The sequence below is a fragment of the Equus asinus genome, chromosome 24 (assembly GCF_041296235.1).
Source record: "Equus asinus isolate D_3611 breed Donkey chromosome 24, EquAss-T2T_v2, whole genome shotgun sequence".
Lineage (NCBI taxonomy): Eukaryota > Metazoa > Chordata > Mammalia > Perissodactyla > Equidae > Equus > Equus asinus.
The window spans coordinates 62,584,191-62,728,369 of record NC_091813.1 but is presented as its reverse complement, the minus strand read 5'-3'; the positions used below and the strand labels follow the sequence as shown (position 1 = coordinate 62,728,369).

At 40.8% G+C, this 144,179-nt stretch overlaps 1 protein-coding gene across 3 annotated transcripts; it reads right to left on the bottom strand.

Moving 5' to 3' along the window:
- Positions 1 to 39,808: 39,808 nt before the first annotated feature.
- On the bottom strand, positions 39,809 to 115,356 carry TMEM200A (transmembrane protein 200A). Of its 3 annotated transcripts, XM_070496378.1 has the most exons (4): positions 115,018 to 115,356; positions 114,209 to 114,288; positions 113,907 to 114,115; positions 39,809 to 42,805 (listed from the first exon to the last, which is right to left on the bottom strand). In XM_070496378.1, the coding sequence occupies exon 4, from the start codon at positions 42,787 to 42,789 to the stop codon at positions 41,314 to 41,316; it is 1,476 nt and encodes a 491-aa protein (XP_070352479.1). In that variant the 5' UTR covers positions 42,790 to 42,805; positions 113,907 to 114,115; positions 114,209 to 114,288; positions 115,018 to 115,356; the 3' UTR covers positions 39,809 to 41,313. The 3 variants fall into 3 exon arrangements, with proteins under 3 accessions (XP_070352479.1, XP_014703183.3, XP_070352477.1); XM_014847697.3 differs by lacking the exon at positions 113,907 to 114,115 and having other exon boundaries at positions 115,018 to 115,351; XM_070496376.1 differs by lacking the exon at positions 115,018 to 115,356 and having other exon boundaries at positions 114,209 to 114,731.
- Positions 115,357 to 144,179: the final 28,823 nt, after the last annotated feature.

Genomic DNA, 144,179 nt, shown 5'->3' with positions numbered 1-144,179 from the left:
CAGTAGAATGTCTGAAATAAAACACTGTCGAGGATATAGAGCAACTGGAATTCTCATGAATATTTTATGGAATATGAAATGATATCAACACTGCGGAAAATAGTGTAACAGTTTCTTATGAAATTAAACATGTGCTTGCCATATAACCTAGCAATTGCACTTCTAGATATTTACCCAAAAGAAAGAACATCTATGTCTACAAAAAGGCTTGTACGTGAATAGCAGCTTTATATATAATAGGCCCAAACTCTACACAACCCTACTGTCTATCAACAGGGTGAATGGAGAATAAGATTTGGTACATCCATACAATGGAATACTACTCAGCAATAAAAAGAAATAACTACTAGCATATGCAACAACATGAGCGAGTCTCTAAAACAGTATGCTGAATGAAGAAAGCCAGGTACCAAAAGGTATACACTGCATAATCCCATTTGTATGAAAATCTGGAAAAGACAACTGTAATTTATAGTAATGGAAATCAAAGAAGTGGTTACTTAGGGTTGAAAAGATGGGAGGGTGGGGGAGCTTTACTGCAAAAGGGGCATGAGGGTAATTTGAGGGAGTGAAAATATTCTGCATCGTGACTGTAGTGGTGGTGTCGCAACTACATGCATTCGTAAATCTCATGGAAGTGTACACTGAAAATAGGTGCATTTTGCTGAGTATAAATTGTATCTCAACTAACTTGATTTTTAATAGTTCAGTCTTGATAATTGTAGAATGCCTTGTGAGTTGGTGAGCCATGTGGTTCATTGAGATATAGATTAGAAATGCGTCTGCCATCTAGTCATACATGTTTAAAAAGAGTTTATCGTTTATGTGCATATTTGTCTTGCATGTTTTTTTCTGATTGAATATTTGTCCATATTAGTGTTGTATATCTTGGAAATAAAGAGAATATATGTAGTTATGTTTTAGGTCAGCACAGCAAGCAAGGACCTAAAGTTATTTTAGAAGAAGCTTATTTTGACTAGAATTATGATATATCCCTTCTTTCTGGGGTAGGTAAATTTCACAGAGGATTTTACCCAAACCCTGGCTTAATTTAAAGACTCTAATTTCCTAAATCATTTATAATTTTGTCATTTGACAAATATTCAGCAATATTACTTAGAGTTTTTAAAGCTAATGCCCATATTTGTAAGTCTCAGCATATAAAAACCATCTGTTTTCTCTCCTATTCAAATAAATCTGAAAAAGCAAAGTTGCTGTATTATGAAAATAAGACTTTTTGGCCCACTAGATATATCAAAAGGTAGAATGAAATATGTTTGTTTAGATAGTCAATGATATAACTCCTACAGTACCAGTTTTAAGGTGGTATGGGACCTCAAGGTAACAGCTTGAGGAAAATGGTAAATTATTTAAATAACTGCTTTTTAAATTGAAAAATATATATATATATAATCCTCTAATTGTATAATTTACCTACCCCAGGAAGAAGCTGTATACCATTGATCATTGAGAAAGGATAATAATGGGAAATGAATGGATTTGGGGTTAAGGCCAAATAGTAGGTAGCACCCAAGGGCCAGCCTTCAATACAATGGTAACTTGGATGCTATAGCTTGATAGGCATTGTGACGGTTAATTTTATGTGTTAACTTGACTGGGCCATGGGATGCCCAGATATCTGGTTAAACATTATTTTGAGAAGTGTCTATGAGAGAGTTTCCAAAAAGAATAGCATTTGAACGGAAGGACTGAGTAAAGCAGATATGGGTGGGCATCATCAAATTCTTTGAGGGCCTGAAGAGAACAAAAATGCTGAGGAAGGTTGAATTCACTCTCTACCTGACTAGTTGAGCTGGGACATCCATCTTCTCCTGCCCTTGGTGTGGCTGGTTCTCAGACCTTCAGATTCAGACTGGATTCTACACCATGGGCTCTCTGACTCTTAGGCCTTTGAACTAGACCACTGGTGTTCCTGGGTCGCCAGCTTGCAGACAACAGGTTGTGGAACTTCTCAACCTCATGACTGTGTGAGCCAGTTCCTTATAATAAATCTCATTCTATTTATCTGTATATCTCTATTGGTTCTGTTTGTCTGGAGAACCCTGACTAACACAGGCACGCTGGACCCTAAAGTCCACAATAGGCTTAGGGCAAAGAGATTATTTCCAGATCCACCTGCTGACAGGAATAGGACTGGCAGACAGAAGCTAGACAGAGCTGACTGTAGGCTAAGGGGGCTCATCAATACCTGAATAAGACCAAGCAGGAGCTGAGCCCCGAAATCGTGCAATCTCTGCTGTGACACCTAGGACATTCCAATTTAGGAAATAGAGTAGCAATGTCATCTGGAATACTTGCAAGCTTTTGTGGCTGCATGCTGGCAGGCAGCATCATTTTTGGGTCCGCAAATACCAGTCTGTCTAGTCTTTCTTCTTTGTGGATAAAAAGGAAAGAAAAATAACACATTGCATTTACTATGAACCACCTATAAGCCCATTGCTTATATTTCATCTCAACACCACTTATTGTCCACATTTTCATAACAGGAAATCATGAAACTGAAGCTCAGAAAAATAGTCACTGTAAAGCTCACAGATTAAGTCATTATAATTGAGAATTAAATTCAGATCTGTCCTCCCCCCAAATCACTGTTCTTTCCACAACTTTGTGAGGCTAGGATGTCATCTTTCTCAGTACATCAAAAATTGATAAGACCTTTATGGACAGATTCATACTAATCAACTTTGCAGGAGACTAATTGACAAGTATACAATGAGAAATAAAACTGACAAGAAAGACTAGAGAGCTTGAATAAATAGTTTAGTGCATTCTCTTCACTAAATTGAAGAGTTACCTGGGAAGCAAAATTATATTAAAAATATTGCTTGGTCAGTTTAAAACAGAAACAAAGGACTGGAATGATCTTTAAGATAAGGTGCTTTCGTTAAGACAGATGAATGCTGTCTTCCTCAGTTTGTTACAAGTTGGGTTGCCATTGGTGGTGCCCTTGGTCATTGCTTACTCTCCAGTGAGCAGTGCTGAGTGCAGGCTACCAGTGCCATGCTACATGCACGCATCACATGAAAACACTTCTGTTTCAACATCTTTTACATCCATTTATTCAATATATATTGTGCATCTCTAATAACCAGACTGTTCTAGGCACTAAGCATACAATATTAAATAAAAACAGTTAAAACTCTGCTTTTGATGGAGAAAGTGTTAAAAACAATTGTCAAAACCAAGGAAATTAAAACATTGACACAGCTACAGCTTTAGACATGCAAATGAGTTGTTTTTATAAATTGATTTTCTACAATGCTATTCTCCAGGAATCGCTATCCTTCAAAAATCTGAGGATGGTTTGCTATCGTCCCTGTGTGTCTACGTAAGTTAATGAATGGATGAAAAACTAATACTGCTTGCTGTAAAACCAGTAGTTCTTGGGCAGATTTTATCTTATAACATTCTCGAGTGTTCCTGTAGCTCCTCTTAGCTCATAGGCCATGGAATTCTTCAAAGATTTACTAAATCTCTGAAGAAGCCCTGTAAGCAAGCAATCGCAGTGGCATTTATTATACTCACACAACAAATGTCACCCATTTTGAGTGTTGTCTGTTCCTGGGAGACTGCCGGCTTGGTTCTCAACTACCTCTTACTGTAGACCTTTCTGAGACAGTGACTTCACAGTGGTTAATGTCAATGAAAACGTTCCGTAGATTCATACCAGGTGATCTGGGGATTGCGTGTGGCACTGTTACCTTCGCATCACTAAGAGGACTCCATGACCTTGATTCTGCCTTACTTACTTTGTATTCTAGGATTGGGTTACATAAAATACCAGGAGAAATAAGTGGGTGATGGCTGAAAATTGAAACTCTTATGATTATATAAGAATTTTGATCAAAATCCCACTTGTAAAAGAATTTATCCTAAGTATGAAAGCAGCGTTTGCTCTCCAACCCCTGACAAAATAAAATTTAAAAACCAATCTTTAAAATAATAGAAAGTCCTTGCTTCTACAGTGATTAGTAAGATTTTGTACAGTAGATTTAAATGAAACAGCTTCTGCCTTGAAGCAGTTTTCATTCAAAGCCTGAGTGGCATACAATTTATACACATACAATTCGATGCCTTAGTCTTATCTTGGGAGGATGGGCCACATTCTGCCTCTTGCCTTAACTACCCCTGTGAAAGCTCCATTACTGGAGAGGCAGGAAAGCCTAGGAGTTGAGTGTGTAGCATCTACAGTGAGACAGCCAGCGTTAAACAAGCATAACATTCACTAGCTGAGTAATCCTGAGCGAGTTACTTACCCTCTTCATGCCTCAGTTGTCTTATTCGTATAAAACGAGGCGTCGTAGTCCATGCAGGCTGTTAGAATCCCATAGATTGAGTGGCTTAAACAACAAACATTTATTTCTCGCAGTTCTGGAGGTTGAGAAGTCCAGGATCAAGGTGCTGGCAGACTTGGTGTCTGGGGAGAGCCTGCTTCCTGGGTCGTAGACATCCGTCTTCTTGCTGTGTCCTCACAGGGTGGAAGGGGCGAAGGAGCTCTCTTGTGCCTCTTTTGTAAGGGCACTAATCTCACTCCTAACCTGGTCACTTCCCAAAGGTCCCACCTTCAAATACTGTGACAATGGGGATTAGGTTTCAACCTATGGATTTAGGGGTGTGGTGGACACAAACATTCAGTCTGTGGCACAAAGGTAATAATAGTACATATCTCAAGAGTACACGAGGTTGTTGCGAGCGCTAAAGGAGTTACTACCTGTGACATCCTTAGAACAGTGCCTGACAAAGAAGGTATATGCTCAATAAACATCAGCTTGCTACAAGCAGGGCTGACTCAGTAACACACACTTTGTTCTCCCTCCACTTCTGCCTCACTTCCCTTCTCCCTCGCTCTTGCTTCCCTGGGATTGCAGTCCCTAATAAAACCTCAAAAGAGCCAGCATTGCCTGAGGATGCCTTTCTGGAGGTTGGGCAGGATGACTTCTAAGATTGCTTAACGCTAAAGCATCCCATGTGTGGTGCCAAGAGAGTGAACCTGCGGTCAGAGGACCCAGTTCTATGTCCTGGTTTAATAATGATATCCGGATGACCTTGGGCTAGCCATTTAACCTCCTCAAATGTTGCTGTTCTTTTTAGTAAATGAGTATAGAATGTAATGTATTTGATTCTGTGTAAAACGGCTTTCTTCACAAATTGATTGTAAGGGTTGACTGGGATATTTATATGAAAACAGTTCGTGACTGTAGATTGACACAAATCTATATCTGTTGGAGGCAGTCTTATCCTCCCCACCTCACATTTGCATAGCTAGGGACTTCTGTCCCCTGCCTCGAAAGGGTGAGTACTGGGGAGACCTCTTTTGGTCTCATATTCCTCCTCCCCCTAAGAAGCAGAATGACTCAGGTTTTCAGTGGGTAGAGCACGTGGTTCATGTGTGGCGGGCCTTCTTGCTCTCAGGCATCTCCATGGAATCGGATGAGGTACATGCTCCTTCATTCTAGCCCTCCTCTTAACCTCCTGCTGCCCTGTTAAGCACATAAGCACATCTGTTCTTCTGCATGCATATGCCTATTATTGCTCACTTTCCTTGTCCTGACAGTGACAACGTACATGAGGCCACCCTGCTAAACTTGCAGTGGGTTAGAATAAACAAGGTACTTGGTATCTGCCCTACAAGTTTGGCTATCCTCACAGCCAGTCTATAAGACTCAGGGGGAGGAAGCTCCCCCTACTGTAAGCTACATGACCACCACAGTTTACAGAAGCCTTGAAGTCTGGAGGTGATTAGCAACAATGAGGCTGACAGTTTGGGAGTCTATCTCCATTTGGTTGGAATCTAGAAGGAAATAGGGATGTTTCCTCACGGCCCCCTAGATTGCTCAACCTCTAGCAATATCTACAACATGAGAGCAACTCTATCCTCAAACATTCATCACTTTCATCCTTTTACTGACGTTAAATCTTCAAAAGGGAAAAGTGAATTTAGAAAGGTAAGTTTACAATCACTTTCCCTTTGAAAATAAAATAAGAGAGAAAAAAATCTGTTTAGAGGTCTAGATGTAAAAACCTTTAACAAGAAACAGATCCTAACTGCATTGAGCTATATTCAGATGGAAAGCCAGCTGGCCACAGGCCAATTGTGCCTCCACGGTCTGTTCAGAACTGAGCACTCTGTCTGTTCAACAAAATATACCATGAGCAGTAGTCACTGGTTATTTAACATGGGTTTTCACTGCTAGCAACAACAGTTCTAAAAATAAACCAGGATAACTATTATACTTCACTGAATATCTGTAGGACAGAAAAAGTGCTTAAAACACTAGGGCAGAAAAGATTGACACCAACGTACCACTGTTGTCTCAAACTCATCAGAAAGACTGCTGTCTCATTTAGTGGGACCAGTTTCAGTTCACCATGTTAGCTATAAAGGTTACATATTCTCATGGGTTTGTACTACTCCAACTTAGCTAAGAATCCTCTTCTTTGAATAGTTCCATGTTAGCACAAGTCACAAGAAAAATTTTGATTGAGATTTGAAAGGCAGAAGTGAAGCAGCAGCCATGTTGTTTTATGCCAGAAGAGTTGGTGAACCAAACTCTTGCATATCATCACTTATCTGCTGGCTCACCTTGCTGGTGTCCAGCAGGCAGCCCTGGGCATGCAGCTACTTCAGCTCCTGCCAGATCCTCCTTCAGCTTCTCTGACTTCTGCACCAGGTACATGTTTTGCTCCTATAGGACATTCGTGTCACCAAAGTTGGAGACTTAAAGACCAACGGTTTGTGGGGTCCAAGTTTTCTTTTCTGTCCTCCCTTCACATTCATTTTCCCTTCCCAGTGGCCTCAAATTTCAGTACCAGATGTAAAGACAATGTCTTATGTAGACTGTTTAACAACTTCCCACAAGTACGTAAGCTCAAATTCTTTAGTAAATCCTAATGCTGTTTTTCTGACTGAACCTTGACTGACACAGATTTTGGTACTGGAAGTGTTTCCACAGGAACAGAACCTTAAGGGTAGGTTCTCTGAATTAGTTTTGCATTATCTGGAATCGATTCTCTGACAGGATTAGATTTAGAGTCATTAATGACCCTGTTCCCAGGGATGACAGCCAATGAAGTACAGCAATGAGCTCAAGCTCGTAGCATTTACTGGCATGATTATATTCTTTATCACCCTGAAGCAGCTGGCCTGATAGAAGGTAGAATGGCTTTTTGAAGGCTCGGTTATGAATGGTTACTCCAGACCCCAGAATGGCAGGGTTGGGATACAATTCCAGAAAATGGTATATGCTGTAAATCAGCAACCAATAGGTAATACCAGTTCTCCCACAGTGAGGACTCACAGGTCTAGGAATGAAGGGGCGAGAAATGGAGTAGTTCTTCTCGCTAGAGCTCAGGCAGTGAAATTTTCGCTTCCTGTACTCAAGACTTATGACTCTTAGGCGTTTTAGCTTCCAAGTAAGGAATACTTCCACCAGAAGACACAGTAGTGGTTCCACAAAACTGAAAGTGTAGACTGCCACCTACCTTGTTTGGCAACTTACACCAGCAAGTCACCAGGCAGAGAAGGGAGTTACTGTAATGGCTGGCATGATTGATCTTGATTATTAAGGAGAAATTGGGCTGCTTCCACACAATGGGAGTAAGGAGGACGATGTCTGGAATGCAAGAGATCCCATAGGGCACCTCTTTGGTACTGCCAGGTTCTGTGAATGAATCAATGAAAAAACCACATCAACCGGATTCAGGCAGGACTGCCGGTGGCCCAGATCCTTCAGGAATGAAGGCCTGGGTTACCCTACCAGACAAGGAACCATGGCCATCTGAAGTGCTTGCTGAGGGCAAAGGGAACTGAGTAGAGGAAGATGGCAGTTTTAGTCACCAACTGTGACCACATGACCAGTTACAGAAACAAAGAATGTAATAGTTTGAGTATTTATTCTTTATTTTGATATAAAAAATATATATTTCTCTTCCCCTGTCCTATTCTTCTAGTATCTAACATAAGATAGTAGGAGCTAATTTCGTATCTCTGTATTTGAGTTACAGAATATCAAGGGGGAGTGGGACTCAGCTAGAATGAACATCACCTGAAGATGGGTCCATAGACTCAGTCTCTTCTTTGGAGGGTTACCGTGTTTTCGGTTATGTGAGGGGATTGTTGCATTATGTTAAACAGAAGCATGATCTTGTCTATATTTGTAAGGTAAGTGTGGTTTAAGGAGGTGGATATAGATGGCAGATTGACACTGGGTGGAATGTAGAGGATTTATATGTGTCAACTTAGCCAAACTGAAACTACATTTCCCAGAATCCCTTTCCTTGAATAGTACCATATTCCCGTGAGTCACAAGAGACATTTTGTGCAAGATTGGAAGGCAGAAGAGGCAATTATGTTCCTTTAATGCTCAGAAAGTAGGTGCAGAGGCACCAGGCGCTGCTGCAGTTTATACACACTGATGCTTATATGTCGGCTCATCGTAATGCCTGGGACAACGATGGGCATGTATCTGCTCCAGCTCCTTCACTTCTCTGACTCCTAGACCAGGTGTGGGTTTAGCTTTGTAATAGAAGAACATGTCGTCGTCAATTTGGAGGCTTGAGGGTGGCGAATAAACAATATGGCTTTCAGTTTATTGTGAATTCCAGTTTGTGCTTCTGGGTCCCCGTTTGTCTTCTCTCTCCCCATCACTTCACATTTCTTTCTCCTTCCCAACTGCCTGCCCTACAGACTTCAAGCTTTAGCACAGATGCAGTCACAACAGTTTTACTTAGACTGTTTAGTCAACTCTGATAATTGTGTAAGGTCAAATATATTTATATATACAATCACTACATGTGTCTATGACCATATATAACGCATATATAAATAAATATAATTATGGTACACACACACGTATAAATAAAACCACCAGCATCTAGCATAACACTCGACAGGAGATAGGCACCCAAACACACATGTTGAAGTTAGACAGTAAATTGAATAGAACTGAAAAGACAGTCTGTATGAACATACTTAACGTTTTAGAACAGTACAAGTTAGTCTCACAGTTCTGTATCAGAGCCTGCTGGCTTGGCTGATTCCTCTGCTCCAGGTCTCGTGAGGCTGAAGCTCTTCGTTTCCTTCCTGCAGCCAGAAACTTAGAAGTTATCTGAGAGCACTCGCTTTCCTGCTCCCTCACCATCAGCAACCACCTCCTAGCAATTTTACTTTCTAGATACTTCTGGAATGCATAACTTTTTGCTTTTGGGACGTGAAATGTGTGTAGGGAAGCAAACAGGTCTTGGAAGGGTGGGCAGGGAATGAGAGCTTCCATTTTTGACAAAGGGCTTACTTGTCATTTGTGGGAGGAATACAAATTAATGTGTGTATGTGTGTGTGTGAAGATTTTTTTTTAACGTGATTGTGGGGTAACAGGAAAAGAGCAAAGGAGCAGGTTCAGTGTAGCACTTAAAAACTGCACCTACTTGGAAATAACAGACAAAGAGCCAATACTCCTAAAACTGGTTTGTACAAGTCTCATAGAAATTGTTGGCTGACCCTTTGTGATTGATAACGCTTAATCAGTTAGTTGGTTTCAGAGATTTGGGGATGCAGATTTCATATGATTATAATATCAAGTTCTGTTTAGGTGTATTCCCCTTTCTGACATTCTCGGAGAATGTTTACCTACTCACAACTTATGTACATAGGTAATGGATGTTAAAGGAGAGAAAAAGAAGCCGCTCGGTAGAGAAAAGAATGGGGCCATTCCTCTTTTTATACACCACATCCATCTCAGCTTCAGGGCCCTGGTTTTTTCTTTTCTGGCATCCAGGTTACATATAAAGAAAAACAGAAACTTGGCAAGGAGATTTAGAGACAAGCTACACAGCTTGAGCCGCTGGCAGGAGAATCAGAAAATTAAAAAGCAGTTGTACAATCCTGCTGCCATTACCGGTCGGGGATTTCCTCAGAAGCGAAACGTTAATGGCCGTGGTCAAGTTCAACGTTTTCCAAACCTAAGGCTATCAACCTTGATAATTGAGTCTATGAAGTGTGACGTGTTTAATACATTTTTAGGGATTAGAATAGAAAGCGAGAGTAACTTAATTACAAACATAATTGTAATACGAATTAATCGTGTTACAGGACTGGACTTCCCTGCTGTGATAGGCATGGTCAGAAACTTCAATTTTCTTGCTTTGTGCATTTTGATAATGCAAAATCACTTGTGCTATTTCAACAAAGGGATGATCTTGCAAGAATTATTTCCTCTTCACTATGTTTTTTCCAGACAGTTATATATAGTACAACTCTCTGTTACATACGGCATGCACGGTCACGCCCATGTGCCATATGAAGACTTTTATGCCCATGGCATCCCTTTAAACTTGAACTTCACACATGGCCCGTTCTCTTAATCCTCAGAGAAATAAACTAAAAATTTCATAGTATTTTTTCTAATTTGAATCCTTATTTTTTTATTACTCAAAGAAACTTCAATTACTTCTGTTAGAGATAAGCAACAAGGGAGAGGTTTGCTCTAGAGAAAATAAGAAGGGATCTGCTGAATTAAACATAAAATCGTGAGGGGCTTTCACAGCTTGTGAGAACATTCCCTGTCGTTTACCCATTAACCGAAGAGCTGGTGATGTGCAGAGATCAACGTCTGCAGCCATAGGCGGTTTTACTCTTTCCCAGCTCCTCATTATCGCCGCCACCACCCTGGCTCCGGGCCTCGCTCTCTCTCCCCTGGACGTTGTAACAGCTTCCAACTAGTTTCCTCCAAATCAGTCCCCTTCTGAACCTGTGCCTTCAGAAAAACATCCCTGCCGGGTTCCTTTTCCTTAAGTACTGTGCTGACCATGTCACATCTCTGCTCAGAAGCTTTAATGTCTCCCCACTACTTTATCAGATTAAACCCAAGCTCCTCAGTGAGGCTTCACAGCTCTGTCCTATCTTCCTCTTCCAGAATCTTCTCTCACTGTTCCTTTACCTCTCCTCTAAATATCAACCTGACTTTATTTTCTTCCTGTTTGCTGAGCGCCCATCCCCTTCTTGCCACCATAACTCTGCTGTTTCTTCCACATCAATTGCCATCTTTTCCTGACTTATGCCAATTTTTACGTCATTTTTGTCAAAAAAATGCCACCAGCCATTCAAACCCTCTCTCAACTGCAACCTCTTTCATTAAGATTTTTTTCTGACCACTTCCTGCCCTTCTCTCCCCAGATGAGAACTTCTGTCCGTGCATCTTTCTTGGTATTTATCTTCTCCTGCTTTATATTATAGTTATTTCTTCCTTCAGAATAATCTGTCTCAATTTCTTTAATCGACGCTCCCTTTTAGAAAAAAAATCCAGTACTCTCAATTTAATGTTTTTTGCATTTTAAAAGAAAGGAATTATCATGACTAATGAAGAAATCAAAGTAATTATATTATTGATTTTGCCTTTTGAAGCTATTATGGCCCCAACAGAATCTCTCCATCAGTTGATAATTATAAATCAGTATAATCAGTGGATTATGCCGAACATGTATGTAAAAACTTAGCGTAGTACCTATCCCATGGTAAGTGCACAACAATTGTTAGCTATTTCTATGATTACAATTAGCTCTTTGAGAACAGAACTGTCAGATGTTGGTTGCAATATTCACAACTGGCTGGTCCATTAAGTGATATGATTTTTACCTCATGGCAAATTTAAGATCATGCCTTCTCAATAATCACAATCAATAGCAGTAATCTGCTCCATGTTTTTTATGACATGGTTTATGGGCTTGAAGAATAAATGAAACAGTGGCTGGGGGGGGGGGACAATGTAAATTAGTGCTGTGTGGGTGGCAAAGTACTGGTAAGTTGACTCTGGGCATTTCTGGGCATCACTGTGGATTCAGAATTGAATTGTTTTCACATTGAAAAAGATGCTCTGATAGATAGTTCAGCAAATCAGGCAGACAGCCATTTCAGAACTTTAAATTGTTCAACTGTAATCACCAGTGTGTCATCTCAGGGCTTGGATAGGAAATATATCATATGATTCAGATAACTTGTTGAACCCATACAAGACAAAATATCTCAGTTTTTCCAACTCAGTGATCTTAAATGGGGGTTAGGTAACAAAAGGACAAATGAATGATGTCAAACAACACCCACTTTAGTAAAAAATCGTCTATGGTAAGGTATTTACGAGCCTAGAATCACCAAAAATGTGACTTTTCTGAAGTTTTCAGTTATAGTTATTAGGAAAGAAGGCTCAGAAATTGAGCCAACATCAAGAGATAAAGTTGGAGATTAAACTCAATCACCTCTGTGTTAAAAAAGCTATGAGCATTTCCTTGTCAGATGGCTTAGAAGGATACAATCCAAAATCATGGTCACACCAGAGGATGCCATTAAATGCTGATGAAAATACTGTCAAACGTTCCAGAAAACATTACATCATCCCTTAAAATTACTTTTTTTTATTAAGAAAACAAACAAATTGCATTTTACAAGAAACAAGGCAAACCATCCACGAGTATTCCTTAAATTAATGCAGACAATGGCATGGTTATGGAGTTAGAGAAAGAACTAGGAGTTCAAAGCAACACACTAACCTGGTTTTGAATCTTATCAAAAAATTGAGTTCTTTACATCATTTTTTTACTCCCTTATCTTTAAATTGCAAAATAGTATGACAAAAAATTTTCATTAACTTGACTAAGACTTTTCAGCAAACAGCCAAGAAGGCTCCCAGGAATTTTACGATGTGTTGTCTGCATTTCTGCTCTGCCCACACAACTTCTAGCAGTTGCTGACATGCCTTGGTGATGATGGGCTGAGTTTGTAAAAAGAGCCTCCATGCTGTGTGCTGCTAATAGAGGAGACGGTCTGAAGGTCTTGAGTGATCATAGTTAGGAAGACCCAGCCGGGGTGAGACAGCTACCAGCCTAATGAGACAGGGTTGTCCGCAAGGCCCCTGGCCAAAAAGATTGACCCCTAACCAATCGGCAAGCTAAGGGAATCAGATAGAGACCATCAAGATCCATATTCTGCAGCCTTGGGTCTTTCTCGGGCTTATGCATGTGCCCTAGCACCCAGAAGTTGTCTGGAGGTGACTCTAGCCCCATTACCATACTAAAAATCACACCCGGGGTGGAGAGCTGGCTTGCTAATAATACATGCAACTCGTATGGTGGCACGTTGAACAGTAGCACAAGTGCAAGCACAACCCCACCTCTACATAATATGATGAGGCCCTCCTCCCCAGCCTTTGCCTGATGAAAAGTCCCACAATCTGGCTCCCTAAAGAACCAGTCACTTGCTCCTTTCCTTTCTGCACCGGCTCTCTTGTGCTTCTCCTGTGCACAAGCTAACACACTTTTACTTTTCTACTTTCATTTGTTATCTCTCTTGATTTCTATCCTGGGGAATAACAAGAACCCAATGTGCCAGTAATGTGGGGTCTGCGGGATCAAAGAAGGCTTCCCAGGGGAGGGCACCTGTGAGCTGAGATCTCAGCCATGGGTAAGTGCTGGGGGAGAGAAGGGGGTGAGTGAAGAATGTTCCCTCTGAGGAGAGAGGACAGGGAGCAGGGGGGCCTGGAAGGAGCCTGGTTGGGAGGCTGGGGAATGACAAAGACTCTTTCCTTGACCAAATTTAGTCAGGCTCCTCTGAGCCATCTCTTTGACTAGGCCTTGACCTTTCCACCTCCTCCTGGTCCCGTCTTTGGCCTAACTAGCCCAGTTTTAGCAAGAATCCTGCTGAGTCACTTTAGAAAGAATCCCCACCTTTGAAATCTGATCAACGTGGCCTACCTTCAGCAGGAATCCTAAGTTGATTTAGCAAGAACCCCCTGCCCTTGATGTCTCCTCTTAGGAATTTTCCATCACTGACCGCCTCACTCTATTCATTGGCTATAAATTCCCGCTGTCCTTGTATTCCTAGTTGAGCCAGATCTCTTTCCCCTGTCGTGACAGTCTTGACACCTATTGCGAAAGTCCTGAATAAAGACCTCCTTACCGTTTTAACAAGTCCCACATAATTTTATCTTTAAGAGGAGGGGCGAGCAAGGAGTTAGGGGAGAGGAGTTTGAGAAGGTGTTGAAAGAACTTTCTAGGCCCAAGATGGAGCCGCTCCGCCTGAGTGTCCCCTCAGCAGACAGACGGAGATGATTTTCATGTCCCTCTAAGTGCTCCTCTTGACCAGAAGTGCAGAGTACCTAGTCAGCCGGTGCCCCGACGCCAGGCCAGCACTGGGCTCTGTACTTCTTTCCTTGGGTGGTCTCTATTAAAGGAGAATCAGAACGGAAATTCATTGAAGAGTTTTAAGCCACTTAGCGACATGACCAGATTGCATTTTTGAAAGACCATTCTGGCCTTTAACAAAGAACAATAGTACCAGTTTAAAAATTCCTTACGATATGTAAAGGGCTATGAAAGAAAAATGAGCTCATTTATACATATGCAAATCTGCACCACCAGAGGCCACACCACACGGGATTTGAAACCTTGGTCAGCCCATGGATATCAGCCTCCTCAGGTCCACGTTCTGCTGCCTCAGTCCACCTGCAGCTGACGGATCTTAGCAGTGATTGGCTGTGACCACGCCAGCTACAGAGCCCTCCTTGGCACTGGGTATGTGTGGTGGGGGCACTCGCCCGAGCTGAGACTGGGTGGGGCTCCATGGGGACAGTGTTTGCTCCCAGGACTGTTTATACCCTCAGGTTCTATTTTAAGATAGGGCAACAATAAGTTACTATTTTGAGAAAGCACCTTTTTAACTGCAAATCGAGTACCTAGGGTCGAGCAGGAGGACGTTATGTAAGCTGAAACCATTAAGGGCCATTAACACTTTAGGCAAAATAGGTTCCTGAGGTTAAGAGAATAAGAACAGTTGTTGAGGAAAATAGAACAGAAGAAGTTTTGGGTGAAGGAAAGTAAGTTTTGGGTCTGAGATGTTCCATGTTGTGAAACCATGAGCAGGTGGGAGCTGGGAGGAGAGTGCACAGGGATCCAGTGTGAGAGCAGATAGCCCTGACGATGGACTCCAGACAGGAAGGGAAACCAGAGCCCCAGAGAAGCACTGGACAGTGTAACGTGCAGTCTGTCAGCGTATCTGCAGGATGCATGCCCCAGTGACTGACTGTCAGTGACTCTAAGGGGCTTAGAGGAACCTCCGAATTGTCTCACTCCATTCTGGAATATCACTCCATCCTTGTTTGCAGGAAGAAATAAACTCACTTGTATGACTTCCCTTCTGCTTTTCAGAAGAGCACTTTCAATTAAATTTTCTTCTGATGTTTAGAATTTGCCTCAAAAACACAAGTATGGGGGTCAGCCTGATGGTGTAGCAGTTAAGTTTGCTCGCTCTACTTCAGCAGCCTGAGGTTCGCTGGTTTGGATTCTGGGCATGGACCTACACACTGCTCATCAAGCCATGCTGTGGCAGCATCCCACATGCAAATAGAGGAAGACTGCCACAGATGTTAGCTTAAGGCTAATGTTCCTCAAAAAAAACCCAAGTATGCCATCTCATTACTAAACTTGACTCACTGACAACTTTGTTTTTTTCTGATTTTTTAAAAAAGGGGCCTCCTTACAGTACACCCTGTAAGATTTTCCCATCCTCTGTTGAATTGTGGCATGTTGCTTTTCCATTCTCGGTCAGCTAATTAGCAGAGCAGGTAAAATTTCTAGCACGAAAATTAGGAAAGCATCTGGAGGGATGCATTTTGCTTCATGACTGGGCTGCCAGCTCCTTTGAGATCTCAGTTTTTTGGGATTTGGTTATGGTATGTTATCTTGCTTTGTAAGTGTTTGAAAATAGGATTGAAATTTGACAGGTGGGAACATGAATCATGTCTGACAATGCTCTTCCAATGAGCAATGGAGGCATTTTAAGAGATTGAGCTGGATGCACTTACGTATTCTCTGGTATTCTCTGTGTGACTAACTGTGATAATGACGACTAACAAAAGGACTTGTTGTCCTGTAGGTACACTCCGATATTATATCATAACAGCTAAAAAGCACAGTTGCTTCTAATCCTTTATACAAGAACGGCCTGCAATCAAGGCCTCCCAGTGTACTCATCACGCAGACACAGGTATTTTAAAAAGCTGGAAAACTAGGCAAGAGTAACCAACATCACGTGAGTTTTTTTCCCTCCCACCACTTTTCTGTGGGTGGCAATCAGCGGTGGATATTATGTGGCAATTGACCTTTACAGAAATGAATGAGCATTAGACTAGAGCACCGATTGGTAAGAATTTTGCTTTCATTAAGCAGTAGGAATTGTGGCTTTCTATTTGGGTCAGAAAAGCTTGACGCAATTAAAGTTTTAATTGGAAACATGCTAGCCTTAATTACCTGTTTGTCACTCCTGTTTGATGTCAGTGGAAATGGTCCTACTTTTGATTCATAGTCCCTAGTTCCACCCCCAACCGGCCCCCTATGGCCAGTTAAATTGGTTGAGCTAAAACCTAGAATATTCAGTATTGGAAAACCACCTTCATGGTGGGAAGAGACCCTCACAGGCTAAGAACACAGGTAATTATGTTACGGACTTGAGAAAACCAGCTCCTTTTGTTGGAAATGGTTACTTGAAGCATCTGAGAGTTCTTTTATCTTCCCAAAGTATGTTGGTGATAAAGTTGACTTGCATAACACAGGGCCAGTTCCATTCCTGCCATCTAGGCCCCAAAGGCAGCAGGTTCCTTCTCCAACAGGCTCACTGCAGCGCAAACTACCATCCTCCCTCAACCCCCATCCCCACCCTTGCAAGTGCTCAACCGCACAAGGGGCACTAGACAATATACGGGGGTGGGTAGGATGCTCTGGAGGAAGAAGCCTTATGGCCTGTGGTGCACTGAATGCTTAGAGGGAAGAAACCCTCCTTATTCCTGTGTGCTCCTCACCATACACACACACACACACACACACACACACACACACACACGCCCTGCCCCAGGGCTGACTGCATCACTGAGTGCACTGGTGATGTCTAATGCATAGTTACACACTGATATGATGGGCCAGGTAAGGTCTTCCTGGCCCCTAATACCACCTAAACCAATCTGTCAGATGAGGGAAATTCTGTAATAAGAGGGGAAGCGATGGGTGTTAAGGTGATATTTTGAAAAAGCCTTTTCTAACTTCCAAATGACTTGAATGAAATGACACCAGGTCATCAGCATTCATTGCTAATATTTCCTGAGCGTTACTATGTGCCCATGCTAAACACTTCACAGATTTTCAAATCTCTACCCTATCCTTACAGAGTATTTGCTGTTATCCCTACGTAGCAAATGAAGGGACCAGTTACTTTGCCTGGGTGAATTTGTATAAGACCACATGAATAGTAGTAGCCAGATCCTAGCAGTCCATCTGCAGAGCAGGGACTCCTGAACCATTTTGATATCGACGAGCTCGTTTATGAACGAGGGTACACAAGAAGGAGCCCATGCTCCTGAGGAAACAGGACAGAGAACTGTGTCAAGAGGGGAGAAGGAGAGGCCTGAGACACAGGCGGTGAGGGAGGCAGGGCAGGGAGCCTGGGGGCCCTGTGGGGAGAAAGAGTCACGTACAGGTAAAGGAAGGTTTCTGACACGAGTCTGCCTGGTTCCTGCTTTAAAACTATCTAGTTTATGCACAATAGCCAAGACATGGAAACAACCTAAGTGTCCTCTATGGAAGAATGGACCAAGAAATTGTGTTACATATATACAATGGAATATTTTCAGCCATAAAAAGAGGAAAATCCTGCCTTTGGTGACAACATGGGTGGACCTTGGAGGCATTGTGCTAAGTGAAATAAGTCAGACAGAGAAAGACAAATATTGCACGTTCTTACTTATGTGTTGAATCGGAAAAAAGTCAAACTGATAGGAATAGAGAGTAGAATGGCAGTTGCCAGGGGCTGGGGGGGTAGGCGAAATGGGGAGATATTGGTCAATGGGTACAATGTCCTAGCTATGAGACAAATAAGATCTGGGTATCTAAGGCACAGCATAGTGATTATAATTAACAACACTTTGTTATATACCTGAAAGTTGTTAAGAGAGTAGACCTTAAATGTTACCACCACATACACACACATACACACACACACACACACACAAATCATAATTATGTGTGGGGGGTAGAGGTGTTAACTAACCTTGTTATGTAATCATTTTGCAATATATACATGTACCTAATCATCACAATGTACACCTTAAACTTACATGTTATATGTCAATGATATCTCAATAAAGCTGGAAAACAAAGCAAAACTCCAAAAAGCTCTACATTAAATATTTCTCACTCCAAAAAAACCAAAACTGTCCAAGGTTGGCCATGCACATAGATTGTCTTCGCCAGCTTGGCTTGGTCCAGGCAGTTCTTCTGAGGGGAAATAGGTCTGTGTGTTAGTTTCCTACTGCTGATGGAAGAAAATCCCACACATGTTGTGGCCTAAAACAACATGAATGTGTCCCCTTGCAGTTCTGGAGGCCAGAAGTCCTAAAATCAAGATGTTGGCCAAGTTCTGTTTCCTGCAGTCTCTAGAATCCATTTGCTTGCCTTTTCCAGCTTCTTAAGGAGGCCTGCATTCCTTGATTTGAAGCCCCATCCTTCATCTTCAAAGCCAGCAGCATAGCATCTTCTAATCGCTTTCTCTGCTTCCATCATCAGGTGGCCTTTTTCTGACTCTGACCTTCTTGCCTCTCTCTTATAAGGACACTTGTGGTTACATGGGGCTCACCTAGATAATCTCTCTGGGTCAGCCACGTCTCCATCTCAAGATCTTTAACTTAATTACATCTGCAGAGTTCCTTTACCAAGTAAGGTAATGTGTTCACAGGATCTGAGGATTAGGATGTGGACGTCTTTGGGGTGCCATTATTTAGTCTACCATAGTCAGTAAAAATCCAAGGTGCTAGAAATCCAATCTTGTATCTGATGACAAAAATCATGATGATTGGAAATCACTTGTGTTGTTGATTGTGGAAAAATGGGAATGAGTAGTGACATGAGTAGTGACGGATAGAGAAGAATTATTATGATCAAAGTTTTAAAAACTTGTATTTGCTTTTAACCAACAATTTTAAAAGCATACATTCCTCCAACTGTTCTGCTGTGTTTGGTGTGGTCCCCAGGGAAGGGGAGGGACTTACTTTCTCACCTCTCTCCGGAGAAGCCTCTCGTCATCTTTGCTCCCCACTTCTCTGCCTGGCTTTGTGGCTTTACTCCTTGTCCTTCTACAAACCAGCAACATTCTCTCTTTGGTTCTGTTTGTAACTAACTGTTCTTGCTCTCACTAAGTATATATAAAATCTGTTGCTTTTAAACAATAGCATTCAGGTGTAGTGGTCTAAACTTATTTGTCCCCTCTTCCCACTTTAAGCCAAGTTACAGACCGGTTTTAACACTGGTCACAGATTCCACGTGTATAAGTTAGACTGTGTTTGGCTACAAGCAGTAGGACACTCAAAGCTAGTCAGGACTTTGTCCTCCCCAACAAGGATTCTGGAGCATGTTAAGCTGGAGAACAGCTCAGAGATGCCATCAGGGCCCGGATTCCTACTGACTGCTCCTCCTTCCTTAGCATGTGGCCTTGACCTCATGGTGTCAGGAGTGCTACCCTCTCAGCTTTGAGTCCATGTCTCAGGGGGGAGGGAGGTGAGCCAACCACAGAGGAGAACACCGCCCCACCTGCCTCTTCTATAACGTGTTCCCACTTCTCAGTGACTTCTGCCTGACTCTCACTGGCCAGAACTGGGTCATATTGTCAGTCCACATACAGGAAAGCCTGGGGAGGTGAGTATTATAGCTTTCTGGATTCTCATGGTCAAGGAAAAGAAGGAAAGTGGGGTTGTGAATGGCTGTGGGTAGCCAAGCCAAAGTGTCTGCATCAGCGTGCTCCAGAAGCACTGTAGAGGGAACTCTGGATTCTGGAGCTGAAAAAATCTGTATTACCTGAGATGGAGCTAAGCTTACCTTATGCCAATGGCTGCTCTGATGGTGAATCCTGCCTGCATCAGGGATGCCCCCAAAAGTTAATTTTTGATCATGATTGCTATAGTATCTAGAAATTTGTCAGAATTACAATTCTATGAATTGGGAAAAGTAGAGTACATCTATACCGGTACAATATCTTTGACAAAATTTCATCTATACCCTTATGCTATATCTTGGCACTGCAAAAAAGATGGGATTTAAGAAAAGAAAGATACTTGAGAGCTTACCAGGATTTACTCTGTTATTTTAGGGATGAAACAGACCACAGCAGGGTTGACTTGATTTTCCCAGGGTTACGCAGTTAGTGAGCGACACAAAGGGGCTGGTCTCCAGAATACTTTTTCCTGCCATGAGCCACCTGATGCTCAGCCCCCGAAACCTGTATGGACCTGAGGTCTATGTCTTCCCCGGGGTCCTGCCCGGGCAGCTACACAAACAATGGTTTACACAATCTCAGTCTTTCTTTTCTTTCACACCCAGAAAATAATTTCATGCACACACTGCTGTTTCGATCAACACATTTTCTATTTATATTTTTATAGACTCAAATTGATTTTAAGGGGGAAAATTTTTAAGCTGGAAGTGAGGAAATTCACAGTGTTTGTGTGTCTGTCTTAGTGACAGCTAAAATATACTTCATAGACAACATATCCACTTGTTAAAAACATAAGTAGGAACATCTTGAGACGAATGTTTATTTTTAAATATTGAAGATGCTAATATCTTCAGTGAACCATGAAATTAATACACAAAATTTGCTAAGTAATGTTGCCATAGTAACTTTAGATGCAGGATTGACTTTGAGATTCTCATATGCTCGTAATTTTTTCATTCTAATAAACTTCAATATTGATCTTTTTTAAAGAAAGTGAAATTCAGTACCTGTATGATATACTGTCTAGCTTCTTGTTAGATATTAACCAAAATAATCACACCAGTTCTCTATTTTCTAAAATAATTCTCCAAGCAGTGTCAAAGTACTAATTACTGCTTTGACACATCCTTTTCTTTTACTTTTAAGCAAACTGACGTAAAAATCAGTAATTTAAAATATGGCTGTAGTCTTTTTAAATAAAAATTTGAAAGTATTCAAGTCTCTAAGCTGGGTCCTCTTCCCGTGCGTGCCAGCATCACAGTGTGACCTTGATGATGATGATCTTGACTCAGTGTCTCTGGGTTCGGTTCCCTCATCTGTAAATGAGGTTGGTGGACTCGATTACCTCTATGGTGCTCACAGCGAATGCTTCAAAAAGAAGCATTTGCATCATCTTTTTAGTCCTGCACCTTGTTCTCACCGTATCAAGCCGGGAAGCTGAATGTCTAAGTATTATGAGACAATAGATTTATCACAGGAATTAAACCTTTCCCAGGTATGGGGCAGCAGCGAGTGATGGGGAATCAATGGTCTGGTAGGGGAGTCGGAGGGTCTACAGAGTGCTTGACCAGTCAGTTGAGAAGCCAAACACATGCAGCCACAGAAGTGGGTCACAAAGGAGGAGCTAGTAGAGAAGTCTACAGGAGAAGTCTCTGGGTCCACAGCCAGGTGTCTGGAGATAGGCTTGGGGCCCCTGTTGATCAGCAGGGTCAGAAGTCAGTACGTTGAAACTGGGACCTGCTGGCACCTCTGACCGTATGGCCTTCAGAGATGGAGGCTGCTGCTTAATTTGCCTCCCAAATTTTGCACAAAACTCTCTGTTGGCCAGTTCTAACCCAGAACCACTCAAGGATGAGGATTCTCGGAAATGTGGTTCCAGCTTAATTAATTTGATAATAGAACAATTTAATGCAAACACAACCCAGTAACATGGAGAGATCTTTGTTCTGTTCCCTCTACTATTTATTCAGTCCTTCTATATTCTATGCATCTTTGTAAATAGCCTCAAATCCTTGGTGCAGAAGGTTAGGTAACAAAAACTTTTAAAGAAGTATGATTGTGAAAACATCTGAGGAGGTAGGGACCATGTGGACAATCTTAAAGTGAAGCTTTGGTCTAGAATTAACCTGAGGAGTCATACCAGCCCCTCCCTCCTCACAGATGCCCAGGCTGTGGGAGGAAGTGTAGGAGGCTTTGCAGAAATGGGACACAGAGCCAGAAGGGAAGGGGAGGCAGTGGGAGGCAGTGGCAGGTGGAGATACAGGATCGGGAAAGCACAGAGAGACAAGCTCAGGGGAAGGGAATAGGAAGCATTAGAGGAAGAGGAGTTTGGAAGAAGCAGAGGAACCATGAAATTTAGAGAAACAACACTGAATGCACATCTGGCTGATCATAAGAATTACCTTGGGAACTTTTTTCATTACAATGAAATATTTTATATATCCCAAGGAATATAGTTACCATCTATTCAAAAGCTGATGCATAATAATACATCAATACCCACCATCCAACTTAAGAAAAAGAATATTGCCTGCTGTTGAAGCTTCCGGGGTGTGGTCCCAGAGTGCCTCTCTTGTCCTAGGAAGATAACATCTGTCTTGATCTTAGAACCCAGAAATGTGAGGCTGCTTTTCAAAAGAATGCAAAGCAGAGTAAATGGTGTGAGTGATAGGACAATAGATCCTGTTTCATTGAGTAATTTTTCTTCCCCAAGAAGAACGTCATGAAGTTTCTGAGTACTCTAACCATAACCCCGCTTCTCTGCACTGCAGAGGCCAGCTGGGTGGTGCCCAGACACATTGATAAGGTCTGAGTGGGCCGGCAGGGGTCCTTGTTCTTACTTTGACTCCAGCATGTTACACTTTCACTTCTTTTGCATTTTTTCCAGGCACACTAGAGTCTTACGGTTAATACGCCTAAACTAGCAGAGTAACCTCATCTGCAAATAGGGGCTTTCTACAAATTAGAGTCCTTGTAACTGAGATAGTTCTTGTCCCTAGAAATTCAGCATTTAACAGTCGTATTGAAGGCTGTTACTTTGTAAATGATAACTTTTCAGGACCTTTCTGAAAACAGGGGTATTGTTCTGTTGCCTATTCTGAGTCTTCTAGATTGGTCTCTCTGGGTCCTTTTAGCTTTGTAGGTTCTCAGCAGTCAATAAATACAAGGAAATCATAAGGCAGGGCGTTTTAGGTGGGTGAGAGGAAGTAACAGCAGAGAGAAGAAAGCTGGAGGGTGTGACTCCTTGAGGAAGGGATTGTCTTATTCAATTTTGAATCCTTCCCTGTGTCTTACACTTTGTCTGGCACAGAACTGTTTGTTGAATTGTTGAGTTGAGATGAGACTCAGAACATAATTGGTCAGCAACGCTTCCACAGCTTTCTAGTTTAACCATGCTTTTTTATCATCTACTTTGATTTCAACTCCACTGTTTGAGAACTGCAAGCAGAATTGAAATCCACAGAGAACACTCTCCAGCATCAGTGTGTCTGCCAAATGCAGTGGTGACTCAGGAGTGGCCACAGAGCAGCCAATCGTCCTTCAGGCCTGTGAGTATAATTGCCTCCAAAGGGTCAGAGATGAGTCAGCATTTTCCATCCTCCATCTTGGTACCCAGGTTGTCAGAATGCTCTGTACTAAACTCCTGAGACTGAGCTGGCATGGGTTAGGGTAAGTGGTGAGCAGGGACCATGCACAGGCCCGACACATGGAGAAACTGCGAACTAGAGGCAGAATGTTCTAGGTATTGGACCCAGGTCTGACTCGGTCAGTGTGGCTATCGGGCAGGTTTTCTCAACCTCAGTACCATCACCATTTTGAATCAGATGACTCATCGTTGTGGGGGTTGGTCCTGGGCACGTTTAACAGCATCTTCGGTTCTGCCCACTAGATGCCAGCAGGCAGCCCCCAAGTTATGACCGTCAAAAATACCTCCAGAAATTGTCAAATGTTCCCTGGGGGCAGATTTATCCCCATTTAAGAACTACTCTTAGACAGAATGTGTCTACAGCAGTTTTTCTCAAAACCTTATCCTAAACCACCTGTGTCAGAAACACCTGGTGTGCTCATTGAAATACAGAGTCCTAGAGGCCATTCTAGAATATATTTGATGAGCGTCCTAAGGAATTCTTATAGTCATGAAGTTTGCAACCCATGGTCTTCACTGATATTAGAAACAGAGATTCTTTTTGATAATTCAATAATAAATGGTCTATAAGTAAAACTGTTTTAATTAATTACTTTTAAAGGCAAGATTTTCTTTAAGAGAGCATTTCCATGTCCTGAAGGAGGGGGTTTATCGATCATAAGCAACTCTTGCATAGTCCTTTAACATACTATTTTCCAAAACAGGTGTTGCCATCTGCCTGGCACTGCCATTCCTTACTGCCGTAATCAATGGCCCTTCTACTCGAGTTGGCCAGCACAGCATTCAAGGCCCCCCACTCATCGTTCATGTTGGTTTGGGCAAAGAAAGCCCTTGTTATTATGTAAACATACTACCTGGTAGAGGAAATCCTTTACAACTTAGTACCACTTGGTTTTAAGCATAATCTTAGCATAGTGCGTGGAGGACGGTAAACAGACATTTTAATTTAGATGAAGGATGAGCTGTTTCCTGAGTTTTGAATATAAAGTAAGTTTTTTTTTTTTTTAAAGATTTTATTTTTTTCCTTTTTCTCCCCAAAGCCCCCTGGTACATAGTTGTATATTCTTCGTTGTGGGTCCTTCTAGTTGTGACATGTGGGACGCTGCCTCAGCGTGGTTTGATGAGCAGTGCCATGTCCGTGCCCAGGATTCGAACCAGCGAAACACTGGGCCACCTGCAGCGGAGCGCGCGAACTTAACCACTCGGCCACGGGGCCAGCCCCTAAAGTAAGTTGTTTTTGTTTTTTAACTAGACAACTTCCAAAGATGCTTCTGTGGAGACAACTTCAGTCTTAACATTCTTTGATTCATGAGGCGCTGGGAGCTATGTGCCTGGCTAATTTGGGGAAGGGGCTCAGATGTTATCAGAGTCCTAGGTGAGGGGCTTACAGGGAATGTGGTACACAGACACTGGAGCTCTGGGCACTGGAGGATTGAAGCTGCCCAATAAGATGTGGAAGAATGGAAAGAAGAACAAAAAGATTCTAAAACTTAACAGAGCATGCCTTAAAATTTTGCTTAAGGCTGACTGCGCCAAGAACAACAGTGAATGTTTGTAATGCACTTTCTACACATTTAGTGGGCTTTATCTCATTGAATCTTCTCAGGAGCCCTAGGAGGAAGGCACTCTGTATTCTCCATCGCAGAAGGGAACACTCGTGTTTAGAGCAGAACCACGACTGAGCTCAGGTCTTGCTTCTCTAATGGGTGTTCTTTCCATTACCTGATGGACTGCCTAGATTCCAAAGAACCCACTGGGAAACACCCTCCAGCGGACAAACGTTCACAGGCTTCTGGGGGTCAGGCAGTTAATCTGGTCTATGAGCATGGCTTTTGATCTGGTTCATGACTTCGTCTTCTCTTGTATCAGCATCCTATCTGCCTGCCACGGTGGGCTGAGGGTTGGAGGGGCAGAGCCAGCCCAAGGGTGAGGTAGGGACTGGGAGGAATGTGGGAGGAGTCAGCTGGACCATCTCCCAGGGGTCTGGCTCCCTAGGGCCTGCAGAACGGGATGGTTCTCCAGGCTGGTGCAAATGGAGCCTGGAGCCTTTTCAACAGTCCGGAGCCCTTCTGCTGCACACACCCTTTTGTGCCTTCTTTTCCTCTCTGAGACACTGTCTTTCATCTGAAGTCCTTCACTTAAAAATGAAAGGGAGCCAAGGAGGATGCCTTCCAAGGGCAGCAAGGAGGCCAGGACGGTTTTTCCGGCTGTGCATCCCTGCAGGGAAGCCAGAGGCTCTAGGGCTAGGCAGGGACCCCAGAGGAGACTGTCAGTCACTGTAGGGGAGAGGGAAGGTCAGGACTGACATAACAGGAAGGCCCTTCAGTGCTGAGTGTCTGCAGGGAAGAGGCCGCAAGCTTGCTTTATTTAAAGCAGGAGAGAGAGAGAGGGAGAGAGGACATGTGGGATTCTGATTGGACCATATAATCTTCATGTCCCTTCAAGTGTATTCACATCAGAATTTGTTGGTACCCGTTCAGCTCTGTGCTTCTGCAATTTTGTCATCTTGGCTGTCTTGACTTTCTTGTGTTTCCTCCCTTCTCATCTGGTTTGGAAAACATAGTGACTGTGCAGGCAGGACCCATGGCTGTGACAATGTGACTTACAGTTGCCAGCACACTCTATTACCTCGTATCTCACTTGTGGCCCCCCCAAATTCAAGTTCCCCAATCACGTAGGAAATGTCCATCAGAACATAAAATCGAGCTATCGTTTGGCTTCAAACCGTACTATTCCCCTGCACGCGGCTTCTGGCCTGGCCCCAGACAGAGCTACTGGAGAAGGGGCCACCCTGACCCACGGCACCTCTTTCTCTCTCTTTCTGTGCAAGGTCAGCCTGTAAGCCAGCTGCAGATCCAACATGCTCGATGGCGGGCTTTTCTCATACTTCTGGTTAGTATGCGTGTGTTCATCCTTGGAGGATCTGGCTCTAAGTGAGCCCCTCACACCTGCTTTCCCATGCAGGGGGCGCGGCCATGAGGGGGCCATTGGGGCCTGCGCTCTGTAAGCACTCCACTCCAGCCACTGTTCGGTGTCTCTGTGCACTGTGTTTGGGACAGAGAAGTACCCATTACACAACAAGAAGAATGCTCAAAGCTGAAGGAAATACAGGAAGCAGAACTCCTCTTTGTTCCACTGAGGGAGTCATTTTCCACACACACACACACAAAAGAGAAAAGTGAAAGAGTGATGTCAGGAAACCCACATTTCCACTCACCCAGTAGAGAGCACCCGCCACCAGGAGCCCAGACTCTATAGCTTGCTTTCATACAATAATTTGGTTTTAAAGAATCACATCCATCTTGCCTATTTGAAAGTCTTCCCTTGGGGAGTGTCCCCTCTCTGGAAAGCCGCCTTAGAGATAAAGGGCTCCCTTTATGGGAACTGAGCTGATTACCTTCATGTCTAATTCAAATGATTCCTTTTATCACAATGACAGTGGACTTTAAAATGAGTCTGAGACTCTGGGGATTTTCCTCAACAGGAGATAAAAACATGACAGAGAAGCAGACCTAGTTACTGTGTCCCAATGCAGGCAGTGTTTTTTGTCCCCCTTCCTCCCTGTATGCTGGAAGCATTGAAAGAATAAATAGAACGAGTTAATAATTGTTGAGTTTCGAATTTTGCAGGAAGTAGCAGGACTCGAGATGGTATTCACTTTGTGTGGTCATATTTTAATGCCTGGAGATATCTACTGTCTCTGAATTAAGGAATATGGTAGAAAAAGCTCAAAAGTTTGGATATGTGCAACCTAAGAGATTGCTCTTTGTTTTAAACTGTGCGCTTTGGCTGGAAATAAGGTTTTTCCTTCCATCTTCTTGCGTGTATCCTCTGAGCCTGTGGTGTGTAAAGACCCCTCTATACTCAGCTTTCCTAAACCTTGTCTGCTCTGCAACCACCCAAGTATGAATGCTTCTGAATTTCGTGGGGGCAGCTCTCGATAGAGGGCAGGGTAGGAGTCCCAGTGGGACCCTCCAAAATGGCCAGTCTGGCATTGGTGACTTCATTCTCTATCCTCACCCTTCCTCCTCTCTGCCCCCACCACAGCTTTCCCTGCCTCCTGTCCCAGAGATGATGAGAACAGGTTTCTAGTGGGGCAATGTGCCATTCTGTGGTACCATTCCAATCCTTGGAAAGGGAAAAAGATGGGGCCAATTTTGTGTGCAGGCAGCATGGAAGATGCCTACAGGGAATGATTTTTTTAAATGCCTAGGAGAGTTATCATTTTAAAGTTTATGAGTTATGAGTCTAATAGGTGAATCAGATATTTTAGAAGACAGACAGGATGAAAAGAACTTGAAGAAACATGACAAGGATACCAACACTGTTGATTCAAGGGACCAAAAACCCAGGCCATGTTTCAGAAAAGACATTCTTCCACCTTTGAATCCAACTAGGTGTAAGACAGCCTGCTTGCTTCCATTATTCTGGAGGCTCTTTCTAGGAAAATCTTGATAACTGGTACAATATTTATTACTTCTGGGGAAGACAGGAAAGCTCAGAGTCTTTTCCTCATTTAAAATTCCCTCTTGAATTTTATTAATTTTAATGATATTTGGAAACTTCAATGTCAGTTGGGTTTGATTGATATCTCTGTTTTGAAAAATATATAAAGTTATACTCAATATTTATTTTCTTTATCCTGGAGGAAGTTATGCTTAGACCTTGTCCGTCTATTTCCATAGAAATACGATAGTGATACATTATGTATGTTTAAAATTCTTATGAAAATTTGATGCAAATGCCAGGAGCTTCTTTAGTCAGCAAAAACCCTTTGGACCTTAAAGCCTGGTAACCCAGAACCAAAGGATGAGTTGGCTTAGAATGCCTTTGTAATTCAGTTGTCTGAATACAGATTAGGAATAATATGTCGATGTGCTGAACTCATTTTCTAACATTAGCAATGAGAAATTTATGACTGAGTCTCAGTGTTTCAGGATTACTCTCCCCTCCCAATCATCGGAGACCAGCCAGTGCTGCAGCGCAGAAATAAATATTACTGTTGCCATGGAAACTGGGATCACCTTGGAGATGATTAATACGAGCAGGGCTAATGGTGGAGCTGCAATCACATCATTTCTGGCCAAATTAATAAACAAAGAGCAACAAATGCTTTTCTAAAAGCATTTGAGCCAAAATCCTCCTTTCCAGACCATTTAAGAATTATCATCCAGTTCTGTTCTCTGTAAGGAAGTCTCCTTTCCATTTTCATTCACTGAAAAACTTTTTGCTAGCTCAGTTGCAGGGGGCATTGAATGACTCTTTCAGGGGGCAAAAAGGAAGGTTTGATGATGAACTCCACCTCGTAAAGGAAAACTTAAAGAGCATGGTTTTTTTTTCTATTATTTTCTCCTTTTGCCGTGGATCCTCATCTTTTGAGAATCTAGTGTCTCTAGATTATCATAATCTTTGAAGTTTTAAATGTTTGTAGTTTCTACAGAGATTGCTTGCTTGAGAGAGCTTTGCCAAACCATCAAATACAGGGTGCTATTATGAAGAAAGTCTTTTATTGGGCAGGAAGAGATGATTACTGTTTAAACAAAAGACTTACTGGAAAATGGAGACAATTAAAAAAAATCTTTGTTACCTGGCATGGTTGGTTGGAGATTAAGTTGTCCTGGTTTTAAAAGATGATAAAATCATTATCAACAAAGAGTTCCAGTCACATATTTCTCTCAGAAATTTTAGTATCAGAGGGAGAAATGATAATAGAAATAGTTATGCACTTCAGGTAAAGAGGGTTACATTATGAAAATAGTTTAAAAAATCAGTCATGTCAGGGGCTGTCCTGGTGGCATAGCGGTTAAGTTTGCGAGCTCCACTTCAGCAGCCCAGGGTTCACGAGTTCAGATCCCAGGCGCAGACCTATGCCCCTCTCATCAAGCCATGCTGTGGTGGTGTCCCACATACAAAATAGTGGAAGAGTGACATGGATATTAGTTCACCGTCAATCTTCCTCACCAAAAACAAAAAAAATCAATCATGTCAAAAATGATTGCTTTGATGCCTGTAATTTACTTTATAATACTCCTCCTGGACACAGAGATGTTACTAGAGATGTATCAATAATGACGAATAACAGAAAATCCCAGAAATCTCAGTGGTTTAATTCAATAAAGATTATTTCCCATTTCCAACACAATCCAATTTTAACATCCCACTTAACAATCTTAAAATCATAAAAGAGACCATGGGTCTCATATGCCTCCTATGGGGATCCAATGAGAAGTCCACAATACCATCTATAAAATGCTCTGGCCAAAAAACCTCACTGATCAGACAACCCATACATAGGACATATGGGCCAGAGAAACTTCTGAAATAACACCAGAGGGAAGCAATCAGTTGAATCCAAAATGTGGATTTGGTTTCTTCAACAAAGAATTTGCAAGGAAAAAAAAAGGAAGAGGAACCTAAAGATTAAGAGAGAAATATTAACTGATTATAATGTGTGGACCTTGTTTGTATTCTGATATGAAGAAACCAACAGAAAAAAAATTATGAAACAATTGGGGGAAATTTGAATACCAAGTGAGTATTTGATAATATTAAGGAATTAGTGTTAACTTTTTTGGTGTGGTGATGGTGTTGTGATTAAATTAAGATGAAAGGAGACTCCTCTAGGGATAAATGCTGGAACATTTACAGATGAAATGCTATATCTGGGACCTGCTCCAAAATAACTCACTGGGTAATGGTAGTGGGGTGAGACCTCGACCTTTTTCTTTTTTTAACCTCTCATCAACAGCAGAGACTTTGCTCATTAGTAAAATGATATTAGAAATGAGTTTCCATTATGAAAACGAGTAGCTTGCTAAAAACAAAAATGGATGTGAGAGATAGGCTTCCACTTGTGAAATCTGTGGAATTTAAGACAAGAAGATTGGCTAAAATGTTTTGGAGTTATCCCTGCAGTTGTAGGAACAGGTTTAAAAGTCCTGGGATCCCTTTTATTTCCTTCTTCATCTTTTACCATTAAAGATGATGCCTGAGGATTTATTCCTAAATTGTTCAATATCCAGATATTGGTTCAGAGGATTCTAGTTGCATCTGCCCATTTTTGAATAACTGAATCCTGACTCTAGATCAGTGATTCTTTTTTTTTCTTAGTGTTATTATTTATGTACCATCTATTTTTAAATTTAATTTTAGTTTTTAATTTTAATTTTTGCTTTTATAGCAGTAACATTGGATTATAACATTATATAACTTTCACATGTACATCATAATATATTTTGAATTCTGTTTAGATTACATCATGTTCACCACACAAAGACTAATTATAACCCATCACCACAGCTGTATGCCTAATCACCCCTTCCCCCGCCTCCCCCCTTCCCCTCTGGTAACCATCAAACCAATCTCTTTTGCTATGTGTTTGTTTGTCATTGTTTTTTCTTCTACTTATGAGTGAGATCATGTGGTATTTGACTTTCTCCCTCTGAGTTATTTCACTTAGCATAATACCCTCAAGATCCATCCATGTTGTCACAAGTGGCCAGATTTCGTCTTTTCTTATGGCTGAGTGGTATTCCATTGTGTATATATGCCACATCTTCTTTATCCATTCATCCCTTGATGGGCACCTAGGTTGCTTCCAAGTCTTGGCTATTGTGAATATGTTGTGATGGACATAAGGGTGTATGTGTCTTTATGCATTTGTGTTTTCAAGTTCTTTGGATAAATACCCAGCAATGAAATACTGGATCATGTGGTAGATCTATTTGCAACTTTCTGAGGATACTCCATACTGCTTTCCATAGTGGCTGCACCAGTTTACACTCCCACCAGCAGTGTACAAGTGTTCCCTTCTCCCCACATCCTCTCCAACACGTGTTGTTTCCTGTCTTGTTAATTATAGCCATTCTGACCAGAGTGAGGTGATATCTCATTGTAGTTTTGATTTGCATTTCCCTCATAGTTAATGATGTTGGGCATCTTTTCATGCACCTGTTGGCCATCTGTATATCTTCTTTGGCGAAATCTCTGTTCAGATAGATCAGTGATTCTGAAAGTGTGTTTCTGGGACCCCCAGGGACCTCAAGACTTGGAAGAGGTCTGTGAGGTGGAAATTATTTTCCTAATAATAAGGTTATGTTTGCTTTTTTGCTCTCATTCTCAGGAGTGTACCATGGAGTTTTCCAGAGGCTATACGATGCATGAAAACATCATTGCTCTGACAACTAGTGGGAGGTGTGTTTATATATTAGAAAGTTCTCAGTTTTATTTTCCAATACAATAAATGCCCTTAGACATAAAACACATAATCAAAATTTCTTTGGAGCCTTCAACAAGTTTTAAGAGTATAAAGGGTTCCTGAGCCAAAAAGAGTTTGGGAACCTCTACTTTAGATTGTTATCGTGTCTGCCTTGAATGAAACTGTTATGAAAGATACTGATGGGGTTCAGAACACGCTATCCCAAAATACGGCCCCTTGGCGTACTGACCAGTTTAAGCTGAAGGAGTTTGAGAAAATGGCAGATGCACCTCCCCCTACTTGCTCTTCTTCCCTGAAAGGAGGAAATAAATCTCCCAGGCGAAGGGTGCCCCCCTGTACCAGGAGGAAGGGAGACATCCTCCTCACCGGAGGAGAGAATTTAGGGCTGAGAAGGCTGTGTAAACACAACTTGTTAATTCACCATTTGGTACCCCAAGCCCAAACTCCTTTGTCTTGTGAATTCCTCACAAATTTATTATTTCCTTGTCTGAAAGGTATAAAGCCTTCCTGCTCTGGTCACTTCTTCGATCTTCATTCTCTTGAATGAAGGCACCCACGTACATGGAAGAATTTAATAAAATTTGTATGTGTGCTTTTCCCTGTTAATCTAGCTTTGTTAGTTTAATTTTCAGACCCAGTCAGGAACTCTAAGAGGGTTGAGGAAAACTTCTCCCTCCCCTAGAGGGGAAGAGGAGCATATAAATTCTTGGTGAATTAGAACCTTATCAGGTTTACAGAACAGTTTTTCTCCTACTTGCTAATAAATGTCTCTATCGTCACAGAACTTGGTAGGAGACTTGCCTTCATTATAACCTGGCAGCAAGGGGAGAGACTAGCTACACAGATCCGTGACTATTGGTGAGTTATATAAACGACCAAAAAGAACTTAATGGTTATTTGTGCCCATGAAAACCACAAAGTATGTACTCAGGAGACTTGGAATAAAGGGTTAGGAAGTTGGAGGAGGAATAAGGCTAAGGGACGAGAAGGTAGTGGAATCCAAATTCAGGCAGAGAAGAGAGGAGGAGGAGTTGGGGGAGGGGCTGGTATGCAGGGAATGTAGCATTTCTAGGTCCTAGAAAAAACCAGGTGATATGGGACTTAGGCTCCTCCATTCCCAGCAGTTCCTGAAAATAGTTCTCTGGCAGTTAAGCCAGGCCTGGTTTTCCCTTCTTGAGAAGAGAATTTCCAGGAGAAGAACAGAGCCTGCGGAAGTATTATTTCCCCTGCCCCACCCAAGACTGGGACCATTTACTGGACAACAGTGGTGTTCGACTCCACAGCTAGAGAGAAAAGGCTTAAAATAAGTTGTAATCAATTAATCAATTAACAACCATGAATGATCATTTTAGAGCTTTTCCTCTTGGGAGCTCAGAGGATGGAGGAAGTTACTTCCAAAGAACGTGTGCATAGAGAGGAAGAGGAGAGTATGAAGGCTGACCTGCAAACAGACACATGTTAAAATTTCCCTAGGGCATCCTCTGGGCAGGTCAAGGGCATCTCCTCACCCGGGTGCTTTTTCAAGTGTTGCTGGGAATATGCGTCACTCTGCTTCTCAAGGTTTAGAAGACTTAGTTTTACCCTAAGGGATTTCTTCCTTTCGTTTTTTTTATAATGATTTTAGTTTTCAGAAGATCTGTCACTGAGAAAGCAAGAAACTTAGAATATACTCAAATCCATTCCGTTATAGGTGACATGACTAAACAATTTTTGAGTTTCTGGATCATGTCAGATATAGTCTTTTCAAAACTGTTTGCCTTTGGTCTTCCCAGCCTTATCCAGCCTCTTCATTCTGAGTCCATGGTTTCCACCTCCTCATCCTTCATGCTGTCAGCAGGAGTTCTGTTCATCCACAAGGCTAGAGCGGACCATAGAGGCAGGACGGTGACCCAGGCCAGAGTGAATGGTTCGTGTCCAGAGCAAGGTGTGAGCTAAAGGCCATGGCCTTTGTCCACTGGCTATGTCCACGCAGTGAAGGAGGATTTGGTTACCCGAGTTTTGTAAGCTCTTTGAAGGACGGGCAATGTCTTAATTGGCTTTGTTTCTGCAGTGCCTAGCACAATGCCTGGTACACAATGGGCTCTCAAGAAGTGATTGTGACAGTGGCTGTCTGAGGGTGGGATCATGGGGGACATTTCACTTTCTCAGTTATACAGTTCCATTTTGTTGGGACAGGTTTGTTTTTTATAGCGACCACACATTATTTCCATAACCGGTAATATCATGCAAATAACTTTAAATGTATGAATAATAGTTGAAGAAAGCCCTGAAAGCAAAGGGGAAGAAGTAGCTTGGGGTGTCAGATCAAAAGGAAAAACCTAGGTGTGGTTGAGAACCTAAATAGACAGGGAACAGCTAATGACAGGAGAGCAAGAGAGGAAGATGTGAAAGACACAGCTCCGGTAAGAATCAGCCTCTGTGGTCCAAAGGAGGCAGGACACAGATGTAGTTTCAAGCTATGCTTTGGGGAGCTGGGGGAGGGAGAAAGCATGAGAAAGGAGTAAACCATAAATACTATCTCAGCCTCTGAAATGAGGAAGGTACGCCACTTGGTCCAGGGCAGGGGCTGCTGTCTGGAGGAATAGCATTTCAGGCAAAAAGGCATACAGTGGAGAAAGCCTTAAAGCAGGTAAAAGCCTGTTGTGTTCCATGCACAGGAAGAAAAGCGAGTGGGTGCAGCTGAGTGAGGGGGAGTAGTTGATAAGGTCAGAGGAGTAATGAGAGAGACTATGCAGGGTTCTGTCTGAATGATCCATAGATTAAATACTAAATATTTAAATATTTGAGAGAAGGCTATAGTTTGAAGACTAGATGTTTTGGTGTAATTTTATAAACTTACAATATTTTGTATCAAAATTTCTTAGTGTATGTCACTGCCAGAACTCTAGAGTAAGAAAAGAATGGCTTGTATTAAATTTACTTTGTAAGCTGATGAACACATTGTTAGTCAATATAAAGCACAATGTAGTGTTCACATGCCAAAGAGAATATATTTCACTTAGATTTCTTCACAAGAGAATTTTGTCCTGTCTGTTAAATGGTAATGAACATACTACACTATTAGGGATAATTAGAGCCTATATTGAATATAATCCAGGTTCTCTATGTCCTTCATACTTTTTGCTCATATATATTTTATTCGACTCTCTTAAGGCCCTGAGTCAGTAATAGACTATAAAAACAAGCTCATAAAATGCAAGAGACTTTGAAAGGTATCTCTTTAACTCTTCAACTAACGGGCTGGAAAGTTAATTTGACTTCTCAGGTTATTAACATTGTAAATGACAACACAGGGTAATGCATTTGGAATTTGGAAATGCTTTGGGGAAAAATATATACCTACTGAAGACAGAAAATATCTGAATGCAGAAAGAAAGTAATTTCATTTTGTAAATAATAATTTCTGAACAGCTTTGAGCTATTGATGACTCATTAGTTGACAACTTCAAATTAATGATTAATCCACTAACCCTTAGGGTGAATGACTCAAATGAGCTGGATTAATACACATTGTCAACGTCTACTAAAACATATTTTAAAATCAACTAAGAATATTTTCTCACCGTTTCAGTGATTAAAAATTATGAGCTTGGTTTTATTCCAAATAAAGTGTAAACGGAATGTCTTTTGCTGTGCATGGGTTTTCAATAAGCAGGAAACACATATTGCATTTTCTCCTCCCTCTGTCCCCAAAATCCCACACTGCTTCCTTCCCTCCTCCTTGGCTTGCCATCTTCCTTCTAGTTCATGTGGTTTATTGAATATGGATGCAAATTACTCATTTTAGTTCCATAGATCTTGTTCAAAGATAATACAATGGCTCAGAAGGGCGAAATGGCATAATTTTCATGTCAGAGTTACATAGTTAATATATTAAAAAACAGGAAATCAGTGTTAAAATAAATACTAAAAACTCCCATTCCAAATTCTGTAACTTTGATAGGGTTAGTCCCTCGTATATCACCTCCCACCCCCACTCACCCCACACACCCTTCTAAGATATTACGAACATTTCAAACTATATTTTCTGCCTGAGATTTTAGATACTATTCTCTCTACGAGTCCTAAAAAACCCCAAATCTATTCATCAGATTTTGAATATATGTTTTTAAAAGCCTGGTTTGATTTTAATTGATGTGGATACTGGCAATCAAGAGTCCTGGATTCCAGTCCTGATTTGGACACTAACTTCTGTGTTCCACTGGGCGTCAGCTCTAATGTCCTTATTGCTTCTAAATTCCAGATTTTTGTGTTTCTATTAGCAAGTATTCTATATTTTGTACCACAAGTATTGTGGCCTTGTCTAGATTATAAACAATTGCACTGCAAACAAAATCTTAATCTAATTTGTAGAGTGCACATGCTCCTGGAGACACAGTCTGTGCTATTGGATGATGAGAAAGAACTAGAGAATTATTAGAAACCTCAAACTATTACTTGGTGAATTAATAGGAAAGGAGACAAAACTAAAATGAATTTTTTCAATCATTTCTGTAATACAATAGCTACTGAACTAACCAGTAGTAAAGGGAATCAATAAGAAAACACACTAAGTTTGGGATTATAGCAAAAACCAACTTGATGTTGTGAGAATGACGAGATCCTATGCGTAGGTTTCCTGTATCCTCTTTATTCCTTATTTTCTCTTTTTGTACACTGTCAGCAGCAGAAGAAATATAAATGTAAGTAAGTTTACCAAAGACGGTTTCAAGAATCGGAATTGACCTGCCGACATGTAAAGGTTATGTGACCTAATTCTGTGCCTTTAATGAGCCCGGTTCTTGGGCAGGCCTGATGGATCTTTTTTTGCAGATTTACTTTACTTCAAATTTTTATTTTACATGATGTGTTTCTGTAAGTATTAAAAAGGGTTAAATTTGCACTGCTAAAACAAGTAACTAATTTTGAAACAATATTGTGCTAAAAAAAGTTTTCCTTTTTACCAGTATTACCACTTTTTCTTCTAAAATTATACAGACAGAAACACTAATTTGAGCCTGAAAGCTTTTACAATTGGTGGCTGCTGTTAGCCAACTATGGGATTTTATAGCTTGTGTTAAGTATCAAAATCATTATTTCCTGCTTCAAAGAAGCTCTGCCTCTTTTGTTTAGGTTATTATACTTACATTAAGATTATCAACGCTAAAGTGAATCTAAAACTGATCAGACGTTCTGCTTTAGGCCACCTGCCATCACCTGGTCTGGATACCTTCCACCTTGCTTATAAATCTGCCAACTCCTGGCTCACTGTTCTGAAGAAGCTTCTCTGGTTTGCGGGAAAGTATTAGTTCCCTATGGCTACTGTAACAAATTACACAAACTTAGTGGATTAAATTTATTTATGTCTATTTATCACATGTTTGTTCTCTTACAGTTTTGGAAGCCAGGATTCCAAAATCAGTTTCAGTTGGCTAAAGTCAAGGTGTCCGTAGGGCTTGTTCCTGTGGAGGCTCTGAGGGGAAAATCCACTTGTTGGCTTTTTCCAGCTTCTAGAGCTTTGTTCTTTGCATTTCTTGGCTCTTGGCTCCTCCCTCCATCTTCAAAGCCGGGATCTTAGCATCTTCCATTCTCTCTGTGCTTTGCTCACATCATCTTCTCCTCTGTAGTCAATCCTCCTCTGCCTCCTTCTTTTAAGGACTCTTGTGGTTACATTGATCCCACCTGAATAATCCAAGATACTGTCCCCCATTTCAAGATCCTTAACTTAGAGTTGCAAGTCTATTTTGCCATATAAGGTAATATCCGCAGGTTCCAGGGAGTGGGACATGGGCATTTTTAGGGGGCCTTTATTCACCCTACCACAGGGGATATATTTGGGGGTGGGATGGAGAGGAGGTGAAGGTTGGAAAGCTCTTAGGTGACCCTTTAGGTAGTAACAGCACATATATGTTGAATGCTCACTCTGTGTGCACCCCAGCATCATCCCCGACCCTCTATGAGCATCAGCTCATTTACTCTACAGCAGCTGGGGAACGGGGCTGACCCTTGATTGGTACGCATTGGTGGGCTTGCCTCACCAGTTCTCAGCACCTCTGATGAGTCATTGCCCATGCCCACGGCCACTTGACAAGAAAGTGGCAGAGCCAGGATTTGCACCCAGTACTCTGGCTCCAACATCCATGAGTCTAACCACTCTGCTCCACCACAGGTCCTGCCTCTCATTTGAGAAGCAAACTGGAGGAATGAGATAGTGAGAGGCAGTGCATCTTCATCCCAGAGCACCAAGAACCCTGGACCTTTAGAGTTAGAAACGACCTTATAGTTTATGTTCTCACTCATCTCAGTTCACAGCTGAGGAATCTAAGGCCTGAAATTAAGAAATTAATTGAAGTTGAATTAACTGAAATTGACAGTTTAAGTGATTTACACAAGGCTATGGAGCTGGGGTGGCAAAGCCATGGGGGATGTTGCGGTCTTCCCACCTGCTCAGCTAAGAAAACTCTCTCTCAGCTTTCCCACCTCTCAAGGGTACAGCCCATGGCATGGGCTGAATTGTGCCCCTTGTATTCACATGTTTAAATTCTAAGCCCCTGTACCTCAGGATGTAACCATATTTGGGGATAGGGCCTTTAAAAAGGTGATTAAGGTGAAACAGACTGACAGGGTGGGGCTCTAATCCAGTATGATGGTGTCCTTATAAGAAGAGATGAGCAGACACAGAGCAAAGGCCATGTGAAGACACAGCAAGAAGGTGACCTTCTGCAAGCCGAGGAGACAGGCCTCAGGAGAGACCAAACACCTTTATCTTGGACCTCTAGCCTCTAGATCTGTGAGAAAAGAAGTTTCTATTGTTTAAGCCACCCAGTGTTAGGTATTTTGTTATGGCAGCCCGAGCAGGCTAATACTCAGATCAGCCACACGCCGTAGAAACTGGACTGGAGGCAGCTAGCCCACGGACCAGATTCCTGGGGTTTCCCAGAGGAAGAAATGGAGTTTCTAAATAATTTTCAATGCCTATAAAAGCCCAAGGGAAGTGTACAGAATACAGTCTAACTAATTTCAGGTTTCTTTGTTTTTGGGTGGAATTATACCAAGTTGATACGCTAACATTAGCTACTTCCCATTCATCTGAAGCTTTAATTAGCAACAAGTGTCTTTGACTAATTTAAAATGAGAAAACTATTTATCATTTGATAAAGTTAATTTGTTTGGTAAATAAAAACCTCAGGCTTTTTGATGGAGAGAAGGTTGACTAGGAATCACTGCTTTGAGCCCCAAATTCCTTTTTTGGGATCCTTCAAGACCCATGCTGTTTAGTCCTCTTCAAGTTGCTACAGCCCTTTCAGGGGTGAACTGAGCAAATTATACAGCTTTAGTCATTTGTCACATCAAAGGTGTTGAGAGCCATCGTTTTCAAATCTGGGAGTATCACTGACATTTGCTAGATGCTATACATCGCGTTATTTTCCAGAGAGTCAATGAAATTTTAAGTGGAAATGATCCCAAGTGTATTAAACAGGGTTCTCCAGAGAAACTGAGCCAACAGGATACATAGAGAGATTTATTATGAGGGATTGGCTCACGTGACTGTGGAAGCCAAGAAGTCCTACGATTTCCCGCCTCTCTGTAAGCTAGAGAGGCCCAGAAAGCTGGTGGTGTAGTTCTGGTACAAACTCAAGGCCCCGTCTGAGTCTGAAGGCCTGAGGACCGGGAGCACTGACGTCCAAAGGCAGGAGAAGATGGATGTCCCAGCTGAAGCAGAGAGAGGGAATTAGCCCTTTCTCTGCCTTTTTGTTCTATTCAGGCCTTCAACGGATTGGACAATGTCCACCTGCCTTAGTGAGGACAATTTTGTTTACTTCATCTACAGATTCAAGCTAATCTCTTCTGGAGACACCCTAACAGACACACCTAGAAATGTGGGCATCCCTTAGCCCCATCAAGTTGACACATAAAATTAACCATCACATCAAGATGACAAAATATGAAAAGAGCCTAATTCAACAGGTGGATGGACCTAGCTCTTTAACCAAATAGAAGCAAAATAAAAAAGCCACAGCACCCAGTACCTATACCAGGGTATCAAGAACCTTCAGTAGAATGTACCTCAAAGTTTGAGAAACAGTACTTTAAGCAGAAATGTACATTTTATTTAGAAAATAATGGCAAATGTATGAAGAACACAAACTTCTATTAAGAACAGAAGTTTATTAAATGCTTTATAGTAAAATATTGAGCCCACTGTATTACAATACACAGGCCTGATGTTCTAACAAGTAACACTGTGCCTCAGGCAAGCTCATGACGCCAACACAGGGGGAATCATGGGGAGCTACAAACAGAAATATATCTTCCTTCTCCTCTTCCATAATATCTGCAACACTGATGTTCAGAAACATTTACACATCGGGGAAAACTTGTAAAATTTCCTGAGTATTCCATGAAACAATTCTTAAAATTATGTTACCTTAATGGAAAACATGAAAATTTTCTGATGAAAAATCTATTTTAATATTTATAATTTTCAATAACTGAGAACCACAATCCTAAATATTTATTACACCATAAGAAAGTCTTTGGAGTCCTCATAAGGTTTTCCAGCACAAAGTAAATTTCAAGGCAATTTATCAAGGACTAATTTCTCTTGAACCACCAAGTTAGTGATATGCGAAGATAAAAAGAAATGTCAAGGTTAGCTGATTATTTTCCAAATAACAGGATCTAAAAAATATTGGGGGATAATAAGGATGTGGGAATGAGTAGATAGTGGGTAACAGAGACGACCTGGAAAAGGTACAGAGACTATCAACATTAACTAGCATATAATGTATTTTAATTCATTAGTCAATATTTTCTTCATGGATATAATTACTTTAAGATAGCATTTCTAAAAACTATATTGGTTCATTCATTTTTCAAGTCAGCTGCAAAGAAATTTTGATTCTGAATATCTAAAATTATAGCTATTTACCCCTAAGAATATCTGGCATTCTCAGCCATGGTTCTTGAATACATGGTTTCTTGATAACATATCACTAAAAATAGAACTGATTTTGAAAAAAATACTATCTTCCTAGAATTCCGAGTAGAAGTCATAATTGACTTGATCAATTCATATCAATTAGCTCACACAGAACTAAACTAATTTAACCAATTCATATTATTTAGCTCACACAGAAGCTAGATCTTTTCCATTTTAAACAATTTAACCAATCCTATATAAAAGCAACTATTCAGAAAATCACATCTTGATTTGCACTCACACTCATTTATAAATACACGTTGAATCTTGGGCTGGAATTTGGTACTTCTAGTCCACACTTGGTACCCTACCTTTTGCTAACTGGACACTTCGTTCTATAAATATGAGCATCAATGAAAGAACTTAAAAGAAAAGAAAAGGAACTTTAATTCAGATGGAAGTATTTTGAATTCATATTAATAAAATATCATGAGTGGAAAGAGATCATAAGCTTTCAAATAAGTGGGAAAAATAAAATCATATGTGATAATATAGAATACTGCCATCATAAGTAACCAGAGCATACAACCATCTCCAGAGAATTAAGTAGCCAGGTCTAATACACTACAAACCATTTGATTAAAAAGGCTTACAAGCAATGTTTAATGAGGAAACACTAGTGAAAATAGTTTTAAAATATATAGCCTTGTAAAATGATATGTTTTTTAACATTAAAACCTTGTTTCAGAAGTTCCTCGCTTTAGGTTGTTACTCAAAAATTCATCATGTTCAAAACTCAAATTATTGTGAGATCTTGAAATCATAATAAGCTTCTCCTTATTGGTAAAGTCTTTTTTGATTGTGGCTTGGGGCACGAGCAATCGCTCCATCGGGTCCTCTTTGTTCTCTAGTTTCATGTACCCTTTGCTGTTGCTTCGATCCAACCGAGGCCAACTTGGATGTTTCCGTTGTTCTGCCTGAACAGTCAGGGTGGAGGGACCCCGGTCTAAGTCTAAGGACTTTGAATGCGACGAGAGCAAATGCAAGGATGTGTTGGACCCAAACTGTCTTCTAGCAGCCCCAGGAGATAAGAGCTGTCCAGCCCCAGCTCCAAGGGCCACAGAGGACTTGTACTGACTTGACAATGACTCCCCAACGGAATTATTCCGCGGGAGCATTGTGCTGACGGGCTGGAAGGACTCAGCGGTGTTGGGCAAAGGGACCACGAGGGAATCCATTGACAAATTCCTTGACCTACTTTTGAGGTTCTCAGCATCCTCCGTGATGCTATCTATACTGGGCTCATCAATAACACAGTTATTAAGTTTGATCACAGGCAACGTGAATGCACTGATGGATGATGACACAATCGACTTGGTTTCACATTTCTTAGGGCCGCTGGTCTTATCATCGGTTGTCTTGGAAGGAGGTGGATAGAGGCCAAAGACAGAGACAGAGCTGTCAGAGGACAAAGGTGGCATAAGATGCCCCAGACTTTTGCTTTCATTTAGCACAAGCTCATCCTCCTCGACAGAGCTGTCCATCCGAAAACTGCTCCTAAAACCTGAGAAAGAGGCAATGGTATTTGCTGCCAGTCTTGAGGTACAGGAGCTCCCATTTTGTTTGACTTCTGTTTCTCCCATCAAACCAGTGTAGATGCCATTCATATGCTTTTGCTCCTTGATCCTTAGCGTGTGGATGTCGATGACGGTGGAATAGATATCCCTCATGTGTATGATTTTGGTTTCTTTGTCACGGTTCTCATGAAGAATGGCATTAGCACAAATGAAAATGAAGATGCCAATCCCCATTGTGAAAGGGCCAAGCATTTTCATTTTATCAGAATGTAAATGTTGCTCAAAGAAGCGAACCACCACACCGCCTTGGTTCCGAATGACCTGAGTTTCGTTCGTTGACAGTGTTGTCTCCGCATCAATAAAATGTTCTTTTTGGGGCCAATATCCAAGGACTGCCATTGCAATTCCTACAATGGAGATAAGCACTCCCAAAATGAGGAAAAAACCAGATGGGGAATAAAGCCGGATTTTGCCTCGAACAACCACGACATCAGCCCGAGGCCGACGCCTGACTGGTTTCTTTTCTTGAGCAGCAGGTGATGGGCTGAGGTTAGCATGATGCTGTGATCTGGCAGAGTCTTGCCTCTTCAAGGCAGCCAGGCCGGTTATCACTCCTCCAGTTGCTATCATAGCTTGGTCTTTTATTCTGAAAAGAAGGGAGAAAGGTAATCTAAGTATGTTCTGGGGTATGCTCACCAATTCAGCAATTATTTATATATTTTTGTTATTGTTGTTGCTTCGTATAACGAAATGGGACACAAGAATATCTTTTTAATTGACATAGTTTGGGTAGAAGTTTTGCTTATTGACTAATGTAAAATTCTGGAGATTCCCTTTTTTGGCTGAATTAGTGTTTCCATTATTAATGAGATGCGAGCTCAAGGTGTACTTTACTTAAATAATTTTATCATTTATTATGTAAAATAGTCCCCTGGTCCCAAGACACATTCTCTCTCTCTCTCACACGTGCATGCGTGCACACACATACATACACACACACACACACACACCTCATCCTTCATTATTTGTTTTATTTCAAAGAAATGGAAAAATCCAGAACACTTAATAGGCCCCCCAAAAACCCTAGACTTACAAAGAGAATACAGTCCAGCAATTTATGATTCTAAGACCAGTCTTGTGACAGTCACTAATGAACTCTTAACTACCACATTTAATATCTCCCTCTCAATTCTCATCTTCCTTACTTCTCTGTTTCCATAGATATTACTGGCCTCTCCTTTCTTGAGACTCTCTTCTCCAGTCTTTTATGATACTGAGTCTTCCTGGCTCTTCCCTGATCTTACTGACTATTTCAGTTTTGGCTCATCTTCCCTCACCTAAAAGGAGACCACCTTCCCCCGAGGGTCCTGTCCTTGGCCATCTTCTCTTTACACTCTCTCTTGGCATCCGTATCCACTTCTACACCTTCCACCCTTTCCTTTATGCTAATGAGTCCCAAGCCTATATTTCAAGTCATAGCCTGAGTTTCAATTTCACATTTCAACTCTCCGTCGGGGAACACATGTATATACATTCGTGCACTGCTAGCAAAGCTGAACTCTCCTTCCACCACACACCACACAGAGCTGAATTCTCCTTCCACCGGCACTACTTGACTTGTCTGACTTTTCTGATGGTGTCAGTTCTCAGGCTTGACTCTTCATAGTTATCTTTAACTCCACCCTTTTTTCTTCCTCTCATCTTCCAATCAGGTTCTAAATCCTGGAAATTTTCACCACCATCAATTTCACCACTCTGTTCCAACCCTCCTCTTCCTAGCCTAGTGCAACTCTTATTAACTCTTACTAGACCATTATAATAACCTCCCAACCAGTCTTCAAAACTCCAATTTCTCTTTCTCCACAATCAAGCTTACATACGGAGGGCAGGTTATTATGCCAAAACACAGCTCTGGAGTTGTTTAAAGAGTGGAATAATGGATAAAATAATCCCCACTACCTACCAAAGTTTAATCTGAGATTTCAGACTTAAATTTATCTTTATCTCTACTCTTCCCTTTCATTTACATAAAACCAAAACCAACAATATTCCCTGTGCTCCGTACTATACTGTTTCTGAGACTTTGTTAATAATGTTTCATCTGTCTAGATCCCCCTTCTTCTCCCCCTAATTTCACATATTAACATCTGGCTAGTCATCAAAGCTCATATCCCACTTCCTTTATGAAGGCTTCTCTGGTGGACTCAGCAAATTCCACAGAGTTCTCATTCCTCAGAGCATTTTTAGCAAGTTTTCTACAGCACTCACCATATTATAACATCTTGGTTCTTTCACTTCCTGTGGTCAAACATCAAGTTTAATTCATCTTTTTATTACCATAAACATTCAATATAGTACCTTGTACATAGCCAGTGGTCAAGAAATATTTGCTAAACCACTCAGTAAGGAAGTAATCCTTTTCCTGAGATTAGCTGGATGACCATCATATTACTATACTAACCTTCCTAGTTAAAAATGTGAACAAAGAAAATTAATACCAAGACAAAAAGCAACATTTTGTGAGTTGGTAAAATATTTGTCATTATTTGTTATGAATCGTTCTCAAGCTGCCAAGTCTGGCTGGTGGGAAACGCAGGATATTTTAAGACTCACAAGGTCTCTGGCAAATTTCTGAGAGGGTTTTGTTATGGCATCAAACCTCATCTTGCAAAATCAACCTCTCCTTCTGAATTGCTATTTATGATTTCTGAATTGTGTTTAAAGAACAGGGTTGTGGACGGCATCTACAGTTTTAGCTAGCTGAACAAGCTGGTGAGTAAATCCAGTCTCCAGGGAAATTTTAACTAGGATTAAAATATTTAATGTTGGAAGAACAAACGATATCATAACCCACGGCTCTAGTCTACACAATTTATAAAAGTATACATACTACCACTCAGGACTTCTCCCAAATCTTGGATAGAACAAAGCTTAGTGTCAACCTATGGATTCTAGAACCCAAACCAGTTTCAAATGTTTGAATAAAATGCTTAGATTGGATAGCAGCCATCTAACTCAGTTATTTCCATATGGCAGGATAGGGATTTAGACTGAAATCCTTCTGAATAGAATGAAAACAAGGGCAAAAAGCTTTTATCTGGTTTAAAAGCAACCATGTTGAGTTACCCTTCCATCCAGATTCCTAGTCCTCCCCCACTTGTTAAAACATTTTCTGCTAGCATCCCCATTTTCCATTCCTGATGCTGATAGAAGAAAGGGGGCTGGAAGAGAGGCAATTATTTTGAGAAAGATAGATGAGGACAGGAAGTTGGGAAAGAGCGATGAGTGACTGGGCTCCTATGTGAGCAAGTAAAGCAGGTGAGCCCAGACAGCAAGATAAAGCAAGGTCAGTTTGAGTGTGAAAATGCATAGAAAATGAGAGGAGAAAAGACTCCTGGAGGAGTTTAGAAATAAAGAATAGAATGAGGGGGCAATGGAAGGAGTACACATCTTCTTCAGCCCGACTATGCTGGCCAGGCCCCAAGGGACACCAAGACTCCCAAGGATTAGCAAGCTCAGGTTGGGGGCCAATGTCCTCCTTGAATGTGATTGAGGGCAATTCAATACTAAGACAACCCAACCCGACCTTGAGGGGAAAACAAGGGGGCACAAACTCAGTCCCGGCTTCAAGAGCTTGAAACCTAATGACGGAGCTAATCTATCTAAACAAAAGGGACTGAGAGAACCCATAGAGTGAAAGTCTCAATTATGGACGGCCTTTACAGTAGGCTTCATGCATTCTGATATTTATCACAGGAAAAAAGTCAAGTGAGGGGCCAGCCTGGTGGTGCAGCAGCTGAGTTCATGCACTGTGCTTCAGGGGCCGGGTGTTTGCTGGTTCAGATCCTGGGCGCCGACCTACACACCGCTTGGCAAGCCATGCTGTAGCAGGCGTCCCACATATAAAGTAGAGGAAGATGGGTACAGATGTTAGCTCAGGGCCAAGACTCCTCAATAAAAAGAGGAGGATTGGCGGCAGATATGAGCTCAGGGCTAATCGTCCTAAAAAAAAAAAAAAGTCAAGTGAATAGCATTTCGGAGAAGGTCAAGTGAAAGAAAGGCTGGAGGTCAGAGCTCCAGTGTGCCCTAAGCATACAGCTCAACCCTCAGGCGGAGACCAGGTAAGGCTGGAGAGGAAGAGGGCCAGGTCTCAGAAGGGGACCAGTGTCTTTCTCAAACTTGCATTTTACACTCATTCGCAGTGGACCCAGAGTAAGACACAAATACGTTGTCGTCATCTTAGGAAAATTAACCTCAACTTGTAGCTGAACGCAGTAATGAGAGGCTCATCCTGGGAAATAGCCTGAGATGCTACAGGCAGTTTTGCTTACACCTGATGAGACTATAAAACCTGGAGAGAACATTGTAGTCTGCATCTTCAAACTGCAATGTCAACTTGGTCCAAAGTGTCCAGGATAAGCGAAATCAGCCTCTGTCTATGTTTTCATTTGTGCTGCCAAACTCCATCCCCTCCACCCTCACTTTGGTCACTTTTGGTTTTTTTGGTGGCATGGAGGGCATGGGCGATAGAGACCCTGTTAACTACAGTCTCCTTTTCATAACAAACGACAGCATCTTCCTAAGTTTTAATAATAACAATGATAGCATAAGAGCTAACTCAGACTGCCCACGGTCTGGCACTATTCTAAGAGCTTTAGGTCTAAGAACATATGGATTCTCACAACAATTCTGGAAGCAGAGACAATAATATGAACTCTATTTTTCAGAGGAGAAAACTGATGCTCAGAGAGTTTAGGTAAGTTGCCTAAGGTCACACAGCTCAGCGGCAGCTCCAGAGTCTGTGGTCTTACAGAGTCTGAGATATGGCTAGACCTCCAAATTTGCTCTCACTCGAGGTTTTCTTTCCTTGTCAGTTTTCCTTATTTTGATTCGTGTTTCCATCAGAAAACCAGACCTTCAAGAATGCTGCTTTGCCTTTAAAACTGCAACTATGGACCAACCGACTTCCATTTCTCGAATCACACTGACATCCCAGGAAAAGCCAGGTGTAACAGATGAGGCTGAAGACGTGTCCTTGGGTGAGCATCAGGCCCCTCACACTGTGCAGATCTCCTCCAGCACAGGAAGGTGCTGACTCAGAGCACACCACTCCCCATCTCCACACTTCTCTTTGCTCCCTACCTTCCCTGACAGGGCAGGGCCGGTACTTATTTCTTCAAAGACCCAAGTGAAGAATTTTGCTACACCAAACTTCATTTTGTTAACTTGGGCACAGAGTTTTTGCTTATCAATTTCTCTGGAACCAAACCTTCATCCAAACTTTTAGAACTTGAAGATCAAGTATAGAGCCCAGAGCCCTGTGGTATTTCACTAGACACCTCCTCCTAGGTGGACACTGTTAATTTGTGTAGCTATTCATTCATGTAATTAGTAAAAACTGATATCTGGCTTTGCAGAAGTATAGGGCTCAAAATAACGTTCTTTGGCCTCAAGAATATAATGATCAGCAATCATCTTTCTCATGAGGCCATTCAACTAGTTATAAATAAACCTAACTAGAGGGTTAGTCACACTCAACGTTTCCATATTCTCTAAAAAGATATCATGATTTTGTCAGGGCTGGCCCCACCGGTGGCTCAGTAGTTAAGTGCGCATGTTCTGCTTTGGCGGCCTGGGGTTCACTGGCTTGGATCCTGGGTGCGGACGTGGCACCACTTGGGAAGCCATGCTGTGGGAGGCGTCCCACGTATAAAGTAGAGGAAGATGGGCATGGATCTGAGCTCAGGGCCAGTCTTTCTCAGCAAAAAGAGGAGGATGGGCAGCAGATGTTAGCTCAGGGCTAATCTTCCTCGAAAAAGAAAAAAAAAAGATATGATTTTGTCAAAAGCAAACTAAAAGACAGATATACATAATATTCTTCTCCTGCCAAGCCAAAATAAAAATTAATTTGGATTAACTTTTGGCCACACTTTGATCATCCTATTTTCCATTCCTAATGTTCATAGATCAGCCACAATTATGCCAGCAACAGGTATCAAGATTACCAGCTCAAAATTTGTGCAACATACCTTCACTGTGCAAACCAGGACCCTGTTGGACTATCTCCAGGCCTCTGCCATGCTACCCAGTCATTGCAGATCTCAGAAATCTCCAGCAGGAATTCAGTCTCATTTTCTACCTTTCTCACTCCAGATGTAGACTCTTGCCTCATTCAAACACTCCATTACTGTCAGCTCACCTACCTTGGGTTCATCTTCCCCTCCGGACCATGTTTACTGCCCCTCTTGCAGCAGAAAGCTCTTTCTCCTTGACACGGAAGATTTCTGCCTTGTGTATCATATTAACACTAGATCAGCGCTTCTATCTTCAGGCTTATCCTCCCCTATTCTTGCTTCGATAATAATCTTAAAAGCCTTATTGTTGTTACCTTTTACTGTCTTTACAAGCTTAAACCCATTCTGGAATTTGCTTTTCATGGCACTAGTCCCTACCAGTTTTCAGTCTTTAAACACTCACAGAAGTTTATTCCTGTACACTCAGGTCCTCTTCTGACCAAACTGACCTACTTTTCTGACCACATTCTGAGCCTACCATACATCAGACATGGTTCTAGATGCATTCACACACTTATATCTAAGATGCTGATAGGGAAATAGGCCTGCAGAATTGAGAGACTTTAGAAGTCTTTGAATCCAGACATTCCTTTTCGCCAAGAAAGGACCAGGAATGTCATCTAAGATCCAACAATGAATTGGCAGAAAGAATAGGACTGGAATTCAAGTTTTCAGACTCCCAGTCCAACGTTCACTCTTGATTATATGTTCCTCTTTCTATTTTTTTTCACGTTATCCCAATACCTTGCAGAGGGCCTGGAATGTAATAAATACGTAAGTTCGTCTGTTGACTGTGAACTGACTTGATGGATGCTTGAAAAGACTGAAATGTGCTGGGCATAGGGGCACAGAGTTAATAATACCTGGTCTCTGATTGCGCGGAATACAGAGTTCAGTGGGAAAGCAGTCAAAGTACGCATTTAAAATGAAATGAACTAATTGCTATGATGGAGTGATACTGGAGAATGCTCTTCCTCACTATCTGGAGAAATCAGGGGAGGCATCCCAGAAGCGGCAGCCATTCATAGGGGCTTGGCGCATGAGTAGGAGCTGGCCATGTAGATAGATTCTAATTCATCCTGTCCTTCACTGTCTCACAAGGGTCCTTGTCCTATGGTTTTCTTCATCTTTTCAATAATAGGCTGAAGTATTCCTATTATTTTAAATATATTTGTATTGTCTTAGTTACATGCTTGAATTTTTATTCTTATCTTGAGGTTTAAAAATTCACCAGAATACGAGGTATCTGCCAAAAGGAAGTAAAAATTAATCTATGCCTTCAGGACCAAACAAAAACATTATATAAAAACCCCATGTGGTATGACAAATGTGACAGATGGAAACATTTTCTGTTCAAGCTAGAAAGAGTTTTAGGACTTTCTTCCCAGTAGAGACATTTTAAACTTTTAGAACAGGATTTTTAGTCTATATCTTTGCCAGAGCTGAAACAGAAAATGCATATGGGTGACTAATAGTTCAATCATATTAAACTTTAAAAAATAAGAATAGACTGCAAATCATTTCTCTTTTTTTTTTTTTTTGAGGAAGATTAGCCCTAAGCTAACATCTGCCTCCAATCCTCCTTTTTGCTGAGGAAGACTGGCCCTGGGTTAACACCTGTGCCCATCTTGCTCTATATGTGGAATGCCTGCCACAGCACGGCTTGATAAGTGGTGACTAGATCCTCGCCTGGGATCCGAACCGGTGAACCCTGGGCCACCGAAGCAGAGCACACAGACCTAACTACTGCACCACCGGGCCGGCTCCTAGAAATCATTTCTTAACGTATGGGCAGCATCATGGTTTTGCACATGAACACTGGAATCAGAGACACTTGATAGCCATACAACCTTGGACAAGTTGTTTTAAACTCTTATCTCAGTTCCTCCATCTGTAAGATGGCAAAACCCTTCTTTAATAGACAGTATATAATACACTGGAGGCAGAAGACCTGGGCGAGGGGGCTTGATTCCTACCCACCTCTTAATAGCCACACTTGAACAACCGACTCAACCTCTTGGAGCCTCAGTTTCCTCATCTGTAAAGTGGGGATAGTAACAATACCTGTAAGGCTGTTGTAAAGCAAAGGACACAATGAATGCAAAGCCTAGCTCACTGTCTGGGAACTAAGGTCTACATTAGTAACATTAGTTGTGTCCAAGCATATGGTCATTTTGAGGACAAAATGAAGTAATATATATAAAATGTTTACTATAGTGTTGATAGTAGTAAATTCTCAATAAACAATAGCTATTATTATTAACTCCTCGTTGCTCAGTGATATTAACTCTTTTATTGCTTAGGTAAAGAAACCAAAATATATTTTAATATACTAAGTTAAATAATTAATGATGGCTCACTGTATATGGAGAGGAAAGTAGGACTATAAGTTTGTGCTGGGACCTAGAGTCAAAAACTATCTGAATGGAGTCTGTGTATTTTAGTGGCAGAAGCATTAATAATTCGGTAGAGGCAAAGAGTGGAGTTTATATAAGAGGCAGTTGGGAGATTCCAGAAAGAACAAAGTATGCCTTTTTGTATAATTCAGATTTGGAGACCTGTCTTGTGACAGAAAGTAACAGCAATAATAAAACAAGATCGAAAACCCAAACTGGTTGATCTGATGTTTTTCCTTGTCTTAATGATGCAATGGAATCAAACGATGAGCGGCCTGACCAATTCCGCGCGCACCATTCTGTTTCCATTGAGACACTCGGGTGTGAAACAGTCTGAAAACGAAGAGGAACACGGGGCCTGGGGACGTGGGGACCAGAGAAGATGCCATAAGGGGGACAGAACATGAAAATCTCCAGATGTTAATTTTGTGACAAGAAGTGTAAGCTCTGATTTTATGTACGTTGCGAGGACCTTTGCTGGTCTGCCTTGGAGAGAATGGTTTCATAATATTCAGTATAGTTCTACATTCGCATGAGTGCTGGAACTAAAAGGAAATACTGATTTTTTTTTTAATAATTAGCAGAATGATACCCAAGTCACTAAATATAAAATATCACTTTGTGGTTAAGTATATCCTAAGCATGTAGAAAACGCTGGGAGTAGAGAATGCCCTTGGAAATCTATACCTGTTTTTTGTTACTGATGCTTTCAAAACCTGCCAGCCTGGAAAACTATAAAACATGGGCCCAAACCTATTATGAGCTGTGGGACAATGAAACGGAAGTGCTCATCAAGGACGAAGAGCCACGAAGCCCACAGAACACGGAAGACTTCAGGAGGCCAAATAACGGATCCATAATGAGCTGTTAGAAAAAAACCCTGCTGAGACCCTGTGGGAGACATTTTCTGCAGGAACAGAAGAAATTAGAAACCTATTTCCCCCAAGTAGAAATATGCTTCCTGCCCTGTACCCCAATCTTCAAATCTGGACAAGCTCTTATAATGACTGTCACACTCCCTGTTCACTGCATTTCCTGGCAGGAAGTCAACTTGAAATTGGTATAAAGAAGCTATTGCTAAAGAAGTCACAAATTTATTAAAATGCAGGAAATTAGCTGGGATATTCCTGAATAAAGAGCTGAAGTACTTAAAATCACAAATTGGATTTTTTATACAGGTCCTTCCTCTGCAGAGGAACATAGACGGTAACTTTACTTAGAGGTCTGGTGACCATGTTTTTGGAGACAACATTGGAAAATGAGACTCTAATAAGTATTCGTATCTTTTCCAGTGATTTTAAATGCCTAGAAAATCCTGGACATGCTGTTGGCATTCTTACACGACAAGGGAAAAGCTGGAGCATAGTAGTAAGTTTCAATTCTAGTGGCTCCACTTTATCAAAGGGCTTACATAAGTCTACCAGTTTTGTGAGTAACACAGCTGGGCCAATACTGTTAAAGATGCAAGAGGTCTTGCTTTCTTTTCTACTGCAAATAAGGAACCATCTCTCATCAGAGCAAAAACACTATGTAAATTAGCAAGGAGCTGTGTCATCTTTTAATCCACAGTGACACGCTGTACCTCAAATTTCTTAGGAAGTTTTCCAACCGATGGTAGGTCAAAGCTACATTAGCATTTTTAAAACCCTAGAAAAACATTAGAAAATAGTTCAAACTACACCATTTCCCCTGGAGAATTTTACCTTTCTTTCCCCGTAAGTAAAATCTGAGCAGGATCGCTCTTAAAGCAAGGAAGGGAGGCCTCATGAAGGATGGCAAGACCAAGTCCTCACCACTCACAAAAAGAATGAATCTACTAAGCTTAGAAATACCGAAGTCCTTCAGCATTTAAGGGGCATATTCTACAGGTCCTCTGGACAAACTCCACGAATGGTAAACGTATTGGAACAAAATAAGGGAGGCGGTGGGAATGCATGTGACTTTCTACGTTTGTCTTCTTCTCTGTCTTCTCCTACTTGTACGTGCAGTGGCAGCGACAACAATTGAGGAAAATAGAGATTTTTAGACTTCCAATTAAAAAAAAAAAGGTATTTGTTAGTTAGCTTATCTTTCTCTCATCTATCTCTAACTATTTGGAAACTATTTGTGCTCCTGGTAAAAACCCAACAGTACAAACCTTCCCCTCCCTGGTTTCCTTGTTCCGCCTTCCAGAGAGAAGCAAAGTGCTGGATTTCTCATAGCTATTTCTGGAGAGGGAGGATTTTCTCATTTGGTTTTTAGAATGGATTTATACAAGCTCTTTACATATTGAAGAAATCAGCTCTCTGGAAGTGATATGCCTGGCAAACATTTAACTTACATTTTTACTTTTTTTGATTGTATTTCTTATTAAGCAGAAAATTTCAATTGTATGTGGCTAACCTTATCAGTATGTTGATTGATAGTTTCATGTAATCGTCAGACAGACCTTCTACAATATAAGATTATATTTTTAAAATTCCATGTTTTCTTCTGATCATTTTATGATTGAATTCTCTTACATTTCAATTTTTCGATGTATCTAGAATGTCTCTTTGTGTAATTAGAGGTAGAGATCTAACTTGTTGGCAGGTAATCAATCTCTCCTCCTTTGGTTTGAAATGCTACCTTCATTACACATTAATTTCATTTATTTGTACTATCTACCAAATCTCATATGCATTTGAGTCAATATTAAGACTTACCATTCTCTTGCATTAATCTATTAATTTGCCAGAACAGAACTGATTTAATTACTGTTAGTATTATAATATACATTTGAATATCTGATAAAACCAGCCTATTCTCATTATTCTTTGTTAAAAGTCTCTTGTCTATTCTTAAACATTTTTTGTTGCCTATGAACTTTAGAATTTGATTTTTTAAAATTCTGGTTGGTATTTTTATTGGAATTATGCTAAATCTCTACATAAACATATGGAGAACTGGCATTGTTGTACCACTGTAACATTTTATCTAAAAAGTTTTCTTTTTTGTCACATTTTAAACATAGATCTTTCTCATTTCTTGTTACTTTTTGTTTCCTGGGTATTTTCTACTGGATTTTTATCATATATCAGTATGTTTTCTTTCCCGATCATTTCTATCTTCAAGTGGTTGCTGTTTGGATGGAGAAAGGCTGCTGATCTTTGTGCACTAAGTTTGTACTAAGCTACTTACCTGAACTCACTGTTCAAAAAAAAAAAGTTTTTCAGTTCTTTCTCTTAGGTGTTCTAGAAATACAATTATGTCATCCACATAGAATATTTTTGCCTCCTTTCCCGATTTGAAAGCTACAATTGCTATTTTCTAACTGTATCGCCTGCTCCCTGGAGAGCGAAGGTAAAGTCAACAAGGATGACAAGTTAACAACGTGGACATCCCTGCCTTGCTGCTGAATTTGATGGGTGCGCTTGCTGTTTTACCATTGAAGAAGTACTTGTCAATGCCTGCTTTATCGAGAGTTTTTACCTAGAATTTCAAGAGACAAAACGAATTGATTGAGAGCTGCTGCTGGAGAGGAAGACAGAGGAACGTCGACAGGAAGGGCAAAGGGCAGAGAAGAAGGAAGAGGGAGAGGTGGAGGAAGACAAGGAGAAATGTGTGCTGGGGGAGAAAACTATGGATGAATGCAAACGCTAACTATCTGAAACCAAGAATAACTCCCACATATTTTCTTCAAGGCCCTTATACTTCTTTCCATCTCTTCTTTTACAAAGCATTTCTCTAAAGACAGGAATCGTCCTCCTGGGACGGCTGGGATTAATTACTGAATCATCTACCATATCCTGACTCTAACTATATTAGCTGAAAGGGAAAAATTGAGGTGTCAGGAATATGAAAAAAGATTGGAAAGAATGCTTAGCAGTAAAAATGATTTCAAGGGAGGCCTAACCTAACAACAACAGAAGATCAAACAAGGTTTCCTTGAACACCATTCACGCACATTTCCACTTTCTACAAGGGTGGGGTATTTTGGGATCATGCCTGAGATATTTTTAGCTTCAAATATCTGTTCTATTTTATAATGGTTGGCTTCACCGGTAATTTCCTGTGAGAGATAGCATCCAAGAGAAAAATGGACAAAAGGCGTTAATACTCAATTCATAGAAGAAAAACTACAAATGTCCAGTTAACAAATGAAAAGAGCAATTCAACAGTAAGCAAAGAAATGCAAACTAAAGCAATTTCAAAAGTAAAGATATAACTTCACTTACTAGTTGACAAAAATGAAAAAAAGGGGGGTTGACTATGACTATTATTGATGAGGTGTAAGAAAATAGACTCCAATGGACTGTCAATGAGATGACAAATTGGTACTTTTTTGAGGTTAATTTGGGATGACTTTCAAAAGTTTAAATGGCATCCCCTTTGCCGCTCCCACGTTTCACTTCTAGGAACATATCCTCTAGAAAGAGTTGCAGAAGTCTTCATAAATGTATGCACGCAGCACTAGAGTAATGGGCACAGCCTGGAAACAACTTAGCTGTTCGTCAGCAGAAGACGAGCTAAGTCAATCGTGCTGCATCTATATAATAGAATATTATAGAGATATTAAAAACCATTAATATATACCAATCAGGAAAATTTTTCACGTTGTATTTTTCAGATTTTAGAACAGAAATAAAGAGTGAGATCCTGTTTATAACAAACATACAGAACACATGTTTGGATGTGCACTGAAGTGAGGTGGAAGGCAACATTACTGCGAACGGTGCTTATGCCGAAAAAGTAGGATTGTGGGCAACACCTAACAGAACGCTGCCGTATATAGAACCAAATTATTCACCTTTCTGCAAGGAACATGCACTGCTTTTATTTCATTTCCACTTTGGAACTCTAATTAACACAGAGCAAAGACAAAAGGATGCTGAAAGCTTGGAAAATAAAGTAAAAAGCAAAGCAGCCTGATAGACATTTCGGTAGTTTGGTGGGCTTGCTAATTTAAAACAGGCGTGGTGTAGCCTTTGGGGTAAAAACGCAGAACCAGAGAAAATAGAAAATGGCTAAAATCACTAACCAGACTAAATCAGAAATTGAGGGATGAAAGATTTACTTATGACATAAACAATCTCGAGGCACAGGAAACAGTTCTACCCACCTGGGCAACCCCTGCATTCATTGGGTGCAAGGTAATGCAAAGGATGAATTAAAAACTGGCATCTGGCTTTAAGAACTTCATAATTCAGCATATGCCTGAGGCTAATGCTGTGTATCATAAAGTAAATCTGTTATCAGGATTGACTAGCTTCATCTGTGCCTGGGGCATCCTGACTTACTCACACAGCAACCTCCTGGTCTTCAGAGGGAGCTTGGCTTTTTTCTTTCCCCAGAGCTCAGTCCTCACTGATGATCTTCTGTTACTCTAACCTTATGACTTTGATTCACTTACGGAAAGGGGCTTCTTTCTGAGAATATTCCACAGCTGCAGAGTTATTACTCTCATCAAGCACGCAGCCACAGAGGCTGGACAGAGGCCTGCGGCTTCATTATAAGAGGGCAACTGAGATGGGCTCCAGAAAAGGTTCTTCCACGTAACCAGATTTACAGGCATCTCCTCATAAAGATGACGGAGCAAGACTGAATTTTATTTAATGTTCGTGCGCTGAAATTAAATCTCTGTTCTGCCCCCTCCATTTACGCTGTTTCACCCTTGTGTGCAGCAGAGCCCTGTGTCTACAGAGACCCAAGAGTCACCCAGTGGGTGAGGGTGTGTCTTGGCAGGGCCTTATGGTAGGAGGGGGTGGGGTGGTGGGAAGGAGACTGTCCCCTCCACTCAGGGGTTACCCCAAGCGTGCCTTTTCCCCGCTTAATTGGAACCTAAAGAAGGTATATATACATTGATCTTTGCTTCAAGGCATTAACATCCCTGGGCTTATTTAAGATGAGTTTATGTCAAGGTTGAGCTGTCCTATAGATTTACACAACTTCACTCTGAGTTTTAAAAATGCCTTCCATCTTGATTTTCTCCATCAAAATGAAACACTAGTAGGGTTATAATGATGAGTTTTTGATACGTGTATGCTTTTTAAACAAATACTTAGCATTTGTTTACATTTTTGATGCTCAATGATATCAGACACCCAGACAAAGATAACTCATTATAATGCTCTTAAGTATTTTTCAGATTTGCTGTAGTTACCTGCTAACCCTCAGATTTTATTTGTAGCCTTTTGGAGATTAACCAAACGTTTGTTGGCTTATTCACATACTGGCTCATTAATTCCTCATAACAACTCTGGAAAGTAGTTATCAACACCCCCGCTTATATGGAAGAGCTAAGAGTCCGGGAAGATGTGTGATTTGTCTGTAAGTAACTCTTTTACAGGCCTCCTGACCCAAGTTCTGACTGGACAACTTCTGCAGCCGTTACATTGCTTCTGAACTGGCTGTATCTGCAAAATGCAAATGGTGTAGAGAATTGAAGTGATTGTTCACCTTGTCCAGGCTTCCATATCCTTTGCTTTATATCCTATATTTATAGGGTGTCTTGATTATTTTTGTATTACTTTTCGAATGATGAAGAGGACGCTTCTTTCTTCCTAAATCCACATAAGATAATGAAATCAAGTAATCAAATAAATCAATAACCTTCCTAATTCTTCCACAACAATGTCAATAATTGATTCAAATTTCTGGCTCACTTTGGAAAGCAGAGTCTCACTTATCTCTATTTAGCTCTGCTTGGGCTGCTATTAATCCAGATCACGACTTATAATTATTTCAACCTCCTACGCTCCTTTATCTGAGGGATCCAGGCTTGTGATGGTTAACATTTATTTCTGCATCCAACAGATACTGGTTGAACACCAACTAGGTGCCAGAGCTCCATAAGTAACATCGACATCCTCTGTGCTCTTATCAGGCTGAGAGCAAGAAGCAGGGAGAGAAGCAAGTACTAAGAAGCCTTCTAGGCACAATGATGGGAGAATTCATGGGGTTCAGAGAAGGCCAAAAGGGGACAGCGACCTTAGTGGGTGGGGGGAGGCAGAGGGAAGGAGCAGGAGAGGTTTCATAAAGAAGGTGACCCTTAAGCTGTCTTCAAGGACAGAAGGAGGAAAAGCAAAGAGGCAGAGAGGAATTCCCATCAGAGTAAACAGAAGGAAGATGAGCCAGGGTATAGTACAAAGGGACTTGCACGAATTCAGACTGGCTGGGGGTTTAGACGTGAGAAGCCTAACTTTCTATCAGAAATTCCAAAACAGAAGACAGAACTCTGCGGTAGAATCTCGAAGTCTCAGCTTATGGAGACACCAGTCGCCATCAGATCCCCCTCTAGTCCTGCCTGCTCGCCTGACGGTCTCCAGATGGTAGCTCCTTCCCATAAAATAGCTGAGGACTATACTGCTTAAAAGGTCATTTTAGGATTCGTTCAGATTTAAATGGATAAAGTCGACTAAACCAAGGTCTACAGCCATACTGAGATCAAAGTAAATATTAGTTAAATGGTGACTTTTTAATAATGATGAATTCCAGAAAGAAAGAAAAAAGCATTATTCTAAATGTTTCCCAAGACCACTGCCAAGAAGTTAAAATTATTTGTCTGGAGACTTTGGGGGGAAAGTATGAAAATTGAGAAGGAAGAATGAAAAATTAGAAAAGAGAAGGAAACTACTGTTTATTGAGCTTTGATTATTTTTTAGGAGCTTAATATATATTATTGTATTAAGTTTTCAGAAAAAGTTTGTGAGGCAGGAAATACTGTACTAGTTCATTGAGGCTCAAAGAGGGTAAGTAATTTGCTCAACACCACACAGCCAGGAAGTAGAAGAACAAGGTTTCAAATCCAGATCTATTTAGCTTAAAGAATGTGCGGTTTCTTCTTTAATCACACTGCAGATTAACAGACATAGGATTAGGGGAAGGAGGCATAATTGGAAATGTTGAGTGAAAGCAAGGAGACAAGAGGGAGAAAGAGGAGTTCATGATTACGAATTTAGACTGCAGTGAGAAAAAATATGTTAAAGAAAGAAATGATATGCATCTCTGGATGGCATAGGACAGCCTCATGCCCTTGATAACGTGCAACTGTTGGTGATGACAAATGAGTTCAACTTCTAACCTTTATAAGAACCTACTTCTACAAAAATTATCAAAACTGTATGTGAGAAATTATCAAGTTCCTCAAAAAAAAATCACCCAATGCATAGATAAAATAAAGATCAAATATTCCAGAAAGCAAGTAACGATGGCAACACTCAATCTATTTAGTTTCTTATGCATCTTACTACTTTGAGACATATTTTTTGGTATTTTATCTCTTTATGGCTACAGACTTGACCATCTGTCTCCAAAACTTAGAGAAAGATATTAAAAAATGACTCATCGCCTTAAACTGATTGATAATATTTTTAAACTCAATCAGCTTAAAGATTTCATTTTTTCCCTAAAGTATCACATGAGAAGAATAAAATAGGGAAATATCAGCAAAAGGTTTTTTATTTGTTAGCAACGTTTATGTAAGTTTTTCTCTCTTTCCAGAGGGTAATTTCCAATACGTACTTTTTTCCCTTTCAGTTATATTAACACAATGATTTGACAAACTAATTATAGGACTTCCCCAATAGAGGATCACTTATAATCTGGACTTGCATTTCTTCAGCTCATGTGTGTCTTTATTCTCAAAAGTCAAATTACTTTGTTGTTACATCAAGATCAATTTAAGAGCTACAACTATGAATTTATAGCTTGAATCAGTCAACCAAATAATAAAATTCCTTGTACAAAACTGCAGGCACATTAATTTTATCTCCCACCAATACAGCTGAAGCAAGGCTTTTTTAATGCTTTCAAAAAGGCCAACAGGCTAACTAGCTAGATACCAGGAGTGTTACAAAAACACTCACACAAATTTCTTAAATAGTTGGTTAAAGGGCCCAAATGTCTTTGCTGTGGAGAAACCATGCCTTTAACTGTTCTGACCAAATACAGCCCTCATGAGTGTGGGGCAGGCAAATGCCTTGGCTTTCTCTCTCTCTAAGATCTTCCGGGACAAGACAATTCTCATGTGTAGGAATCCATAATCTGTCACAGTCAAAACAACCTTTGGGCAGCCACATAAAAGAGAACACTAGTATTGCGATATCAGAAGGACAAATAATCAGGATCAAAGCAACAGTTCAAAAGCAACATGAAGGACTAGGCAAGTCCAGTACCTGAAAAGTAAGCAGCGCCAGGAAGACCAGGATATAGGGAGAAAGGAGAACTGAAGGTGTTCAGATAGAGCAGTGCTGCTCAAGGATGGTCCTCGGTCCAGCAACTCTGGGACAACCTGTGAGCTTGTTAGAAATGCAAGTTCATGGGCCCACTTCCGTCTGCTGGATCAGAACCCTGGGGCTCGCCAGCAATCTGTTTTCATGAGGCCCCCGTGCCTCCCCTCAGTGATTCATACTGCTGATGGTTGAGAGCCACTGAGATGGAGGAATGTCCTCAACAGACCCAGCCTCTCCTCAGATGAAACAGCCGGGAGGAAACTGCTGACTGTATTTCTCCTAAAACAGGATTCTTTTTCAGGGGTGGAAGGAGGTAGAGAAGGGAATGCTATTGTTAGAGCAACGTGGCTCGAGGCGGCAACATCCAGCAGTGCTGTGGGGTCAAGGAGACTCCTCTTTGTTTCCCCAGTGGCCATGAAGGTTGGAAGAAAAAATGAGTGGGAAGGAAAAAAAAAATAAGCACGGAATTCCAGGGGCCCTTGCACTGTGGAACTGTCCCCTTGTGCTGTCTCTATGCCTAAAACTCCTTTAAACAGGGACAGTGTCTCTTGTTGCACATTCTTTCTGTCCTTCATTCACAGTGAAGACCAGCTACGTTCCAGATGCCACCAGGCACTGGGGACCCAAGGCTAAAGGATGCAGGATGTCCACTTCAGAGGAGCTCACAGGCCAGAATAAATTTAAGACGAAAGTGCCGACTGAAGGAACACATGCGAAGTCCTTCATGGTAAACTGCAACCAATTCACCATCAATCACAATGATGATTCTGTCCTGTTTAGAAAACTGAAGAAATAGGGCATGAGAATGGTCTCCTCCCAAGGGAAAAATGGAGAAAGGACTCTAAAAACCAAGAGGACCTACTTTTTCCCGACTTGCTTTGACTAGGCTCTGACCTGCTTACTCTCAACCTGGAAGAATCCATGAGCCATAAGCGGGGGGATGGTTTTGCAGCTTAACATGGTGCAAAAGAGCATGCACAAACAGGGGTGGACACCCAAAAATAATGAACTTGACTCCATCAAAGGAAATGTGTCATTTCAATCCTGTTTGTTCTTTAGCAGTTCATAAATCGCAAATTTCCCATCTGGATAGAAAAGAATAACTGAAACCATTACACCGACGTCATCCGAGTCCTTCAACAGTTTCGTGATGCTGTGTCTGTGTAGTACACTGAGGCATTTTCATCACGCAAGGCTGTGAAGTTAGGCAGCCCTATTTTTTTTTCCACACAGGCTTTATTTTAGAAGAGTCATTTTCTGAAGGGACACTACATGCAGCAAGCTGAAACAAGCTTCAAGTTATCATTATGAATAAGGTTTGTAACCAATATAAGTCATACCAATCCCTAACATTTACTGAGTTCTTGTAAGGTACCAGGCACTGTGTTTTGTGTTTTACATTCACTAACTTAATCCTCCTGACAATCCCAGTAGGGCCACGTGGTGGTCATTAGGGCTGTTCACCAATATTCCATTCTCCCTCCAGACCCGCAGGCCTGTTGTTGGATTGCATTTTCCCAGCCCCCATGAAGTTAGGCACAGAGAGGTGGCTTGCTGTGGTGAGCAAAATGTGAATGAAAAGACCTGTGTCCCTTCCTGGCAAAAAACCTTTAAGGGCCAGTGTGTGATTGGCCATGATCCCTTCCCCTTGTCATGGTGACCGAAAACATTCCAGATGGTAAAAAGTCAATCATCCCAGCTTCTCATGTAAGGATGATGTGCAAGAGCTACTGTCAGTCCACAGTAGACACGAGTGAGTAAGGAACACATTATTATTTCAAGTCACTGAGATTTAGGGCTTGTTTGTTGCTGCACATAATCTATCCTGACTGATACAGGTAGTACTATTATTTCAATGTTACACATAAAGAAATTGAGAGTCAGAGAGGCTAAAAAACCAACTTACTAAACCACAGGGGGTGGTGTCACTGGGTAAATGTCTTTTTGTTTAATGCCTGATCCTCTGGCTTCAGGAACCAAAGGAAATTCATTAGCTGATTCCTCAAAGATTCCCTCTCACGGCTCCAGTTTATACTTCACCAAACTGATAGGTGTTAATATTCCATGACCAATAGTTGCTCAGAGATCGGCCTCATCTAAAGAGATCAAGCACATTGCCCACTGTGACTCAGTTGGTATGTGACCAAAGGAAGGATCCAAGTATAGATCTTTCTGACACTAAAGCTTATGACTTTATCATGATGCCACATCGCTTTTATGGCTAAATGTATCCTGAAAAGACTAAAAGTTCTAGTCCTTAATTCCTGTAATCTTGAGGTAATAACTTAAGCTATGGCTTCAGGTTACTCTTTGTAGAGCAAGGATACTTACCCTCCCTTCCTCGCAGGTTGCTATGAGCTAGACTGAGATTAAAGGGTTTGCAAACACTACATCAAGCAAATTAGAACTAGTAAACAGTAAAACTTCAGCTCTGGGACACTCTCTGGTTGATGAGTGGCTCTAAAAATTGGAAGTAATAACTTTGTATTCGTCTCTTTTAGAAGAAAACCTTTTTACGTTCATTATTAGAGATGAAAATATTTCTAAAATATAATACTTCATTCCAGGTGCCTCAAACAATATTAAACATAATTTTCTCTTGTTGTTTTGCTTTGTTTTGATTATGAATATTAACTATGACATGGTTTTGTGTGATACTCTGAAAGTCTTACGAAAACCAAGGTCTTTCCTTATGACGTTTAAGAGCAAGAATGGGAAATGACTTTTTTTTTAAATTTTTTTTGCTGGGAATGATTCACCCTGAGCTAACATCTGTTGCCAATCTTCCTCTTTTTTTCCCCTCCCCAAAGCACCAGTACATAGTTGTATATTCTAGTTGTAAGTCCTTCTAGTTCTCGTGTGAGCTACTGACACAGTATGGCTACTGACAGACAAGTGGTGTGGTTCTGAAACTGGGAACAGAACCAAACCAGGAACTGACTGGGCTGCCAAAGGGGAGAGCACAGAACTTTAACCACTAGGCCATCAGGGCTGGCTTGGAAATGGTTTTCTAAAAGCATAATTGTGCCTCAAGGTGAACGTGGTTAGTGAAATTCCACAGAAGTCTGGAAGAGGGAGAGATGACTCTGCTGTTGGCCAACACTGTATTGGGACTAGTGGGTTACTTCAATTGCCTTTCCCTGTCCAGTTCTTGTTTGGGGTTTTGACCTTAGAAGGGAGATGAAAAAGTAAAGAACTTTATTGATACTGTATGCAAATTAAGAGCAAGCAAAGTTGGAGAGAAGACTTTGGGTATACATATGCTTTGGGCTTTATGACATGTATTTATTTTGTTTTTTGATTTTTTGGGTGTCTGCCTAATTTCTGGTTTTGCTGTGTTCTTAATAGGTCTGCAAATTTCCAGTGAGCATGAAGTTACTATGTTGCATCAGCTTTTAAATGCTGGAGAGCTGTTTAGACACACTGTAGCATGAGTACAGGAAAACAAATCTCTTCCAGATTTTACATTCCACATACATTCTCATAAAGAGTCTTTTCCACTTGTTTAGGGCTAACCAATATATTTAAATTTCCTCATCTGAAAGATTCTTTCTATATGCAGCCATACATCCCAAGTCAATTTGAACCTGAGTAGACAAGACTGTTGATGATACTTCAGAACAAATTTTTTAAAAGCCACCCAACTGTGCTCACATTTTTATAATTTCGGGGTTTTTTTTAACTCAAATTGTCAGAATAATTCAACACCAAAAGTAAGTATTTGAGTGATATTCATATCAGACTTTCATTCATTCACTCAATCATTTCATTTATTCATTTTCATTCATCCAACAAATATTTACTGAGCATTCACTAAGTGTCAAGCAGTCTGCTGGGGGCCAAGGATAATGACATGATGAACAACTCAGACTTTACCCTCACCTCCTTAGAGCTAGCTGTTCAGTGAGGAAGACAGACATTGAACAAACAAGTGTGATATGTATCAAAGAAGGGGAAGTGTAGGATGGCATGGAAATGAATATCAAGGCATCGCATCCAAGTCTGAGCAGTTTGATGAAACGACTTTAAACGGAGATAGTGCGGAGCAGGGAGGGGAGAACAGCATGTGCCGAGACTCTGAAATGGGAGAGTAGCCGGTCTCAAAGAAATGAACAAAATGCAATGTGGCTTGGGAAGGGGAGTGAGTGAAAAGGTCAAGGTCACATGTGACTTCATAGATAATGTGAAGAGCTTTGAACTTTATCTTAGGAGACACAAGCAGTGGGTTTTAAGCAGAAATAGAACAGGAGCAGATTTGCATTATTATAAGATTCCTGCAGCCATATGGAAAGGGGCAAAAATAGACGCAGGAAGACCAATTCAGAAGCCCTAGAGCAATCCAGGGGAGAGGTGACGGAAGCTTGACCCAGGCTGGTGGCCATGGGTGAAGACAGTGGACATAGCTGAGAAGGCAGTTTAGAGGGCAGGCTAAAAAGATCTGGCGTTAGCGTAGATGTGGGAGGTAAGAGAGAGGAGCTGTCAAGATGATGCCCAGTTACTGGATTGAGCAATTGGATGGATGATGACACCTCAAAGAGAAATAAGGCACAAACGAAAAGAAGCTGTTTGAAGGAGGAGTTTAGTTTTGAATATGTTATTTGTTCTCATATTTCTAGAGTCTTACTGTTAATTGACTCTACACACATACACAGCAATCCTATAATCAAAAGCTGAAAATTCAATCCACTGATAAAAGAAGCACAAGGCTTACTGACTATGACTCATAATAATGTTGTTTTTCTTAGTGAAATAAACTCTTTGAATCTTCACACTAGAGTCAAATACTAAATGATGAATGTGATTTGGGAACTAATTTCTGTTCTCTTACAGTATTATTTATTTCATAACTTGAAGGAGCATCTCAGTAGCAATTAGTATTCATTGTTAAATTAATTTATATTAATTAACTGTTAGACTTAATTTACTGTTAAGACAGTAACAACCAATAAAAGCCTGCTTCCGAAATAAAAGTCTCAATAAAAATCAATGTAATTATGACATTTAAAATGTGAAAAGGAAAAAAATAGCCAGAGTGTCAATAAAATATTCAGTATATGAAACACTTTGAAACCTTGGAAGAAAAGGGAACTCAAAGTACTACTGTCATCAAATTACTTCTAGTTTAATTTTCAAATGACTTGGTTGAATAAAGATGATGAATTTTCACTAATGATGCTTATAAATACTATAATACTTCCTTACACATACATGGCACAGTAACCTGTTTACACATCAGATTGCAGTTTCCTTTTAGATAAGGACACAAGCTCAGACATCCTCAAGAATTGTCCTGTGGGCAGCGGGAAAGGGGGTCACATGACACTTAGGGCAGATTCATCAGAATTTAGTAAACTGTGAAAGTAGGCCTCAAAGGAGTCCCAATGTCCTTTCAAATGTTAAGTCTCTATCATGTTACGGAGACTCTGGTTCTCTTTTTTCTAACTGCTGACATGTAGTTCTGTTTAAATTATGAGGCGCTGATTTCTTCACCAAGGAATATGCAATTCATTAATAATGAAGTTTGTCATTGGCAAGTCAAGCACACAGAACTGAGGAGAACATACCAGTGATTCACCCCTTCAGGTTCCAATTTTATCTTTTGGTCTGTACAGGGTGCACAGGGAATGGGGGTGGGAGAGGTTCCTTTACTTGCCTCTGCTCACCCTCCCAGCTCGGCACTTTGGCACTTAGCAAGAGAAGAAACTCCGCTCTTTGGGCCAACCTCTCTTCTTCCCACCCTGCATGGGCCCTAACTCTTTGGCTCTCTTCCCCTAGAGTAACACCTTGTCTCCTGCTTTCTCAGAGGCTGAATTTGCAAGTCCTTCCATCCCACTGAATTCTCTCCTGGATGGAGTGGTAAGGATGAGCTTTCAGTTCTCATAGACAGATTACCTACAAAACAATAAAATCTTGTATACTATTCCAAATAATTACCTCTCAGGAGTTAATATGCCAGAAGAGTCCCTGACTCTTCCTTTCATTTGTGTTTCATATCTACATGTTAGTTTGGAAATTCAGTATGTTCCTGGCTCTGGAAAAACAGTGTGTATGAGCAAGGAGAAATAGCCCTCCAACCACACACTTGTATTTGCTGCCTGCCTTGTTTATTATGTGTCTCCTCCATTAGGTCACAGGCTCTAAGGGAGCATTTTGGTTCACAAATTGCTAGCATAACACCTGATGCACAGTATCCTCTCAAATAATGTTCATTGAATGAAGGTGGAGTCTACAGAACTAGACGTGGCCCAGTGATGTTACTTACACAATTCCCTTCCCTGTGCTCATGAGGTTGGAAATTTAAGAGAGGCAACGCAAGCACACATTCTCATACACTGGACTGTGCGCTGTACATGTAAGGAATTATCATAATATTTATAAACACCATTAATAAAAGTTTGCCATCTTTACTAAAATGAGGCATGTGAAAATTAAACTAGTAATAATTTGATAACAATAAGACTTTGATTTCTCTTTTCTTCCAGAGTTTCAAAGTATTTCATAAACTGAACATTTATAGACACTGTGGCTTTTTTTTCCTTTTTACATTTTAAATATCATAATTACACTGATTTTTACTAAGACATTTTTAGAAGCAGCTGGAAATAGGCTCTTTCTTGTTGTTGTTTTCTTAATAGTAAATTAGGTTTAACAATTATTCCATACTAATTGCCACTGAGATTCTCCAAGTACAAATAAATAATACTGTAAGAGAACAGAAATTAGTCCCCAAATCACACTCACCAGTTAGCATTTGACTCCAGTGTGAAGATTGTAAGGTTCTGTTTGGAATAGGGAAGATAATGATATTCTAGGCAGACGATGTTCAAAAGCTCTAAGGCAGCAAAAAGTTTGGTATCTCCCAGGAACAGAAAAGGCCAGAGTGCTGGAGCATAGAAAGTGAGAGGGTGAAAGCACAAGATGAGACTGGAGAGATGGACGGGGGCTGGTCAGGCAGCGGTGCATAAGAAGTGTGGGGTTTGCTGGGTGTGTTTAAGCAGATTAGTGGCATGATCTGATACACAGACATCACTTTGGCAGCTGTGAGGATAATGGATTCCCAGGTGGCAAGAACAGAAGTAGATCAGATAAGAGACATGAGTAGATCTCTTACCTATGTTGGACTACCGTTGAGGCAGGAGGTGCTGAAAAGAACAGAATAGATGCAGAATGCACTGGTCTATTCTACATAAGGGATAAAAAAAAGAATCAAGGATATTTCCAGATTTCTGGCTAGGGGAATGGTTGTGCTATTTACTGGGAAGAAGCAGATTTGCACTGGGGAGGGCAGTATTGGGAATCAGGAGTTCAGGTGTGGACGTGCCGAGTTTGAGACGCCTGTGAGACATCAAAATGGAGATGTCACAAGGGCACTGGCTATAGGAGCATGGGATGCCTACTTGACGTTTGCATTTTGATATCTCACAGACATCTCAAAGACAAAGTTTTTGCACAAATGAGACAAAAGGGTAGTCCAAAGTAGAGAGCTTTTAAGGCAATTCTAGCACCAAGGTTGGGGCTGGAAATATAGAAATTCAGGGTCATCAGTATACATCCCATGTGTAGAATGGAAAGTATCTTAGATTTTTTGTCTGATTTGAAAGACCACAGATCTGATGGAATGTAAGTGAGGAACCGCTGAAGTTTCCATCATGGATTACATTGCACACAAATCCTCTCAAGTCAATTTACTCCTAAAGTAATTAATGCACATGCCTATTTTGAAGAAGATATGCTATAAATATGTGTTCATTTCTCACTAAATGTAGAATCAATTAAACATCAAAGCTTTGCCTTATTAAAATATATATATCTTCACATTAAAAAATAAATATTAAAAAAGTAAATTGACACCAGGAGACTTAAGAAGTCATTTCTCTTCAATTATATGTTCCAGAATCTTGGTTAAAAAATATGACCACAGCTATTTGGAGTTTGACAAATTATCAGGTAACTTAGAAATCAACATTTAAAAATGGCATTGAGGCCCACTCCCCTTCACGAAAAATTCATTCCTAAAGCCACTTGGGGGGGCTGGCAAGGTAGAAATCCACACAGGAGTAGGGGAGCCATGGTGACCGAGAGTGGGGTGTCAGAGGCTGGCTAGCTTGAGGAGGATGTTCACTCAGAGGGGTGGTAGCCCCAACTGGGTGTCAAAATCTGAGTGGAGTAAAGAGGGCATCCCCATAGGGAGGGAGTTGGGGTGCCCAGGCACAGAATTTCAGAGCCCAAGAGGAGCAAGGAACATTTCCACATGGGGCTGTGGTCAAGCACAGGGTGTGAGAGCCTGAGTGAGGTGAGACAGGGCTCCCTGTGGGAGGGGGCAAGGTGGCCTGACATAGGTGTTAATACCTGGGCAGCATGGGGAAGGAGTATATTGCACAGCAGCCTACCACAGGGAATCACAGCATTAAAAGTGCAGAGAGAGTCCCCCTGGGGTGGGGTGGAGGCAGTAGTGATGAGACACTGTTTACCTACTGAGAGGGCCTGTGAGCAGCAGCAATGCCCTGACAGCAATGAGCACACCTCTCATTCAGATCTTGGTTACTAAACACCATTTTCCACTAAAAGGAATCAAGGCTTCTGGGAAAAATGGCTATTTCAGAGCTAGGACAGGAAAAGATGATCTCAGAATAATGTGTGCCCCCCCCCCCCAAAATAAATAAACGAGAAAATGCTCAAGGAATGATGGCAGTATGTCAAAAGGACATAGAAGCCAGCTTGAATGAGCTCCCATTGGCCAAATATGGGATAAGTGAGCATCAAAATAAATAATAATAGTAATAAATTATATTCCATTAAACCATGAGACCATAATAACTAAATTAACAAATGTATAAATTGAAAGTTTAAGAAGGAACAAGGTATTTGCATAAATTCAAAGTACTCCTCAAAAAATACTAATCCTAATATTAATTAAAAGTGGAAAACAATGTGAAACTTTACAGTGCCAGATGCCCTTAATCAAACGATGGAAGTGAACATCATTATCACGAGATAATCATGCAGTGAAATCATGCACTAACTGACACAATGAGAATACAGCCCCATGAAGGGATCCAGAAGACGCCAAGGTAGCAAAAAATTATTTTAAGCTAGAGGCATTTCAGTTCCTGAAATCCCTTATCTGTCTAAAAACAGAGCCTCCCAAAAGAACTCAAAACAATTCAATTGTCATAAATCCCATCCCTGGGAACAACTCCAATCTTCTCCTTAGGAGAGAGAAGTTGGCTCCACATCCAAACAGATACTGCCACAAAACTATCCTTTCTCCTAAAGAACCATTTATTTTTCCAAAAATTCATTTGTTTTTCCATAAGTGCCCCTTTTTCCTACTTCCTTTCTAAGAAGTAATTTGTTCTCCTAGAAGTGTCCCTCTGGTACTCCTTATTCTCTATTAAGATGGTATATAAGGCCTAAATTCTAACAGCCTCTTTGAGTCACATTTCTTTGAGAACTCCTGTGCATATGTAATTAAATCTATTTTTTTTCCTCTTGCTAATTTGTCTTTTGTCAGTTTAATTCACAGGCCTCCAAACACTGAACTAAAGAGGGTAGAGTAAAAGTTATTTTCCTCCCCAACAGCCACTTCTGTGATACTCCTGCCAAACCAGAATCTAACACAGAAGCATCAGACAAACCCACACTGAGAGACATCCTACAATAACTGGCCTTTTAAGATCCTGAAAGTCTAGGGAAGACTAAGGAAACATTCCAGATTGAAGGAGACATGACGATTGAATTGTTTTGTTATAAAAGACATTATTGGGACAACTGGCAAAACTTGAGTGGGGTCTGAGGATTCAATGATAGTAATATACCAATGTTAAGGTTTTGAATTTGGTGGTTATATTGCAGTTATGTAGAGAATGTCTTTATTTGTAAGAAATGTACATTAAAGTACTTGGAGGTGAGGACATCATGGCAACAAGTTATTTTCAAGTGGTCTAGGAAAAAAAGTCCCTGTACTGTACTTGCAAAATGTATGTAAGCATGAGGTTTAAAAAAATAAATAAACACTTTAAAAAATGGCATTGATTTGCCCAAGTGCCCCATCCAGTCATCCCAACACAGTCAATTACTGGTTTGAAACAAATCTCAAGAGTCAATGTGACACAGGGATATCAGCCCCATGCTGAAGTGAGTTATTCCCTTTGTCTCTCCTCTCTAAGTTACAACCAAATGGACATTTATCAACCCAGAGAGGATTCCCTACACAGCACAGTGGGATGCCTGAAAGATCCATGCAACCATACAGCTGAAGGTGGGTGGACTGAATCCTCAGAAAGCAGTGGTATTGGGTGAGCAGACCCCCATCCTCTTTCCCTCCCCAGCAGCAGCAATCCAGATCATAGGTCCTCACACAGCAGCCAGTGCGACTGTAAGAGAAGGTGGGGGCAGTGTGGCCAGCACATGAACACTTTCCAAGCGGTGGCCTGGCCCACAGGAGTGCCTACCATGCCACACTGGTCCTGCTCATGGGAACACTCCTCACCAAGCAGTGGTGGCTCAGCCCCTATGAGGAAGCCCTGCCCACCAAGTGCAGTGGCTTGGATGAGCTGCTGTGAGTGCAGAGCTGGTCCAGGAATGAAAGAAAGCACCCCTCTCCTCCTGCCTAGTGCAGCAGCTTGGCAGATCCCCAGCCAAGCCAGCACAGTGGTCCCTCCTGCAGAGAGCAACCTGTCTGCCAGTGGAGCACAGGGGCCCCACCTGCATGTGTGTGCATGACCTGCCAAGTGGCTGAGGCCAGCCTGAGGAAACGTTGAGCAGCCCTACTGGCAAAACTTCCAGCAGACAAGGGAGGATCAGAAAACACAGCTCTGGCCCCCGACAGTGGTGGTAGTTGGAATCTGTGACCTGATACTACCACAAATGCACCAGCAAAGAATCAATTCATCAAACACCATGAGGAACTACATTAACACTTCAGAGCAGAAGGAAAATGACAAGTCTCCAGAAACCACAGAAATTTATAATCTAAATGACAGAGAATTCAAAATAGTTGTCATAAAGAAACTCAATGAGTTATAAGAAAGTGACAAGAAAGATAGTTCAGTGAGCTCAGGAATAAAATTAATGAGCAGAAGGAATACTTCAACAAAGAAACTGAAATTCTAAAAAATACCCAAAAAACAGAAATTCTGGATATAAAGAGCACAATTAATGAGACAAAAAATAACTGAGAAATCATAAAAAATAGAGCCGATATTATGGAGGACAGAATTACTGATTTAGAGGATAGAAATAAAGAAATGCTTCAGGTAGAGGAGGAGAGAGAACTAAGATTTTTTTAAAAATGAAGAAATTCTTCAAGAAATATTTGACTCAATTAGGCAAAGCAACACAGGATTATACGTATTCCAGAAGGAGAAGAGAGAGAGAAAGGAACAGAGAGCTTGTTCGAAGAAATAATAGCTGAACACCACCAAACTGAAAAGGCAGTCAGAAATACAAGAAAAAAGAAACAATGGAAATATAGAACAGCTGGAAAACAAGAGATAAAATGGCAGTATTAAGCCCTCATATATCAATACTCAGTCAAAATAAAAATGAATTGAATTCTCCAATCAAAAGAAACAGAGTAAAAGGATGAATTAAAAAATAAGACCCAACAATATGCAGCCTCCAGGAAACACATTTCTGCTCTAAAGACAAACATAGGTTCAGAGTGAAGGAATGGAAGGTGATACTCCAAGCAAATGGCAAGCAAAAGAAAGCAGTGTTGCCATACTTATATCAGACAAAGCAGACTTCAAGATAAAAAAGACAATGAGAGATAAAGAGGGGCAGTATACAATGATAAAAGGGACATTCTACCAAGAGGCCATAACACTTATGAATATATATGCACCTGACACAGGAGCACCAAAGTAAAGCAACTCTTAAACCTAAAGGGAGAAATTAACAGCAACACAATAATAATATGGGACTTCAACACTCCACTTACATCAATGTATATTTCATCCAGACAGAAAGTCAACATGGAAACACTGGCCTTAAGTAAAATACTAGACCAGATGGACTTAATAGATACATATAGAACATTCCAACCCCAAACAGCAGAATACACATTATTCTCAAGTGCACATGGAACATTCTCAAAGATAGACCATATGTTGGGAAACAAAGCAAGCCTCAATAAATTTAAGAAGACTGAAACCATATCAAGGATCTTTTCTCACCACAGTGCTAGGAAACTAGAAATTAACTACAAGAAAAAATCTGGGAAAGGCACAAATATGTGGAGATTAAACAACATGCTACTGAACAACCATTAGATCAATGAAGAAATCAAAGGAGAAATCAAAAAATATCTGGAGACAAATGAAAATGAAAACACAATATACCAAGTCTTATGGGATGCAGCAAAAGCAGGACTAGGAGGGAAATTCATAGAAATACAAGCCCACCTTAACAAACAAGAAAAATCTCAAATAACCAATCTTAACCTACACCTAACAGAACTAGAAATAGAAGAACAGACAAAACCCAAAGTCAGCAGAAACAACTGAAATAGAGACTAAAAATAAACAATAGAAAGGATCAATGAAACTAAGAGCTGGTTCTTTGAGAAGATAAACAAAATTGACAAACCCTTAGCTAGACTCACTAAGAAAAACAGAAAGAAGGCTCAAATAAGTAAAATTAGAAGTGAAAGCGGAGAAATTACAAAAGATACCACAGAAATACCAAGGATTATAAGGGAATACTATGAAAAACTATATGCTAACAAATTGGATAACCTAGAAGATATGGACAAATTCTTAGACTCATACAATCTCCCAAAACTGAATCAAGAAGAAATAGAGAATATGAATAGACCAATCACAAGTAAAGAGATTGCAACATAATCAAAAACCTCCCAAAAAGCAAAAGTGTAGGAACAGATGGCTTCTCTGGAGAATTCTACCAACCTTTTGAAGAAGATTTAATTCCTATCCTTCTCAAACTATTCCAAAAAAATTGAAGAAGATGGGACACTTCCTAACTCATTCTATGAGGCTAACATTACCCTGATACCAAAACCAGATAAGGCCAACATGAAGAAGGAAAATTACAGGCCAATATTGCTGATGAACATAGATGCAAAAATCCTCAACAAAATATTGACAAACCAAATACAGCAATACATTAAAAGGATCATACACCATGATCAAATGGGATTTATGCCAGGAATGCAGGGACAGTTCAACATCTGCAAATCAATCAATGTGATACACCACATTAACAAAATGAGGAATAAAAATCATGTGATCCTCTCAATACATGCAGAGAAAGCATTTGACAAGATCCAACATCCATTTATGATAAAAAAAAAACTCTCAATAAAATAGGTATAGAAAGAAAGAACCTCAACATAATAAACACCATCTAGGACAAACCCACAGCCAACATCATATTCAGTGGGGAAAAACTGAAAGATATCCCTCTAAGAATAGGAATAAGATAAGGGTGCCTACTCCCACCACTCCTATTCAACATAGTACTGGAGATTTTGCTGAGAGCAGTTAGGCAAGAAAAAGAAATAAAAGGTATCCAAATTGGAAAGGAAGAAGTAAAACTCTTTCTGTTTGCAGACGACATGATTCCATGTATAGAAAACCCTAAAGAATCCATCAGAAAACTGTTAGAACTAATCAATAACTACAGGAAAGTGGCAGGGTACAACATTAACTTAGAAAAATCAGTTGCATTTCCATGTACTAACAATGGACTAGCAGAAAGAGAAGTCAAGTATACAATCCCATCTACAATTGCAACAAAAAGAATAAAATATCTAGGAATAAACTTAACCAAGGAGGTGAAAGACCTACACACTGAAAACTATAAGAAATTGTTGAAAAAAATCAAAGATGCAAAGAAATGGAAAGATATTCCACACTCATGCAGCGGAAGAATAAACATAATCAAAATGTCCATAATACCTAAAGCTACAGACTCAAAGCAAACCCAAGCAGAATCCCAATGACATTCTTCATGGAAATAGAACAAACAATGCTAAAATTTTTATGGGACAGCAAAAGATCCTGAATAGCCAAAGCAACCCAGAGGCAAAAGAAAAAAGCTGGAAGCATCACAATCCCTGATTTCAAAAGATGCTACAAAGCTGTAGTGATCAAAACAGCATGGCACTGGCACAAAAACAGACACACAGATCAATGGAACAGGCTTGAAAGCCCAGAAATAAGCCCACATGTCTACAGACAGCTAATCTTCAACAAAGGACCCAAGAACACACAATGGAGAAAGGCAAGTCTATTCAATAAATGGTGTCGGGAAAACTGGACAGCCACATGCAAAAGAAATGAAAGTAGACCATTATCTTACACCATACACAAAAATTAACTCAAATGGATTAAAGTCTTGAACACAAGACTTGAAACCACAAAACTCTTAGAAGAAAATATAGGCAGTACATTCTCTAACAATGGTCTTAGCAGCATCTTTTCAAATACCATGTGTACTCAGGCCAGGGAAACAAAGGAAAAAATAAACAAGTGGGACTGTATCAGACTAAAAAGATTTTCAAGGCAAAGAAAACCATGAACAAAATGAAAAGACAATCCACCAACTGGGAGAAGATATTTGCAAATCATGTATCTGACAAGGGGTTAATTTCCAAAATATATCAAGAACTCAACTCAACAACAAAAAACAAACAACCTCATCAAAAAAAGGGCAGAGGATATGAACAAACATTTTTCTAAAGAGGATATACAGGCACGTGAAAAGATGGTCAACATCATTAATTATTAGGGAAACACAAATCAAAACTACATTGAGATATTACCTTACACCTGTCAGAATGGCTATAATTAACAAGACAAGAAATAACAAATGTTGGAGAGGATGTGGAGAAAAGAGAACTCTCATACACTGCTGGTGAGAAGGCAAACTGGTGCAGCCACTGTGGAAAACAGTATGGAGATTTCTCAAAACATTAAAAATAGAAATACCATACAATCCAGCTATCCCACTACTGAGTATTTATCCAAAGAACTTGAAATCAACAATCCAAAGAGATTTATGCACCCCTACGTTCATTGCAGCATTATTCACTATAGCCAAGATGTGGAACCAACCCAAGTGCCCATGAACTGATAAATGGATTAAGATGTGGTACATACATGCAACGGAATACTACTCAGTAACAAAAAAAGACAAAATTGTCCCATTTTCAACAACTTGGAGGGAACTTGAGGATATTATGTTAAGCGAAATAAGCCAGACAGAGAAACACAAACACCGTACGATTTCACTCATACGTGGAAGATTAAAAATCACACGGATAAAGAGATTAGTGGTTACCAGGGGTGAGAGGGTGCAGGGTGGGAGAAAGGGGTAAAGGGACACATATGAATGGTAATGGATAAAAACTAGACTATTGGTGGTGAGCACAAAGCAGTCTATACAGAAACTGATATATAATAATGTACACCTGAAATTGCACAATGTTACAAACCAATAATTATGATCTCAATTAAAATAAAAAAAATTCAATGTAAGATGCCATATTGATTCTCCAAAACTTCCACTTGACGTAGGCAGCCTCCCCATAGCAGCCAAGTCTACAATTCACTGTGATTTCCCTAGAGCTGTGACAACACTGATAAATTATTCTTAATTAAATAAGAAGGTCATGCCCTCCAAATTCAATCTTATCAGAATTGAGACATAAGTTCATTAACATTTCACTTGGGCTTTTGGAGTGATCACTCCTGTCATGTCTGCTGAGTATCATTTAGCTTTGTTTAAACAAGCAAACTCCACACTGAACAGGAGCCACGTCTCATTTGCGTCTGGGTTCTAAATACTGCAAAGTTATGATAGCACACGAAAGCCTTTCACCAAACAGACTTCTCAGCACTGTTAGACAATTTCACAGAAATATGAGATTTTTCCTTACGTGGTTCTTTTCACACTTACGCAATTACTATGTATTCTCTTTAAATGAAAACTTACCAGAAAATGCCCACGATTCAATTAGATCATTTGGACTTAGAAGATTTTTTTTAAAAAAAATGGAAAAGTTAATGTTAAAAGCATTTAACTTTTTACCACTCTACAGATTTTGAATCCATTTGAATTTTTGTCAGCCTTTCAGGTGTGTCTTACTAAAGAGATTCTAATGTGTAAGATGTGAGCAAAGCAGCACAGCTAAAACCATGAGGTTGGTCCTCAGTCCCTCCCTACATCCTGGACCACACAGGGAATTCTTGTTCACAGAGAACTCCCAAGGAGCTCCGATCAGAGGGACATCTGAAAGTCTGCCCAAGAGATTAGATAAGGCTCAGTTCTACAACGTAACTCAAACACATTCATTTTAGTTTCAAAATCTTGATATTCAACCCAGCATTTTTTTTTTTTAAAGATTTTATTTTTTCCTTTTTCTCCCCAAAGCCCCCTGGTACATAGTTGTGTATTCTTCGTTGTGGGTTCTTCTAGTTGTGGCATGTGGGACGCTGCCTCAGTGTGGTCTGATGAGCAGTGCCATGTCCGCGCCCAGGATTTGAACTAACGAAACACTGGGCCGCCTGCAGCGGAGCGCGCGAACTTAACCACTCGGCCACGGGGCCAGCCCCTCAACCCAGCATTTTTATTTTAAATAAATGTAGTGTACAATTTTGCTTTTAGCCATATTTTACAAATTGCAATAAATATGACAGACTTTCTAAAGACTAAAAAATTAACTTCCATACTTTTCTGATGTTTGAAGATTACCACCTACTTCAAGGACATGATTCACTGGTTTTACTTAGTGAATTTTATTAAAAAGAGAGAGAGGAACTGCCTTTCATACATAAGACACAATATTCCGTAGAGAAAAACAGCCTCCGAAATCACACGGTGGTTTGCTATAATTAACCTGGTCCTCCCAAATGCTGGGTCACGGGCTTTTAAGATGCTGAATTATCTGTCTCTTTTATCTAACCACCTGCTAGTCATGAGATATCAAAATACTTTATATTATAAGAATGACAGTCAGGAAAAAAATCCTATCTGTCTGAAGCCTTTCCTGTCCATCAACCCTTCGGACCTGAGCCAATCGTGCCATGATGGGATGTGGGAAATACATTACGAAGTAGAACTAAGCGATACTGGCAGTTCTGCGCCGGTCCTCCAGAAGCCTGTCAGATCCCAGGGAGCTGCAAATGATAAACTTGTGCAGAGCAGCCTGGCATGCCCAGGGGTCCAATCCTTCCTGAGATAACATACTTCAGATGACCTCTGACTTTGTAAAACAGTTTATTTATATAAAGGAAAACATGAAGTTCAAAGGGTAAACCATATAAATAACCACGTACAGATATATACTAAAAGTTAAAAATAGACTGAGGTGTCATGTGTCAGTTTATGTCCTGTGAGAAGCAGATGTGAAGCCAGAATTAGAAATTTGAGAGATTACTAGGGGAAACACCTGTGACAGATAATGGGGGGAGGGTTTGTTCAGGAACAGGCAGAGGAAGCCTCAGACCACCATAAACCCTTGGCCTTCGTGAAAGGAAAGAGAGAAAGAAGTATTGAGCAGGGGGAGCCTTAGACGCATGCGCCTCTGAGGACTCTCAGCTAGCCCAACCTCAAGCAGGGACCGCCCACTAGAAGAGTCCTGCCTCGGGCAGAAGCCGCCTGGCTAGTACCCACGATGCTCAGGCATGGCCTGGAGCAGCCCAGGGAGAGTGTGGTGCTGTGGGATGCTGTGGCAGATCAGAAGATGGGGCACCTGTGACCTGTTGTCCAGTTACTCCTACAGCAGGTTCTCTCCTGAAGGGAGACTGGAGAAGCGCACCTCATCAACGGCTTCAACACAGGAACAGTAAAACTAGCTACCCAGTATGCACATACTCCACAAGGCTTTTCCTGTCACTCTGGTTACCCCATTCACACATAGCAATGTCCAAACCCTTCAGCAGAACACAGATGTTCTTTCATGATCTGGAGCCCAATTTTCTGGGCAGCTCCATTTCTCCCCTCTTCTCCATAAGCACCCTACTGTGTCAAGCCATGCACATTACTCATGCTCCCCACATGCCTCATGCCATTTTTGCTTCCCTGATTTTTCACATGCTTCTTGCTTTCCTCACTGTGTCTGACACCCCAACCCACTCTAAGCCACAACACCTACCAAACCTATTCTGGGCTCTGGGGCCATACAGAGCCTGGAGATAGAAATTATGGAAAGTAGATAAGAAACAGAAGGTCTAGATCAGAGGGTGGAGACAGGAGCAATGCCAGAACTAATCACAGGGTCTGGGAAGAGGTTTGTCTTCAACCTCCTCCAGCCCCAGGTGTAGTTGGAACAAAAACCTAGAATGCTCTCTTTTTGTGTCTCCCTGGTAAATTTCTATTCAACCTTCAAATGCCCCATGGGATCCTGAAGCCTGTGCAATCTACTCTACCTGATCAGTCAGAGTTCATGCCTCCCTCCACGAAGGATTGTGGACAATGGGGCACTTGTACTGTACTGGGAATACAGTTTCCAGATCTGTCTCCTTACTGCTCTGAACTTCTCAACCACGTCAGACCAAACTTGATATGCCCACACTATGTAGTGGACCACAGTAAGTGCCCAACACAAGTTTGATGAATGAACTGTGTTTATCACCAATGTCAGGATACAGAGAGTATGTAAATAATACATCACAGGTGTTATATAAAAATAAAAAGGATAGAGGATAGAAAATTCAGAGATGCTGAGATGCAGTCTCTTAAACTTCCTTCCAAAGAGAATAAATTTCAAAGTTTGTGAGAGTCAACCTCCCTTTTCACATGAAGCTTTACATACCTTTTCTCATTCTTAAATGCCATTTGTAGTCTGATTTGCAGACAATATAAATTATTTGTCTACTTTGGTTTTTTCTCCTCTAGATTGGAGGCAACTTGAAGGCTGTATGTCTTATTCATCTCCAGGTTTCTTGCAACACCGATCAGCGTTTTAAACATGGTGGACATTTATGATATTGACCAAAGCAAGTATCTTCCTGTCCACAGATGTAAATGGACATGGGTGATTTATGCTAAATTATGGAGATAATTATTTGAATAGAGATAATTGAGGCAATAAAGGTTTTGGTTTTGAGTTACCTAGATCGTTATTTTAATTCTCTTTGCTAAACTTTGCAAATGCATACAAAACATATCTCCTAAACGCTGACAATCCTACTCTAGTAAGATCTTTGCCCAAATGAGAAGAAGCTAGCAATCCTGCTGCCAAGATATTTCACAATCTTGATGCTTGAACCCCATTCCAAAGTGAGTTGGATCCCTAAACAAAAGGAAACATTAGGTTCGATTTTTTCCAATTAATTTTGCTTCTATCACTGTTAATAGGAAGGCACTAAAATACATTTACGCATTTTCAGATGCAAGGTCAAGTTTCTCTGCCGTCTCTCTCCCCCTCATCCACACAGGCTTAATACGGCACCATGAGAGTTCCAGAGCACAATTCTAATCCAGGAGCCTCTTACACTATGTAAGAGAGTCCTCACTTTATCTCTATGAAAATAAAAGGAAGGCTACATTCAAATCAGGTACAATGTGCTCAAAACCAAGAAAAACAGATTATAAACTCTTTGAGGCTTACATTTAACATTTAGCAGAGAAAAGAAAGAGCCTGTCATGAGCTTTGTCAAGAAAACCAAAGGGAAAAGTTTAAAAACCACGGAGAGGTCAACCATCAAGAGGTCAAATAAAGGCTGGATGGGAGGCTAAGACACGGAGACGTCGGTACAAACTACTCTCTGAGACTTAGCCTTGAAGGAAAGGAGAAAGGAGAGCAGTAGTTAGAGATGAATCCACAATTAAGGAGAGGGGATTGGTTTTCTCTTTAAGACAGAAGAGTTTTGTTTCTGGCAACAAGGCTGACAAAATGAAACAAAATAAGCTATGTTTGGGCAATAAAAACTAAGCAGTTCAGTTATTTTGTTTGGAATTCAGGACATTATGCCTGGTATAGAGTCTACACCAGTGCACCAGGAAAACAGGAACCAGATAGGAGGAAACTACACGTTAAAAAAGATCAATCTCACAAATGGTGAGTGGAAAAGCTGATTTTTGAAGACTAGGTAGATTATTATTCCATTTATACTAAAAAACACATGAGACTAAACAAAAGATTTTCGAGAGATACATACACATATGATTAACTATAAGGAAAAGCAAGGGAGAAAATAACACAAAATTCAAGATATGTTTGGCGGGAGTGAAGAAGAAGAGATCAGAGCACCCAAGAGCTTCAGCTGTATTTGAAAGAGTCTGGTCTTAAGCTGGGTAGTGTTTGTTATGCTATTATTCTTTAAACTGCACATATATTTTATATTTCTCCTTTATACATGTGGTATGTTGTATATAGTTTTAAAAATCAAATATAAAGACAGAAAAGACTGGGCTATATTATATGTTAATGGACAGGAGCCAAGGTGCAAAGCTAGAAATGGAAGCTCTGAAGAGACAAGGACAACTGATGGCAGCAGATCCTCCAGAGAAGTGATTTAGGGGCTCCTGACGTGGATGAATTAACCTTGGACAAGACAGTCCTCTATTCTCAGAAGTCCAGGAATGATAAAAGGATGAAGATAAGCATATATTAGCTTGAAGTAGATGTAATTGCTGATTTTTCAAGTCAAAACCAGTCAAACATTGGCAATTTCATATGGGTCCATCGAAGAGGTGGAGAGGCAACAGTCCAGTAAGGTGTGAACCATCGCAGGTGGGCCATCTGGACAAGGAAGCAGTGAGGAGACCTGGGAGGGCGGTGTGACCCAGCACAGGGAGAGGACAAGAGGTGCACGAGAGGACCCCTGAGCAGCGCTGAAAGCACCCCGGGGCTGAAACCATGCTGTGTAATGGCACCGACCTGCAAAGTTGCGGCATTCTCCCCAGCAGCATTGATCGATCCTGGTGTCAGAGGTGAGAGACTGTCACATGGAGGTGAATGCACATACTTTCTCATTCTTAGCTAGAATGACTCTTACCATGACACAAAGTCGACTAATGGAAAGTGAACTGTAAGAAGAAATCAGAACAAACTGTGTGGTAGTGGATTTCAGTGAGAAGAGCAATTCTTAAGGGTTTCTGAAATAAGAAGGATTCACTCAAAAACCATAGAATGATCCATGTCTTTCGCTTAAAACTACAAGTTATCAAGATCATACATTTCTTATTCAAAATTCTGTAATTTTAAACATATAATTTGCTTCTTTCAATAATGCTCTGAATATATAAATGAGCACCAATGTAAATTCACAAGAAAAAATGTCCTTGAAGTTAAAAAAAAAAAGAGAATGATTTCTGGACACTATTTATCAAAATAATAACAACAATAAAGAAAAATTCATCATTACAGCATCTAGGATTTACTTGGTATGAAAGTGCTATCTTCTTTGGTCATACATTCTGCCTGAACAACTGGAAAGGAAATCTGTGATCTGCTGTCATCAAATATTAATCGTAGGGGCTCCTCCTGTGGCTTAGTGGTTAAGTTCAGCATGCTCCGCTTCAGTAGCCTGAGTTTGATTCCTTGGCTATACCACTTGGAGGCAGCCATGCTGTGGCAGTGACCCGCATACAAAATAGAGGAAGATCAGCACAGACGTTAGCTCAGGGAAAATCTTCCTCAGCAAAAAAAAAAAAAAAAAAAATCATAAAGCATTCTTGTGGATGTTTTGCTACATTTATCAACAGAGTTCCAATTAGTAGTTAGTGATCACTAAGGCAGTCACATGCTAGACACTTCTCAGAATGGAGGGGACTGTTGGAGTGAGGAATCCAAGACAGAACTTTCCATCCATGTGCTTTTCTCAAGTGTTTCTACCTAGTACAGCTACTCTTAGAGACAGAAGGAGAGAAGCAGGGCTGCCAATGACAGCAATCACGTGAAATTAAGCCACTGCAGATTCAGAGTATGGAGAGTGGTAAATAGGACCAACATGCAAAAATTGTGGTAAAAGCGACATGAGAGAGAGAAAAGAGATAAAGAAAGGCTCTTACGTACAAGTAGATAATTTAAACAGGCAATATTTTTACACTAACTTAAGATGTTATATAAATAAAGTTTCTAATAGAAAACAGGGTATTTTACTTCATCTAACATATGTACTTTTAATAAACTTTGTGTATCAACTTTCTGTAAAATTAAGGAAATTGTAAGCCTAGGACTTATAGAAAGTCCTTGAGTTGGATATGAGTTGTTTTAACTGCACAGACCATCTCTCTCTCTTTTGCTTCTGCAGCATGTTTCACAATAAAATGATCCATTTTGAAAGATCTTGGCCATGTCACAGGCTGAAGAACAGGAGTCAAAGGGAGAGGGGAATATCGAAGATAAAGAAAGTTAGGCATAATTGATAGAGTAGATTCTAGAAGAGGAAGGGAATTATGGAACTCGAGGTGGACAAATGAGCCTTGGCTCCTCCTAGCAGCTGGGGCTGGAGTAGAAAGGAGGGAAGAGGAGGGAAGGATGAAGCTGAGCTGGTATTAGGTTGAATCATATGAAATTGCTAGAATTGCAGGAGAAAAAAGGTCAAACATCAGCAATTTCATATGGCTCTATCTAATAAGCCAAAATCATCACCCACAAATTACATTCTGGTACACAGGAGGTAATCAATACTTGTTACCTGAATAATAAACACAAAAATTAAGTTTCTTTAAAGTTGAATAGATGCACAAGTAACTCTCAAGAGTATATAATAAAAAGTTCCTTCGTAGGGCCTATTCAGTTAATAACAAATCCCTAATAATACGTAAATAAGTAAGCTGACTGTGGGTTTTGTACTTCTTTACTTTAGATCTACTGAGCCTCTTAACCTTTTTTCCACTTATTACTCAATTGATTCTTACTTTCCATGAATAGAGTTGTAGTCTCTCCACGAGATGCATAGGGTCTCAATTTTAATTCCTTGAAAATTGTCTGTTGTATTTCACTTTAAAGTTTCATGATTTTAACTATTTTAAGTGTATAAATATAAGTTTTTTCCCTATTTATTCCAGGAAACATTATTTTTACATAATCCTCCATTTGCTTATTCTATGAATTACTCCAATGTCAAGTTAGAATTTTTTTCTGATAAAAGCAGTTCATAAATTCCTTCTTTTGAGTATTTTAGTCATAGTAATAAACCCAAAAGCTATTACGTTTTTTAAAAAAAAAAAACCTAGGAAACATGACTAACAAAAATGTACAACTGAAATCTCACAAGGCTGTAATCTATCATAACATTAATAAAAAATAAAAAAAAAACTAGGAAGCTATGAATATATAAAATTCAAAACTCTTGTAAAGTAAAGCCACTGTAGTCAAATTTAGAAGAGAAATTGCAAATAGAGAAAAATCACAACATATATGACAGGCAAGAGAATACTATCCCTAAAATATAAGGAGTTGCTAGAAATCAATGTTTTTAAAAAAACAACACCCCAATGGAAAAATAGAATATTATCAGGAAATTTATAAAAAATTTAAAAAGGTTATTAACACACAAAAAAAGATGCTCAACCTTATTAACAAAGAAATACCAAGTAAAGCAATATGTCATTTTTTACCTATCAAATTCGCACAGTTAAAACAACCGAAAAGACCTAGTGATGGCAAAGTGGGAGGAAGTGTGGAGCTGGCAGTATAATTGGTATAACCCTTCGGGATAACAATCTTGTAATAGTTATCTTCTTTTTTTTTGGTATTCAATACACATGTACTGTTTAATGCATAGTTATAAAGTAAACTCTCAGGTAACCACTCAAGTTCAGACAGGGAATGTTATGCCCTCCAAATGTCCTTCCCATTCGTAACCTTGTTCTCTCTTTACATGTAACCACTATCCTGAATATATACACACACACATACATACATATATATTCCTAAACAATCTATCCAATTTGTAAAAATGTGTATACTCTTAGACCTAATGATTCCCTTTCTAAACACTTATTCTTCAACGCTGGGTATGTGGGATAAGAAAACATTTATGTAAGTTTTAAAATACACAGGATAATGCTTTAAATAATCATAGATACAAACATATATGACAAAAGTCTAGAAGTAGGGAGTGAAGGCTGCCCGAGGTACCAGTGCCCTCCAAGGAGGGGGGTGGGGCCTGGGATGTGGGCGAGGGGGTTTCCAACCGTACCTGGAGCATTTTATTTCTTAAAAAGTATTTTTTAAATGGTAAAATGTTGAAGTAAATTAAGTCTGGGTGATGGGTACATAGGTGTCTCCTATTCTCTGTATATTTTTGCATATTTTATGTATTTCACTATTAAACATAAAACAGCAGATTTCAAAATAGATATATGGTGATTCTACTTTTGCTAAATATATTAAGTATATAAATCTGTATGTGTATGTATATATCTAATATGTATATATTTTTAAATATATACTATATTTATATAAGGAATAATATGTATATAATTTAAAAAAAATCAGGAAGGCTATGCCCAAAATGTGGATAGTCAATTTCTTTGGAGAGAGAGCTTATTACTGACTTTTATTTACTTCTCTATACTTTTCTAAATTATCTGATTTGTTTTTTAAAAGAAAGGCCAAGTATCATTTTTATAAAACCAACAGCAACAACACAGAAACCAGCTCCCTCATTTCCTCTTGAGAAATTTGACTGTTTACAACTTTTATCTCACCAATTTAGAATATTCTTTGTTTTAAAAAAAAAAGTCAAAATCCAAAATAAGTCTGAGGAGTTTCTCAAAATTCCAATAAAAATATAAACAAACAAAAATACATAAAAAAATTGGTGTGATTTTCCTTAAACTTCTAAATCTCCTACAATCTGAGCTGCCAATATCTGCAGGGCACTCACTGTGTGTAAGAAACTGCTGGTCCCGTGTCCATAAATGTCAGAAACACGAATGTAATAAACAGAAAGTCTGACAGTACAGAAACTTTTTTAAAGTTTTAGTTGATATTAAGCCAAAAAAAAAAAAAACCAAAACAAAACAAAACATTAAACCACAATGATTTAGCACAAAAGTTCTTAACTAAAGAATGTCTGATACTTTTCTTTGAAAATGATGCCAACATGAAACATTGCTTCTCACTGTTTTCATATTTCCTCCAGGCAGGAAGAGAGAGATGTTAAAGTGCTAAGTCTTAGCCACTAAGGGCACCATCACAAGTTTGCTATCCCTGCCCTTTTTAGAATTGCCGTAAAAAAATGAGTCCTGTCTTAAATGACCACACAACTACAGTGTCTGTATTTTAACTGCCATTACATGTAGCATTTGCTTTAAATTCAACTGGACTTTGATCCAGCTCAAGTTACCTTCCTGGATACACAACGTAACCCAGTCAAGGAAGTGTTCAGTCAGCCTGTTCTATCACCATTGCCAGCAAAACCTTCTCCCTCTGACCAGTGAATTTAAAACCAATGGTTATGAACAGAAATTTAGTTAACTAACCTTTTATTTTAGGAAAAAATCACTTCCTAATAGTGGGTTTAATAGGACCTTTTAAAAAATTACTTAATTGAGCGCTTGAAATCCTCAACCAGAACCTAAAATATTTTCTGAGCTACTTTCATTCAAATGAGTTGTTAATATCATCATTTCCTCTGAAGAAACAATTGGTGAGATCTACTCCTCCTGAGCATGCCTTCACAAATCTGCTATTAATGTTTCAGATAGTTTAATGGAACAGACTGTCCCGGGCAGGCGATGGGAACTGCTTTTCCACAGCCTCCAACATCACAAATTGATTTTGACATGTTTCAGTGGGCTGGCATTTCAGCTAAGGGTTCCAGCCACTAGGGAGACGGGAAACCACTGAAGTGACCCCTTTCCGGGCAACTCAATCTAGCTTCAGGAAGCATAGCCAATCCATCCACTATGGCTATGGAGCTACTCAGAATTTTTTTGGAGGGGAAAAGGGGAGATGTTCTTTTTTTCCCATCCTATATGCAGAAAGAATAATGAAGACAGATACTCAATATGCCTAATACAATTTACTGAGTGCCCACAACTTTCAAAACATTGCAATATAGTGAAAATAATACAGGACGAAGAGAGAAGACCAGAATTCCAGCAGAGGCTCTGGTGCTGGCCAGCTGAGTGGCCTTGGGCAAGTCACTTAAGCCCTCCTGGCCTCAATTTCCTCGGCTTGGAAATGAAGGTAATAGAGCACGTGAGATTTCCAATCCTTAACCGCTCACAACTTTAGGATTCCATGACTCACTGTTCGCTAAGGAGTCTTGAGACTTTTGCAAGAGGGCAAGTAAATCACACTCATTACCCTCGGTTTACCCATGCCTGTAACCTCTATTCCAGAGAGGGAACTTTTAACATCTCCTACATACTGGAAGCTCCAGAATGTAAATTCAGCCTTCACTCCAATGCTTTGTAGGTACCTTTTGACATCTTAACAAATGCATAAAGGATGCCAAAAAATAAATTAGCAAGGGTACTGTCAGCCAGACATGAAGAGAAGAGCATAATCTGTGCCAAAAAATGTCCTCCCACATGCAAAGAAACTGGTAATTGGAAGTCAGAGGAATCCCCCACCTCCCGGAGCAGACTGTGCAGAGGCGGGGCGCCCCTGCCAATACCCAACCGTTCGCCAGAAGCAGAAGCAGCGTGGGGAGAGAAGAAAGCTCTTCCACCCCCACTATTCCGTGTATTTACAGGGATTCATTCCAGTTCTTGGCAGGGACCTGCTGGCAGAAGTAAGTATTCCCTTCTGCAGGAACGGAAGGGAATTTCGACATGACAGCTGTTTAACAGCAAAATCATACCAAGCCTTGATAAGGGTTCTTTCTTGCACACCAGTTCGGCATTTCCCTTGAAGCAGTCTCAGGCTTACAGACTCTAGGCTGGGTTTAGCCGAAGGGTGTTGGCTTCATCGATACAGAGCAGTCAAGAGCCAAATCTTCCAGGTTGGTATAAGGATTTTGAGAAATAGACAAATATTGACTTCAAATCCTAACAACTGACTTACGTTTACAGTTTGTATAATCACTAAATACAACCAGGGATGTGATTCATTGCTAGTTCACCTCAACAAAAAAGCAATGTACAAATAATGGGAAAGGAAACTCATTCGTTACTATAATTGAAGAGCGATATGCAATACTCAATCTGTAAGATCAAGAAAGGAAGAAAGTCCTTTCTCAGAAGGCGAGACAAGATTCCAAAAGATAAAATGTGGTTAGAGATTTTTCTAACGTAATTTATGAGAGCACATATTTGGCCAATGTAGAAACATGTTCCTTGGACCAACCAGAACAACATGGTTTCTTTGAAGAAATCACAGGTTAAAACGGTTAGTGATGTCACTAAATGATGTTTTGGTCATGGCCTTAGTGCTGAGAAAATGACATACCATGTTTCCCTGTTTTACATGACAGGGCTGAAAGATAATATTCCTGAAAAAAGGACTCTTGAGCCTATAGCTTTAAGCTGCAAACTAGTCTAAAAATGCTTAGGTAGAAACGACAAGAACACTGGCACCTTTTGCAGCTGAGGCCATGTGATCCTGAGACAGTCTCTCCCACTGAACGTGATCTTTGATCAGGCTCTTTACATAAAGCTGTTATTGACACTGGAGGCTTGAAATTGATGTAAAACATCTGCCCCCTGCACGTCTGCCTCTGATGTTTGAGCCGGTCATTTCTGGCCTGCAGGCGATGATGTGACTCCATTTGTTGAAAAATTACTTCGTCTCTATTGCCGTAACACTAGGTACAAACCTTTTCAAATAGTTCTCTATTGTAAGAATTGATTTACTTTTTCTTCTGGTGTTTCTCCTTTGTGAGATCAAGTTCCTTGAAGTCAGAGACAAGAAAAGGAGGCAGCATGCTATAACACCAGACCCCTCGGTGTTCCTCCCTCTACTACCCAATACAGATTACCTTACTAAGTTAGGACCTTTAACTTGATCCCAGCTTTAGGATTCTCTTTTACATACTCTATCCATTGATCTCCTGGTTCTATCCAATAGAAATGTCTGCATGGTTTCTTCATTCTGGTTAATTCTATCAGCTTATTCTGATTCAATGTTGTTCTGACAGTTTGTAAGTCTATCCTGCTTGACTCAATCTCATGAATCCTAGCTTTATTCAACTATAAATAGTTATTATTACATGCCTACTACATGTCAAGAAGTGAGCTAGTCACCATAGAAACCAAAATGAATGAAAACCAAATGAATGCAATGTCAAAAATTCACAATTTATTGGGGGACACAATCAAGAAGCATAAGTTATGCATGGTAAGTGCGAGAAGATGCATATGCACAGAGCATCAGTGTAGTAAGAGGAGAAGCACATAGTGGAGCAACAATCTCAGTGAAGGGTGGCCAATTGTTGCTTCTAAGATGAACAGATGATGGAGCTTTGTCTTAAAAATGAAATATAGGTCAACAAAAAGAAGAAAAACAAGAAAGAGGGGAAAGTTGGCACAAAGGCACGGAAGCATGAGGGGGCCTGGCATGTTGGGATATGATTGCTAATGCATGTCGGGATGCTATCCATCGTGAGACTGAAAAGCAGTCTCAGGCAGGTCACAGAGGACCATCTACAACACACCTGAGAGGCTTGCCTTTATTACAAAGGCAATTGGAGACACTAGGAATTTCTCTGCCTGGGGAACAAGACAATGGACTAAGGGACTGAAGCAAGACAGTGGACAGGCTGAAGGTGAAACGAGGCAGAAAGGCTGGTTAAGAGGCTTTGTAATAATCTGGGCAAGAAGGATCAAAGCTGGCGCTGAAGCCACTGCATTTGAAATGGATGAGGATGGGCCACATTGACTTTAAGTGGGAGGCAGGATTAACAAATATAGGGACTTTTTGGATGGGAAGAGGAAAATGCTGCGGGAAGGAGTAAGAGATGGCCCTTGGGAGTCGGCTTAAAGCACGTTTTTAGACAATAACAGCATCTACCACTTAGTAAGCAGACCAGGAGTTGCTTTCTAAGTGATCTACTTGCCTTACCTAATTCAACCCTCACAATAACTCTGGAAAATCAGTATCCATTTGACAGACGAGGAAAACAAGGCAACAAAAGGAGAAATAGTCTACACAAGGTCACTTAGTTATCAAGTGGAAAAGGAAGCTTCTGACTCAGAGCCTACAGCATTCCCTGGGATAAAGAATCCTGCAGGAAGTCTAAAAGGAGCAGGAAGTAAGATGAGTTCAGTTGTATTCGTGCTGGGTTTCTATTTCTGGAGCATGTGAAATACATAAGAGGAGACTACTAGTGGGGCTAGAAAACATGATTCTGGAACTAACAGGGACGTTCTAAGCTAGAAATGCATATTCAGGGCTCTTCAAATATACGAGCTAGTTGGGACCTGGTGTGGAAGGCATTACAGAGGTTGAGAGGGAGAGAGAGGTGCCTTTAATCTCTGCCCAGACCTTGAAGCCTGAAGTCTCCTGTATCCAACCCCAGATCATCCTCTACTTTGAGTGAGCACATTGCATAATTCTGTCAACGACTGGGGCATGGGGGAGAGAGAGATCTGAGAAGGTGGTGACATTAATGTTTTCAGTGAAGAAACCCGAGAGGTTATGGCGAGTCCTTGCACTTTTGGTCCAGAAGAAAACAAAAATCCACTACATATAACAGACCAGCACAATTACTGTAACTGATTAGTTCTTTAAGTATCTTTTCCTTTTCCTCTTTCCATATTTATTACTCATCTACCATGTGCAGGAGCTGTGGCTCAGAGAAAGACACAGCGCTGCCCTCTAGGGGCTGGCAGCCTGGTGGGGAAGGGGCGCAGACAAACCCGTTATGACATCCCAAAACGGGAAATGCCGATGACCGCTGTGGACAGTAGTTCTGAACTGGGGTCAACTTTGGCCCCACTGGAGGAGAGGCAATGTCTGGAGACATTTCTTATTGCTACAACTTGGGGTGGGGCATTACTGGCATCTAGTAAGTAGAGGCTAAAGATATGGCAAAACATCCTACAATACATAGGATGATCCCCGACAACAAAGAATTATCTGGTCCTAATCGTCAATAGTGTGGAGGTTGAGAAGTCCTGCTGTAAGAAGAAGAGGGACAGAGGCCAGGGCAGAGGAGAGCAAACCCTCGAGCCTGCCTCGGAGGATGACGGCAACCTCACCAACACTGGAGCTGACTCCAGAAGAAGGCATTCACCAGGCAATGAGCCATTATCTAATCCTAGTGGACATCTGCTCCTCGATGGGCAGTATGTATTTTCACAGTCCCAATCAATTATTTATTATTTATTAAGCCCCTATTAGATGCAATGCACTCCCCCCATCTATGGGGGAGAAATATTCATGAGAAAGACAGGCTTTGCACATTTAAGTGCATAAAGAACACTAACTCTTGTCAAGCTTTTCCACATGCTCCATCATTTAAAACTCAGAGCAATCCTATGAAGTAGGTAGCACTAGTCTTGCTTTGTAAATGCAGAAATGGCTCACTGAGATGAAATGATGTACTTCAGACCACAGAGAAAGTGGGAGAGCTGCTCTGAACGCAAGTCGCTCTCATGCGCCTCCTGCCCCTGCATGACAGCGCCCTGCATAATGCGTGCCACACGCACACGACATAGTAAAAGACACCAGCCATTTCACCAAAATGTGACACATTCAAATTCGCTCTATAGCTACAGTTAAAAACTGCAGAATGCTTCTTGGTTAAAACCAGACGACTGAGAGGTATAATGAGACCTCATTTCTCCAGGATCCAAACGACTGAGATAGAATATACAAAACTGTATGATTTATAATCGTGTCTATCAGGCTCTGAGATAGTGTAATCAAAAAAGATTAAATTATAGTTAAAAATAGTTTGGGATCTGTTGCACATTTCATTTTTTATACTTTTTTGAAAATTGATAGAGCATTTATAGTAATTCTTCATTAACCAGAACATCCAAGAAACTAGAAAGCTTATTTCTGACAATTCTTGACAAGTGCTTAATGCACCTGGAAGCAGAATAATTTTTACTAGTAACCCTTAAGTGACAGTATGAGCAATTTTTACACGGCTAAACCTTCAGTAAAGCATATTAACAAAGAACTGGGTGGAGCCTCTATAGCTGTATTATAACAATGGAAGCCCACGTAATGAAATGAGCCCATGGAACTTTGAATGTATACCTCTTACTCAGGACAACTGACCTGGAAATTTTACGGACAAATTTTGAAATTTCTGAGAAAATCTGAAATTCAGCAAATCATCAGAATCAACTGATGGTGTTAAAATCTGACTGTGATCTTCTGTATCCAAACTAATGATTTCTCAAAATTCTCAAAAATATCACTACTTTCTCCCCATCATATTCAAAAATTTGGGGTGGACGGTCCTCGGATCCAATATTAACACTACGTATGAGTTTCAAGTTTGTAACACCTTTTTTCGCTCAAATTTTTTTCTTTTAGGGGCTGGCTCGGCGGCACAGTGGTTAAGTGCGCATGTTCCACTTTGGCGGCCCGGGGTTCGCTGGTTCAGATCCCAGGTGCGGACATGGCACCACTTGGTAAGCCATGCTGTGGCAGGCGTCCCACATATAAAGTAGAGGAAGACGGGCACGGATGTTAGCTCAGGGCCAGTCTTCCTCAGCAAAAAGAGGACTGACAGCAGTTAGCTCAGGGCTAATCTTCCTCAAAAAAAATTTTTTTTTCTCCTAATATGATGATAGAGTTGTGAGTTGAAGGAGGTAACATAGTGTCCAAAGAGCAGAGCTCTGGTGACATGCTCCTTACTTGGTCAGCAACCAAGGACAAGTTCCTTCACTTTTCTAGAACATTCTTCCATGGAGAATTGTCACCTCACACAGTGCAGCAAGAATCAAACGAGAATGCAGGAATAAACTACCTAGCAGAGTACACAGAGTGCCCACTAACGAATGTTAGGCATTGCCTTCACAGAAGGAGGAAATTCAAATTCTAAAGTAAGATTTACCTCACACAGCCCTTTATATTTGAAAAGGCCACCTTTCCCAGTGACCACTGTGAGTTGGCTTGGTGAACTACAGTTTCTGGTCCTAGCTTCCTTAATACTTTTCTGCAGGCTCACGCCTTGTTCCTCCCTAATTGTACAAACACTGGAATAGTCACTCTCTTTGTCATTATTCGCAGCATTTGCCTTCATGCCCTTCTAAAAATCTACACTTGGCATTCTGGACAGTGCGCTACGGTGGGACATCCCCTGGGCTGAGAATCAGGAGACTTCCCCCCACCTCAACCCAATCTGATTTCTGCTTCCACTAATATTTTGCTGTCTTACTGAGTATCAATTCTAAATCTTCGTTTCCTTATATGCAAAATCAGAGGATATATTAGGTCTTCCACAGTCTATCCAGATCCAACAATCTATAGTTATAATCTAAAACTACATCTTAAGGTTCTACTTGTTGAGAGGCAAAGAAAATATCATTGACTTATCTGATTATCTAAAGATAAAGAAGCTGAAATGTAGTAGTACATTCTTATTATTTTATTTTATATAAAATACATTTTATCTTATATTTATATTCAATATATCTTTATTAGATGAACGATGAAGAATTTTTTAAAAAAAATAAATTTGCTTTTCTTCTCCATAAGCATAATGATTAGTGTTAAAATAATTGCCCTTTAGTGATGTGCTGAATGCCTTGAATTAAATGGTTTCATAAGCACACAGACCTGCAGTGGTTGATGTAAGTCACATAAACAGCAATAATTATACTTTCTATAAGGATATTCAAATGCTTGCTTTCTTCAGTTCTAGTAATTTTAGTGTTTATAATTGAGTGACACATGTGTTTTATAAGTACTGAAATTATTTTAAAAATCAGGGGCTTGCCAGGTGGCAGAGTGGTTAAGTTTGTGTGCTCTGCTTTGGCAGCCCGGGGTTCGCGGGTTCAGATCCCAGGTGTGGATCTACACATCGCCCATCAAGCCATGCTGTGGCAGCATCCCACAGACAAAATAGAGGAAGATTGGTGCAGACTTAGCTCAGGGCCACTCTTCCTCACACACACACAAATCAAATATATACCTACAAATATAAAAATTAATAGTCATTGTTTTTCTGGTGACAAGATTGAGGAAGCATGATTATCTAATTATGTGACTCACTGAAAGAATCAATCACCTTATCAGAAATAGGAAAAAACAGGGCTATATGGATTTAGATTATGAAATACCATACATGAATGAAAACATACCAGAGCAAGAAAGCACATACAGTATCAAGAGAAACATTTTTTATCTAAGCAATGAGTTGTCACACCGTCAGGATAGGTCCCATTTTCTCTAAGGACAGATATGATACCTCCCTTGATAATTCATCCTGGGGGCTATCAACTTAGTTAGGAAGCATCTACCTAGCTAGTTTCCTAATGCTGTAATTTAAGCACATTTCCCTTCTAATTGGCTTTTCCCTAAAGAGGGAGATATCTGATTCTTACATTTGCAAGCTATTAATATAAGCCTCCTCTTCTCCAGAATAATCCTAGTTCCTTTCACATTTTCCAACTTCTTAATCAAGCCTTATTGCTCACTTAAGCTTCAATTCCTTCACTTCCCTCTTTATTTGTAGAGAACTGAAGTAGACGTGATAATCTCCAAGGGTCTCCACCAAGGATATTGAAGGGTATCTTCCGAGGATAATGAAGTTTCTGAATTTTAACACTTGACTCTCCTCTTTCCGGAGTGGTACCTGCCATTCTCCCTTCCACTCCAGCGCTACTCATTATGAAAACTTCCACCTGGGAAAGGAGAATTATTTTGAGAAACAAAAACTGTAAATTTCCAATTCTCTAAAACATTGAAATACCTACCCCTCAAATATTTTATGCTTTCTTACCTTCACGGTGACAAATGCAATTTAAAAAATTTCCAAAGAGAAAAACTCCCCAAAATTGACAAGGCTCCAAACCACTCTAGTCAGAAACTTTAAACCTAAATATTCCCAAGTCCAGTTGCCAAAGAGCCTCACATGCATCTGTTCCAGGGAAACATTCTCTAGGTATTATGGGAGTTCTTGCAAAGGACTTGAATGTTGTTATGTTATTTTTATTATAAACACAAGAGGGTTGGGAGACAGTTACAGACAGATGACCCCTCACTCTTTCTTTCTGAGCATTTTAGTATCTTGCATCACCGCTTTTATACAAGAAAGATATATGTCACAAAATGATGGAGCTAGAAAAAATCTTATAGGTCAATCTTCTTAGAATTGGTAATTAAAGAAAAGGCCCCATTCTACCCACTCGCTCGAATAGCATTAAAGGATTACCGATGAATGAGCTGTGTTGGGCGACTGCCTCTACAACGGAAAGGCTTCCATTCAGACAGAGGTTCTCCTTGAGGGAGTGCCTGGGAGTCCCGCAGTGTCATCTATAAAAGGACCTGGCTTTCAAATAAATGCTGCTGACGAAGAACAAGGAATACTGCCTATTGAGCGGTTTTAAAATAACAGCATTGTAATGCAAAACGAATTTGTTTTATTAGAAAATGTTTCAAGGTCGTCTCTATTGAGATTACATTTTTACTAGTTTCTTTTTCTTTTTTGGTGAAAAACATATTTCAGTGCTAATCATCTGGAGTAGCTTTTGAAGACTCTTGGTTTCCATTCTGAACTAGAAGGTTGACCTTTGGAAGGGGCAGAGATTGGGGGCAACGTTGTGTCCATGTGGGCGTGTGTTGGGGGGGGTGGGCATTGACACCTAAGATGAGGAGGTTAGAAGGTTTCTCTAAACACTTCCCAGATGCTGTCCACTGCTCTGAAAACACCATCGGTTCCCACGTGCCAGTCTTTACTGCTGACAATAACACGGTTTCCTTTGGAAACTCTAAAAGTAAAGTCTAAAAGGTGCCCTGTTAGGGCAACCCTAGCTTGCTCTAACAGACACAACCTCAGTCCAGAGCAGCTTTCAGCTCTGCCCCAAGCAAACTCAGCTGCTAGCCTTTCAGCAGAGAAGATGTCAGAACACTCCAGTGCTGTGACATGGGTATCGCTTACCCTTCCTCTGAGCGCCAGTTGAAGAGGACAGATCCCTGTGCGAGCTCCTGTTTCACTTTTGTAGAGAACATTTACCTCTCACGGACAGGGCTGGGGTCACCTCAGAGAACAGAAAGCAAGAAGCTCCTCAATTCTTCAGATATTTTTCCCAATGACTATATGTAGTCGTATAAACCCAGATACATACACACAAGGGAAATAATAAAGAATAGAGGAAAATTCTAGAAAATCCATGTTTAAGAACCTTCCCCTCACAAATATATAAACAATTTCCCCTAGAATAGCAATATGATTTCAGACAAAGGGGATTTTCTTCCTCCACTGAAGGATAATTTTCTCAGCTGTCCACTTTGCATTTCAAAGCATGGCCAGAGGGCAAAAGGGTGCCCCTATAAACTCAACTGAAAACTCTTCTTGTAGTTTATTTATAATAATGTGAAATTACATAGCAGTATGAGTTGGTTGATGCTCAGACTCTCAGATAAGCTTTTCAAAATGGAAAATGGCATGAAAGATGCCTGGTTACAAGGTTATAAGCCACATTTTATTCCAAGCAGAACATGATATAATTACAAAATTACAGAACTGCAAAGAAATTAATTTTTTCTTTAGACAATGAGCTTCTAATTAAGGGCATTTTCCTTTGAGGATCTGGGTGAGAGGAAAGAACTGGAGGAATGGGGAACAACCTTGTCAAACAGCCTCCTCCACAAAATGATCTATAAACTTATTTTTACAGTGGGTGTTTTTCCAGGGTAGCGACCTATCTTTATTGTGCATTGAAAGTATTTACTGGAGGAACTTTGATCTGGCAAAATAAGCCAACTGTTCTACCTAATAAGGTTAACAAAAGAAATGGCCTGACAAGTCCCGGACGATAAACTGTTTAGAATCTAAAGGAACTCTGTCAGATCTCTGGAAGAATAAACAGATTATAAAAATGACCATAAAAAGCCATCTTCTGGGTGCCAACCAGTCCCCCAGGCCCTGAGGTCATCCCTCACTGCTGCTCACTCACCTCCAGGGTCCAGGGTCCCAGGAGGGAGCCCCCTCAGACCTTGCAGGTGCTCCATTCGCTAAGGAAATGAAAGTTTTATTATGTGATCTCCGTAACTGATAATGCCCCAAAAGTGCATGCAGGCAGCATAATGTTAGCAAAGCAAATCCCCTTTCTAGAGAAAGACTGCTTTTTCTCACTGCTTTCTTTCATATTTATATCCAACAGATTGTATTCAACATGACTGAATGGTTTCTCTACCACTGGATGGATAAGATGCTGAGACAGAGACAAATCCTTTTGCAGAAAAGATAATAAATAAATGTACTCCAGATGTAAACTTTTGTAATATTAAAAGAAAAGCAAAAATAATCCCAAACTGTCTGACATTCTTAAGCATCTAAAAAGAAGAAGAGAAACAGTTCTGTCAGAAAACTTGAGAGGAGTTATCTGCCCATTGACAAGCGAATTTCAGTAGGGTTTGATCATCACTTCAGATGTGAAGCTTTAGAGAAAATGCCACAATATCCAATGATCTATCTGGGAAACATGCTTTTCTTTCCTGATTCAAGGAAATTGCAAAGGAAATTTGTAAATGTCATGAGAATGAATATTTCCTTTTTTATTAATTAAAAACTTTAATTTAAAAACACAGGTAACCAATATCATGCAGCCTTTAGAAAGATATATTTACCAAAGCTTCAGTAATATGACAAACATTTATAATAAACTAAAAACAAACCACATTCATAAAGGTAAATTTATTTTATATAAAACACTGATAAATACAACTTATAATGTTGAGAAAGTACTTGAGAAACATTTCTTCTTTTTTCGTATTATTTGAATAAATTATTCCTATAGACTTCTTTGGTTCCATTGCCCTGAAAGTTTTAATACCTGTCAGAATTATTCAGAAAGTTTAAAAAAGTGAAAAATAATCCTTTGTACTCATAATTAAGACAGAATTCACCACTTTTTGATATTCATTTTTATCTCCATGCCAACCAAATGTGATTTACTAAAACACTAAACATTAAAAGAAAACTGAAGACATTTCTTGGGGTTTGAGCATGACAGCTCATAATTTATTGATCAGTATTTTCAGAGAGATGCAGAAAACAGTATCTAGATACATGGCAGAGTTATGGGCTATGGGAATCATATTATTTGCCACGGCCAGGCATTCAAGTGTTCAGTTTTCAAGTTTATTAAGAGGGCCTCACGGATGTTTCAAAACATTAAAATGAGGAAGGCCAAGAAAAGGACTGGATTGTCTCTTGTCACTGAATACTCCCCATCTGGCTACATTTTAGAATGCCAGCATGCCCAGGCTTGCTGCCTCATGGGGTTTCATTCTCTTCAGCATGGCATTGCTCACTTCTTAGCAATCACAAAGAAGAAAATTTCTAAGTCTAGGATGGCTCTTCCTCTGAACTAGCTAGTTCCCTTGGCTTGATAAGACCCGCCCCTCCATCAAGGTGACACCCCACCCGACGTCACAGGGATCTAATGACCCCCTCAGAGCAGCTGCCCCAACTCAATTTAATTCAACAATTCAGTCCTCAGAGAGGACTCATAAACACAACACAGCACTAAGTCTGGCCTTAAGGAGCTCATGCAATTCTCCAGGTGAGAGAGTTCGCTCCCCGTCTAGAGTCGCTAGGGAGCCAGAGCAGGTGCCCTGATTAGCCTGGCCACAGACAGTAACTTAACAGTAGCAGAAATTTTCCTGCTCAGGGCAGCCACCTTGCCCCTGCCCCAAGAGGACGGAGGGAGCAGTTTCCTGGGGGCAGGGAGGGGATACTTGTGGGGCTGCAGCCTTTCTTCAGATGCCTGTCCACTGGTCTCCAAAAGGCAAGCGCTCAACTCCACACCAACAAAGCTGAAGTAGGCTCTACTTTTGGTAACATTACTAGGGGTAACACCACTAACGGAAAAAACTAATTCTACTTCCACTTTCCATTCAACTCTTTGTGTTGTCCTGAGGGAGACGTGAGGTCCATTCTTTCTACTTGTACCCTTGAGTCTGGAAGGTAGACAAGTCACTCTCCGTGCATCAGGCTTAATTGCTGGCATGAGCAAAGCACCTCGAAAGCCCTGGAAGATGCAGCCAACTCTCCCAGAAGAGGCAGGAAGACTCCAGAGAAGAGGTGCATTCAAGGTAGATCTGGAAGAATGAAAAGTGCTCCCCCCCAGCAAGGATTTCCCATCCAGCAGGGATAACAGCTGTTTCACACAGAATATGTGCAAAGCAAGGGCATCCTGGTAAGACTGAAGGGAGAGAAGGGACCAGCACTGTGCAGTGTCCCTTCATGTCACACACTGTGCCAGATCCTTTACTCACATGTAAAGGATGTGAGTAACCCCCCAAAACCTTCTCAGGATGTCATGTCCCATGCTACAGGTGAGTGAACTGGGGCTCAGCAAGGGTAAGTAATTTGACCAAGTCACATAGGTCTTAGCTGGGAAAGCTCAAATTCTCCAGTGTTTTTCAAATGATCCCTGGCAATGGGACTCTTTTTTTCAAACAAAATCTCACTTAAATCATAAATAGCCAGACAATCAAAAGTCAACTACATATTTTTAAAAATATCTTTGAAGGAGAGCCACCAGAGCTGGGCGACCAGATGGCAGCGGGTTCTGCAATGAATGGAGAGGGAGCACAGATCAGGATGGGATCCCATTCAGAGAAGCTCTAGGCAGGCAGGTTAAGCAGCCTCTCAAAGCTTAACCTTTAGTTAGCAATTCCCCAAATCCTATTAGATAAACTACAGAACTAAAGGATGAAAACCAAACAAACCTTTCTGGTCCCTATGCTTAAATTTTAAAGTGACGCTCTGACTCTTTACACAAACTGCTTTTTATATGCACACTTCAACAGAAAAAAAAAAAAAAATGGCTGCCTCCCCTCATCCAGGGATAATACGCTATAATACTTGTCGGGTGCAGCACAAGGCAGCTTTGGGACTGTCACTCAACATGCTGCGGCTGCCACAAAAAGAAGAATGACGTTCTAAGGGCACTGTCATTGGAGGAAAGTTTCCCCAGCACTGGAACCCAGGACTGGTAGTTATTTTTCACTCAATTTCTGCACCAGACATAGTTATCCAAGGGGAGGGCAACTTCCACAAATACTTCCAGGAGAGTACTTATTTTACACTTTCCAATCATAACTTAAGAAAGAACTATGGGGCCTGGCCCAGTGGCGTAGTGGTTAAATTTGCGAGCTCCACTTCCGCAGCCCAGGGTTTGCAAGTTTGGATCTCAGGTGTGGACCAACATATCACTCGTCAAGCCATGCTGTGATGGCATCCCACATACAAAACAGAGGAAGATTGCCACAGATGTTAGCTCAGGGACAATCTTCCTCAACAAAAAGATCAAAAAGAAAGTACTATGGACATAATAAGCACCATTAAGTGCTTTGCCAACATCATTTTATAAATAAGGTTACTCTTGAATCTTAAATAATCTTTTAATATGATGAAAAATATAAAAAATAAAAAGACTATATTAGAAGATTAGAGAAAATGTAAAGTAAATGTGGTTAATCACTTCTAATTTGATGATGTTCACACGAGGATGATTTTCGATTTTTGCACATTAGTTTCATGTACTACTGACGGCTCTTCACTGCCTTTCCTTGCAGGAAAATAAGAACAAGGATGTGATGCTCCCTCTGGGCCCACCATCACATACAGAATGGGCTAAGCTAAGCTCCCAAACGGAGACACTAAAGGCAGCCTCCAATAACAGGTATCTCTTCTCTTCCATTTTAATGAGCTAAAATGCATTTGTAATAAGAGCCAGGGTAATCCTCCGAGTCTTCTGCTAGCTGCTCAAGCAATTCTCTTTTAAATTATACACTTTCCTTATCATGTCCTGGAAAAGAAAATAACCTAAACCTCTATTTGTGGCTTTAAAAACATCTATCGCGAAGATAATATATGACCTACTAATGCTTTAAAATAAAGTTAGGAAATACATAAGTCCTGGGGCCATATGTGCAGCTTCGTGACTACAGCTAATGATACTGTACTGTATATTTGAAAATTGCTAAGAGAGGAGATCTTAAAAGTTCTCATCACCCTAAAGAAAATTCGTAACTATGTGTGGTGATGGATGTTAGCCAGACTTATTGTGGTAATCGCTTCACAATATATACATAAATCATTATGTTTTACACTTGAAATTAATATAACGTTACATGTTAATTACATCTCAATTAAATAAAGCATATGCAAATGCTTTAAAAAGTATGAAGATCTATTAAATTAGAAGGCAGCAGAGGAATTGATAGTAGGAACAGATAATAATCAGCATGATAACGAAACTGACCTTCGGATACGTTATTTTATCATTATTGTGGAGGTATGACTCGTGTGTCTATTCTGTTCTAATTCAGTAGCAATAGCTATATGAAATTCAGAAAAAGATTTTCAGTAATTTCTAACCCCATTTCACCCAAAAATTTGAAGGCTACCCTACATCAAATTGCACTGGTAGATGAGGTTGGAGAAAGAAACTGAACCAGAATCTTCAGAAAGGGCTAAAGGAGCACATGAGGGGCATGAGCAAGCAAAGCTTTACTGTTAACCTCATGCCCCTTTATCAATAACGTCCCCCAGCTTCTCTCCTGCCTCCAGGGCTGCTCCTTCTTCATATGCTTCTCTAACTACCCTTCGATGTGCAAATCTCCAAAGCAGGCTCCCAAATCACCTTCTTTGCTCAGTCTCTATTCTCTCCAAGGCTTTATTACCAACTACACACTGATGACTCTCAAATTTGTGTCTCCAGTTCAAATTTCTCATCTGAGCTCCAGATGCATCTGTCCAACTGTCTACCTGCTCTTTGCCCTGGCAGATCTCACAGGCATCTCAAATGTAACGTGTCCAAAGCTGAATTCACGAACTGAACATAGGAAAAGCCTTCCTCATCTGTGCAAACGCTACCACCATCTATCTACCCGCTCATGCTAAAATCTTGGACCACAATTCCCCACATGCTATCAGTTACTGACGTCTGCTGACGCTGCCTTCAAAACCCCTTTACTCTGCCACTTGTCTCCAACCTCACTGCTGCCACCCACTCTCAGGCCCTGTTATCTCTTCCTTCATGCATTCTTGCCTCCTCCAACCCCTTCATCACAAAACTGCCAGAGTGGTGTCTAACTGTAAATCGGATCTTGTCACTCCTCGTTTTTTCAGAGCCTGCTCCTTGGATCACGTGTCCAACCCTTACTATTTCTCTCCGGGCACTGCATGATGGCCTTGCCCAGCCCATAACCTCTCCTTCCACCCTCTCTCACCTGCTCACTGTCATCCAACAATAGTCCTTTCTTTCTGTTCTTCGAAGACACCAAACTCCTTCCTTTCTCAACCCACCTGCATGGGTTTTTCTCTCTGGAATGGACCTTCTCTGGACAAGCTCCTCTGGTCTCTGGTCCCGTCTTATAAGACATTTCCCGGAGATGCATTCACTAACCCTCTGACTCATGACCCTCTCTCCTAGCAACCTGCATGTCTTCGTGGCACTAATCACACATTATTTATGATGTCACTTTTTTGCCCCCACTATGAGAGGATAGGCTCCCTGTCCACCCTGTGCACAGCTTTCCTCAGCATCACACACATCCCCAGTGCAGTGCCTAGAACACAGCAGGTGCTCTGTGACTGTCTGTTGACCAAATGAATGCTGATACTTAAGGAGGTTTCTGGACACGCTCCAAGTCATTGACCTGACAGCCCTGGTCCTTATTAGGTGGCTAATTTCAGCCCCAATTTCACAGCTTTTCTTTCCTTAACACATGGGTTTCACCCCCACTACTCAGGGGCCAAGGTTAGGAGGAGAAATCTCGTATTTGACCTAGTATTTAGTAAGTGGACTTTAGAAAAAGTGAACTACCTCTCCCAACCTCAGGTTTCTCACTGTCGTCTGAAAATGTCTCCTCAGGCTCTTCCACTGTGCATCTGGGAATGCACACTGTTTTTAATCCACAAGAAAATTTTGTTCACACCCAAAGTAAAACATCTCTCATTGACTTTGGAATTCTCTAGGCTAGCCTTGCTTCAAGGTCTTTATCAATGTCACTTTCACTTGATCGCGTGATTTCTGAGAGCCCTGAATTGGAGTTCAGCCCATCTGGTCATGATGCAGACACCCAGGCCTCCACTCACTGCCTATGTCCATCTGAGACTAGCAACGACCTTGAGGGGGGCCCAGCAAAGCCCTGACTGTAGGCTAGGATCCCCTCTGTTACTCAGAATAAAGTCCAAAGTTCCTTGTGGCCCAAGGCCTTTCTGAGCTCCTGCTTTGTTTTAATCACACTGGCCCTTTGCTATTCAAACATTGCAAGCCAGCTCCCACTTCACATGCCCCCTCCTTACAGTCTTTGCACTTCTGTCCCCCTGCCTGGCACTCTCCTTCCTGAGACATCCTAAGGATTCCTTCCCTCATTCATTTGGGTCTCTGCTCAAATGAAACTCTGCTAATCAAAGGGGCTTTCCAAGACTGTGCTATCTACTGCCCATCCCAGTGCTCTCTGTCCCCTAGTTCTGTTTCATTTTTCTTCTTATTATTTGTCACAACAAATTATACGTGTAATGTCTGTCTCTCCAACTGGAATGTAGGAGTCACAACGAGAGGAACTTTGTTTTGTTTCCTGTTATATATACAGTGCCTAAAATAGCCCATAGTAGGTCCCCGGAAAATATTTATTAAAGGAATGAATGAGGGATGTCCTGCTAGACATCAAGAAGGCAGCAAGACTGAGAATCCGCCAGTCTAAAGCTGCAGAAGTATGTGACGGTCAGGGAGGAGTGGCGCCCATGAGGACTTGGAGGAGGAGCTTAGGCGGCTGGATCCCAAGGCAGGAGAGACAAGAGGCAGTCCCCCCATTTCCAGCCCTGCCCCATTCAGGAGGCTGCAGAAGGGAGGGCTGGGTTCATGGGGCGGCAGGCGGGGCTGAGTCCCGGGGGCCTGCCAGTCAGCTGGTCTCCTGCCAAAAGAACAATGAGCCTCTGGCTTTGGGGAGGAGAACAGGGCGTCCGCAAGGTAAGAGCTGCAGAACCAGGAGTCAGGACGTGGGTGGCCTTGTTACCTGGAGATGGACGGCATGTGCTACCTTTTCCACCTTTGTCTTCTTTTTGTAATCTGTCTTTTAAAAATCACTTAACCAAATTCCGAATTCAAGGCTTCTGTGAATTAATCCACAATTTCGCTCACTACCACCCATTTCCCCAAATTTAGACTCAAGGTGACCTATGTACCATCTTATTTCAAAACTCTCACACTCACTCTGACTATGTACAGTCTTATCCCACCGCCCTCTAGACTGTGGGTTCTTGAAGGAGAGCCTCTGACTTCCCAGCACTGACCACAGGGGCTGCCACTCAGCACGCTCTCCAGAAACGTCTTGTGGCTCCATCAGTATATTGTGAACTAGATCTCCCAGAAGACGCTGAGCTAAATATTCCGTAACAAACATCACTAATGGTCAACTTACATTCATCTATACAGGTGATGGCAGAAGAGTTCTGAATAGAGGTTAGTTCAAGGATTGGGAGACTCACAAAATAAATAAGGAATTTCCACAGGTGTAAAGCTAGTGTGATAAGACCAACTGATGCTAATGAAACCTTTATCTAACATGTGGAGTTTCCAGAGATTTCCACCTATGCTGGGGTGGGATGGGGAAGTATGTAAAGAGGATAATTATAGCTGTGTATTATATTTTTATTTTCAATAATTCAATTTTTAACACTCAGAATATAATTTTCAAATACTATTGAGAGTACAGTTAACATTTTATCTAAATTTCTTCAAAGAAATGATTTGGTCTTTCGATAAAAATACTATTTCTTAAATATGATTTTACATCCTAGGGTGATTTCTTTCCCTGACATTATGGAAGACTCAATATAATTAATTCAGCAAACAGTTACTGAATGCCTACAATACACGGGTCACCTATGCTAGGTACAGTTAAAAGATATAAGCTTCACATAACAAAATATAAAAAAATTGAACAATATAAAAAATATTAAAAAATATAAGCGTCACAAAACTTTGCAGTGGACTGACTAAGCTGTTTACATTCTACTGAGAGGACAATATTTATATTAGAATTTAATATTTTTATTTGAAGTTAGATACAGCGTATACGGAATGTCTTCAGCCACATAATGACACCCCGTACCTCTTGGGCATAACTTCCCAGAGAGTTTCTAACGTGAATGCTGCTTCTGCTCCCAACCCCAATGCCCTCATCACAGTGAGGTGCTAATCTGCATTCTTAACCTCAACTCCTATTTTTAATAAATGATCTCAAACATCATGTTCCCAAAGCAAAACCTCCTAACGGCTTCCCAGTGCACTGAGCACAAAGCCACCCAAGTATGCAAGGCTGGTTCCTTATCGTCTTGCAGGTCTTAGTTCAAATGCCTCAAACACAGATGTCTTCCCTGACCATCTGATCTACAAACGCCTGAGCCCTCTATTCCGTCGGCTTCCTTCACTGTCCTCACAGAACTCTCCACCCTTGGAAACTGCCTGTCTCGCCCACCTAGAATGGACCCTTCCCCACAACCTTTGTGTTACCCCCTACTGTGTCCCCAGCTGCCAGCACATAATATTCATTGAATAAATTATTAATGAATGAACTTCCTAGAGAGCTCGAGTTGCCTATTTCATGCATATTATGAGAACTTTTCCATGTCTTATCAGAAAGCAAATAATAAATGTATAGATCATGCTTTCCCGCACGGTTTTCTACACTATCATCACATGACGTGTGCCTCATATTTGACAAAATGTGTCATGAGTATAATTTAATAACAGCTACTCAATGAATCTCACTAAATAATCATTTGGTGAACAAATGAATGAAAATAAGTTTGCTCAAAATTATTGACTGAGATCTGTCAGAGAAAATGGAATTACAATGCAAAATAATATTTTCCTTCAACTTTTAGAAGAAAACCAAAATTATTTTTATTTTAGTTGTCAAATATTTTTGTGGAAGAACAGCAGTTGTGGAAAAGTGGAAACTGGCACTCAAAACCCACCTCAAATGGACTGCTAGAGTAGGTTTACTAGTCCCCTTGCAGTCTCAAGCAATGTTTTTGGACAATAAAAAACCCTACAGGGGTTTAAGTAAGATTCAAGTTCCTCCTTGTGGGGCAAGTCAGAGTTCATCACTATGAAAACTAGATACTAGGATGTTGTTGGCTTTTCTTTGGAAAAGAGAGTAAAATCAAAGGCTCAGAATGCAAGATCTTTGTTTGTTTTGGGGGAATCAGTGACTAACATAGGAGGAATCCTTAAGGAGGAATCTCAAGCGTTTTCCCGTCCTACCTTGAGCACATCCTCTCTCACATGTTACTTACCAGCACAACCTGGTCCTCGGTCACCTGCTGGGACACAGCCACCAACAAGCCAGACACGGCACTGCCTTCACGGGGGTTACAGCCCTTTGAACAGCGGGGGACCATGAACACAACAGCTACAACATCCCATGACTGCTAGGACCTGGCCACTGGGCTACCGAGGTGGAGCTGGGGAGGCTTCCCTCTGCAGAGCGGGGCTCTTGTTCTGCACCACCTCCACTCGCAGCCTCTCAACGCTATGGGCTGAAGAGCGCCCTCACAGGATGTGCAAATCCCTGCCTTCAAGAAACCAGTCACGAGCCAATGTTCTCTCTGTCATGTGCCTCTATCTGCATACTCAGAAATTTTTAAAAATTGTGTGGTTTCTCACAATATGTTAATAGTCTACATCCAAAAAGAGAGTTTTTGGTAACAAAGAAACAAAGTCAGGAGTGAGCATAAACTGTTACCCATTTTGAAATGGTAGAGTTTCTTATCTAACAATAAATATATAAATCCCTGGCTCAGGCATGGCGAGGGGGCATTCAGTTGCACTGTCAATCACCAGTTCACCTATTCTGAACATCAGTTTTACAGTATCAAGAGTCTTAAGACATTCATACCCTTTGACCCAGGAATTACCCTTCCATGGATCTTGCTTAAAGAAGTAATCTGAAATTTGAATAAAGATTTCATCAAAATGCCATTTATAATATCAGATATTTGGAAACAGCCTAAAGGTCCAATTTTAAGGGAACAGTTAATAAATTATGGTGTATCCATACAATCAAAAATACAGACATTAATAAAGCTTCTGAGAAGTTGGAAAATGTTTAGGACACAAGGTTAAGCAAACAGTAGACTGTAATTTTATTAACTATGGAAAAAATTCATTAAAAATAAAGAGGAAGAAAATGCTAAATTGTTATGGGTGCCTTTGGGTCATGGGATTAGAGGCAAGTTTTCTCCCTGATGTTTTTATACTTAATGTATTTTCCAAAGTCTTTATTGGGAGCATGTATTGCTTTTATGATTAGAAATAACAGCATCTCTTCAGAAATGCTAAGTAATTGTATTGTATTAAAATTTCTTGCACACCTGTGTTGATTGAGCTGATCTGATATGTGGTTTGCCAAATGAGCCAAAATTTGTGCCAAAATCAGCTTAGAGAGGGTCCTGAGGTTCTCCGGATTCACCCTGCATTTCAGCCCAAAGATGCTGATTCTCCAAAAGGAAAATATTCCTGAGCAGCTGCCCACCTCTCAGCACCTCTGTGATTAGCTCACTTTTTGCAAGAGTCTGCTCCTTCAGCATGACTTCCATTGAGGAGCCTCCAACGTTCTTTACCTATTCTAATCTCTCTACCAGCTTTATGTCAATGTATTGTAATCACTGGTTTATAGCTGGTTCTCTCATCAGATTATGAAATTCTTGAGATCTTTCTCATCCTGACATCCCCAGAATCTGAGTACCTGGTAAACAGCGGGCACTTAATAAATGCTGTTAAATAAATTATTACAATACAAGAAGAAAGTCACCTTAATAACCCCCAAGAGAAACACTCGCTAACAGGATCCTGTTGTAATGGGAATCCTGGTTGGTACACGGAATCAGGTACATTTGGAATATAATTTCCAGGCTGTGAGAGAGCAGAGCGGCCACTGACACAGGAGCTGAGCTGGCGCTCACAGCTCGACCCCCGTGTTCTCCTGTTGGATGGAAACGATTTCACAGAACATCACCACTAGACAAGGCAACTCTGTGACCTCCTGGCTCAGGACAGAAACAAGACCAGCACATGATCATATCTGAACACAAACAAAACCACGACACTGCCCCACCCCAACATGACCAATATCCCCCCAATGTAGCTAATAAGCGACTGCTGCTTCTTGGCCAGTTACAGTGTTAGCCTCTCTAGTCTTGTCTCCTTCCAGAGAAGATTTATTAAGACACAAAATCACAGGATTATCCCCGCTTCCATCCACAACAGAGCCCTGCTTCTTTAAATCCTCTCCCACATCACTTAATACAACTCCAAATCCCATGATAACTAATTTCTCCCACCCTCCTACCGAGACGCCCTGTTTCCCTATGGTGTGCATCCTCCCTCGCTGTAACCAGTAGCAAACCCAGCCTCTTCAATCACAGGTAATTTCCTGGTGGTCTCTGGCTGGAGGACATTGGTAAATTCTTAATCCTATCTGGAATGCCCTCTTCTTTTTTCTCTATCCATATATATGAAACAGAACTCACTTCCTCCTGGAAGCCTCCTCTGATTGACCTTCTGGGTTTCAGATGGTCCCACTCCTTTTAGTCTCCATAACACTTACGTTCAACTGCTGCTATTAAGTTGGTATTGCATAATTCTAACTAGCACTGTGATCCTGGCTATTCTCTGAAAAATCTTTCCAACTCTGGAATCATATTATTCTACTGTGTTGCTTTAAAAGTTTTATGCATGGTTGTTTTATCTCCCCAAACAGGCTATGAGTTCTCACAAATATGCCTCAAATATATATTTTTATACACCTTCTAATGCACTTCCCTCTTATTATATATACATATACAGAGTCCACTACACATCGCAAAATCTATGTTTAGTCATAAGTCTAAGCAGGTAAGAATTTCACCTTGCATTGTTGGAGAATGATCTGATGTCACTCATATTCCATCAGTAAATAGTTTCATTTAGAATATCTTCAAATCTAGACCTTTATAACTGGAGTGTGTTCCATGTTCCTGCTACATTCAGTACGTGCTACTGCTCACTCACGCTTTCTCTCTCTCTCTGTATGTATCTATTTATCATATTTCAGGGCAAAGTACCTGTATATATAAAGGTAAATTCAGGCCATGGTAGCTGGCAGAGGTCCCTTCTCTTCAACTGAAATCGGTGACTAAAATTAAGCCTTCCAAACATCTGACTTGCTGATGTATCTATCCTGCATAATGATAGAGATCCCGCACTGAGGGGAAAAATCCCACTAGATTATTAAGTTTTCTGCCAAAGCTGGATATAATCCTGCCGGGCAACTCTCTTCAGATGACCTGCTCCCATCTCACATTCTCATGTCTAAAAGTTAACTCCTGGTCTCCCTTCACAATCGTATGGCCCTGCTGACTTCCCCTTTTCTATCGCCTAGACTTGAAATTGACCTTGCCCTGCTAGGACCAGGATGACTCCCCAAAGATCCAGGATGAGGTCGAGATGCAGACAGATCTGGGTTTCCATGACAGCTGCTTCATCCTCCAACCTTGCTCCAGGAGCTCAGGCAAGTAATTTAACCTCTCTAAGCCCCTATTTCCTGGCTCAAAAAAAAAAAAAAAAGCCACAATATTTACCCTCCCAGGACTCTAATGATGATTAGTGAGATTATGTACCTAAGGCATATGGCAAATGCTCTGCAAATGTTAGCTCTTTCTTCTCTAATAATGCCTGACAGCTAAGAGAATCCTGTCTCCCTCTGAGGAGCCGCCAGCTCTGTATTCTCATTGACTTACACCCGGAAGGGCACTTCAAGCTGGGCAGATGGTAGAGTTCCTGTTCTTAGATCCACAATGAAGCTCTAGTTGTTGTATTGATTGCCCATCTGTTCAATTTCCTGAAACCGCTCTCACCCACCTCCCTTGGTATACCCCATACCCCAAACCCCAAACCAAGAATCGATGCACACGATAGTCTTACTTAGGCATTCCTGTCCAGTTTGCTGCTGAGTGTGGATGCTCCACACCTTCGCCCTGAGGACCTCTATTCCATCTCCTCTGGAACTTCTGTCACTCCGGTTGCGTAGTAAAAGGCCCAACCTTGGACCTGTCCTTCAAGTTGGCCTGATATCCTGGATTCTGACCTTGGGCTTGAGAAGCAGTGTTGTGTGGTTTATTAAAGCACAGACTTTTGTTTCAGACTGCCAGGATTTGAACCCCAGTGCTACCACTTCATGACCACATAACCTGAGAAAGTTATTTACCTCCCTAACTTTCCATTTTCTCACCTTAGAGGCCTTTTATGAGATTTAAGTAATATAATGAATTTAAAGCACGTAATGTGGGACCTGGCATACTAAGTGGGTCCTCAATAAATGTCAATGCCACACATATAAAGGGTTGGCCTCTTGAACTTGTGGTGACAACTGGCCCCCTTTCTACACAATCCAGTTGCCATGAACCTGCCCACAACACACTGCCATTTCACCTACTGGCCCAGCCTGTCTTCCTGGTCTGGTCCCTCCTGATCCATTTCATCCCACAAATGCTTCTGTCAACACAGATGCTCCTTCCTCCTGACATGCAACCTCACTAGACTTCCAGAATGTTGCTTACACATGCTAATATTCTAATTTGGGACCATGACCTTATGCCTCCTCAGCGAAGTCTAGCTCTAGGCTGTGCCTACTGCCTTCCCTCTGCCCACCTCCCAGAAACCCAATGAATCTGCATAAGCAATAGTTCTCTGTTCCCTTTCCTGTTCAAACTTCACTGGATCTATCACGTCTAAAGTAGGGAGTCTCCAATCTCATGATCTCTAGATAACCACGGCTTCTAGAAATGAAATCCCTAGACTGGAAATAAAGCACAAGGGTATTTGCTGAAAATATATAAATATTTGAATAAACAGTGGGCTCCTCAGTCAACAATATTCTGGGAACCACAATCCTTACAGCAAAGTCTAGACATAAAGGCATTATTTCACCACTGGACTTTGCCTTGGCTAGAGGAGGGTCGCACTTCTAGAATTTGTATGGCCTAGAGCATCTGAGTTGCCTCCATGTGCAAACTTCATATCATTGTGCAGGGGGCTGTTCCGAAAAAGCAAGGGGCAACTCTCCTCAATAGTAGACATGTTGGTTTTGATTGGCAGCATCGTTAGCTCAGGAGAACCGCACCTCTATGTGATCTTCACCCAACTACCCATCACGATGCTCCTACCAGGCTCCTCCTCCCCACCCCACCACCAGTACCACATACACACAGCACTAGGCACGAGATCCAGCCCAGGATTCTTATAGTAGCACTCTCTGACAGAGGCGGAGACTGAGTCAATGACCACTGAAGCACGGTCAGAGTCCTTCCAGGAGATTTCTATAAATGGGATCTGGAAGAGACAAGATCTCTCTTTCTTACAGCTGAAAAGCCCAAGAACGCAGGATTAGAAGTAACAGCAGTTGTCTTTCTCAGCACACGGAAAGGGGCCTCAGAATGAAGCTGAACCAGAGAAAAGGAGCTGAGAAACGGGGGGAGAGAGAAAGAACCTTGACAAAGTCCTGCGAGTCTCTGGGTTCCAGCCATGACTGAAGCAAGGTCAACCTTTGGACTTTGCAGTCACATGAGCCAACAAGTCCTTCTGTAGGGTGGTGGGGTAGGGGACTGGGACTAGTCCAGCTTTGGTGTACTTACTGCTCGGGGCAGAGTGACAAGGGTGCTGCAGGAGGGAATGTATAGATCCACATCTTCACACCGTGCTCAGCTCACATTCCTGTGAGTTCTGTGTAATTTCACCTCTGGTGACAAAGTTTCTGAAGCACAACATGCCACTGGAACATATCCCATTAACTAACAGTGCAACGGCCCAAGAATCCTCACCTTTATATGAGAATTTCCTTTTTCCAGTTGCACACAAAGCTCTTGGAAGAGTCTTATCAATGATTCTGTAATAGTCAAATCCCCAGAATTCCTGCTGAGGAAGGGGAGGGAGGTGAGGGAAGCAGGAAGCACAGAACAGGAGTAATCAGACTAAACACCAGTGATCAGAATCCAAGACATTTCAGGAGGTCTCGATCTCTTAAACCGAGACTCTCATCTTTCAGAACACAAATGAAATTTTTACCAAGACACTTGAACCTCCACTAAAATCTAACGCCAACCTTATCTCTCTCTCCCATTTACATGGGGTTTCCAGAACATGTTTCGGATTCTATCTCTACAAATCCTGCAGAAATGCAATGGAGCATACTGGGGCAAACGCGCTGTGCAGTATTAGTCCTGATTTCATCACCTCTAATTACGTTTTAAAGTTGTTATGAAAGATCAATGGCCATTATTTGTGAAAATTCATCGAAAACCATCCAGTACTAAGTGACAGCTGCTATGTATTTTTTCATTACGTATTGTGAACTCAGATAATCCATGATGGGCCAGATACTCCCGGTCAGATCTCCTTTACTGTCTCTTCGCACCGTATGACCCTTCCCTATGTCCAGTATGGCCTCCAGCCTGTCCATCCCCAACCCAAACTCCACTAACCGCACCCCCCACTACATTCTAATTTCTCCCTCTCCTTAATTTCACCAGAACTCATCTTGAAGCATTTTAAAAGAGGACGGAAAGATCAATCCCAAGCCCTGGATCTACTGATGAGGGCACAGAGGCCCAGAAAAGTCAAGCAATGTACCCAGGGCCATGTAATCAGTGGTTTGGTCAGGATGACAACTTGGATTTCCCAACTCCTCATCCAGTGCCCTTTGCAACCCACCATTCTTCTCTCCAGTATAGACCGGTTCCCCGATACTCAAGGACCATCCCAGGTGCTCAGTGATCTGTGGCACATTTTCCAGTTCCTTCCCCACCAGCCTATAAGCTCCCATAGGAGAGGCTACCTTGCCATCCAGTGGCTAGCAGGTCACCACAAGTGTCCATCCATGTTCTGAATGCTTGGGCATGTGTCAGACCTTAGTAGATAAACACATCTTAATCCTTGAAATGGACACGCTTGATAAAACTGCAAATCATATGTTCCTTAACAAAACAAAGGGTCCATCGCACTGCAGATTTGTTTTTTCCATCACTACACAAGTTCTTATTCCAGATGTGTTTTGCTTGATGAACCTCCCCCTACGGTCTCCTATTTGCGGACAGTAACACTAAAGGAATTTATTTTAAAAATGCCTCCTCTTTCAGACTCTACATTCTACTTGATGAGGAATACACATGACCATGAGGACTGTTATTTTACCTTCTACTAATTTTGCTTAAGAAATGTAAAAAGTGGGGCTGGCCTCGTGGCCGAGTGGTTAAGTTCGCGCGCTCCGCTGCAGGCGGCCCAGTGTTTCGTTGGTTCGAATCCTGGGCGAGGACATGGCACTGCTCATCAGACCACGCTGAGGCAGCGTCCCACATGCCACAACTAGAAGAACCCACAACAAAGAATACACAACTATGTACCAGGGGGCTTTGGGGAGAAAAAGGAAAAAATAAAATCTTTAAAAAAAAAAAAAAAAGAAATGTAAAAAGTGACATCTGCTTTTATCTTTGTTCTCACCTATTTTCCCAAGCGAAATACGAATTTCTTTCCCTTTAAGCTGAGAATCATTGTGGGATGGAGAGAATTTAAACAATCAGCTCAGACTCGCTCCCTTTATACGTCAGGAGTTATCTTTCTCTGCCCAATGAACTGTTGTCAAAATTCTGAAACTACACAAGTCTAACAATGGCACTCGAACTCTTGGAGTTTCACTAAAAATTCCTCCAAGCTGAAATAACAAGTGCAGCCATCCTTCCTTACAATGATCTTTCCTGAATAATCCCTTCTGATAACGGGTGCCTTTGGGACCCGACGCAGAAGCAACAGGTAAAAGCTTTCTAGGCCAACTGCCTGGAAACTGCACCCAGAGATTTTCCATGCAACAACTCTCTCTCTTTCACCAAAGGCTTCCCCAGCCTAGGATACAAAGCTAATTATAACCAGAGTTACAAATTACACTTAAATCATCTCATAGTTATGAGCTCTCTAGAAAGACTTCATTAGAGAAAATCATTGCTAACACCTCAGTATATATTTTTAAGAGTAAAAATAAAATAAAATAAAAATCTTGTAACATTAAATTAGTAAGCATTTAACTCTAGTTTCCACTTCATGGAAACATTATTTTCTGCTTAGAAGGACTATTCTTCACTGAAACTGAAAAGCTCGGAAACCACAAGCAGATGCTTCTGTTTGGGTAAACAGTAGTGGAAAAATAAAGTGAGGTTTAAGAAGTTTCAAAACTTAGCCTACTTTTCACAAAATAGTAATACAGTCTAGTATCAGTAGCCAAATAACAAGCGAAGGTCATTTTATAATAAGTAGCTCCATAACACAAGACATGACAAACCATCAAAGTAAATAGCTTTCAGATGCCCTGGTAATATTTATGCATAAAGCACTTCAGAAAGCGTACCTCAGAACTTGGTCTGACTGCAGAACCAAAGGGGTTTAATATTCTTACTGACAGATAGAAACAGTTGTCGATTCTTGAAACATTTCCTATATAAACAGTTGTGTACAGCTATTTCTGAAGGTCTTCAGAAAAAAAAGGTAAGAGACATTTTAGTCAAACTATTTGGTTCTGAAATACACGAGACTAAGGTGTACCCGGGACTGACTCCGATTAGTAAATTACATGTATGGGAAGCATCTGACTTCCCGGCATTACCAATGCCTGGTACTGAACGATGAATTGTTTTTACTATAAACATCGTGCACACACACACACACACACACACACACACTTCTCAACCTAAATCTAAGGGTAGTAAATAGACACAGAAAGCTTGCATCTACACAATGTGAAATGCTGGCTTGGACAATTAATCATAGCAAAAGAATGATTAATGAAGCAAATCTTGCAAACCCTCAGCCCTTTCTCCTAAGGATAGACTATAGAGAGAGAGTAGTGCTGAATTTGGCAAATAATTGCTTCGCCTCTCCATTTTCCCTCTGCAGACACTACCACATACAGATACTGCTCTAGGAAATCCTGTCCACTTTGCTCCTGCCGGGCACTACTATAAAGGAACGCTGTGGACCTCTTCACAGAGAACGCCGACTCTCTGGAACGGAGACAAAGGAGGGTGTAGCTTGGAGGATCCCAGCCCGGCGCTCCAGGGCTCCGGGTCCTCGGAGGCTGCCCCGAACGGCTTCTCTTGCGCTCCGGGGACTGGGGAGTCCGGAACTGATGGCTGACTTGGTTTATTTCCCAAACTTCGGGAGACAGTGTCTACCCTAACTCTGGAGGCTAAAGGGGGGAGAAGGGCGGCGGCTGCAGTCTCAGCTGCAGGGGTTGCCCACCCATCTCCCCGGTCCCGGCAGCACCCTTCCTGCCCCTCACCTGTCCTGAGCGCGGGGCCTCGGGGGGTCCAGTCGCCTCCTTGGGCTCTCCCTCCAGGAGTCGTGGGACGTCGGGCGCCTCTGGAGACGAGGAAGGAGGCGGCGGGGTCGGGGGCGTCAACAGGAACCCCGGCAGCCGCGGGCAGCCGCGCTCTCCCTCCCCATCCCAGCGGGCTCGGGCAGCGGACGCGGCGCGGCCACAGCGGGCGGATGAGTCAGGCGAGGGGGCGGGCGGCGAGGGGTGCGGGCGTCCCTACCCGCGCGCCGGGGCGGCGGCGGCCTCGGGGCGGGGGGCGCGGCGCTGCCCGTGCTGGGTGCGGGTCGCGGGGCCGCCGGCCGCCGCCATGGGGCGTGCAGCGTCCAGGCGCTCCTGCCCTCGAGGTCAGCGGGCGCGGCGCGCCGGGCAGGGGACTGGGACTCGCAGCTCAGGCGTCGCCGCCGCCGCCGCCGCGAAAGACAAAAGGGACCCGGGAGCTGGGAGGGGAAAAGTTTTCTGCTTGGCTCCAGACGGATCCCAACCAAACCTCACGCCCGAAGCGCCGAAGAGGCGGGCTGGGGGCGGGGCAGAGCGGGCATCCTGGAGCGACGCCGCCCGATCGGGACCCAGGTCCCCGCCAATCTCACCACGGCCCACGACCCGTGGGAACTCCCCCCGCCTGCTGCACCCCCGCTCGCGGTCCTCCTCCTCCTCCTCCAGGCTGCAGACAGGATCCACTCCTCCCCCTCCAGGACCCCCAACCCCCCGACTGTGCCCCGGCCGCAAAGAGCCGGGATCACCGGAGACAAAACCTATCTTTGGGAACAAAATACCCGCTTTCAGGAGCTCTTCACCGGGCTGGAAGGCCACAGGGTGGAAATGGACACGCCCACCCGCGAAGCGCGCCTAGAGCTGCGGTGGAAGCCCGGGTCCCAGAGCTGGGGGTCCGGGGCCCGCTGGTCTCCCGGAGCGGTGGGGAAGCCCCGGCCGATTCCCGGGTTTCCATGAGCAGGCGCCTTGGCTCCACGCCCCTCGGACTCTTTCTTATCAGACGCCGCCTGGACGGGTCGGGGTCCCCCTGGCGGGCCGCGCGGGCGCTGCGCGTGTGGAGCCAAACCTGGCCCGAGAAGACACTGAGAATGCCCGCTCTGTCTACACAGCCAGGGAGCGCCCAACTGGTTGGCCGCCAGTCTGCCTGGAAACAGGCTCCAGGAGAGCGGTTTGGGGACGAGGGTCATGGGCAGAGAGGACAAGGGCGAAATGGATCGAGGAGGGCGTCGATGAACAGTGCTAAGAGTACGCTGCAAACAGCAAAGCCAAGGAGCGGCACGCCCCCAATATTCAGGGACTAGAGACTGTGCCCTACTCATCGAGTAAAACAGTAAGATAGTTCCCTCCAATCCGGCAGAGACAAGTGGTGATTGTATACATGCAGGTCAGTTAGGTAAATCCAGTTTCACGTAAAACTCTGGATTACCGGATATTCCAACCACAGCTCTAGCATGGGCAGAGCACAGCAGCCCCTACGCTGGAAGTAAGGCATCCCTCTGTGTCTCCTGAATGTATTTTAGGTGATGGACTAGAAGGCAAGGATGGCATTCTGGTGTAGTGTATTTCAATGTGCGATCTGCTGATCTCATTTTCAAGAGCTTGTTTCTGGAGATGGAAAAAGTATTTGTCAGAGAGGGAGGGAGAGAGAGAGAATTCCATGCAAAACTTTCCATATTAAAAAAAAAAATCTTGGAAAACAGATACGGCAATGAGGAGAGAATGTAGAAATGGATTTCTTGTAGTACAATCCCCCCGTCTTGACTAAAAGAATTTGAAGATTTGGTACTTTTAGTAAAAATTTCAGTCAAAATAAAAAAAAAAAAAAAACCAAAAAGCTAAAGAGGTTGTGGAGGTGGAGAGATGAGTCACTCCTATAAATCATCTGCAGTTTTATTTTTACCCCACCTGTGTCTAGTAGACTATTGCCCACAGCCACCTGCTCAACTCTCTCAGGTTTTCTTACACATTTGTCTGGGCACCCCATCAAAGGAGTGTGATTCCATTGGGCGTGCCTTCTCACTGTAGCCTCTGCTTTTTATAAAGAAATACCCTGAAGCCACATTTCTCTATAAAGCTCCTGAGAGTTGACACCTCCTGGTTATGTCCACTGGTTTCCTAAGGAAGGAGTAACAGGCTCATGGCGTCCTTCAAGATCGTTAAACATGACATCCTATCTAAGACAAGTGGTAAAACAGTTAAAATGGTTATCTAACCATTTTACACATTGAATGACTGAGCCTTCCTCAATGAGGACCATGAAAGATGGAGTAAGCACATTCTTATGGCCACAGATACTGATAATTCCTCATTTCTGAACTTAAGTTTCAGTGATTCAACCAAAAAAGAAGAAACAGCAGAAAGATGGACTACATGAGACCACCATAAGGGAATTATTTACAATTCTCTTACAAATAATTATTGTTAGTCTCAGAAAAGACTAGGGTATAAAATGTCCTATAAATAGAGGGTTATCTGCAGCTCAGTAGACCAAGCAACTCCCAAGATATTAGTTACAAATTCTTCCCTGGCATTGAGTGCTCAAGGCCAGCTCAAGTAAATTATTTAATCTCTGCTAATGGCCAGTAACTCTCTATCTGCAAAAAGCCAAGGGAGTATATACCATGCCAGTAATTGATTTTGGATTTAGCTCCATATCTGCTTTTGAAGTAATGGATGGGACCTCTCACCATCAAGCTGCACTGCACTTCACACGTAATATTTTTTTCCGTGTCCTTCTGAGATGTGTAAATTTCCACTAGAACGAGCCCATCTTATAGGAGTGCAGAGTGAGAAGAGAGCCTTCCTCCCTGTCATTCAAGCCTAGCTAGCTACTAACAGAGGAACTTTGAACCTCGTTTCCCCCATCACTTGTAGGAACAAAATACCTATTTCAAAGTGCTTTTGTGGAAATCAAAAGAAATAATCCATATAAGACTATTTTTACCTATAACATAGATCCTTAACACATATTTAGTTAAACACACACAGACCAAACTTATTTTAATGCTGTTAACATAGTAAAAAAGAAGACTCTTCCTCTGGAATCAAGAACTAACTTGAGAAAAATGTTGAAATATCAAGATCAACATTTTTATGTTAGGTACACTATAAATGTAAGCCCAGTGGATGGCAAAACATTTTTAATGAATTAATTTTGAGAACATACATTGGAATGAAAAAGAATACGTATTCTTAAGTAGCTTGGGTAACAAGGCTAAGGAAAGGCTTATGAAAAAGTTTATGTGGAATTATACCAATTTTCTTTTGCCATAAATGTAGCCCATAGCTTCTCCAGACCTGAGAAGGGATCCTCAACCAAAAAATAAAAATATCTTCAATGGAAAGCAAACGGAATTGTTTGCTAGACTCTTATCTGAATTACTTTGCTCCGGCTGTGAAGTAGATTGATAGTCTTAAGGCCCCCGAGGTTTCTCTGCTGGCAGCCATGGTTGCTGTTTCAAAGTAAGGAGTAAAGAAGGACAAAGTCAATCAAAGAAAATGATCTATCTGATTTTATCCTTAAAATATGGAACTGGGTATAAGGAATACAGGAGAAACAAAAGGGTAGCAGAAACACATTTTAAAATTAATAGTTAAGGTCTTTTTTATTTCACTGTGATTTTGGCTAGCATTTTGCCATATTTTTTTCTTTCTCATTATGTACAATTGACTACTAGTTCAGTAGATTTAGCAGCAGAAAGATGTTCCTAATTTCTGTTTATCAAATGTACAAGTGACAGTGCTATCTCCTCTAGATAGAGATTTTATAATATTGAGGCTGGTATTATTACTTAAATATTTTATAAGTTCTGTATCAACCTCCTTATTTAATAATAAACTTGATTAGGTTATTTTTACCTGGGGATAACTGGCAGCATACCTTTCAAAAAAGGGGGCCCTCTGTCCCTTCTAAATCCCTAGTTCCTTCCTCTGGACTGATTTGTGCCTATATGAAGGGCAAGATCACCTTGTAGCTGCTGGCAATTCAAGAAGTACCTTTTAAAAAAGATTCTGACTGTGTGTTTTGTTACAAGTATCCACCCACAGAAGACAGTAGAGATCTGACTGAAATGGTGGAGAAGGTGGTAGTGGTAACCCACCTGTGCCACTGTCCGTGGTACTGAACCAGTCATTGGGCATTAGTGTCCGGTTCCTCACAGTGTGGTCTGAGGGTCGGCAGCATGGCATCTCTGGGGAATTATTATAATTGCAGGATCTCAGACCCAAACCAAACCTACTGAATCATACTCTGAAATTAACAACATCCTCAAATGATTCGTATGCTAGTTAAAATTTGAGAAGTGCTGCACTAGGATATGGTTCAAGTTGCCTTGTGACTTCCTTGATGCTCTACTTATACCACCCCTCATTTCAGTCTCCTCCGGAGGCATAGCCCGAATGCTGCCCCTTTAGCTGCATTTACTTTGATGATAACGGTGTGGTGTTATGCAGAGAGCATAGCCTTCGAATCAAACAACTAAATTAAAACCTCAACTTTTACTGACCATTCTGAGCTTCATTGTCCTCATCTATAAAGTGTCAATAACTATGGTATGCCCTTATAATACTATTTTAAGGTTTCAATAGCAATAAAATAGTATTTTTAAAGCACTTGCTGTGACACACAGCAGATGTTCAACAAATCTTTCAACCACTGTGTGAGTGCTATGTCCTCCACCCAAGAGGGATGCCCTCTCAGCATCACATTCTCAGGCATGGTGAAAATTTATTGTAAAACAATTTAATCTCCAATTCCTGCTCAATCAAATCCACTTAACATCCAATCAAATTAATTAATAAAATAAAAATTTTAAACCCACCAAATCTTCTTTCAGTCTGGTGTTTCTCCACCTATAACTATGACCTAGAGTAAAGAAAGATAGTCTTTCTTGACAATAATATTAGATCTGTTTTTATTAAATTAGAACAAGATGACTTGGCATTTTGAATTTTAAAATGTTATATATATCTGGATGCCTTAATTCTACTATCAACAGAAATCTGTACACACGTACAGCTGACTTTGTAAACAGTAATCATTTACACTATGTATAGACCGTAATTAAGCCACAATCCCAGTAAAGTGGAATGCAGTTTAAACTGTGCTGTTTAGGAGCCCTGGGAATACCTTTTCACACATTTATTTTAGAGCATGAGGAAATCTTGACACATTCATTTTTCAGAAGAAATGTCAAACTTGATAATCTGTTCTATTACAATAGTCATTTAATGAGTTTTGACACTTGGGATCATTGCTCATTGTACCACTGATGATCTGGAAACACATGTTTCTATAAGGGAATGAGCTATAATGAGCTTGAGCAGTCAAATCTTTTTATAAGTGCTACGTTCAGTTTTAAACAAAGTTTCTGGAAAATAACATTTAAAATACCTTAGATATCATTCCTTTCAACTCCCTTGTTTCTTAGTTTACAAACACAAGTTAAGTGCCTGTCTCAGAATCATATAACTAGAAAGTGGTAGGACCATGACTAGAACCTGGGTCTTCCTATTTCTAGTTCAGTGCTTATTCAACACTCGTAAAACGTGACCTATGTTAGGCTACTTTAAAGTCCCCAGGTGATTGTTTCAGAGGTTTTGGCATATCTCTGGAAGTACATGCATTTCCCCAGCCTTACCACACCTTCACACCTAAGGAAACAGCCTTATGATAAAATAAGTAGAGCTTCAGTTTTAGATTGTTCATTCATAATTCAGAAAGCACTCACATAATGTAGTAGACATCATATTGAGTTACGACCATATAAAAATGAGAGAGTCAGAGCCCTTTTCCTCATGTTTACTGTGGTCTGGTACTTTTGGTACATTTGGCACTTTCATAAGCATATAATTGCAGTAGAAAAGTGCCCTAATAGTGGTACAAAATGGTGACATAAGGTTAGGGTCATCAGAAATCCTTTGGGAAGCTATTGTTCAAAGGAGATTTCAAAGACACGGAGATACAAAATCTTGGCCTTAAAAGATGAGGAAGTTTCAAAAGGTAGACAAAGGGGAACAGAATTCAAAGAGAGAGAGAACAGTGTGTGCAATCTCCAGAGGAGAAAACGATGTGGTACATTCAGAGGAGTGTAGGTAGAACCAGCATGGCTGGAGCGTGGAAGTAAGCTGGAGCTATGAAAGGGAGTTTGGAGAGATAGGCAGGGACCAGCTCACAGAGGGCCTTGCATTCCAGGTTGAGGAGGTTTGGCTCTATCCTGGAGAAATTAGGGAACCATTGCAATGTCCCTTTGGCAGCCATGGTAGAGGTTGGATGGAAGGGTGGGAAACTCAGAAGCAGGCAGGCAAAATTGTTAGAAGACTTTTGCAATAGTCCAGGTAAGGGGAGATGATGGACTGAATAGGATTTTGGGAATAGGGATGAATTGGAGAAAATCAGAAAATAAGTATTTTTATTTATAGTTTCTAGCACTGGTATTCAATGAGCAGAGCAACGCACTGGCTTTTCTGTTCATAGTACCTCTTCTAAATGAGAAATAAAGACTAAGAGTTCATTGGCTGTTTTCACCACAGCCTAATTTTGTGTCCTCAAAAACATCTGATCCATTCAAGAGTTAAATGCAGATCTATATAAAAATAAGGGTTGCAGTATTGTCCATAGTAACAAAAACATCATAGCAAACCTTCATACAGTACTCACTATGAGGTAGGCACTATTCTAAGTATTTTTTATCTACTAACTCTTCACAACCATCTTCTAGAGTAAGTTCTAATTTTTTCCCCATTTTATAGCTGAAATAACTGAGAACTATGGAGATTAAGTAACCTACACAAGTTAGTTAGTGAAGGACTGGGCTTATGATCCCATGAAGTCTGATGCCAGAGTCTGGGCTCTCAAGAACTATGCTGGCTGCCTCTCAGTGAAAACTGGAAATCACTCCTGTGCTCATCAATGAGAGACTAGTTAAATTATGATATGTTCATACAATGGAATACCTTGCAGAGTTAGCAGAAAAGATCTATATCCAGTGATAAGGGCAGATGTCAAAGAGACACTATTGAGAAAAGAAATTGTAGAACGTCTTGTATTGTGTGATTCCATCTTTCTTAAAAAGTGTGCGTGCGTGTGTGTGTGTGTGTAAGGTATGGAAGGTATACACATACGAAATGGTGTTTGTCTTTCTCAGTCTCGCTTATTTCACTTGACATAATACCCTCAAGCTCTCTCCATGTTGTTTCAAATGGGACAATTTTGTCTTTTTTTATGGCTGAGTAGTAGTCCATTGTGAGTATAAAAAGAACTAAATAGTATAAAATAAAAATTGGAAGAATCCCCTCACTCTTTAATTTCATTTCTCATTCCGTGTTAATATTTTGGCATAACACATCTTTATCTATTCATCAGTTGATAGGCACTTGGGTTGCTTCCAATCTTGGCTGTTTTAAATAATGCTGCAATGAACATAAGGGTACATAAAACTCTTTGTATTGTTGATTTCATGTTTAAATACCCAGTAGTGAGATAGCTGGATCATATGGTATCTCTATTTTTAACTTTTTGAGAAATCTCCATACTGTTTTCTATAGTGGTCGCACCAGTTTGCATTCCCATCAGCAGTTATGCCAAAATATTAACACGAAATAAGAAATGAAATTAAAGAGTGAGGGGATTCTTCTAATTTTTATTTTATACAATTTTGTTCTTTTTAAATTTTTATGGCAACATTGTATTACTTTTATAATGAACATTTAAAAATAACAATAGCAACCATTAAGACCTTTCTCTCCTCTGTAACTGTGGACCTAGCAACAGAATACATCTTGTTGAAAAATGACAGATTTAGGAAGTTCACTTTCATATTTTTGTAGTTTTTCCCCAAACCTGACATATACACACAACAGCCAATTTAAAAACCAGATTTTACCTTATAATTCATCAGCTAAAATGCAAAATTTCTGGAATCTTTGTCGAGATCTGCAATCTGAATTGAAAGCCCAAGCTATCATTATATCTAAAAGAAAGTTCTAAAATCCAGCATTTAAGATTGATGGTCAGTGCAATGAATCTGCAACCTCATTGTATTTCCTCCTTTTAGATATGTGAAAGAATAGTTTACTTCAAATTGTGGAAAAAGGCAAGGTGATGGTGATTGATTTTCTGATCTATTGATAGCAAGAACATTTACTTATACTTTTCTACTTCTATGGGAGAACACAACTTTTTGCCACAGTATATTAGATTAGCAACCTCCAAACGATCAAAAAACAAAGACAGAAAGTGATATGTTATTGCTGTTAGAGAAATTAGCCCTATTAACTAGGCTTGTACCTGATTTAGCATTCCTTTTCCTACTCAGAAGATAAATCCCCATTCCTCAAGTGCATGTCAGATCAGCTCTTTTCTCTTCCTGTCAGCTTCCTCACTAATTACTTACACAAAAGCTGACATGTGCCAACAAAAAAAAATGAGAATAATGCTTTCACAAAATTTACCCAAATACACTGGTGAACCACGCTCTTTTACAGTGTTTTATAAAGTGCATAGTGTGCCAGCGGGTTTTTCCTTCACAGATTGAGCAATTACCCAATAGAGGATTTGAAATGACTCTTTTAACCTTGAGAGAGAAGATACACATTGGAATGTTGGAACTCAGAGTGTTTAACTTGCCCGGGATCTGACACCTGATAAATGTTAAGGCTGGGACAAGAACCCAGATCTCTTGTCTTGTTGCTCAATACTATCCAACGCAAAAATACTATCTTCTGGAAGATGACTACAGTGAGAATATAAGTGGTTTGCCAGGAGCTACTGCAAATCAAGAGATTAACACAGGACAGCCTACTGGCTCAGCAATTTTGCAGGATGATTGAAGGCAAGTTTTTTAAATTAAAATGAAAAGATGGCATGAGATAATTTTAAAAATCACATGGACTTCTAAAGACAAAACACAATATGTCAAAGAAATTCTGCATTCCCATCTAATGATTTTATCTATGCTCCCAGTTCGTGGCACAGTAGGTATAAAGGTAAAAATCCACTTTCCTCAGCAAATGGAATATTTTTTAAAAGTGTTTGTGAATCACTTGCAAAGTGAGAAGCTAGGCAACATTGAAATGAGTCACTCATGTTTGAGTGTATATGAAATATGAATTCATTACTGCAAGCCGGTAAGTATCTGACTGCCCTCATTTCTTCCCCACAGTTCCAACAGGTGTGCAACTCCTCCACAGGAAAGGGAACCTACTAGACCCGGAAAAGGGCAAAGGGTTAAGAGCAGAGAACATTTTGATGAACTCAATACTCAGGGAAAAAAAGAAGAAAACCAGGAAGGCTGTTGGGGCCTCTATCATCTACGGGAAGGTCAGAAACTGTAAACTTGTGCTGTCAATTGTTCGTTTCTTTATTGAATACATTTTTCATCAGTTCCTACTACCATGTGCCAGGCCCTGTTCTGGGCCAATCGTCTCCACCCTAATGATTTAAATCCCAAAGGGGCAGAAAGTCATTACATCCACAATATAGCATCAGGAAGTGCTAAGTGCAATGATGAGCATAAAGCAGGGAAAGAGGCTAGAGAGCAATCCTGGGGTGGGAGTGTGGGTTTTATACAAAGGTGGCAGGGGTGGCAGGGAAATCTTCTCTGGGGGCGAATGTTTGAGCTGTTATCTGAATGGCATGGGGCAGGGTCTTGCAAATATCTGCAGCAGGGGCACACCAGGCTGAGGGAGGGGCAAATGCAGACAGATCCTGAGGTAGAATGTTCCGGTCATCTTTGGGGACCAACCAGAAGGCCAAGTGTGGCTACACAGATGAGGGAGAGGGTGAGTGGTAAGAGATGAGAGAGGAGGAAGGGTCGGGGCAGTCATCCAGGGCCTTGTAGGACTCAAGCTTCAATGTTAGGCATGACAGGAAACCAGTGAAGAGTTTAAAACAGGGGAGTGACATATTTTATACAATCTGATGTGCATCACCACGATTCTGAGAATTTAGGAAGATTTTTGAACAATAATAGCAACTTAAAAAAAAAGGAAGGGAGGAAAAAAATAGGCCGCATTTCTGGAAGCCTGTTGTAAGAAAAATGGAATATAGAGAGGAGCGCCTCAAAATGGAGAACACGCAGAACTGTTATTGGCATCAATCTTTCTCCAACTAGTCAGCACCCCGCACTGCTCCATACCTTGTGTGAGGTGTTTTTTGAGTGGCCACCAGGCTGAAGTCGTCCTGCTTCTCCTCATGGTGTTCTTGCTGCTGCCCTCCTGCTTCCGACCCCTCCGGCTCAGACTACTCCTTGTCCTATATCTGTCATATCATCTGTCCCACTAAGGATGGGTCCCTGGGCTGCCGCACTGAAGCACAGCCTCCTTTCATTGCCTAGTGGGTTCAGCATTTTCCTTTTCAAAAATGGAATTCCTTGAGAGTAACAGCACCAAGTGACCATAAACTTTCTCCACTAGAGAAGAAGTTATATCTTTTCACAGCTTTCCAGTGTCCTTGAAACCACCTGGACAAACAAGGAGAGCTGGGGTTCGGAAGAGTTGGGTGTATCCTCCAAGCTGAGAAACAGAGGTTATACCAATGTGAGTCGCATCCCCATGGAGAGAGGTGCCAAGCCATGTGAGAGCTGCGGCTGATGACATGGAGGACGCCAAGTTCTGAAATGCAATTCATCTGGGAATCTCCATCTGACTGACTGTTGAGGAGGTCAGAGCCTTTAACAGTAGACTTCTGGGGTTTTAATAAGCAGGTTAATCCCCTATCCCCCAGGGAGGAGTGGGTCTGGAATATCATACTTTGAGGGGGAACTGATGGCTGAGAGAATTGACAGCCTGTGGACACATATGTGTGAGTTGATTGTATCCTCCTCCGTGAGTCTCAGGTTTTTAGGGTAGTTATTCCAATCTCTTTTCTGGCCTCATTTCCTTCTCTTTCTTTACCTCTTTATTACCCAAAATGGTGTGTTTGATAGGTCTGACATAAGTAGCCAAAGGTCACTTTGGGTAACTGGTCTTATTTTATAACAAATTTGAGAGTTCTAATCAGGACTAAAGAAAGGACAGGAAACCTGAGCTGACACTCTAATTTGTTGCTAGAAGGTGACTGCAGATCACATCATTTTAAGCCGTACCCTTGTTACCTGTAACAAGTTCGGTGATATAAATTTGGATTTTATTCTGGGAACCCATTTCAAACTATAAAAATAACAAGATCAATAAACAAAATCAATAAAACAGAAACATACACGTAGGTGCTTAGGTTCTAGAAAGCTCTTCTCCTCAACTCTAGGTTTGACCAATTGCACTTACACAGAAAGAACTGGTAACCCCGCAGGGACCAGAGCACCAGCTTTATAAATGGCTATGTGAATCCATTAGGTGTCCTCCCAGATGAAGAGCTATGAAACGAAGCTGTATTGGAAACACTGCTCTGACCTAGACATTCTCCTCTCTCACCATCACTGGACCTCCGTCCCAGGCAGGTAAGCTAGTGAAGCCTTTTCAACTGACAGGGAGGAGAGCATTTCAAAGGTAAAGAGATGCAGACCAGAGGCACCTGTAGCACAGAGACCCCCCCCCCCCAAGGGAGTCAAGAGAGAAGCAAGATGTATGCACTCCAATACTTTCCTTTTTGCTTTTTGCCCATAGAAACATAAGGAAATGGAAAAATAAGTGTTTCAGTTCCTCCAACAGTATAGTTTTTAAACCATTGTAAACCCAAAATATGTAAGCTATGTCATTTTGATGAGGCTCATTAATGTAAAAGCTCCAAGAATCTCAGAATAAAGACGTGTCTCTTACAGGTGAATCTCCTTAGAGCAGTGTGTGCTTTCTCTGCTGTTCATAGAAACCATGAATTCCATTCAAAATAAAGATCTGCTCTTCAAAATGTTTACTCTCTAATTTAATATTCGATTTCTAATTTCAGTGAGCCTGAAGACTCCAGACTCACTGAAACGATGAGTTCTGAGAAACAGAAACATTCCTATCCTTCAGTGTTCTTCTCTCTGAAGGCAGCTGCATTGCCCCATCCTTGACTTCACATGAGCATTGGTGTTGATGAGGGGATGGGGATTTGGGGCCCTTTTGATGCAAGGCCACTTGTCGTCACAAACGTGAGAATCTGTGGTTGCTCATGGCAGAGGCGAGATTTTATTTATAGTATGAAAAGTCATAAAGTGAAGAGATTTCAATTGAAAACCCCTCTAGTTGTGAGCCACACTGGGCTTTATAATGTGATAAGGAAAACTATCAGCTGAAATAATTTTAACGGGCTTTGACTCATAAAGCCTTAATGCCTTTATTCATTAACATAGCACCTTGACTGGAGTTGATCCCCTTTCTTTCTTAAACCGGCTGTATTAATTTTTATCATCATTTTCTTACCTAAAAACTTCCCTGGCTGCCTATCACAACAAAATGAAGGGCAAAATATTTGGCTTGTTGTAATAACTTAGTGCATTTTTGACCTTTCTAGATTTATCTATATCCCCTTTCATGGCTCTAATAGAACTGCCTCACCTGCATGTTCTAACATTCAACTTGGGAGTAGGGCACAACCCATGACCCAAGACAGATGCTGAGAATTTTCTAGTTGCAGTTGGGAGAGTCTGTTCTCTTGAGGACAGCTGACAAAGCCACTTCCCTGCTGTGGGGAGGGACATAGAAGTCCAATTTCTGTGTTCAATCGTTCAATAAACATGCACCAAGTCCTCGCCTTGTGCCCAGACTGAAGAATTCAAAAGCATCCTGAACGCCTCTGTCTCTGAATGGGTTTCTGGAGCGTCTTTTTGGATGCTCTCCCTGTCCCCAGCTCCTCCAAATCAATCACATTCATCACTTCGCCTGAGGCATATCTTAGCCCAGGGGATTCTTATCCATCAACACGAGTACACTCTGTCTAGAAGACACAGCTCTTCCTGTTCTACTCAAAGCACTCCTTCTAGGATGAGGAACACCCTCCCAGGCAGGAGAAGCTGAGGAGTGCATGGTGGCATCTGCTCATTTTTTGCTTAATTGAAGAAAAGAGACTGAGTTTTTGAAATTTGTCTTTTTTATTCCTAGGCTCTTTTTTCTAACACCTCTCTCCCTTGAGTGGGACACAGCAGTCCACCACCCATACCGCATGCAGGCACCTAGTGCCTTCCTGTTTATCCAGACTTCCTCCCTCCTTTCCTTTCCCCATCAAACATAAAATTCAACTCAACTCAGCACTCGTTTATTAGGTGCTTATTAACTATTGGACCACTTGATCATCGCCTCGCCTTAAGAGGTTTAGAGCGAATTGACTAAATAATTTGACAGACATTTACTCACAGCCCAGTTTTAAGTCAAAGAGAGTCCCTTCTTCCTCCTTTTGTGCACTACTCTGTGTTTCAGGTATAAACAAGTTGTGCAGAAATTTTGATAGAGGAGATAGAGGGGGTGAGTTGGTCATAATGGGGGCCAGTGTCCTGAAATGGCAGAAGGAAAATTCCCTAGGCCAAAGTAAAACTAATACTTTGTCTCTTCCTTCCTTCCTTCCTTCCCTCCTTCCTTCCTTTCTTTCTTCCTTCCTTTCTCTCTTTCTTTCTTCCCTTCTTCCCTCCTTTCCTTCTTCCTTTCTCTCCTTCTTCCTTTCTTTCTTTCTTCAGAATATGTATATATTGGGCAGGGGACATCATTAGAGAGAGATGGCCCATGAGGGCCAGGAAAAGTCAGAAGCAATTATCTCTGGAAAAATGTTAAAGCATAATACATCAAGGGAATAAAGTTGGATTACCAATTAGATTCCAGGATTTCATCGGTGTGCAAACATATAGATGGATAGAGACATACATGTAGGAAAAACGCTGGGAGGAAAAATAACAAATGTCAGTAGTTGTTTTTACTGGTTAGGGTAGTTAGGGGTGAATTTTCTTTTTTATGTATGACCAAATTTTTTACAGTGAACATTTGTTACTCTACAATAAGAAAAATAAATTGTGGGGCCGGTCTGGTGGTGCAGAGGTTAAGTTCGCATGTTCTGCTTCTTGGCAGCCCGGGGTTCGCCCGTTTGGATCCCAGGTGTGGACATGGCACTGCTTGTCAAGCCATGCTGTGGCAGGCATCCGGCATATAAAGTAGAGGAAGATGGGCATGGATGTTAGCTCAGGGCCAGTCTTCCTCAGCAAACAGAGGAGGATTGGCAGTAGTTAGCTCAGGGCTAATCTTCCTCAAAAAAAGAAAAAGAAAAAGAAATTGTTAATAAGGAAAACAAAAACGAGTAATATTTGCCCCCCTGATCATTGCCTGCTGCTTTGAGGGGTCCAGCAGGGCCCTCTTTCTGGAGTCCTATTGGGGTAGAAGAGGTGCCGTGTCTCTGTCAGTGATTTCTTCTCAGACCTGCACTTTCTCTCCTGTATTTCCCTCCACTTCGCAGCCGCTTCTCAGTACTCCCAGCCTCTAGCCGTCCAGCTCTTCCTGTGCCACCTGCCCTTTACCCTTGGGACTGAGCTCCCCCACAGTGACTCAGCACTCATCATGTGGCTCCGAGGAGAGCAACTTGTAGACGATGTTAGAATTAGAATTGGGGCTACAGGATATATTTATTTGCGCTACAATACAACAGAGATACGCCTTTTATTATTTAATCGTTTCTTCACCTATGCATGGGCATGTTATTTTTGCGCTGGCCACAGTTTCCGGTGAAGTCCTGTGTGAGTAGGAAGCACCCTTTTCGTTCTCTTGGTCAGGACTTACGATGTAGGTGATTCACTTAAGATCCCAGGTTACGGAGATTTCCGGCTATCTTGAGGGACCTCAGGGAGAAAGTCAGAGCTTTCAGTGAAATAAACCTTTCTAGGTTAAAAAGACAGTTTGAAAAAAAAATTCTGAGAGCTATTGATAATGCATCCCAGAATTGCCTTTTATACCAGATTCAGTATAAAATTACACGTCCCAAAACCAAAAGACATAAAAATCCATAGGAATAATCCTAGAAGTAGTTGAATTCCAAAAAGTTAAGTCTTCTTCTAGAAGTTTCGTAAAATGACTTGCTTGACTCCATTCTAGAAAAGTCAAGTTTTGTTCTTGGCTCATTTGAATTAAGTCTCCTCCAATATGGTCTGAATTTTCTAGGTCCACTGTCTACTCTGCTTAGCAAATTGTGGTCAACATTTCCTCTTTTTTTTACACACTATAGAAAAAGCCTTTGATCATTGTACAAAATTTTAATCGTATTTGTTACTGCTGCCTTTCAAGAAAGCTATTTACCTTCTTATTGTAGGTCAAGAACAGTTGAAATCAATTAAAATGTTGTATGACATGAAACTTGCCGTCTAGTTAAGTATCAGGTTAAGTAATTTTCTTTTTTTTTTCTTTTGTTTTTAACAATAGAAGCTCACCTTATAAGCTATTATTAAAGAAAAAGATGTGGACCTTTCCTGTGCCGCGGAACGCTGTCAAGATGATATGGTGTCTCATATTTCTAAAAGGAGGGAATTCCTTTGAAAAACAAAAGCATGCTATAGTTTACAGAACCTCTAAAGTGAGTTTTAAAGAAATTAACTTTAATTAATTATAAATGTGATTGTAAGATATTAAAATTAATAGCCCAATTCTTAGCTAAAATTAATTGAAAATGATGGTTAATGCACAGGTTGCTTAGCAATTACATTTTTATATTTTCACAGTAATTTTCCAATGCTGCTGCTTAGTTTATGCATGATAGCCAAAACCAACTCATTATGATTCCAAGACAATTTTTTCTGAGGTTTGTAAACAGCATCCTTTTTTTTTTTTTTTTAAAGTGGTTCTAAATCTCTGGTCCTTAACCATTTTATTTTCTTTGTTATTTATTTGTTACACACAGGGTCATTTGAGAACCTGGTGAAAGCTAAGACTCCTCATTCCAGAAAAAGATACATGCAGTCATAGCCACAGTTTTTCCCCTATGCTTATAGAGATTAACTGTTGACTTGGTATGCTTTCAGACCACCCAGTTGTCCATAAACCCAAGGTTAAGAACCCCCATCCAAAGGTCAGGTCAATGTCTTATGTTAAGGTCAAGAGCCATGTCTTTGTTTCTGCTTTGTAGGCACTCTATTTCCCTGCGAAGTTTAACCCACTGATGAAATAACAGGAATAGTTTATGAATATTTGAAATTTATTGAGCTGAATTTGTGAAGGTGTTTGGGTGTGGGAAGCACAGAATTACCCATTTTAATATGTCAGCCAGTCAGCAGGGTTAGAGAAAGCAGAGAAGACATAGTAAAATATCATCCTTTTGCCATTTATTCCCTGAAAGAGCATGTTTCAATGCATTTAACAACCTGCTATGGTAACAGCAAGAGACTTCCTGCTCACAAGTGCTGCCATCGACACCGCTTGTAGTGTACCAATTCCAAGATGCCATCCGGGTCTTTGCTCCTGGACGGATGAAGGTCACTCTGCACTGACACGAAGTTCTCACTACAAACACACTCCTATCGTGTGTGCCAGGGAATCCACCGGCCCAGAATGTCCTCATTCTCCTGCATATAATTTAAATATTTTTGGAATTTTTAAGCCAGAGTGGAGTTCAACCAACCGGAGTAGGCTCCATTTAATTTTGAGGCAAAGGAAATCTGATTTTATTCCATTTCTTAGTCAACAAGTTTCGGTAGGTTCTTAAATAAGAGAAAACAACAAACAAACTAAACTAAAACCTAAACTAAAAACAAAAACTAAGATCTAGGCACCCCTACTGCATCTTTATTCTAAAAGTTGTTAATGTTTGACCATTTTGCATTGCCCATAGGACAGTCTAAGTTGTCAACTAGCTGAAGACTTCCGATGTCACGTGTTTCGTTAAAGCAAGATAAAGTGATAGAGCATGTTAGCTATCATCACTTAGGTTTTCTTTCTTTCTTTCTTGACAGCAAACTATCAAATAATATACAAACAAACATTAACACTGAGAGTTTGTGGGATCTAATGTCATAAGGCTCAATCATTAAAGGCATGTAAAACTTTATGTGGCCCAAATGTATCAGAAACCTTTTAATGTTTCTGGCATCATTTGTTGCTTCCAGACAGATTTCACTCAAAGATGACACACCTTGTCCAGACACATAACTGCATCAGGGAAATTAAGTATCATCAGAAAAAAAAAAAGATTCAAGAAGAGACTGACGCACAATTTGAAGCAACATAAACTTGAACTTTATCGTTAAGGATGCCAGAAGGCTGACTACAATAGCAAGGTGAAAAAAGTCTCAAAATGATATAAATAGATATGATCAGAATATCAAATTGGATCAGAGCCAGTATTTTCTTCCTTTTAGAATTTTCAAGGAATTTTTGTAGATTTAAAAGACGAGATTATGAGAATCTATCTTGACTTTAACTTAACTCTTTCTATTTTTACTTAATTGATTAATATTGTGGTAGACAGAGTAATGGCTCCCCAATGATGTCCATGCCCCAATTCCCTGGAAACTGCGGATATGTTATGTTACATGGCATTGGAGAATTAAGGTTGCTAATCAGCTGGCCTTGAGATGGGGAGATTATCCTGGATTATCCAGGTGGGCCCAATGTAATCAGTGGAGTCCTCACAAGTGAAAGAGGGAGATGAGAGAGTCAGAGTCAGAGAGAAATTGGAAGATGCTATGCTGCTGGCTTTGAAGATGGAGGAAAGAGCCACAGGTCAAGGAATGCTGAAAAAGGCAAGGAAATGGATTCTCCTCTAGACTCTTCAGAAGGAACTAGCCTTGTTGACACCTTGACTTTAGCCCAGTGAAACTCATTTGGACTTCTGACCTCCAGAATTGTAAGATAATAAGTTTGTGTTGTTTAAACAGCTAAGTGTGCAGTAATTTGTTATAGCAGCAATAGAAAACTAGTACAGTGTTATTGAACATATATTGTGTGGCCATCTCTGCATTATAGATTGGGTACATATTGAGGTATTAGTCATGGCCCCCCCCCCCAATAAGTGTAGTGGAGGATAAGATCATATTTACGAAATATCTCCCCTGTGTATTATATAGGGAGTCCTTTGAGGGAACTTTCACGATATTAAGAGTCCCCCGACTGTTGAAAGATTACATTAAGAAGAGAAACCCTAGGTTATAAACTGAGAGAAATAGAACTAGAAATTTATGTAGGATATTCGAGTTGGAAAGGCCAACATCTTACATTGACTCAGGACTGGTACCCTGATGTTGAGACTACTGATCTTTCTCCTACACCAAACCACCAGCTGCAGAAGGTAACAGTGCAAATTAATTCTTATAAATCCTGTTTTTCTGAAAGAGGGGTTTGGAAAGGAGCAGGAGACAAGAAGAAAGGAGAAGTATAATTGTGGATTTAGGTGCCTAAGTGAACGCAGTGCAAGTGGCAGATGATGAATGCTGGTGGCACTGGAAGTCAACATTCCCCAACTTGTGGTTTGCTTCAGGCTGGTCTTACAGTCTGGTCATGTTAAGCATCTGATGGGCTAGTTAAGGTTTGATTATAACTTACATTCAGGACTTTATAGCTGAGTCATAACATTTATGTAAACCCTTCATGAGTACAAGCATCGCCTCAAATGTGAGGTGGCTAGAAAGAAACCCTGTACAAAGACCATCCTAAGATTGTCTAGAAAGGTGCAAATTCCACATCTTGTGTGGAGGTTGAGATTGGAAAAGGAGTGTATTACACGTCCAGATCCTGACGTAAGTACAAGGAGGTGCTCTCCTCCCCCTCGAAGAGTCACAATTTACGTCAGTTATCTTTCTGTTCTTGCGTAGAGACCCAAGAATTCTTAAAGAGCTTTCTGTTAGATGTTTGGACACAATATAGAGATGTGAAGAACAATGGTGGCAGGTGCCCTCCCCCATTATTAAGGTAAACAGCTGAATTTTTAGGTGCTACTCTAAGCAGACAATGACTGGTATTTCAGAGAATGAGTTTTCCAGCTTAAGAGTCAGTACATTTGCATTCTGGGACTCTTACAGGACACTACCTACTGTAGCAAGATTAATTACTATATATTCAGGCAGGAAATGACTATATTATAAAAGGTATTCCAGTGTGTAGGAAAATATGGTGAATTTTCCCTTCTAAATATTTCTGAATAGAAATCACTATGAGATACCCCTTTCACTTACGGGAAATACAGAAATACAGAATCAGTTATCAAAAACATTACTTCTATTCACACAGTGTATCCTCTACAATGGGAATTAGTCTTCCTCCTTCCTTTTCTAGAATGAAAATTTCCCAGAGATAGCCCCATGCACTCAATCGGAGCCCTTGAAGGTAGTATTATTCAGCGATTAAACACAGACAAATCGGGACTCAGATCCTGGCTCTACCACTGTCTATGACCCCAGCAATCTAAACCTCATTTTCCTCATCTGTAAAGCAGGGACACTAGAAAATATCTCCTGCGTGTTTTTTGATAATTAAAGAGATAACTCATGTAAAGTGCTTAATACATTGTGTTAATAAATGTTAGCTTTCATTTTAATAGTGGAAGCATAGAAATCTACTGACACTGGGTATGCATTTGATAACGTTCTTTTACAAAGCCCCAAATGATAATGTTGGTTGAGTGAATAAATGAATTAATGAATGTGTATCTCATTTGTTTAAGTCTATAACATGTAATAAGAGTGAGTGTTCCATTCTTTACTTAGCAGCCTACTGGTGGTCCTCTATCAGGGATTTGCAAACAGTATTGTCTCCTTGGTGGTGATTGGCTGGGACGGAGCTGTCACATTCCCTGACGTGTCTGTCCTGGTGACAGCTCATACACATTGGAGAGTTGCTTGGTTAGAATCCGGGCTGGACTCGGCAGTCTTGGCACACTCTTTTCCCTTTGTGGAGTATATCTACCCACAAGGGGAGAGAACTCACAACCTTGGCCTCGTTTCCATTCACCCTGGAGCATGACAAATGCTGCTAATCGACTGCCTGCTGACCACTTGGCTTGTCTTTGAGAACAGGAAAGCCAGCTTGAGAAAAATAGCAGCTGAGAGCCTGACCCTTTGCTACCATCAGGCCTTGGCCCATCCCCTGCAGCTTAGAGACAAAGGTGATTGATGTCGCCAGGTGTTTTTGCAAATATCATAAATCTTTTAAATGAAAAGGATTGATTGATAAATGATATGTTGTCCTTTTCACACTGAGCGTGCATACCGCCTGTCTGCTGATAACAGATTTGTCTAGTGTTAGTAGGGCCTGGTTGTCCATATTTCCCTGCCTTTCTCAGATACCACATTGATGGTGCAATAACAAAAGAACTATTCTGGAAGCAGGGCACCAAGGTTTTCTGTTTCTGCCGCACATCGCACCTATGGCTTCCAGCTGGGGGAGAAAGCAGGGCTGTTGAATGTCTTCAAATGTAGAGTCTCTGGGTTAGCTACCATATGTGCACGTCAGCTCTTTAAATCCGCCAATGACCCTCTAAGGTTAAGTATACTGATCCCCATTTTACAGATGACAAAGTTGAATCTCAGAGACACTGTATAACTTGCCTAAGATCATGGAACTAATTGGTAACAGAATTGGGAAGCTAACTTTGTTCTGCTAATTGCAAAGTCTTTGCCGTTTCTACTCCTCCATGTTTCCTCTGGAACTCGCTTGTCTCATCCACAATATGAAGGAGGTGAACTAGATAGGGCATTCACATTTTCCCAGGAGAGAATCACACAACGTCAAAATCCAAGGCCATATAGATCACAGTCTTTCTGTTTTTCTTTTTCTTTCTTTTCTTTTTAAAAACTTTTCTTTAATAACATGCCCATGCATTACATAGAAGTGTTGCAGAATTATTCACTGAGACAGTAATTTGTTTAAATGTGTTTCCCTCCCCCTGCTCCTCCCAAGCAGTGGGCAGGGCTGTCCTCCTTTGACTCAGAGGATGTGTGTGGCATGATGGAAAGCAGAAGCCACTTGAAATCAGAGAATTTTCCTAGTTTTTGTAAATGCCTAAACTCTTTGATGTTATTAGAAGTGCTCCAGGGCGAGAGGAGAGAGAAAGCAGTGCCTCTGAGGTCAGCAGAGAGAGGGGGAAGGAGCTCAACAGAGAAGGAAAAAAATGAAGTTGTGTGTGCAGAGACCTGAGCAGAGCTCCAGGACAGTCCCCGGGGAGCAGCAGCTCCACACAGAGGTCCAGCTGTCCTCTGGTCCTGAGGAGGCTGGCTCTCAAGCCCAGGCTTTGCAGCTTCCATGTGGCATGGAAACAGAGAACCATGGATTAAAGCGTGAGGATGGATGACTTGACGAACTGAGGTGAAACAATCTTCTCCCAGTGTGTCAGTCCCAGCCTCCTCCTTGATTCTCACGCAGCCTTAATGACTAAGACTGAATTTCTCACCTGTCTGACAATATAGGAGCTTAGAGAAGATTTTATAGGGATTTAAAATAATAAATAAATGTGATATTTCCTGCCACCAGAGTTTATAGACTGAATCACACCTGCTCTACAGTATTGGATGTGACTCAAACATGAGTCAAGTGCAGACGGAAGCTTTATGCAAGCCTCTCTTCCCTTTGTTTATAATCTCTCGTAAGTCCCCTTTTTCATGGTGTAATTTTAAAGGAATTAAATATGAGCTACTCCAAGTTCTATATTAAATTATGCTCAGCTTCCATTAGAATTGCTGATTGATCCAAGTCTATTTAACAGTATAATTGCTAGTAGTCACTCATGGAACAATCATGCAGGAAGGGGTTAAGGTGCGCTGGACCACTAGTTCATAGTCAGGTTACAACACACATTTCAGGATCTTGCTTACTTCTGGGGAGGAGGCAGAGCCGTGGGACTTGGGGGGAGTACACAGGGATATGAGTGGTCGTGGTCAAGTTCAAAAGTCTGGGTCTTAAGTGGGTGGCAGGATCTAGGCTTTTCTTTGTTATGTATACTTTATAACTTACGCATGCATAACATATACACTTTTGCATGTCTTAGATATACACGAAAATATTTTTTGATCCTGGAAATCTCTAGCAAGACCCAGGTCATAATCCTAACACTTACCCCCAGCAGGTTTGCCTTCCTAGGTTACCAGAAGGCTGTTTCACACCTTCTTATCACTCCTCAAATCTGCCACCCCCTTAACACACACACACACACACACACACATTCAACTGTAGCCATCTTGGACTTCATTGGGGAATAAGCACAATGATAATGTTCTAATCACTAAATCTAGCAGCCGCCTGCATGGACCGCCCTCCCCATAACAGTCAGAGACACTTTTCAGCATAAATTGGATCCTGTCATCTCCATCACTCGCAGGGCGCTCTGACCTGCTCCTTATCATCTCCACAACTTCATCCCCAAATCACTCACCTCTGCTGTTTTGTTTTGTTTAGTTTTCTATTTTTTAAACATGCTAAGTTTTTCTTACCTGTAGGTCTTTGCTCTTGCTGTTTTCACCACCTGATGAGATGCGCCCCTAATCATTGCAGGGCCTACTTCACCTTGATGTCCAAGCCTTGTCTCAAATGTCACCTCCTAAGCGAGGACATACTTTACCACACCATGTAAAGTTGTAAACGCATATGCACACCTAAACACATATAAATGCATACAACAATCACCACCTGTCTAAAATCTGGGCCTTACGATATCAGGAGCCTTGTTTGACTTGCTCTCCTCTTTATTCCCAGGGCTAGTGTCTAATGGACAGCGGGCACTCAGTAAAGGTTTGCTGGATAAGGAAATAGTAGATATTCAAAAAATACATGGTTATGAGATCTCACATTTCCTCTTGAATTATTTCTGGTTATTTCATGGTTTGTTTTTACTATTATAAATGGATTTTTAGTTTTACCATTTTATTTTTCAGCTAGTAAGTGTTGTTACATCGAAGAGGCTAATAAATTTTGTACAATTATTTTGTAACCAGTCACTATTATGAATTCTTTCATCAAGTCTAAGATTTTTTAAAGTAAATTCTCTCAAATTTTCTATTAAATAATCTTATTTTCTGGATACAATGTTAATATTATCTTCTCCTTTATAATTGTTGTGTCTTATTTGCCTTTTTTATTTTGTTGCTTTGGACAGAAAATCCAAAACAATGTTGAATGTTAATGATGATAATTAATAACAGTCTTGTGGTTCTGGTTTTAATAGAAGTAGCTGATGACATCTTTATTTGGAGTCTCCATGCAAACTCTATTTCTCCTTCTTATTGAGTTAATATGTTAATACCCTTGATTGAGTTATAAATATCTTTCATATTCAGTCACAGCTTAATTTGATTTCTATTCCCTTTTCATCCAGCTCATATTCTAAGAAATATCCTATCCTTTCAAATGACTTCTGCAGATAGCTAGACTCATCCATATTGTGTTAATTTTTTAGGTATAAATGTCAGCAAATAATCTTATTTTCAGATTCTTAAGAGGGAGAAAGAGTGCAGAGGAATAATTCTGGTACTCAGTTATCTGGAGGCTGTATAAGTGACAGAGATTGTGATGCTGGTATTTCAGAACAGTTTCTTTTCCCAGTTCTTCCAAGCCTGATCAAGGGACCAGGCTGCACGCTTACAGCGGTCACCCATCCAACTCATCAGGAGGAAATCTTAAGATTACATCCTAAATCTACTCTTTGCGCAAATGAAGTTTGGCACGCCAAACTCCCCTTTCTCCATCTTCTCATTTGTCACTGCTGATTCCTAGCTTTTAGCTCTTCTAGCTCAAGAGCATCTGTTACAGAATTCTGTCTCTTTAACTGTACTTGCTCAATAAAATATTTTTATGTTCCTCCAACTCAGTGGTCATGGATGCTGTCTCAGTCCATTTGGGCTGCTATAACAAAATACCACAGACTGGGTTGGGTAGCTTATAAACAATAGGAATTTATTGTTCACACTTCTGAAGGCTGGAAGTCCATGATCATGGTGCCAGCATGGTTGGGTGAGCATCCTCTTTCTGGCTTATAGCCAGAGAATTTTCAGTGTGTTCTCACATGGTGGAAGAAACAAGGGATGTCTCTGGAGCCTCTTTTATAACAGCACTAATCTCATTCACGAAGACTCCATCTTTATGATTTAAGCAACTCCCAAAGGCCCCACCTACTAATACCATTGCATAGAGCATAAGGATTTCAAGATATGAATTTTGGGGGAGACATAAACGTTCAGACTATAACAGATTCACCTGAGAACTTCATTCGCACAGTATAATTTTCCCCCTTTCCCTCTTCTAAGTGTAAGCCATCCTCAAAAACATAGCCACATAATGGAATCTCACTGTTTGGCGCCCATTGAGGTCCTGATATTGGTTACTTTTTGACTATTTATGTAGATTAAAACTTTGGTAGCAGCATAAACTGATAAATGCTATTTAAGTGGAAAACTTTCAACACAAAATGTAGACATTTTAACTGCATCCTAGGTCTCCCATACTAATACGCAACACGTCCTTGTATCCATCTATGATGCCCCCATATCCCACTGTTCCACTTCTTGTGTCCACCTCAAGCCTAGATAATATCATCCCATCTTCTGAGCCTATTGAACTTTCGGATAACTATCCTTACTTCATTATACATAAGATGTATGATCCTGCAATTATTCCTCATGCCCACACTTAACAGAGTCACTGGACTGTTGAGCTTCATCCCATACCCTTTACCTCCTCCTTTTGGGTGCTCTTTATCTGAAAGTGGATGGTAAAGATGGCAGGCAGATGCCATTGGTCTCCCAAATTAATTCAGTAATAGAGGCAAACCTATCAGCAGTGAAAAATCCTACCAGACATTTTTTTGAGATTTGTTGATGGTGCTAATCTCTATACTCAGCTACTATAAACAAGGCAGTGGTAATGATGGCAGCCATCATATTTAAGATAATCAGTAAAAATATGGTCTATTTAATTCGAAACAGAAAGCGGAAGTGGATGAACAGAGACGAACATATATACATGTAACATATATATTATATCATATGTTATACGTATAATATATGTAATACAATATAATATATGTATTATATATTATATGTATAATATAATATATGTATTATCCTTTCTTATTTGTGCCCACCTCAAATCAATCTCTGTTCTGATTTCACTCTGACATTCTCAACCTTGTCTTGGCAAATCTGCTCTCTTTTCTTTATACTCCTAAACCTTGCGCTTATTTTCTTCCCACTTAAATTTCTTTACATTACATCCATCTATTTGGATCCCAAATGATTTTCCATGTTTTATCCTGACTATTCCTTAAAGTTGACAATAGACAAATGCTATGACTAGAGAGTTCCAGCCATTTGGGTCAATATTTGGATGACTGGAATAAGTGGGAGATATTTTCAAGGTTCAGGGATTGTAATTGGCTAACCAGGCTTAGGCTCGAAGCATTCTGAGGTCCTAGCAGCAACATGATGGGCTGAGGGAGGTGAGGTGGAAGTATGCAGGGTAGAAGCTGAGAGGATCAAACTTGCTTTTGGGTTGATCTTGTGTGTGATTGTCCAGTAGTAAAACCTCAAAATCCAAGATGACTTGGCAACTCAGTGCCCTTCTGGGCTAATGTGAATATCCAGAAGGTCTACTCTTTTAGTTGGAATATGGGATCAGTATCTCCTGGGCATTGATGACACTTAAGTGGTAGCATCTTGATCTTATGAGAGGTGGGGAAAAAGAGCACTTGGGATCAAAGCAGGACCCCAGCCAGTGCCTTTAGGTGGGAGACAGAGTTCCCCCACCAGAAGCGAGGGGCAGGCCAGGGCAGGGCAGTTGTGTAGCTGCATTCAGCAGTCAGAGTCCAGGGCATGTAGCTCCAGGCCCAGCGGGTCAGAATTGGGCATGAATTCCATCACACAACAAGGCCTACCACTAGCAGTTGTGGAAAGGGTACCAGTCAATTGGCTGCTGGGTTTACTTCAGGGACTCACACCAGATCTGCAATGTGTGCAGCAGGTGCATTTCAACCCTCAGTTTCTGTGGAAAACTCGGAAAGTGAGTGGAAGACAGAAAGGGACGGATGGGGGTTGAATGGACCACACGTGGCGAGTTACAGCCTACTCGGCGGGTCCACATTTAACTTCATTGCTAGGGATAGACAATAACGATCTCATTAATATTCACTGTTGATTTGAAAATACATACCTTTTGATTAATTCTTTATTCAATTCTCTCTTATTTTCTTTATTTACCTCTCCACATATGTTTCCTCCATCATAATTGGGCATTGTAATGATATTTACCTTAAAAATTCTTTTGAGTATTAAAATGACAAAACGTTAAAACTATTTAACATTTAGAATAGAACCTGATATATAGTTACTGCCAACATGTGGTTATTATAAATATTAATATCAATATCCCTTCCATACAGATTATAAATACTAGCTGTCAATTTAATAAGTCTGCACTAGGCCTTATGCCAAGTTGGCTATTTACTCTGTTTTTATTTGGTACTTTTTTGATGCACAAGTCTAATGGCTATTTTTACTGGATTCATTTTCTTGAAAGAGCTGATTTATTGTCCATTAACTTATAATTTGCTAGCTACCAAATATAGAATTCCATGTTTTTTAGTGCTAAATTCTTTGAGTTAAGCTTTCTGATTTCTAAAGAAAATTAACGTCTTTTTTAAAGCTATAAATTTGAAATTTAATGATAAATTCAATTACCCAGTCTAATTCTTGAATATGGAGGATGGTAATATATGTTTACCAGCAGATTTCTTTAGAATCAACTTCTTTATCCTCTGATTTAAAAAAAATAATGTTCCAATTTTGACTGATTCGTTTTATGGAAATGACTATTTTCCAAGCCAATGCTTATTTTCATAATGAAATCCATTGACTTACATCTGTGTACCCAAGCAAACTTCATGTTCCAAGCATTGCAAATTCAATCAAGGAAATGAAGATATGGTCCAGGAAAGCAAGGTAAAGCCTTTCATAACTTAAGAGGTGCGTTATGGGAAGAAATATATCATGCTAAAAAAAGTATTTTTCTATGAAAATGGTATCAGATAAAGGATCACAAAATTATTTGTTTAATGAATATAAATCTGATTTTTTTAAACTCGAAGTAAATTTCAATTTCAAATATAGCTGTCTTGCAGTTCGTTATAAGTGCTGCAGCGTCTCCTCTGTGTTCCACAGGGCAGCTGCTGGAGTTGGGTGACCTGCATACTTTACAGTTCAAGGGGTCGAGTGGACATTCACCTTATAATCTATGGCACTAGGACCCACCCTGAGCTGTGCAGTGCATGGTGTATACAGTTGTACTCAGTGACCCTAGACATGTTAGACACATTTATATCTAGTTGCAATACTAAATTCCTATTTGTTCATTCCACAAAAAGAAAAATACAAGCATCCACATTATAAATCCACAAATATTTATGGGCTGCCTTTTGTGTGCATTGAAGTTATTATGATGCCTAAGAAAGAATTCCTACCCAAACGGAGCAGAAAAAGAAAGCCAGACAGATAAACAGCAAAATAGAATATGATACATGCATTCAGTTAGGGAAATGCACAAAGTGCAATGGGCCAAAAAAAAAGGGGACATTTAATACAACCTGGGAATGCAGAAAAGAATTACTGGAAAATATGTCACATGGACTGAGCAATGAGGATGAGCAGGAGTTTTCAAATAAAGGAAAATGAACAGGCATTTCCAGAAAGAGAAACACCAAGGATAAAGTCATAGAGGCAAGAAATATAAGGGTATATGCCAAATTGGTACTGTTAATCGTAAAATATAAGGTCAGGAATAAAGGAAAATGAGGGTAGAATTAAGGCAGCTATGGTGAGATAATAGAGTCAGAGGGTTTAAGTTAGAGGCTGTTACAATAATCCACATAAGACCATGGGAAATGCTGAAAGTAGGATCGAGACGGCAGAAATGGGGAGGAGGGGATAGATAAGTATTTATCATTCATTCATTACTCAAATACTTATGGAGCATCAGGGAGTGTGGTAGCCTCTGAGTTTACAGACCAGGCCCCTGCCCACATGGCAGCTGCAGTCACATGGGGAGACACACAGGAGACAGACTCGAGGATCAGCAGTCTGATCAACGTGGTAAGTGAGCAGGAAAAGCAGTGCGGGCTGACTTCTGGATTTCTGGATGGGCGACTGGATAGCTATGCTCCATTCACTGAAATCAGTAATACTGGCAAAGGAGAGGGACAATGACAAGTTCAGTAATGGACACATTGGATTTGAGGTGCTTAAACCATGACATTTAAAGAATACTCTCAGTACTGAACTGTGCCAAAACTACAAAGAAATACACAAATCCTAAATGAACAGCAATGAGATTTCTCTAAATTAAAAATTGGCTTGGTAAAGCTTTTGTTTGTGAATGGACCCAGTTCTGGAGGGCTGAATTGCACCTGCAGTATTTCATTTAAAGCTTCACTGACATTTATGGCAATAAAAAGATATTTAACCTAAAAACGGCAAGATTATAATTTAAAGCAATAAAAAACAAGACGAAACACAGGACCCCCTGACTCCTTGGCAAGCTTGCATAGTAGCGTCCCAGCGGGACACAAGGAAAGCACTAGTTCTCGTGTGGAGGCTGCACCCAGACCAGATGAGGTGATTGTATCTGGGTAGGTTCTGTGAATTAATTAGCATTTTGCTGTTTCAAAAATTTTTTTCCAAAATGTAATTTTTGTTATTTTAGTTCCAGCTATTTTCAAGGATGACATTCAAATCTTTTGAGTTTGGGAATGTACTTGATATTTAAAAGATCATTTGTCTTCCCCCAAGCCTAATTTCCCTGACAAGCAAACTTTTAACCTAGCAAAATAGTTTCAAGGTGGAAGAAAACACACCGTGAAGTGGTACCAACAGTCCGGAAAGTTCTTCATAATTTGAAAAAGGCTAAGTATGGACCTAAGAATAAAATTTATATTTTGATGGTAAAGAAGCCAGTCTCAAAAATAAGTACGCCTCAATAATATATAAATTTATACAACCATACAAAAATACAGAAAGTCAAGAGTATTGTTCACATATATTTTTAATAACAAAATCAACCACACTTTAACATACTCATCATACTAATGGCTTTTTCCAAATTGGGCCAGCAATATGTTTAAAAAGAAAAAGAAAGCACTGAATGTAAAGGCCTCATTTCTAGTCTGAAAATAAGAGAGTTAATCTAATGATCTCAAAGGTAACTTCTACCTAGAAAGGTCTAGTATTCTAAATCAATATTTTGAGATTCAGCTAGTCTTTCTAAACTATTATCCTAATGTTTAATAACATTTGATCTATCTAAAATGTTAAGAAATATTTTAAAGGCTTATTTATACTTAACATGTTCTATTTTTTAATTGTACAAGAATAATATATTCATAAAAAATGTTCCAAATGTTAAATGCCAGATTGTATTTATTGTCATCCCTGTGCGTCTCATGTGGACCCTTATACGTTAGCCGATCAGTTATTCATTCATTGATTTAAATATTTACCGAACATATGCTGCATATCCAGCACTGAAAAGGCTCTAATCAAAGGGGACCAGAATGCACGGTTTCTTCCCTTTTCCCTTACGTTCTGGTTGGGGAGCAAACTATTATGTGGTGTTTACCACGTGCCTCACTAGTCTAAGCACTCTTCTTAAATCAACTAACGTAAGCCCTGCAATAACCCTATCAGGTTAGTACGATTGTTATCCTGCTTTATAGATAAAGCAAATGAGGCACAGAGGGGTTAATTAACTTGTCCAAGTTCACACAGCTAGTTAGTGGTGGTCCCAGAAACAAGAAAGAACTGGGAAATTTTACATTGCAAAATATGAGTGCGTCTTTGTACGTAATTTCAGAGAAATAGAAATGGAGAGAGTGAAGTAAGATAGACAGGGATTTCTCTCCAACAGCCTCTCTAAAGGAAACAGGAAATGTGTGACTTGTTATAAAATGTTCCACTGTTTGCTTGTAAAACAGTTTTATTTTGTATGTCAATGGCCGTTCGCATGCTAGTCGGATTTATCTTTCCATCTATTATTCCATGAACATTTTCTATTGTAAACTTCTGAACATCGGGGAAACACGAGTCGCCTGAGGTTCGAC

Bases quoted from the DNA above. Each gene is read 5' to 3' on its own strand.
- TMEM200A (XM_070496378.1), bottom strand. From the start codon at position 42,789: ATGATAGCAACTGGAGGAGTGATAACCGGCCTGGCTGCCTTGAAGAGG.